At 32.2% G+C, this 144,179-nt stretch overlaps 9 protein-coding genes, 1 long non-coding RNA gene and 1 pseudogene across 16 annotated transcripts; 7 read left to right on the top strand and 4 right to left on the bottom strand.

The window, feature by feature from the left end:
• Positions 1–428: 428 nt before the first annotated feature.
• Positions 429–4,616, bottom strand: PLPB (PAS/LOV protein B). Of its 3 annotated transcripts, none has more exons than XM_047300137.2 (7): positions 3,726–4,616; positions 2,912–3,119; positions 2,743–2,807; positions 2,297–2,376; positions 2,126–2,181; positions 1,982–2,045; positions 429–837 (listed from the first exon to the last, which is right to left on the bottom strand). In XM_047300137.2, the coding sequence occupies exons 1-7, from the start codon at positions 4,255–4,257 to the stop codon at positions 685–687; spliced, it is 1,158 nt and encodes a 385-aa protein (XP_047156093.2). In that variant the 5' UTR covers positions 4,258–4,616; the 3' UTR covers positions 429–684. The 3 variants fall into 3 exon arrangements, with proteins under 3 accessions (XP_047156093.2, XP_047156092.2, XP_047156094.2); XM_047300136.2 differs by having other exon boundaries at positions 2,912–3,125; positions 3,726–4,609; XM_047300138.2 differs by having other exon boundaries at positions 697–837; positions 2,146–2,181; positions 2,912–3,125; positions 3,726–4,615.
• An 18,651-nt stretch (positions 4,617–23,267) lies between these two features.
• Positions 23,268–40,623, top strand: LOC124845656 (uncharacterized). Of its 3 annotated transcripts, XR_015784592.1 has the most exons (12): positions 23,268–23,455; positions 23,644–23,899; positions 24,674–24,751; positions 24,865–25,379; positions 26,752–27,378; positions 27,809–27,963; positions 37,750–37,949; positions 38,033–38,166; positions 38,326–38,651; positions 38,748–38,851; positions 39,832–40,004; positions 40,133–40,623. XR_015784592.1 is itself a non-coding variant. In XM_088108145.1 (11 exons), the coding sequence occupies exons 2-11, from the start codon at positions 23,680–23,682 to the stop codon at positions 39,888–39,890; spliced, it is 2,418 nt and encodes an 805-aa protein (XP_087964271.1). In that variant the 5' UTR covers positions 23,268–23,455; positions 23,644–23,679; the 3' UTR covers positions 39,891–40,623. The 3 variants fall into 3 exon arrangements, 2 of the variants coding, with proteins under 2 accessions (XP_087964271.1, XP_087964272.1); XM_088108145.1 differs by having other exon boundaries at positions 39,832–40,623; XM_088108146.1 differs by lacking the exon at positions 23,268–23,455 and having other exon boundaries at positions 23,844–23,899; positions 24,909–25,379; positions 39,832–40,623.
• A 1,449-nt stretch (positions 40,624–42,072) lies between these two features.
• Positions 42,073–43,139, bottom strand: LOC148202977 (uncharacterized; annotated as a pseudogene).
• Positions 43,140–52,146: 9,007 nt separating this feature from the next.
• LOC148202976 (serine/threonine-protein kinase PBL34-like) lies at positions 52,147–56,237 on the top strand. The gene is made up of 6 exons (XM_088108143.1): positions 52,147–52,760; positions 53,535–53,872; positions 53,966–54,101; positions 54,578–54,714; positions 54,788–54,911; positions 55,417–56,237. Exons 1-6 carry the CDS (start codon positions 52,556–52,558, stop codon positions 55,932–55,934), a joined length of 1,458 nt encoding a protein of 485 aa, XP_087964269.1. The 5' UTR covers positions 52,147–52,555; the 3' UTR covers positions 55,935–56,237.
• Positions 56,238–58,131: 1,894 nt separating this feature from the next.
• On the bottom strand, positions 58,132–61,248 carry LOC124848530 (2-oxoadipate dioxygenase/decarboxylase, chloroplastic). The gene is made up of 7 exons (XM_047326221.2): positions 60,896–61,248; positions 60,276–60,425; positions 59,962–60,177; positions 59,538–59,659; positions 59,265–59,428; positions 58,642–58,796; positions 58,132–58,423 (listed from the first exon to the last, which is right to left on the bottom strand). Exons 1-7 carry the CDS (start codon positions 61,094–61,096, stop codon positions 58,328–58,330), a joined length of 1,104 nt encoding a protein of 367 aa, XP_047182177.1. The 5' UTR covers positions 61,097–61,248; the 3' UTR covers positions 58,132–58,327.
• Positions 61,249–66,959: 5,711 nt separating this feature from the next.
• Positions 66,960–69,673, top strand: LOC148202975 (uncharacterized). Its single transcript, XR_015785163.1, has 2 exons — positions 66,960–67,166; positions 67,267–69,673. It is a non-coding gene; the product is annotated as an uncharacterized LOC148202975 (long non-coding RNA).
• An 8,760-nt stretch (positions 69,674–78,433) lies between these two features.
• LOC124842088 (hypersensitive-induced response protein 2) lies at positions 78,434–80,240 on the top strand. Its single transcript, XM_047318496.2, has 6 exons — positions 78,434–78,530; positions 78,646–78,877; positions 79,113–79,233; positions 79,307–79,398; positions 79,465–79,561; positions 79,694–80,240. The coding sequence occupies exons 2-6, from the start codon at positions 78,689–78,691 to the stop codon at positions 80,053–80,055; spliced, it is 861 nt and encodes a 286-aa protein (XP_047174452.1). The 5' UTR covers positions 78,434–78,530; positions 78,646–78,688; the 3' UTR covers positions 80,056–80,240.
• Positions 80,241–92,660: 12,420 nt separating this feature from the next.
• Positions 92,661–96,681, top strand: LOC148202974 (serine/threonine-protein kinase PBL34-like). The gene is made up of 7 exons (XM_088108144.1): positions 92,661–92,676; positions 92,994–93,210; positions 93,988–94,325; positions 94,419–94,554; positions 95,031–95,167; positions 95,241–95,364; positions 95,870–96,681. The coding sequence occupies exons 2-7, from the start codon at positions 93,006–93,008 to the stop codon at positions 96,385–96,387; spliced, it is 1,458 nt and encodes a 485-aa protein (XP_087964270.1). The 5' UTR covers positions 92,661–92,676; positions 92,994–93,005; the 3' UTR covers positions 96,388–96,681.
• A 2,458-nt stretch (positions 96,682–99,139) lies between these two features.
• LOC124822438 (alpha-amylase 3, chloroplastic-like) lies at positions 99,140–106,313 on the top strand. Of its 2 annotated transcripts, none has more exons than XM_047294443.2 (13): positions 99,140–99,539; positions 100,086–100,216; positions 100,363–100,417; positions 100,512–100,634; positions 100,771–100,891; positions 101,035–101,384; positions 101,797–102,521; positions 102,632–102,821; positions 103,066–103,172; positions 103,847–104,096; positions 104,751–104,873; positions 105,104–105,271; positions 105,874–106,313. In XM_047294443.2, exons 1-13 carry the CDS (start codon positions 99,144–99,146, stop codon positions 106,036–106,038), a joined length of 2,904 nt encoding a protein of 967 aa, XP_047150399.2. In that variant the 5' UTR covers positions 99,140–99,143; the 3' UTR covers positions 106,039–106,313. The 2 variants fall into 2 exon arrangements, with proteins under 2 accessions (XP_047150399.2, XP_087964268.1); XM_088108142.1 differs by having other exon boundaries at positions 105,104–105,314; positions 105,874–106,015.
• An 8,052-nt stretch (positions 106,314–114,365) lies between these two features.
• LOC124830020 (pectate lyase-like) lies at positions 114,366–116,061 on the top strand. Its single transcript, XM_088109360.1, has 4 exons — positions 114,366–114,588; positions 114,694–115,363; positions 115,449–115,691; positions 115,815–116,061. Exons 1-4 carry the CDS (start codon positions 114,368–114,370, stop codon positions 116,037–116,039), a joined length of 1,359 nt encoding a protein of 452 aa, XP_087965486.1. The 5' UTR covers positions 114,366–114,367; the 3' UTR covers positions 116,040–116,061.
• An 18,275-nt stretch (positions 116,062–134,336) lies between these two features.
• LOC124830019 (uncharacterized) lies at positions 134,337–140,228 on the bottom strand. Of its 2 annotated transcripts, none has more exons than XM_088108139.1 (13): positions 140,069–140,228; positions 139,917–139,978; positions 139,318–139,392; positions 139,134–139,212; positions 138,881–138,951; positions 138,534–138,635; positions 137,674–137,763; positions 136,613–136,687; positions 136,294–136,326; positions 136,020–136,097; positions 135,635–135,703; positions 135,335–135,447; positions 134,337–134,604 (listed from the first exon to the last, which is right to left on the bottom strand). In XM_088108139.1, the coding sequence occupies exons 1-13, from the start codon at positions 140,127–140,129 to the stop codon at positions 134,586–134,588; spliced, it is 927 nt and encodes a 308-aa protein (XP_087964265.1). In that variant the 5' UTR covers positions 140,130–140,228; the 3' UTR covers positions 134,337–134,585. The 2 variants fall into 2 exon arrangements, with proteins under 2 accessions (XP_087964265.1, XP_087964266.1); XM_088108140.1 differs by having other exon boundaries at positions 135,635–135,700; positions 140,069–140,227.
• Between the last annotated feature and the right edge of the window lie 3,951 nt (positions 140,229–144,179).

Here is a 144,179-nt window from a genome sequence, read left to right as displayed (position 1 = left end):
GACAAGAGTAATTCATGTTTGCATTAAATTTTACAAATAATGGATTAATAAAAATAAAATATTAAAAAATCTGAGCATTAGAAGGACGAAATTAAAGTGGTCCTTAATAATATCCTATTGAAGTATTCTAATTCTAACTATGTAAAGCAGTAATAAGCTAAGTTATTCATTCATTAATTGTAGTATTTTAGAAAAAGAAGAGAGAGAACAAAATAAAGTTTAATGTTCTAATACTTGGATACAGATTGCAATTCATCTTCCAGTCTGTTATAAAAACTATCATTGATCTTAATCTACGAATTGCAATAAATGCCTAGTATAAATATATGAAGGCATTCATTGCTTAATTAAAGTCTGAATACATACATATATACATATTATGTATATATCAGTAACTACAGAGTTGTATATTATAGAGAAGGAGAAGGTGAAATTAGTGCAAGTAAATTTTTATTGCTAAATTACGGTAAATAAAGTTCTTTTCAAAGCAGTAGGCGGAAATAGAATACATTTTATTTATAGACTTGGAAAGCAGAATGTTTTCTTACAATATATGGATTGTTTTTTTCTCTTCACAATTAATTTTTTAGCTTCTTTCTATCATCTCAACGATCCCTGGTTGAGATTGACCATTTGTCCCCAATGGATGAATATTGTAAGGAACGAACTCACAAGATCCTTGTGCTACGACTTTGAAGATCCCGCACTCATTGATAAACTCCTCACTGCAACCTTCACTACACCAACCACACTAAGCTGCCTTTTCTCTGGACTCAAACACTGGCTATCGTCGTTTTTATTGCTGTCTTCTATTTGAACTCCCACAAAGTATGCAACCTGAACAACAGCATCGATCACTCTAATTAGTAGGGCTTCAATTTAGCTTGTATGGAAGCATGATAAACTGGGTAACAAATCATCAGATTCAAGACACATAAATGTGAAAGACCATCACATGATGTATACACACTTGAAACCCATCTATGAAGGATCACGTCTTTCCCAAAGTGCCCGTAATGGATGTTCATCCCTGACTAACTTAACTCAGCAAAAACCCATAAGAATACATAATGATTTGCATCAATATGAAAACAAATTCAGCCAACTGACTTACGATTATTGATAACTCAAATCACGGAGGCAAGAGAAGGCTAGAATCAGGATTTTTCATTACTTCAACCACAGAAAGAAAATGAGAATGTGGGAACATCAAGGTACCAATCAAACAGGCAAACAAAAGACCAAGTGTTTGCATGTTAAATTGTAACCAGACAATACCATACCAGGGACTATCAAAGTTATCCTAAATAACCACGTCAGAATTGTGAATATTATTAAGCCATCATCTACAATTTCAGCTACTACTATTCACCACAACACTTTAGCAGCAAATGATACATCCATCAAATTATCTGCTGATACATCACCCAAACTTACACAATAATTACAGTCGTGCAATCTCCAATGAAGCAATTTTGTATACATTGTAAAATTTTGCAAATCAGTTTACTGACTTCATTTCTTGAATTATTTTTTTTTTCAATTTTGGGGGAGCGGCGGAGACGAGTAACAAGAGGTAAAAGCAAACAAAATAGGAAAAGTTTTATCACAATATGAACCATTTCTTCCTTAATGAAAGTTTTTCCAGTGCAACAAACCACTTATTATGCACAACGACTGACAAATTTCAGAGTTCATAATCATATAATACGTTAACAAACAACCACAAAAAATTCATAATTTTAAATATAGTTACACATTAGGACCTGACTGATTATAATATTTAAAAAATGGTACCGTTCAAAGCAGGAAAAATAGTAGCTGTCATCTATTTACCAATATCAAGACCATATTCATGTTTGGTTGAGTTAAAATTCTCTCCTGTCTCCAATTAGACTTAGAAAAACAAATGACTGACAGAAATTAGAAAACGGATGTTTAAGATTTGTAGCTCAGTTAAGGAATACTTTGCCAAGATTACCTTGCCAGAAGCATCACGAACGGGTGAGATGTGAAGAAAATTCCAAAATGAACTTTCGTCCTTCCTGCCAGTGTCCAAAATATTAGTATATTCAATAAATAAACTTCACAGCTTTGGCAGCAGAATCAAAAGTGAAGTATTAACCTGTAATTCAAAATACGTACTGTGCATGGTTGTTCAGCTTTAATGCTTTCCTTTATCTGTAAACAACAAGAAAAAGGCATAATCCCAAAGTTAATTTCCATTAGTCCGAGACTCCAAGTTGCCAAATTAGGAAGACATCATTTAAAAACTATGGCAAGAAAATCATACTACCAGATATAAAGTAGAGGTATCAGTATCTGTTCCACCTAAAAACCTACAGTTGCGACCCAAAACTTCACTTCTTTCATAACCTATTCAGGTAATGGAATAATTAAAACATAAGTAAATTTCAGCTATTGGTTTTATATCCTTACATCAGATCCCAGCATTAAGCTGTAAATAAGCGTGAGGCTTTCGTTATGGTGGATAAATTTTTCAATAAGTAGCATAAGAAAAAAAAAAGAAAAGATAAATGAATCAAGCTTCTTCAATCAACTTATGCACATCAGTTGTTGGAAAAAGTTAGATGAGAGCACTTCTATAAAAGGTGGAATCCATAAGTTGATTTTAACTAAAAGAAAAGTGTAATTCATTTGCCTTATTTTTTTCCTTATAAGTACTTGTTGAAAAGTTTATCAAAACAAAACTCAATTTGTGCAAGGAAATAGTTTTAGAACCTGTCAATTTCAAGAAGGCATCACTAGCATAAACAATAGGCATGTCCGATAAATGAGGATTTGTTCTGCAAGGAAACTCAAAACCATATAAACAACAAATTAAGGATCTGCAAAAAGGATAAAGCTCTTGGTAAAGTAATACCAAAACTAGACATTTCCAATAACTCACAATACAAAGCTTTGTTTGATTCTACCAAGAGAAATAATCAAGGATGTGCTTAAAAGACCCACGTCAGGAATGCTGCACCTCTTCCTACACACAAATCTGCCAGTTGCTTCACTAAAATGGGTTAGCACAGAGAAGATATTGTCCATGGCAGTGGCGGCACTTCGCATCTCCTCATCACTCGCCACACACGGATCTTCCCTCTCCAATTCTGCATCTGACAAAGCTAATAAATCAGTATAAACCAAACCACTAGCACAATTTCGAGACCACATGAGGCTACCACATTAATTCTGCATCAAATGTAAAATGCATTTAACTTCTTCTGTTCAGCAAGTAGAAGTATGAATAAAGAAAAGGATGCAAGATTTAGAACTAGCAGAAAACTTAAATCCAGTTCTCCTTGTGATTTTGATCTTTTTATTCAATGTTTTACTTAATCAATTTATGATGACTTTTTTTTGTAAACATTTTTAAATCCATTGAAGATGCAACTATTTTCCCTAAAAACACAACATCAAAAAGGGTATTCATGGTTTTCAGAATACAGGTTAAAATTTATTGCCAGAATTCTAATCATGAGTTCCATTCCATATCCGCGATTGATATAATAAAAGTATATTTTAGATAGATTAAGAAGATTAAACTACAATCCTAACTAAAAAAACACGAACAGAAGCACACATATCTGTGTTTTGTCCTGAAATCATTTTTAATTGTGCGCAACCAACACTTCTCAGAGTTGGTGAAGCAATATTTAACACAAAGCTCTCAACTGAAAAGGAAAATGGCAAAATGCAAAAACAAACAAACCAACCAATGACATCACGTTCCAACACTTGCTCCACGGAACACACGCGACCAAGCTCCGATAACGAATCAGTGCACACTTCCTTCCGACAGCACCCGAAGCCGAAATCCCTGACGCCGGAGCCGTCCTTTTTATGAAGCGGGACCTGAACAGCGACGAAATGAACGACGGCGCCGCCGTCGGCGCTGAACACGGGACAGACGCGGAATAGCATCCAAAACGGCGTGCCGTCCTTACGGTAGTTGAGCAAAACGACCTGCTCGGTGCGCTCCTCTCGGACGGCCTCGCGGATTTCCATGACGGACCTCCGGGAAGTGCCCGGGCCCTGGAAGATGGCGGCGGTCTGGCCGAGGACCTCGCAGCGCGCGTAGCCCGTGAGCTTGAGGAAGCCCGGGCTTGCGAAAACGATAGGGTGGCCCGGGATGTGGGGGTCAGTGATGGTGAAGCTGTCAGGCAATTCGTCGAGCGAGTGGCGAGCGTGGGAGGTGTAACGTTGGTCGAAGGATCTCTGGATTTGGGCACACAGGTCCATCGGCATCGGCGGTGGTTCTAGAACCTTCGATGACTCCTCTTCTTCTTACAGTTTTTCCCAATCCCATGTGAACTACCGCTGCTGGTTCTTCTTCTTCCGCAGGTGCTACCAGCGTGCCGATTGTGAAGACATGAAAACGACAGCGTTTTGAGAGCGAGAAGGGCAGAGAAATTATTGCTTAGCTCTAAGGAAAGCAAAAGATGAAGAAGAAGAATATCTGAGAAAAGTTGTGGTGGAATTGAAGGGTAGCCATTAACTGGTGTTTGTGTGAGGAGAAATTATTGGATGGAAAACGAAAGGGGAATTATGTGTGATCAAATCAAACGCAGAGTATCACCACTACCACAAGACGAAGCAACTGAGGGAGTAACCAACCGTAACCGCAGTCACACATAATTCTATTTTTTTATTATTATTATTTTCTTATATATATAATTTAAATATTCTTTTACAACTCTATCATTTCTCTTTTCTTAAAATTATTTTAATTTTTTCTAACAAAACCGCCATAGGAGTTGGTTAATTATTGACAGTAAAGTGCAAGATATTTTTGAATATGGCACGATTTCATTTTTCTGGTCAAGTAAATGGAAACTTGTACAACACAAAGAAGGAGTGAAGCTGCAACCATACGTTTAGATCTTGGAGGATGAAAAAAAGAAGCTTTGATTTTTTTTTTTGTAATTTTTTGAAACCATGGATGTGGTTTTAGCTACAATTTTGAATTTTAGCTGAAAGGGAAATAGGAAGTTTCAATTTTGACCAAGAAAAAAGGAAGTGAGAAATGGACGCTGGGTTGATTCTTATCCAATCCACGTCATTTCTCGGTGTGCATGTTTTAATTTGTTTGTTCACGTGTCAGTGTTGATTCAGAGTCATTTATATTCCTGTGGGATACTGTTATGTATGGTATTAAACAGTTTAATATAAATAATTAACTAATTAATAATAAGGTCTTAACCTGAGATTAAACATCCACCTTACCACGTGTTTGCATTAGTTGAACTGCAATCAATGGACAAAAAGTAATATTTTTTAATTTATAAATCAAAATTGAATTCGATTTGACCATTTTAAGGTGGATTGGGAGTGACTCTATTTTTGTATTTTTTTAGTATATTTTTATTATAATTATTTTTTATTTTTATCATAGATTTATACTTTAATTTTTCTTTTTATGTTTTAATGATATTTAAATAGTTATTTTATTTGTTTATTTATTATATAAATTAATAATGTGATTTTACTTGATAAAATAATTTTTTAGATATAATTAATTTTATTTTAAATAACTGAAAATTTTAATTATAATTTTATAAGCAGGTGGATTAAATCATCTATTTTAATTATATAATAATAATAATATAGTTATTATGTGAAGTAAATTTAACTTAATTTATAATAAAAAAATTGGTATAAGTATTCAGTTTAATGTTTCCAAAATATAATAGGGTCGTTGGATGACTTAGAAAATAAATAAAAATTCTAATTAAGAAAACAATGAAAATAACTCTACTTAGTTCAAAATAATATATATATATATATATATATATATATATATATATATATATATTAAATATTTATACTTTTATAAAATATTTTAATTTAACTTTTTTAAAATAAAAATATTTTTTATTGAGCAAAGGAATCTGCTAAATACTATAATATATAAATGTATATATGTTTATTTTTATTTAGAACATTATATGATTTATTTTTATTTAGAACATTATATACTCGTTATCGATTGTGAATATTTATTTTTGTGTATATAAATATACTTATACTGTACGTGAAAACTATAATCATAATATAAGAATAAGCTAATGAAATTATAATAATTATCATGGGAATTTAAATACTATATATAAAATGAATTATTCTTTTCTTATATTAAATTTCGAATGTAGTCTATCATCATACTAATATAATAATTCACTCTAAACTTTTATTATTACTCTGATATATAACTATACTATTAAATTTCATAAAATCACTCGTAACAACACAATTTATATTGTAATCGAAATTATAAATGTACTTATTCAAGCCTCAAATATATGAATTTATACATTGATTTTGACCTTAAAAAATTATATATTTATCATGAGATTATAAAATCAACGAATAATCATATCATAATACCATTCACAAATACCTATGTAATTATAAAACTAGACTCAATATCTTGATATATGTAATTGTTCAAACTTTAAAAGTTGTGCACATGTTTTAGAGTCCTTAATTATAGAGTGATATTGATGAAAAATTATTTAATCATGGTCAAGCACTTTCAAGAAAGTAGAAGCAATTTATGAAGATACATCAACTCTACCTTGTGGGTCACCTTTGGAGCCATCATGCAGTGTGGATTAAAGAGTAGTGTAGGATATATAGGCCATTGTATTCGGCCATGTAATGTAGGTTTGTTTAAGGCTTGTATTAAGGCCTAAGTAACATAAGATTTTCCTTAAGTTAGACATCTAAACCAAGTGGAAAGTGTGTGTCATGCTTCCATTGGAGATGATTTGTTTTTTAAAAGTGGCCACATGGTACCCTAGGAGTGGAGAAGATTTCTTTTTGGTAGTGGCCACATATTCCTCACCATTAGAGAGTGTTTGCTTTTAGAAGTGGTCACATGACACTCTAGGAATAGAGAATATTGTGTTTTGTGAGTGGCCACATGTCCTCACATTAATGGAGAGGATTTGTGAACACTTGTCCACTCCTTAGAAGACCTCTTCTTTTGGCCAATGAGAGCAAAGGTGGAAGATCATGTTTTTAGGGTTATAAGGAGACACCCTTGGCTTATAAATAAAGGTGTCTCTACCCTTGTACTTGATCTTGGATTAATGTAATGTTATGCTGCCAAATTTAGGCTATAAACTTCCTAAATCAATACTAGAGCAACCCATGAGGCTCCTCTAATCACCTTCCTCTTTTCCTAACCTCTCTTGGAGCCACCAAACATTACACCATCACCACTATATCTCCTAGAGGTCATGAGCTTATACACCATCCACACCTTAGTTCATCATCCTTAGATCATTTACCACCACATTTTCGCACCATTCATCCAAGGAAACACCTCTCCATGCACATCTCCTACCTTTGGCCCAACCTAGCCAAGGAGGTTACTATAAGATATGATATGCCAAAACCAACCAAAATATGATATATCAAGACTGACCTAAATTTACCAATCATCAAAGTATGATATACCAAGATTAGCCCAAATTTACCAATCACCAATATACAATATATCCAAACTGGTTCAAATTTACCAGTCACCAAAATAAAATATATCAAGATTGGTCCAAATTTACGAGTCACTAAAATATGTATATCAAGACTAACCCAATTTTTGCAAATGCCACACCTCCTTAGGAAAATTCAACCATGCAACTAAACAAGCAATATAATCTCTCCATTAACCTTAAAATCTCTTCCTAAAAGTAATCATTTCATGACATTCCCCTTAATTTGCCTCATATAAAACTACTTTCAATTTTATGTAAAACTCTAAAGCCACTTAACCAATCAAAGCATTTCCAAACTACTCTACACAATTCAAGAAAACAATAATGCATAGCTTTTTTGATTCAAACCAATAACACAACTATGTATCAAGATTTCCAATTTCAATTCTCAAATCATTCTCAATTAATAATTTCAACATACCTAATACATAATCAAATCTTTTTAAAATATATCAATTTTCCAATCGAAGTTGTAACCAGTCAAACTAAAGAACTATATGTCTAAGATTAACTATCAAAATTTCAGCCTTATCCAACAGTTAACAAAACCAAAATCTTAATTTTCCTGAGATGATTGGACTAGGAAAATAGGGTCTTTCTTAAGTGAGAATTGTGTCGCTTAGGCAAGAATTGGACATAAACACACGAAAGTTTCACATCATATATGAATCTCAACTTAAATTTATATATACAACTTAATTAAGCAATGAAATCAACAAATTTTAAACGACATCACCCCAACCAAAAGAGTTTCATGTTCCCCTTCAATCAATATTTCATAATTTCAAATGTAAACCAATATTAGATCACATAGAGCCTCCACTGAATTTAAATTGCATGTTGCTGAAGTTTTATTTCTATTTTTCTTTCCAAACTCTACATACAAACTATCCTATCATAAGAAATAATGAACCACAATACATTGGGGTCTTGAACTATTCCTGAGTCCATGTATGCATCTATAGTTTTCTTCTTTCTAATTTTTTTAATAACAAAGAGTTTTCTTTTATCTTCATTACAAAAATTCATCACGACCCTTTGTTACAACATTGCTCTTATTATTCTCTATCTTAAACACGAAAATAACCGCGGTCATAACAAATTGTTTAGTGTATATTAAGAATGAGTATGACGTTGGAGGAATACTTCATATAATAGATATTCAATAAGATGAGACAAAGGACTAATTGGATTTGAATGTTATGAGAATTGTGTATTTTGTAGGGATAACATTGTTCCTAAGGAGGAATATCATATCATTAATGTTGTGTATGCACTGAGTACCAAAGGTGTGGTCATCCTTATTTTATTAAACTCAAAGACTCATATAGAGAATAAAGTTTAGGGGTAAGAGTTCAAGAAGATCTATGATGAGATTTGGTACAAGGAGTCAACTTTTGGCGATGTCACACCATTACATAATAGGTGTAGGACTACATGGATAACTTAATGCATACGTCTTTCAGAATTGAGTCTAGAATAAATTATATTTGGAGTGTATAACAATGCCCTTAAATTAGATTCTTTGTTCATAAATAAATTTGAGTTGTTACCTTATATAGTATATCAATTTATATATTTAATTGTTTAAAAATATTACTAGCTTATCATTTTCTTATTGTTTGTTTTTTTTTTTTTTTGCTATGATTACATTTTATGTATGAGCATAGTACAAGTGGAAGAGTTGTGAAATTGAGAGTCTTTTTGTAATAAAGTAATTATTACTTAAGTATGTAATTTTTATATTATATATATCTTTCTTGTTGTTTGTTTATATACTTTTTGTGATCACATTTTGTTCACAAGCAAGAGCAATAGACAGTATAAACAGTACAAGTGGAAAAGTTACATAAGAATTCAATAAGAGATAGTATAAATACTACAAGTGGAAAAGTTACAGAATAGTCAAACTAACGATGGCCTTCTTAATTGTTAGTTAGATATGGATGTAATTATAATTTAAAAATATTAACAATTTTTTTCATAAAAAACCAAAAATATATATTTTATACTTATGCTTATTTATGTATATATTATAATATTTCAATTAATAAGATAGTCTTACTAAATTGCGGTTAGACTAATAATAATAATTTTATTAAATATCAGTATCGATAGTATAAAGACATGTAGGTTTTGTAGTTTTATGTTATAAAGACAAATACAGTGTAAGGTTGGTGTCCCAAATTCACTACCACTAGTTGTTGCTAAAATTCAAAGGAAATTTCGAGCTTTGAAGCAATGCGAATTGTCCACCACCACGTGTACCTTGCATATCACGAGGTTGATTTTGTGGCATTGGGTGTGCAGAAGGGAACTTCATTTATATATATATGTTTGCTAATTATCTAAGTATGTTTTTTAGTTGATATATTATAATAATGTGTATCGGATTTTAGTAGACAAAACTACCCTTAATATTATAGATTCTAAGTTTTAAGGTTAATGGTATTTTAATAATTTCTATTCTCAAAACTGAAAAAAGGAAACCCCTAAATCCTTGTTCAGCTCTTCATTTCTCTCAATCTTTTCTTTTTCATTTCTCACTCCAACATTTTTTCTGTTATCTATATCTTAGTCCCAATTGAAAAAAATCATAAACACTCAGCCTAACACTATTCTACTTTCCTCACTTATCTAATTTGTTTTTATAATTTGTGAAGCTAAATGTTTTATTTATCATTACATTCTTCTAACTTAAATTTTAATTGGTTAAACTTGGTTTGATTTTGATCTTGGTTTATTGATGATAGTGTGCTTGCAGAGGGGGAGTTTGTAACACAACAAAATTCTAAAATTTAAAAATGAAATTTAATAATAATCAAAAGGGAAAATATATAACACAACTCTCCAATCAAAAATCAACATCAACATCATCAATTATTTTGTTATTAAAGTGGAAAACAAATGAACGAACAGATCAAGAGCAACAAATTACGGTGTCGCTGGTTGTTGTGTGTGGGTGAGGGAGAGTATGGAGATGACTGAGAAACAAATTGGATAACTGAGGAAGGTGGATTAGGATTAGGGAAGTGTTTTTGATTTTTTTCAGTTGAGAGAGAAGAAAGAAAAATGATTGAGAGGAATGAGAAAGATGAGTAAGGGTTTGAAGGTTTCTTTTTTTTAGTTTTGAAAATGAAAATTATTAATATATATATATATATATATATATATATATATATATATATAATAACATGTATTGAAACCGGCAACAAAATGTTTTAAGGTAAAACTCATGACCAAGTTGTACATATAATAAGTTAGGAGAGAGTTTAGTTGAGTTTAAGATAAATTGTACATATAATACTTAAACAATAATCTAAGTTGATTGGATTGGTTTAAGATAAATTGGTTTATGGACAAAACTTACATATTACTTAAATGTAGTTACTGTGTTTTGAAATAGTACATTTGTTATTTGATTAATTTTGTGTTTTTTTAATCAAATATTTGATGACAACTTTCCTATGACAAAATTAATTTATTTTGAAATAAAATAACACATTTAACTCTGCTCAATATTAATTTTGAAAACAAAAATTCGGAATTTAATTAGAAAATGCTAAAGTATCATACTGTACGTGAAATATTTTATTTCCTTTTAGAAAATACTTAAAAATTAGTATTTTTACCTGTGCATGTACGAATATATTTTCAAGACCATTAAATTTTATTTTTTATAGTAATTAGAAGTAAATTAAAAAGTTAAAAATAAATATATACTTTTAATAATAATAATAATAAATATGATTTCAAAATAAAAGATATTAACTTAATAATGTTCAAGTTTAATAAAACAACATTAACTTTGACACAAATGTATTATAATTTTAAATAAAATACTATTTTTAATATTTTATTATTTAGTTTGATGTTAATATTTAATTTTTTATTTATTGTTTTTATATAATATTTTAAAATTTGTTATTATTATATTAGTAATATTATGTTATTGTATGATTATTAAATATTATTATATATTATAATATATTATTATGTTATTAAGAACGGACAAATCTTTTAAACTCTTTCGTCAACTTATTCTCATTTAAAATGTGAACTCTTCTGAAGATTGAGAATATTTGAAAGTTTTTAAGAGACAGTGAAAAAGTCCATAAAAAATACTTCATTTTAAAATTGTTTATTTTGAATATGAAATACAAATTATGCAGTATTTTGTAATTTCAAATTCAAACTTGATAACCATATATTTTAAATTTTAAATTTCTAATTGACAACATGAATCTTAATTTTAAAAAAGATTGAAACTGAAATGGTTAGTTTTTTTATCCTAAAATATTTAAATATTTATAATTTTAACTTTTTAAAAATATATTTATGTAACAATCCATTTCAATAGTTTAAATATTATTAAGAAAATATAACGCACTCAATAAACTATAACACTTAACCATGTAGAAAGTATATAAAAATGTTTATATACATAACTATAAATTATATTCATATACATTACTCTAATAAAAAACTATTTAATTATTTATTGAAGATTTCTAAACTATAACCAAAAGAAAACATTAACTGTATTAAGCAACTAAGTATATGAGTTCCTAGGGTTGTTCCAAAGAAATCGTATCGTCCTTTTTTCACATCCATTAGGTGATCATTTCAAATCATACAACAACACTACTAAACAATAACATAAGAAGGGTAAATTACGATTATAAAATAATCAAACCATTCAATTTTAAATCATCGTATAACATAATTCATTTCCAAACCAAAACAAACATAAGAATTCAGATAAATTCTAAACTTGACCAATCTAAATATTTGCATTGATGTCAGACTATGACAAGTTATACACTTATAGTGGTGGAACATTTGCCCCCAAGCTATCACACAAGATTAGTTTGTCTATCACATATAACTAAAAAACACCAGACCATAAATAATCCCTTTTTCTGCTTGAGATATAGTAATTATTGGAGTATCAGGATAACTTTCAAGACTCAGTCCCTACATTAATGCATTACTCTACTTGAAACAACCATCAAGAATGTTACCTTATAAACTCTTTTCAAACCATACTTTAATACATATATAACCTCATGCATAAACTATCATAATATTCAATATATTACCAAACAAACTTTAAAGTATCAATACATGTGTCTCATCCATAAAAGAAAATAAAGTAAAAACTCAAACTATAAACAAGGCGCCCAACGCCATACCTATAGTAGACATGTGGCGTTCAGCGTCCAAACACACCGCTTAATACCCCAGAAGTTAGAAAGCTCATTAACTTTGTGATGCTCAACGTTCAACGTCCTGGAACCCATGGGCTCTCGGGTTTAACAACATTGAACATCACACAGGATCACTCAATGCCATATTAGATAACAACAACTTACTATACTAATTTATATGCACCTTGAACCTATTCAAATGGCCAAACTAACTTTTTTGACACTAGATTGATGCAAAAACATGTTTATGGATGAAATTAAGTATTATTTTACTCATTTTTTCAGAAACAAGATGCACTATATCAACTCAACCACTCGAAAACACTTATAACCAATTTCACACGTTATAAACCAAAATTTACAAATTAAGGAGTTTAAACAAGTCACAATTAACTCAAAAATAGACCATAAACCTTCTTTCTTAACCCAAACTTTTTCCTTTAAATTTTCATCTGTAAAAACTCCTAAAAATGAACCCAAAAGCACCTTAAACTCAACCTATTAACTACTTATTAATTCAACATCAAATTTATGGTTATTTGAAATTCTAGATAACTTTAAAATGATTTAAAAACAACTCCCTGACGTTAATTTTAGTTTCAATATTACTCTTTGATAAATTCACCTATCAAAACTTCAGTCCATATTAAAAATTAGCCCCATAACATATATATTGCCTACCTATAATTTAACTAATTAAATTATTTTAATAAATTAAATAATAAAATATAATAATCCTAACATATTAAATAAATTACTATATATATATATATATATATATATATGACGTAAATTACTAACAAATCAAACTTTATTATTATATATTACTGATTTCAAATTTACAAATTTTAATTTTAATTTTAGAAAAAGATTGAAATTGAAATCATTAAATTTTTTTATATATTTGAAAGTTTGAAATTTTTTATAATTTTCATTTTTTAATAATACTTATTTCTATATTATAATTTTAAATGAAATATTATTTCTAATATTTTATTATTCAGATTTTAATGATGGCATTGTTAATTATTTATGCATTATTTTGTATCATATTTTAATTTCTAATATTATTATTTGTCATTATTCACGTAATTTTGTTAAAGTTTTTGAATTCTTCATTTGATAGGTAAAAAATATAATGAAGTTGTTTAAAGTCAATAAATTGTCCACTAATTTTATTTTAGTTTATTTTTTATATTTTGAATTTTAAATTCAAACTTTATTATTAGGTTTTTTAATTATTTTAGATTCAAATTTCAAATTTGATAATATGAATATTAATTCTAGAAAAATATTTAAAGTGAAATCTATGGTTATTTTTACATATTTAAAGAATTTATAATTTTTACCTTTAATAATTCAGTTATTAAAATTATTTTTTAAATTATTATTTAAAATGTATTGCAATTTTGAATGAAGTATTATTTTTAATATTTTATTATTTAGTTTATTTTTAGATTAATTATGTTATTATTGAATTATTTGTTTATTGTTTTGTAACATATTTTCATTTTTATAATATTATTTTTCATTATTCAATATTTTCATTTTTTTTAATTTTTTTTTTCGATTTGGTTCATCTTAATTAAGAAATTTTCTCATAGGCTATATATATGTGTGAAAGTTGTTTAAAGCGTTAAAAGAGTCAATTAACAATTTTTCCTTTGTTTTATAACATTTTTAGATTTTTGAATTTTAAATTTAAAGTTGTTACCATATGCTTTCAGTTTTTTTATATTTAGAATTTTAAATTCAAATTTTGTTACTGTATATTTCAAATTTGAAATTTGTTAATATAAACATTAATTTTAGAAAAAAAATATTGATATAATTAATTATATTTATATATTTAAAAGTTAAAAAAATTATAGTTTTTACATTTTAATAATATAATTGTTGAAATTGTAACATCCCAATTTACTAATATGAAAGTACTAAAATGAACATTACATAGTTAATGATACAACAAACTATAGATTTGTGAAGAATGAAATTCTTCACCTGAAGGACCAAAAGCACAACCTACACTTCAAACTTTTCATCTAACTTCCCGTTTAGCCAACTGAAAAGATTGCATCCCTAAGCTCACACCATTAAGGTGATCATCGCAAAAGAGAAAACAATACACAGATAGACAAACATAGAAGCAAGGGTGAGCTAGATATACAAAAATCATACTATTACAATAACACACAACATATATGTTTAATTCAAGTAAACTAGATCACACATCATAACATGTTATACTTTAAACTTGACTCGTCCAGACTTAGAATGATTGCCAAGCTATGACGGGTCATGCACTCGTTGTGGCTTCTACTGCTTTGCAAAGCCATTGTCAATGAGTTTCACCCTACCATACTCACGAGGTTAGTCCGTTATCACTCACCTTGGGTCATACTGGAAGCATCCAAGACTAGGACCTCCTACTACTCCTCACGACATGGATCAATCCTCTCTACTTGAGAATGAAAGACCATTGGAGTTTCAGGATAACCCCCAAGATTGAGCTCGTGCATTCATTCTAAACATACTTGAATCTCAACAAGAGAATTCATTGTGGATCACAACATAAGACACCATCATGTAACCTCCCTATGAGGTTTATGGAATTACGTCCATAACATAGGGCATCATCATGTAACCTCCCTTTGAGATCCATGGAATTACGTCCATAACATAGGGCACCACCATGTAACCTCCCTTTGAGATCCATGGAATTACATCCATCAACCATATTGTCACTTTGAAACTTAACTCAAGACATGAACAACCAAATACCATAATACTATCACATTGAATCCAAACATATAACCTCACTGATCATACACTATCGTAGATACTTCTACACCATTCTAATAATCAAAACATAGTTCAAGGTTATCAGAAAATAGGAATAAAAAGAATAAAAACAGGTTCTGGGAAGCCACTCAGCGCACCAAACTCGCTGTGCGAATAACAAGAACAATGGATTTTACTCACTCACATTCGCTTAGCGCACCAAGCCTGTGCGCTCAGCTAAAGTTCATTCGCTCAGCGCACAAAGTCTGTGCGCTATGCTAAACTAAAAATTCTGCTACACATTATCAGACCCTAAACCCTCGCATAGCGCCCCAAATTCGCTATTCGAATTAGACTAGCATTTTCCCAGGCAACCACCATTCGCACAATGCCCAGATTTGCTATGTGAATCACCAAACAGAGAGCAACACCCTCCAGTCATTCGCATAGCGCACAGACAACATACACTCATCCATACACAAACGTCACTCAAAATCCATTTTAATAACTTATCCAATAAACATCATTCTCACAACCTAGCAATATAATTTCATACTTTTCAACATAAAATAAACCAAATATTAGCTTCCTTTATCTAATATAAGACCAAACCGCTTTAGAAAGCCTAAAACAACTCCAACGTACAAAAGTTCCTATCTACTCCTACAAACCACAGAAACACGATCAAAGTACATTGTTATACTATTGACTAACAGAGAGTCTTATAGAAGACTTAAACTTCACATGCAAACAATGATAACAAGCATGCAAGGATAACAAAACGGACAAAAAAAAGGAGCAGAAAGCCAACTTACTCTATTGATCAAGAAACTAATCGGTTAGATTTGAAGATCTCCTCATTATGATCACTCAAACGGTCTCTGATCTTCAAAAAGATGAACAAAGAATTATAATCTTTAGAGAAAAGTCAAATAACTCTAGAAAAGTGGTTTCTAGAGATAATATATTTTAAAATAATAAAACTCATTTACAACGAAATTGTTTATCTTAAAACATTTTAATATTAAAATAATTGAGTTTCAATATTTTAAAACTATTATCACTTCTAAAATGTCATTTTCTAAGTCATTACATGGTTTTTATAATTTTATTATAAATGATTTTTATTTATTTTGTAAATAATTTTATAATTAAATAATGATTAAGTTTTAGAAAAGCGATCAAATTAAAAAATATTAAATTTAAAGAAATGATAAGATTGATAAAATAATTATTTTAGTTTTAGAAAGCGTGAATACAAAAAAAAAATATCCATTTATATATGAAACACATGTGCATGTGTGGTAATTTATTTATGACAATAAAAATTAATAAAATGATTAAGACTAAAAAATATTAAATTAAAATACGATTAATTTAAAGAAATGAACATTTAAATAATAAAATTGAGAAAACAATTATTTTAATTTAAAAAATTATTCAAAAGTAAATTGAGAAATAAATGTGAAGAGAAAAAGAAAAAAGAGAATCATATATATATATATATATATATATATATATATATATATATATATATATAAGACTTATTTTTATACTAATTAATTTAATCAGAACTATGCCTATGTTTAATTCAAGAAGGAAAACATTAAAGAGTTCTTTTATTATGATAATAAGAAGGTTACATAAAAAATTTTATTTTAATATCATTTCGAATTTTCACAAGTATACAAAGTTATTCTTCATACAATTATTAATCTGTGGTCTTGTTTTATGATTTAATACATTTTGGTGGGCCATGTTATGTACAAGTTTCTCGTAGCATATATGCATTTGTGGGGTCCATATACTTTTTATTATATAGATATTTTTAGAACATCCCATCATATACATTTTGCTTGTAACAGATCTCTTGCATTTCAATTTAGAAGTCCAAATGCACCGAAGAATGCAGGACATTTATTGCATGTGTTGGGCACAGATGACTATATTATCTGTATATTTTGAAACTTACATGATAATTTTGATAGGTTTAAATTATATAATTAATAGTTAAATAAATATGGTCACTCACACCATCATTTTTTTTTCAGCACCAATCCTATTAGTATAATTGTGTATTCTATACTATTGTTTTTATATTAGAGTTATGTGTGTATGACTGCATGCGTCAGCTCACATTTAGAGTCTATCAATTTAAATAAATATCTGTTTTTTAAAAATTTAAAAATGATTTATAATGCTTCTTTTCTAATATTTATAAAAATACGAATTCTTGTGTACTTTGAACAATCTGCCGCTTTCACGAATAAAAAACACAGCGAACTGCCTCTAGCTAATCACCCCTTAGGGATAAGCAAAAGCAAGAGGCAAGTATAGGTAAAAGATTAAATCCTCATGAATCTATTTTTACCTCTCGTCATTTTCAGTTGTTATTATTATATTTTATATTTTTAATATATATTTTTTAAGACTATTCAAAACAAAGGATAATCTAAACTTATATTTAGTAGCCAATCTTTTTCATTTGTTTTCAAATTTTATCAAGTCAAACAATTTTTTTTTCCAAATTAATACTTATGTATTTTTTTCTAAATTTGTATATTTTTTTTTTCATTTTATTTTTTCAAGTTAGTTCTACTTTATAATTTTTTATTACTACCTTAACAAAATTAGATGGTGACGGTTATTTTTTCTTATTTAGTTTTTATTAGATAATATAAAAATTTCTCATATTATTGTCCTGAAAGATAAATAAAGATAAAAACAGTCATTTCGTTTGGATTCGTCAGAAAACAAGAAACGAGAAACTTGTTTTACAAGAGAAAAAGAAGCAAGATATCAAAACTTTGGTAATGTATCCAAAACCCTTACTTGAAAGCAACAAAAACAATGTGTACGCCTTAACTCAACAATGAGAAAGAGTGAGGTGTATCAACCTAAGCTTGACAGCAACACAGGTGAGGTGCACCAACATTGACTCCATAGAAAGAGCAAGGTGTATCAATCTTAGTCTAAAATAACAAAAATAAAGTGTACACTAATTACATCAACAATAGAAAAGAGCAAGGTGTACTAACCTTAGCTCGAAAGTCACTAAAGCAAGGTGTATCAACCTCATAGACAAGATTTATTAACCCTATGGAAGTAGAAAACAAGATGTACCAACCTCATGAACAACATGTACCAACCCTATATGATGAAGGAAATAAGGTGTATCGATCTCGTGGATAGTATACCAATCCTATAAATGAAAAAAGCAAGGTGTACCAACTTCATGGACAAGAAGATGTTAGCATAACAATCATATACATCAAGAATTTGGACCAAAACATGACATAACACTACAAAATATTGAGCATGCCAATCATATACAAAATATATTGAAGAATATATATTAAAATGATGCGTAAAATCGGAGAAAAAACATCTTGAAAGAGCATGCATGATTATGTAAAGCCTAATATAGAATAACCATTGTATTTTACTTATTTTATAATTTAAATTACTTAACTATTTAAATAATTTCTTTATATTTTTAAAAATCACAAAAACAAGCATATAACAATAATTTTTATTATATACATATATACATGTAAAGAAAAAAAAAGTATGAGTACAAGTAGTCATATGATACTTCTACTTGTATTTTAAACAATCATTCTCCATCTAAATGGAAAGGTGAGATTGGGTTCGTACCTTATTGTCATATCTAAGTACAAAAAAAATACATACATTAATAACATAGGTATAACTTATTCTTATTGTTACACCATTAATAACTTCATATAAATTTTATTCAATTCATTATTGAATTATAACTATATTACCTCACTATGTATATCAATTTTTTTTCAAATATATATATATATATATATATATATATATATATATATATATATATATATATATATATATATAATACAAGAACCTAGAAAAAATAATGAGACCAAATATTTTAATGATAAAATAATTCAATAATATAAATATAATTTTATAAATGCGTCTCTGATGGACAAATTTATGAACACCAAATTATGATGTCACAAACTTGTTTTCAATCGGCAAGTATGACCGAATCGTTCAAGTAATAAAACTTGGTAAGACCAAGTATCGTTCTTCCCAAAGGACTCACGGCCTAGTTTAGTTATGTGATTTCTTAATTAACTAAGACTTACAAATGAATTAATTGGGGTTTAAAATGCAAGACAGAAAATAAACATGTATGCATGAATTGTGATCAATGGCAAAAAGCAAAAGATAAACACTTTCAATGAAATTTATGTATGGATATGTTGTTGGGGTTCAATTTCATCTTATCCACTCTCATATATTTTAGGAATTTAACGATCAAATCACCATTGTTAATGCCACTCTCTAATGTACCTTTCCAGAAGGCTTCTCCCTAATCACGAGTTCATACAATTCCTAGCATTCCTAATGATTAGTTCATAAGTACAGGAGCTTAACGACAACCAATATAAAATTGGGAGAAATTCCCCGGATCTAGACTTCCCCGTACGTTCCCGTATCGACAAAATCAATAATCATGCATTGAATGAGTTAAACAAAGCAAGCATTGAGCAAAGAGGAAAAACCCTAACTAATGATGAAAGAAAGCATAAGTCTTAGATTAAGATGCAAGCACAAATTCCATATATGAGAGCTTCAAAAGATTACATTGATTCCCCAACAAACATACAAAGTTTAGTTCACCATATTCATGGTGAACCTAGATGAACAATAATGAAAGAATGAAAGAGATAGAAAAACCCGAAAAAGAGAAGAGGAGAGCTGTCACCATCTCCCAATCTACCCCAAGGGGTGGAAGAGAGAGTGTTTGCTTCGTTTCTGCCAGAGATACCTAACCCTAGGAAACCCTAAAGCTTATGTATCATTCGTAAATTACAAAAAGTCAAGTCCAAGCCCATTAAAGTGCCGCTCAGCGGTAAACTACCGCTCAGCGGTGATTGCGTGACTTGTTTTCTCCCCTCAGCGGCCATTTTGCCCCTCAGCGGATCTCCCGCAAACTCCTGAGTGCCGCTCAGCGGTAAACTGCCACTGAGCGGTGACTTCGGCTTCTCCTTTTGCACTTTTTATTGTCTTTTCTGATTTCATCTCTCTCCTTCTTCACTTCTTTTACCAAATTCACCTTAAAACCTGCACAAAAACACTGAAATCAAGCATAAACCTGTCCAGCTCTCTTATTTCCAAAAATATACAGAAAAGCATGATTTCAAGCTAGTTTCTAAGTGTAAAGGTTGCTTTTAGTGTCAATTTTAATCATGAAAATAACAGTTTTTCAACTGTTATCAGTCTCATTATCTAAAACACTCATCATCTATCTAGAACTCTTTCTTTGAGTTTCTTATTCTTTCTTTCTAGGATTTCTGACTCCTGACTCATTTATTTGATGATCAAGAGGTGTCTAAGAGATTGCAACAGTGCACTTTCCATTCCTTACCGATCAATTTTCTTTATAGAGCAAGTAAGTTTTTACTCATTTTTCTTTAACTCTTAGTTTAAGACAAATGCAATTAGAATTTCTCGCATGTTTCGTCTACTCTCTATTTCTAGCTTCTTGTTGATCACAGGTCCTAAGGACTTACTTTGATCATGATTCTTTATTTTGTAAGAGTTCTAGAGTTCCTTGAACTGAGGCAAGAGTAGTACACCGTATAGAGCCATGGTGGTTTTCCTAATTAGGTAAGAGAAGCTAATGTTTTCTTTTAATTTGGATTATAAAGTATGAACTAAAATTTGATAGTATGTGAGATTAATGCATGTTGATTGTTATGGTTGAAATGATTATTTTTAGTATTAAGTATGTTTGGATGAATGTACTTGGTTGAGTGATGTTTGTGGACTTTGATGATTATGTTTAAACTTGATTATTGTCATGAATGTTGTTGTTGTGAAGTTTGGTGGTGTTAAATTGATTTTAATGTTGAGAAGAAGTGGATTAGGCCGATTTATAAGTCATTTTGGTCAAAAATGAAGATTTTGATAGGTGAGTTTTAGAAGTAAAGGTCTAAGGGGAGAAACTGTAATCTAGGACATGTGGTATGGTCATTTGAAACTTGTTGGCACCTTGAGTTAATAGAAATTTGATATAGAAATAGGTATGAGTTAATAGAGTGGTTTTGGAAGGTTATAAGTTCAATTTTAGAGGTTTTGGCTAGTGAGATTCTATTATAGTAGGTTTGGGCTGAATTAAAGAGTTTGGGGTTTGTTGTTAAATCATTTTTGACTGGTTTAGACCCTTAGGATGTTAATCTTTAAATGATTAAAGGTGGAAGTAAGTTTAGGAATGTTAGAATATGCAAGTTGATGTAGGTTGCGGAAACAAAATTTTTAGGTTTGTTTTTAGGCTATTTAAAACATGTTTAGACTCTTAGTTCATAGAAATATGTTTGGTAATGTGTAAAAATATGATATCTTAGCTTTTGGTATGTTGGTATGAGTTGGTACAACTAAATTCTGGCCAAAAGATAAAAATGGTATCTTCTTTTGAATATAAACATGTTCTTGAATCCATTATAGGTCAAGAATACTAATTTTGGCCATTTGGACGAGTTTTAGGTGCAACCAAACTAGGAAAACATGTTAATGTCAAAATTGATAGAGATAATCGATTATTTTACTTGATAATAGATTATTTCAGTTAGAATGTCGCCTTTGCTAATCAATTATCATTAAAAAACTTAAAATATAAATTTTGTTGGGTGTTCTCTATGCATGTTTGGTTTCTTTTAATTTCTTCTTTTCTGTTTTTTATGGATGGAAATGTAAGGCTTGTTTAGTAATAATAATGAAATTTTTATGAGGTTTTATAGATGAAGTTATGTATGTTTCCAAGTCCAGCTTAAAAGGAGTTTCTAAATTGAAATTTTTAATGATTGTTTCAAGTAGTGTGTGTATTATTGTAGGAGTTCAGTTTTGGGGTTATCCTGATACTTTAATGGTCATTTATTCTCAAGTAGAGAAGGGTCAGGTGGTGAGAATAGGAGGTCCTAGTTTGAGGGCATTTACCATTGACAATGGCGTTTTAACACATTAACCTTGTGTGTTAGCTTGGGATGAGCAAGTTGTTCCACAACTACAAGTGTACAACTCGCCATAACTCGACAATAACACATGTGTGCGGATATTTGAGTTTAGATGTTATAATATGTTTAGATGTTGTGCTTAAGTTTGAATGTGAAATATAATATATGATAGTTTTGTGAATTCCATATTTTATTTATTTTCTATATTAGTTTACCCTTTTGTTTTTGTCTGTTTTTGTGTGTTTATTTCCTTTTTTGCAATGATCACTTTAAATGGTGTGAGTTTAAGACAACATTTTTCTAGTTGATCCAGTATGGAGTATATAGGTGAAACATTGAGATAGTTATTAGGGTTTTTATATTTTTAATACTTATTTTATTAATTTTATATTAGTAAAATGAAATATAATATAAGGCATTTAAAAATAAGTATGGAAGTACTTTTGTTTTTATATAATAAAAGTGTATATATATATATATATATGTATATATAAATTATCCTTATATGAGAATAGTGATTTTAAATATAGGAATATTTTGAAATAATGGTAATGAGGATTCAGTTTTGTCCACCAAATATAAACCTTTTTCTTTTTGCTATATTTGAGTCCGGCATTCATAAGAAAAATTATCATTTTGAAAAGAAAGGCTGAACTAAATTAAGCAAAGGATAGAATCATTTATACTTTATTTTATAATATTTTAAATTCATCATTCTAGAAGAAATTTATGCCATTTACAAAAATAAAAAAAGATGAGAGAAATATAGAATTGAAGTTGAAGGCACCTGAAGAACAAAAAGTTGATGCCACCAGAAAATGGTTAAGCTAATAATTTGCCACAATTTGCATGCATACGAACATTCTCACTGATCGCGACTCCAGCTTCGGATCTTCCGCCACTTCCCTTCCCAATCTCTTCGCACCAACGCTACATCCTTCTTCAGGTAACCATCCAATTCGAATCAATTCTCCGTTTCAAATTCGCTTTACTCGTTTGTTCCAATTCCGCTTTCGTATTTTCACTCTCGTTTTGTTCACTCAGTTCCAGTAGAATCCTTTTCGCGCTTTACGATTCGGTAATAATTGGAGATTCCATTGCTATTTGCTGAAATTGAATCGTGTGAATTTGCAGACGATATTGTTTTTTTTTTTATTTTTTAGTGGCGCAATGAATTTTTTGATGCGGTCTACAAGTGGCATGTATGGACCTGTTCCTGCTCCGGAGCCTCGTTCTGATACGCATCAAAGGTCTGTATCTGCTGGATCTTCTTTGGAGACTCTTGTGACTAATGATCCGTATGCACGCTCTGATGCCAAGGTGGATTTTGGCGTCATTAATAAGCACTCCGATGTTGACGAGGAAGAAGGATGGATTACCATTCCATGCAGTATATCTTCTCTTCACCTATCATTTTCCTGCTTGTTTTCTATTATTGTTGATACTTTGGTCTGGTATCTGAATTTTGGACATGGATATAGAATCTGATGGCAATATGGTTCGAATTTGTCCTGTGTTATTTATTTACATTTAATGTTTGCCCAAGATGACAATTGTTTATTTATTTATTTCATCCGAGAAATGTAAGCAACATATTATCTGCCACACTTGCTATCGAGTGTGGAGAAAGAAACTTACTCGTCATTGTGGGAGAAAAATGGGAGGAATGGGTTGTTCTTTTGCAAGCGGTAATATGATACCGCCAGCTTTCACTTGTAATTTTAGGGTATGTTCGGGACAAATTTGTTTATCTCTGGTAAATGTTCTCTAATGTGATCGATTTTAAAATGAAAATAAGAAGATAGATCAATGTAAACTTAATGTTTATTAACCTTACATATATGGATATAAAAAATAAATATTTACCTTCTTCAAAACAAAACTCCCCGACATACCCTTTGCAAATATTTATGTGAGAGGACATGGTCATCATTTTCTGCTGCTCGTCAATCTAGAGTATCGTATTGATTTACCCTTTGCAAATATATATGCTTAGCATATGACTAAAATTAAAATCATATCAGTGTTTTTGTTAGCATCCAGTTCAACGGTTGAATTAAACAGAATAATTTGTTTTAAGTCCTTCCTCTTGTATTTGATTTTATGGACCAGATTTCTCTGCATGTATGATGCGATACACACAATGCTCGATTTCATTTTGCAGAGGAACTTCCAGAAAACTGGACTTGTACACCAGATATACTGTCTCTGCGCTCTCTTGATCGTTCCTTTCTTTTCCCTGGTAATAGATTGTTTTATTCTTTAAATATGTTAATATCGGTTTTGGCATGTGTAATTTGGTCAGCTGGCTTTCACAAAAAAGTTTAGCAGACCTAATTTATACCTGTAATTCAGGTGAACAAGTTCATATATTGGCATGCTTGTCTGCATGTAAGCAGGATACGTCATCGTTCAAAATTGCTGCAGCAATAAGTGAGAATGGCACTGGCCACAACCCCATGAAAGAAAATGGAAACACTGAAAACAGAAATAATACAGTGTCTGGACAAGGGGAACTGAGTACCGGTGGTAAAGATCAGCTGGATGATGTTTCTGATGTTGAAAACCTTCTTCAAAAAGAGGGTCTCAAAAGACAAACTTCAATATTGTTGCAAAAGTTAGAAAATTCTCACTTCTTTGTGAGGATTTCCGAGTCAGATGATCCCCTTTGGTCCAAAAGAAGCTCTACAGAAAATCCTCCCAACACTTGTAATGCAAATAATGAAAAGGGATCAAAAATGACATCCGAGGGGTCCACATTGTCTTCTTTTTGTGCTGTTATTGATAGAGGAAATTTTGATTCAAATGTTCCTGGTGGAGTGGCGAGAAATTCGGTGAAGTGCTGTGCTTTACCTAATGGAGACATAGTGGTATGTGTCATAAAAGTTCGAAACTATGATTGTGCATTTAATTGATCTAATATTATTAAGGAGAGACAGAGGTGTTTTTTGTTTGTTACTATTTGAATTTAAAGTTCCACTGTCAGATAAATTACTCTTCATTCATTAAATTTGGGATCAATCAATATATTGGTAAAACCATTTTGAAGGAGTTAGAGGTTAATAGTTTGTCTACAGACACGATTTATGATAATAAGTTATGCTGTTGTTTTATTCATGTAGCCAATCCCACTAGTGGGAAAAAGATTTCCTTGTTTTTGGTTGTTGTGTACTCTATTTTTTGTTGTTGCCAGCTTATGTCTGTTGGTTTCTTCTTCTTTTGGAATAATAATTACTATTTTTCATGCCGTATAATTTCTTTGAGATATTGTTTTCCTTCATACTATGGCGTAAACAGTGAAGATATGATTTTGAAATCAATTATTTGTAATGAATAACATGCAAACTGGAGGAGGATCCAAATCTGTAGTTTGGGTTAGATGCTTACTTTATCCTTGTTGCCACTGAACTTATTATATATATAATTACGTTTATGGCCCCTCTTTAGTGTTCAGCCGTGCTTATGCTTTTACGCGTTTTTCTTTTATCTAGGATTTTTCTTGGATGATATCTTGCTCTTACTCTAGTTGTATTTTCCTCTTCTTTGTAGTGAAATTTCTTTCTTCAATAAAATAATCCAGTCCAATACATTGTTTGTCCATACTTCTGGAAGACTAGAAAAAGCTTTTACAGAACTAAGACATGCAACACTGCAGGTCAATCCACTTGTTCTTCTTATTATTGTTAGTTAAATATGGAGAATCTTTAAGTTAGATGGTAATGCTCGAGTGCATTTGGATGAGGTCGTAGAATAGGTTTATCGTATGCTCTGCTTGGATTCACTGTTTAACAGATAACATCTGCAATTTTATATTTTCTCTGGAGTATTTAGAGCATAAATTTCAATATGCATACGGTACTTGGACCTACTACTGTGGAGCATATTTACTTGTGTAATTACATCATCACTGGCCTATCTCTAAGATGTTCTTTACAACTGAAAATTCATTGCTTCAAACTGTTTTTTGGATGCTTTCACCTCAGTCTCTTCTTTTTATTGGACATTTCCTTTTACTAAATTTTAAATATCTTTTAGCAGTGTATACCTTTCCTCTGTCACGCCTTTGAAGGCATTTGTGAATTTTCGCGGGGGAAATCTTACTTAATCAAGAAATTCTTTCTATATAACTTCTTGACTTCTGGGGTGTTATCCTTTAATATGCAAAAAACTTTTGGCAAGGTTAATTATTTTAATAACTCTGATCATTGATCTAATTCAGTTTTCCTATGTGGAAGGATGCAGGTTATTTTACAGGTGAATGTTGCTGTTAATTTTCTTAGAGATCCTTGTATAGAAATTCTTCAATTTGAAAAACTTCAGGAGAGAATGTCATCTCCTGACAGCAGGTTGAATGCACTTTATACAGATCAGGATTCATGTGCAGACCTGTTAAATTGGATACTTCCTTTGGATAACGGGAAGCCTTCTGCTTGTCCACCATCTCCTCATTTAACTTCAACTTCAGGAATCGGTAACTCGTCTCAGAGGTCCAATATGTCAGGATCATCTAGCTCTCAATTATTCTCCTTTAGCAATTTTAGAAGTTACTCCATGTCATCATTGCCGCAACCTGTGAATGCTCCAGCAGCTCCTGTTAAAGCAGCTAGTTCCAAGCCAAGTTTTGACATTGAGGAGTGGGATCAAATCTCATCTCAGAAATATTTATGGAAGAAAATGGGGGTTGAAGGACTTCTATCTTTTCGAGGTGTTTCATTGGAACGAGATAGATTTTATGTTTGTTGTGGATTAGAAGGCCTATATACACCAGGAAGAAGGTGGAGAAGGAAACTTGAAATAATACAACCATTAGACATTCATTCTTTTGCTGCTGATGTCAATTCGGATGATCTTCTTTGCGTTCAGATAAAGGTTTGAACTACGATGTCATCCATCAAATTTAACAATTTTTTGTGTATCGTTTTGTGAACATCCTATCCTAATATCTTAATCTGTCAGATGAAGATACATGAGTGGTTTTATATTATATTTCGAGCACACTGTCACGCAAGAGCCCTTAAGCTTGAACCGTGGAGAAAATATCTTATGATGAAATTAAACTTAGTTTTATGAAAGAATGGGGCTTAGAGGGATTGAACTCTGGACTACTTGATCCTTGAGACTTTGATACCATGTAATAAATCAACTATGCTAATAGCTTAAGCTGTTAGGTGAAAACATGAATGGTTTAATTATTTATATTATATTTAATGTATATTATGTTTTCATGCTTCTCTTTTAGCCATTTTAACTGTTTTTTTTCAGTTCTGCTTTTATTAACAGTGCTTTACCTGTTCTCCAGAATGTTGCTCCTACACATGCTCCAGATATTGTGATATTTATAGATACCATTACTCTTGTTTTTGAGGAACTAGCACAAAATGGATCACTGTCGTCGTTGCCGATTTCATGTATTGAAGCTGGAAATGATCATTCTTTACCAAATCTAGTGCTCAGGTTATTTTACCGAATCAGTATTTTAATGTTTGTTATAACTCTCTATCATTACTTTTCTGATGTCTTGGTTGATCTTAATACATGGCTATCAAATTAAATCTGCTTGTGTAGATGGATAACTCCATCCCCAAACATGTAAAACAAACCTTGTCAAACGGGGGAAGGGGGTTCAATAATCAATATGCACTTGAGAAAGTACTAACCAGAGTTCCCAAACAGTTTGACTTCTGGAGTCTACACCATTACCACCATTAAAGTAGATTCAAAAGATAAATCAATATATATGGAGACTGATAGGGCATGCATCGTGTTAGAATGGATATCTCATCTGTTAAATGATTGGCTTGTGCTTTGTGAAGCCAAATTCGCTACTCTATATTATAATAATTGTAACCGTTGTTCAGTTTGCTTTACGAAATTGCTTCCTGCACCCCATTAATTTCTACCTGAACCCTATCATTTTTTGGAATTCCACTTTTACCCTTGATTGTTTTATATGAAAGTTGTCTCCTTCCTAGGTACTGGTTCACTGTGTGTTCGTGTGGGTTCTCCGGGAAGCTTTGTTAGAGGTGCGTAATAAATGTTGAAGGTAAGATCTCCAGAAATAGAAATCTGGAAATAGACTTCTGAGAAATATGACCCGGAATAGGTGTGGGAGGTGAGAAAAGGTTTTCCTTTTACTAAGATTAAAGTACCATTCTGGAAAGATCAATTTGGAAGGAATTGAGTTGACCATGCATAAGGCTTTCGAAAATGAATTAAATATTGTATTGTTGAATATGTGTTCCAGAAAAGGAAATCCTGTCGTATAGATGTGCTTTTCGAAAGGCCATTCCGAAAGTGTGAAAATGTTCATTTCGCAATTCTTTATCCCGACCTAAAGTTGACAATTCCGGAATGCCCTTTGAATAGGAGTTTCGGAATTGTGCTAGTACAACAGAGAAAGTTAAATCCAAATCCAAATTCCTCCAAAACGAACTAAAATTTCAACTACCACTACTAAATTACGAAATGGACTTCAATCATGTTAGTTAGACTCATTTCTATTACTTTTGACTCTTCGATTTCTTGTTGTTGATAACCATTTGGCTTGTTCTGGTCATTTGTGGTCGAACGTTCTCTTGTGAGCGTTCGATTATGTAGTTCGTTTTTGTTTTTGGCTAGACTGTTCGGTCTTTGCTGTACTCGGCCTATGTTCGGTCTCTACTGCTTACGATCGTTTAGTTTTATTTCTATCGCTTGGATTGGCTATATATTGTAGCCTGTCTCTGTTTACAGAAAGTATTTCAATCTCGAAATATTCTGATCATCTTTCTCTCTGTGTTTTTTTCTCTTCTTCCTTTTCTGGGATTTCTATTTCTTTGTTTCACACTCGAATCCAACAATTGGCGCCCACCGTGGGGCAGTGAATCAAGAAACTCAAGAAGCGATGACAACCAAGTTCGATATTGAGAAGTTCAATGGTTCTAATGATTTCCGGTTGTGGAAGATCAAGATGGAGGCTATCTTGATACAGCAGGGATGCGATGAAGCGTTGAAGGGTGAGTTGAACATGAGTGCTGCGATGTCACAAGAAGAGAAGAAAAGAATGGTTGATAAAACAAGAAACACAATCATACTGTGTCTGAGTGATAAGGCACTGAGTGAGGTTGCGAAGGAGAAGATTGCGGCTGGAATTTGGGCGAAGTTGTAATCTTTGTACATGACGAGATCGCTGGCTCATAGGTTGTATTTGAAGCAACAACTCTATTCGTTCAAGATGACAAAATCAAGAATCATAGAGGAGCAGCTTGCAGAATTCAGCAAGATTGTTGATGATTTGGAAAATATTGACGTGAGGTTGGAAGATGAAGATAAAGTTGTTATTTTTCTGAATGCGCTTCCAAGAACTTTTGAGCATTTCAGGGATGACTTGCTCTATGGTAAGGATCAGGTGATTACTCTAGAGGAGGTTGTGATGTCAATTCGAACCAAGGAGTTTCAAAAGCTCCAAGATTCGAAGGCAACCGAGGAGGTGGCATCTGGGCTGATTTCGCTGAAAGGGAAATGGAAGAAGCACGCTGGAAATGGGAAGAAGTCGAAGCTAGAAGGTGTGAAACAGGTGAGATGTTTCAAGTGTCAAAAGATGGGACATATCAAGAAGTATTATCCAGAGAAGGGCAAAACCGTTTGGCCACAGGAAACTGCTGATGTGGCAGAGACTTCTGAAGGATATGAATCTCTTGGTGTTCTGGTGGCTTCGTCTGAAGATTCTCAAAGAAGCTGGGTCATGGATTCTGGCTGCAGCTATCACATGTGTCCGGTGAAGGAGTTCTTTGAGAATCTGGATCAGAAGGAGCATGGAAATGTGCTGCTGGGAAATAACAAGGCTTGCCGAGTGCAAGGAGTGGGGTCGGTAAGACTGAAGATGTTTGATAACCAAGAGATGGTACTGCAGGATGTGAAGTATGTGCCTGAACTGAAGAGAAATTTGATTTCAATAAGTTCCTTTGATCTTAGAGGTTACACCATGAAAGTCGAGCATGGAGTGATGAGGGTGTGTTCTGGAAATTCTGTGGTTGTCAAAGGCAGAAGGAAGAATGACTTGTGCATTTTGGAGGGATCCAAGTCATTGGTCATGTCTCAATAGCAAGTGGGAAGACTGAGAACAACGCTCGACTTTGGCACTTGAGGATGAGTCATATCAGTGAGAAGGGTCTTGAAGAATTGGAGAAGCAAGGCTTACTTCTAGGTGATAAACTGCAGAAGCTGGATTTCTGTGACCATTGCGTCTTAGGGAAATCACACAGGATACCATTCGGTCAAGGGAAGCACTTAACCGAACGACCATTTGAGTACGCCCATGCTGACTTGTGGGGTCCTGCAAGAACTCATACTCATGGTGGATGAGTGTATTTCCTAAGCATAATTGATGATTTTTCAAGAAGAGTGTGGATTTACATTCTGAGAATAAATTTGAAACGTTTCAAAAATTCAAGGACTAACATACTCAAACCGAGAACCAATTAGGGTATAGGTTAAAATGTTTGAGAACTGACAATGGTCTTGAGTTTGTTTTAGAGGAATTTAATGAGTTCTGCAAGGTTAAAGGGATCAGTAGGCACAAGACTGTGGTGGGAGCTCCTCAACAGAATGGTTTGGCTGAAAGGATGAACAGAACAATTCTGGAGAGGGTTAGGTGCATGCTGCTTGGATCAGGGTTGTCAAAGGCTTTCTGGGAAGAGGTGGCCAATACAGCCGTATACCTGATTAACAGGAGTCCGTCTTCGGCTCTCAATTACAAAACACCAATAGAAGTTTAGAGTGGACGACCGACTGACTACTCAAACTTGAGGGTGTTCGATTCTTTGGCGTTCGCTCATGTCAAAGGAGATAAGCTGGATGCCCCAGCGGTGAGAAGTGTATTCCTTTGATATGTTGAAGGAGTTAAGGGATACAGGTCGTGGAGGTTAGATACTAAACCGTCCAAGGTGATCATTAGTAGGGATGTCGTTTTTGACGAAACAAGAATGACTATGCATGCTGGAAATCCTGAATGCGAGAAGAAGATGCTCGTTGAGGTGGAGCATACTACTGATGGGGTTGTTCAGTCGTTGAATGAGGAAGACCGAACGGGTGAAGGACAAGATGAAAACGTTCAGTCATTAGAGGAGAACCGAACGGGTGAAATGCGAACAGATCTTGATGATGAAACAGATGGTATATCTGGTTATGTGAGTCACTCAAGAGGAGATGGTGATGAATAGAGGAATTATCAGCTTGTCCGTGATAGGAAAAGAAGGATCTCTAAACCAACCAAACGGTTTGGAGAGGCGGATTTAATTTGCTACGCCTTGAATGCTGCTGAAGATCTTGAAAGCTCGGGTGAACCAAGAAGTTACAAGGAGGCTCTCCATAGCAGCGATCGTCATCTGTGGTAGGGTGCTATGGAGGAAGAGCTGGAGGCATTGAGGAAGAATAGCACCTGGAGATTGGTGGATCTGCCAAAGGGTAAGAAGGTTGTAGGTTCAAAATGGATCTTCAAGAAAAAAGAAGTTATACCAGGGGTGAGAAAGCAAGGTACACAACAAGACTTGTTGCCAAAGGCTTTACTCAGATTGAAGGTATAAATTATCATGAGATTTTTGCTCCTGTCGTGAAGCACTGTTCGGTCAGAGTTTTAATGGCGATAGTTACTCATCGCAATTTGCATCTAGAATAGTTGGATGTGAGGACTGCGTTTTTGCATGGAAACTTGGAGGAAACAATTTATATGAAGCAGTTGGAGGGATTTGCTGTGGATGATAGAGTGTTCCTGTTACAGAAGTCTTTTTATGGCTTAAAGCAAAGTCCAAGACAGTGGTATAGGAAATTTGATGATTTTCTGATGAAGCTAAACTTCAAGCGGTGCAATTATGATGACTGCATGTATACTCTGAACCGTGACAGTGAGGTATTGTATCTTCTTCTATATGTGGATGATATACTGATTACCAGCAGTGACATGAGCATGATTCATGAGATGAAAGCAAAGTTGAGTGGTGCTTTCGAAATGAAGGAGCTTGGAGAAGCAAGGCGAATCTTGGGCATTAACATAAAGAGAGATAAACTGAAGGGAAACTTGTTTTTATCTCAAAAGAGTTATTTGCAGAAGGTGATTTCAAGGTATCCAATGACTGAATCCAAACCGGCTTTCACACCGATCGGTCAACACTTGAAACTTACCAAAGAACAATGCCCGAAGACCGAGAATGAAAGGAGGAAGATGGAATCTGTTCCATTTTCAAATTCCCAAGAGCATCATGTATGGCATGGTCTGCACAAGACCTGACCTGGTGCATGGGGTAAGTGTTCTTAGTCGGTTTATGATTGATCCTGGACAAATTCATTGGGAAGCGTTGAAGTGGATGCTTAGATACATACAGGGGTCTCTTGATACTGGATTACTCTTCCAGAATAACTTTCAAGGTGGAGGTTATATTGAAGGTTTTGTTAATTTAGATTTTTCCAGGTGCATGGACATAAGGAAATCCCGTTCGGGATATGTGTTTACACTGTTCGGTACTGCTGTAAGTTGAAGGTCTACATTGCAATCAGTTGTTGCCCTGTCAACTACTGAAGCCGAATACTGTGCGCTCGCTGAAGGGGTAAAGGAGGTATTGTGGTTAAAAGGCTTGATTCGAGAATTGGGTATTGATCAAACGACCGTCCAGGTTTATTGTGACAGTCAGAGCGCCATACACTTGGCCAACTATCAGATTTACCATTTTAAAACAAAGCATATTGACGTCAAGCTGCATTTTGTCAGGAGCATTGTGGAATCTGTTGATGTCCAAATCTGCAAAATTGCATCTGAAGACAACCTGCAGATATGCTAACTAAGCCGCTTGCTAAAGAGAAGTTTCTGAAGTTGTTGTCCAGGATTGGTTTTTTACCGTTCGGTCTGTAATTATGTATCGTTCGGTAATTTTGTTCTTTCTTATAATAAATGAGTCTAGGTGGAGATTTGTTAGTTAGACTCACTTCTATTACTTTTGACCGTTCGATTTCTTGTTGTTGATAACAGTTCGGCTTGTTCTGGTTGTTTGTGGTCGAACGTTCTCTTGTGAGCGTTCGGTCATGTACGTTCCTTTTTTTCTTGGCTGGGCTATTCGGTCTTTGCTTCCACTGCTTACGATCGTTCAATTTTATTTCTGTCGCTTGGGTTGACTATATATTGTAACATGTCTCTGTTTACAAAAGCAGTTCAATCTCGAAATATTTTGATAATCTTTTTCTCTTGTGTTTTTTTCTCTTCTTCTTTTTCTGGGTTTTTTGTTTCTTTGTTTTACACTCGAATCCAACAAATCAAATAAATAAGGTGTGAAGCTAAGAATCATGGATCTCAGACTTTACAACGAAGAAGCTTTCGGAGCTTATAACGAAGGGAGAGAATCTTCCATTTCCATTTTCTAGAATTTTGTGAAGAAAATTGAAGGAAATTGAAGAGTGGAAAAGGTACTTCCATTGGGAACTCGGCACACGGTGACAGAGGAAGACGGTGTTGGCTTTGGCATTCCCGGATTTTCCGGAAATGCTTTCCAGAATGGAAAACTTGCCCAGCTACAATGTCCAGGAAAAGAAGAGGATTAGGTTTAGATTAAAAAGCTCCATGAGTTTACTTTTGACATTTCAGGTATTTAGTGGTTGCAGGTTGAAATTTGAATGGTGTGCAGGAAGCTATTGTCTTCTTGATATAGCTAGCAAAGTAGGCTCAGCCCAATATCCAAGGTGGAGCTAGTCCCTAAACTTATGTACTGATATATTTTTAAAAGTATTATATACTTTTTTAGAAATGAAAAATAATATTATTTTATTAATATATATATATATATATATATATATATATATATATATATTACTTAATTTTAAAAAGTTCGTATTCTTAATTTAGAATAGCTTTTTTCATGTTCTTTAAAATTGGGTCAAAATGTTTTTAAGTCATTTAAATTATGTTTCGGATGGGAGCAGTACAATTTTTTATTTGGCCCATTTGGTTGGACCGTGCGTTCTCTTAGCTATACTATGGGCTTTTGTGGATTTTGGACATCACTTCACTTTCTTGTATCTCTCTACTATTATTTTTTATTTCAAAAATATTTTACACTTTCTCATTATTTTTTTATTTCAAAAATATCCTACATTTCTCGACTATATTCAATAATCTTTCTCTTTCTCTTTTCATATTAATGGAACATTCATGTGACTCAGATTTTATACTTGTAATATATTACAAAATTTTAATTACACTTTTTCTTAAATAAGTTTGATTCAATCTTTTTTACACTGTTAAATATATGTTTTTTTCTTCAAATTACTTACTAAATGGTAAAATTTTGTTCTAAATTTTTAGAAAAATGTTTATATATATTGTGTTTTTTTTACATTTAATATTTATAATTTTTAACATTATATTATGTTTTAACTTACAGACATATTTGACTCAAATAACTTGGATAAAGTATTTAATTTATTATATAAATAATATAAAAATATTATTAAATACTTAAAATATAAAAGAAAAGTTATTTATTAAAGATTTAAAATTTATTTAGTTCTTTCGTCATTATAAAGTTTGTATATAATAATAATAATATATTATTTACTATTAATATTATTATGTTTATTATTTTGTATTTGTATTTAACTTTTAAGTTTATAAAATGTAACTAATATTGAAGTTTTTTCTGAATTTTATATTTTGTAATATTAAATCTAAGTCATATGAATGTTCCATTAATGTACAGAGAGAAAGAGAAAGATTGTTGAGGATAGTGGGAAGATGTAAGATATTTTTGAAATAAAAGAAATAGTGAAGAGATGTAAAATATTTTTGAAATAAAAAAATAGTGGGAAGTGAGAAGCACTTGGATGGAGGGATCAACACTCACTTCATTTGTACGGCCCTGTAGAACACTTGTCACTCTCTCACCTACTTGGGCTTCTTCCTGCTGCACCCTATTGTTTTCCTGTGCTCCCCCAAAACTTTTAAAATGGCTACATTATCCTTTGACCTACTTGGATAAAATCCGTATTTCAGTTCCATTTTCATTTGTTGCTCCGCAGACCATCATGCACCTCCCACCACTCCTGCACCTTTTTCCTTCATTTCTGCCCGCAGCTCCTTCCATCTTTCCTTCATTCCACCATCTTATCTTCTCTCCATTTCCTATCTTCATTTCCTCTCAATCATTTCTCCGCGACAAGACACCAAAAACACCTCCATTTTCTTCCTTGGGCAACTAAAGCCTCCATCTCCTCTCTTTTAACGTAGGTAACCAGATTTTGTTTCGGATTTGGGGATTTGTAAATCCGGTTTGTGTGTGAAATGCGTGCACCACCGGATTTCGAAATCCGGTGGTGACGGTGCAGGATTTTGAAAACCAGTTGTGTGGACACCGCAAGCTCTGCACCTCCATCTCCAGATTCTGGCGAACGACCAACGGCGACCTCCGACCACCAGCGGCGACCTCTTACCTCCAGTTCCCGTGCCTCCATACTGTTTCATTCGCCCTCCTTTTTCTGGTTGTGTTGTCTTGGTTGTTTGTTGTTGGGTGTTAATTGGTGATGATTGTGGGTCGTGGCTGATGAAGATGGTGCAGAGAGTTGGACTTGTGCGTTTGAAGGAGTGAGATGGAGGTTGTGTAATGAGAATCAAGGGAGAGTGTTGGGTGAAAGAGCTGGGGAAGAGAAATTCAGTGGCTACACTACCAAGAAACACACACCGGATTCCATGTTCCGATTCACTAATAACCTATATTAACATAATCGAATCATAATAGAATCTGGGAACAATGATGCATTACCGGATTACGAAATCTTATTAATATATAATTTGAAGGGGCAGAATGAAAGGACAGAAAAGTTGGGGGTGCTGGAAGAAAACAATGGGTGCCCCCCTCAACCTATTTACTGTGTTCAAATAAATTTACAGTCTCCTGCCTTGACTCTTAGTTAAACAAGGAAAAAAAAAACTACCGACAATAGCTCTTCCCAATATCAACACGCCCTTCATCCTTGAAAACTGTCATCGTGTTTGAGCTGCTACACTATCAACTATAGGGTACACTCAGTTGAAGGATTGTTTGTAGGCTTCATACATTGTCCACCGGGCAGTTGGGGTCGTCCTTGTTCATGATGGTCATTAACAATGTATTCCCTTTCATTTTACAGAAATAGAGTTTTCATTTTTTTACCACTCTGACCTCCGTTAAGCTCTCTTGTCTGAATTTCACTCCACCTCGACTGGTGGCCCCTCCGACACCAAACTCACTTTGCCTCCGCTACAACTTCACTCTAGTAGCTTCAACTGCACAAAGGCACTTGGAACAGCATTATCCATCAACAAAGTACTTAACTTCCGAAAGGCAAAATATGCTCAAGCCACCTTCCGCACCAAATCAAGTTTGTAAAGATTTAAGCATTGATATTAGTCGCCTTGTAATACCCACATCCACTTTCCCAACGCCACTTCAAGAAGACTTAATCCACATGACCTGCTCCACCGTCCCCTCTTCCCAATCAAACCATAATCCAACCATCTTGAAGCCTCCATCACCTATATTTTTTTATATCCGTACTGTTAGTGGTTAGTTTTGGTCAGTGGAGACTTGAACCACATTGTCTTCCATCCTTTCTTCTTCCAAACCCTTGAAACCAACCTTGTATATCTCAAATGTTAACAGGCATCTCCCATGATAATTTATTTTCTTCCCTTTTGTGTCTCCCTCTTTTGTCTCTTCTACCTCTCCCTGGCACCTCTCTTTCTACGGAAGTAGTAGCAGCACTCTAACTCCTCAAGATATAAGTTTGTTGAGTTGATTGTTTATACTCTGTGGTCGATCTCTCAGCAGAAATTATCTTGTTTTCATTTATAAAATGTAGCATATGGAGGAGGCATTAGTAGAGCGTGAAGTTAGCTTTTTATTTTTTTAATTGGTTAAAGCTTGTGAATTCCTTAATGTATATTTCTTTTGGCCATTCTCTAATGAAGGCTGCCCTCAAGCATGTTCCTCATCTTGCCCACTGTTGTCTCATTCTCTAATAATGAAGTGTACAATATTCTACGTAATCCAAAAAATTACCTTGGAGAATTAACGTATGTCTTTGTTCATGAAAAAAAAAAGAATATATCAGCATGTAGACAGTGAAGGTGATGCGTGTTTCTTGAACACTTGATTTTGTTGTTGAAATCAATCTCTTAGTTGTTTTTAAATTTTAAATAGATATAATATTATTATTCATCTTACTAAACGTTTCTAATTACAGGAGAGGTGAAGAGCATTCTTTTATTCTTAGACCAGCAACTTCTACATGGAATGATCTCGAGATTCAGAATGATAGAAGTTCTCACTTGTCAAAGTTGCAGCTTAGAAATAAAACATCAAAAATAAGTCTCAACAGACGAAAGACTGCTTTAATTAATGACCGGTATTCAATTTTGGTGTCATGTCGATGCAATTATACAGGTAGGTTTTCCAGCCACCTCGGTTTGCTGTTGTCCTATCAAATGAATTAAGGTGTTAATTAATTTTTTTTTGGCTTAATCTAGCGTCAAGATTGTTCTTTAAGCAACCAACCAATTGGCGACCACGTGGCTCAAGGGATATTATGATCTCTATTGTTGCAGATACGTCAAGACAGTCTCCTTCTGCTTGTGAGAAAACTTGCCAACCTCCCGTACAGGTTAATATATGGTTAACTATTTTCCAAATCAACTTGTGCTTTCATGTGAGCTCATTTATTTTGGTTTGATTATTTTCACATAGAAATTATCCGTATAAACTTTTATACTGCCATTATCCTCCATCACAATTAATTTATTATTTGATTTAATTTGGTCAGATCTTAACTCTTCAAGCTTCAAATTTGACCTCTGAGGATCTAACTTTGACAGTGGTCGCTCCAGCCTCATTTACTTCAACAGCCTTCCTGAATTCACTGACGAATCCAAGAAGTCCTTGTATAGGTTTCTTAGACTTTTCAGGAAGCGTAAATGACGATAGGGGAATTGGTGCCACCCAGGGACAAAGTTTTACTTCTGTTGTAAAAGATAATGAGAAACAAAGTTATGATGACAATGCTCAGGTTGCTTCTACGAGTGATGAAGTCATTCCTAGTGCCAATCCTAGTTGTACACATCTATGGTTTCATAGTAGAGTTCCACTTGGGTAATGTATCCAATCCTTCTCTCTTTGTCTCTTTTCTGTAAATTGTGTTTTTAGACTTGTACTAATTGATTTGAAGCCGTGTTTTGGCCACATTAGATGTGTTCCTTCTCGATCCAATGCCACTATCAAGCTTCAACTACTTCCATTGACTGATGGCATAATTGTTTTGGACACTTTGCAAATTGATGTCGAGGAGAAAGGTATAGATTTGCTGTACTTTTGGACCGTTTTTTTCCTCTTAATTTCTTGTTTGAGCATCTATGCAAAGAAATATTTGATTCATTCATATTAACGGGAAGAGGAACTGGTGGTTAAAGATCCGTTACTTGTATGATTGTCATGGTTATTTTGAAGTATCACTCATCTGCATAACAATAAGGTTTTATTGTTGGATTCCCTTAGCTGACGTTCCGCCACAGTTGCCCATCTGGTCCATTTTATATCATTAGTTTTGGTGCCTAACTTTAATTATTTATTTAACCAGAAAAGAGAAGTGAATATAATTGAGTCTGTCTTTCTGTACCAGCACTCATCTCTATTTATAAGCCAAACAGGATGGGATTGGAGAAAACTGAACCTTGGACTGTAAAGAGGAGATAAGTTGGGTGGCAGTGGCGAGTGGGCAGAAGTAGATAGTAGCATGTAACTTTACAAGTCGGGAACTGGAGGTGTGTGTAGTGGGGATGGAAGGCAGTGTGACATCAGGGACAAGCCAATCTAGAGATAACAGCACTGTTGGTATGGCCGCAGGCACAATCTTACTAAAACTCCCCAAAATTGAGATCTGTGATATAAAAGAGAGAAAAAGTGAATATTATTGAGTGTTTTGGAATACTAGCTCTAGTCTCTTCTTGTAGGTTGAGAGAAAGGGGAAAATAGGGAAAAAATCCTAATAGTTACAAATATATTCTAATTATACACTCGGAGTCTTTTCAAATTAGTGCTTATTTACAACAGTTCCCACCGTCATCTCTTTAGGTATTTATTTACATGTCAAGAGCATATGTTCTTACGAAACAGGTGAAAATTATGTAAACAAACAACATTGTTTATTTTACATTCCGCTTTATTAGTCTTAGGAAATACTTATTTCTTTGCAAAAATAGTCAAGCCCGTCATGATACAAAATGCCAAGACGACACAACTCAAGTTCTCACTGAGTTTCATTCGGGTGTAACAGGTGTTACCTATATTCCTGAGCGCTCATTAAAGATATTTGCAACTTCCAGTGTTTCCTAGGGAATTATGTACATTGGACATATAGCTGGTTGCATTTTACTCGGGTGCAGTAGAAACAAAAATGGATGATTTGCATACTGAATTTTGCAAAGTACTCTGAATAGCACAAAATGGGTAATTTGCTTGGACTTCAAATTGATCTTTCGATTTACTTTCAATAGCACAGATGTCCTTCTGTTAGTTGAAAATTGGGATGAAGTTGGGAAGTTTATATTAAATATGGTTACACTTTTGTGTTGTAGACCAACGAGCTTAAATAGAAGCTTGTTACACATCTCTTGAAGGGGAAGAATGTAATCTCTATTCCTATCATCTAAGTCGCACGTACACTTTGTCTTGAAGGAGGGAAAGAGAAAGAAAGAGTGTTTGGTTCTTTAAATTTCATTTCGTGTAAATTTTCTCCTTATTTGATATGTTTTTTACCTGAAAGATTATCATGCCAACTTCCAATTATTAATGCTTATCATGGAACTGAAGTAGGCTCGAACTATGATGATGAGTCTGTGATTTGAAAATTCCTTTTTTCTTGTTTCTAAGCTGAAAGAAACTCGAGCTGCAGGATAACCCCACATATATTCTTCCCATCAGAAGGATTTGGAACATACAAAAGTTCCAAGACTTGCTACTATTGGGAGTTATGGTACCAGAAAAAAATACAAAGATTTTAATTCAGTTCACAATGTAGAATATTCCTTTCGATTCTCAACTAGTCAAGAAGCTCTGTTAAATGTTTAATGTTGCATTGAGATATGAATTCAACTTTGATCAATACATTTTTGGTTAACACAAATTAACAGAATCTATTTACCTTTGTTGACCATAAAATTAAATGTAACGTAGATAGAGACATAAATAGCATAGAACCATAATTAAAGTAATGGTTGGTCATTCATCTCAAATCAAAATACCAAATCAGAAGAAGCAGTGAAGTAAAGCTCCATGTTCCATGCTGATCCCTTATAAAAGCAAGCCCCTAATCAATCAAAGTAAGCATGGGCGAATACAAGAAAAGGTCAATTCGACAAAAGAAAGTTGGGGAAGTAATAAGCAAAATCTTACCTTAATTTTTTTAATGATCACATTAGTCAAGTTTCAATTAAAATGTTATGCATTGATTTTCCATTATTTCCAGGTCATATTATAGTAGTTTGTGCACAACTACTGTCTAGAACTACCTCTAAAAATAGTTTTTTACACTTTTTACTTTTTGTTATACTCTTTAATTTATGTAAAATTATTTTATATATTTATTTTACGGTGTCAAAACTGACTCTATCATTCATCGTCTTTAATTTGTTTGTTTAGATCAAGGTTTTTATTACCGGGCATCTCATTTGTTATTAGTTTGAATTCTATCTTCTAATTCTTTTATGTTTAATTTTGAATAAATAACATCTTAAATTTAAACAAAAGAACGCGACCATAAATATAAATTAACAAATTTAATAAATTTAAAATTAATATTTCATTAATAAACTAAATAAGAAAATTATAATAATCTATACATTGGGTTTCTTTTTCTGATATCTAAATTTTGTTTGGCAGTTATAAGTTTTTAAATTAAAAATAATTAACTTATCAGTTATATATGTGATTTTTTTAAATTTAATTTTTTTATTTGACGAGTTTTTTAAATTTAATCATTTTTTAAAACTAAAATAATTATTTAGGCTATTATATTAAGGGAATTCTATATATTTTTTTTCCAATCCTTTAAATAATAATTTTATCAATTTTAATAGTTTTTCTTACTTTAAATATTTTTTATTTAATATTTTTAAATTTAAAGTAACTATTTATAATAACAAAATTAGCTAAAGAATAAATAAAACTATTTATAATAAAATTACAGAAATTATTTTTATTTATTTTTATTATTATAGTAATAATTTTATTATTTTTTACTATTATAAAAAAAGATAAATAAATATATATTCGCATGTATTTTTATAAGTAATAATAATAATAATTAAATTTTAACCTTGAAATGAAGCATGCAAAAATTTGGACACTTGTTCCATTCTAAGACTTACAATCACCAAATAGTTATTCAATATTTATGATCTAATCCTCGCTTCCATGAGCCGTACCGCTAGGACTTTTAACATATGATTTCTTAATTACAGAAAAATATTTTTATTTATTTATTTATTTTAAATATACGGACCAATAATAATTAAATATAGGACCAATAAAACAATAACATATAAACTATTATTAAAAAGTTGTTAAAAAAAAAATTTGTTAACACCTCGAATTCCTTCCCCCAAAATCTCACCAAAGAATTGGTTTGTTTGGATGATACAAACATCTTTTCCTTCTTCATAGTATAACTTGTTTCGCTATGTCGATGTGAAAGCTTATCTAATTGCTCCTCGGCTTCAATATCTTGATCACGAATTGTTCTGACATAACCTCCTGAATTATGGAAAGTGATTTTATGATTGCTTCATCTTCTTATCAGCTTTCTGATCAAGAATTTCTCCTTATCAGCTGCTGTGCGCTGCAGAGCCTCCAGCATTTCATCAACAGAAACAGTTGCATGCCTAGACTTCATTGATTTCATCTCATCCAATGCAGCTAGGATGTCCATCTCCCTTTTAGAATCCAAGGTTCTATTTTCCAATGATTTCATAGCATCTCCCATCTCTTCAGCATCCCTCTTCTGCTTATTTTATCAGCTTCTTTATCTTCTGCACGCTAATGTTCAAAATTTCTGGTTGCACCGGATTTTGTGGATCGGTCTTCATGGTAACTTCAGCTGAACATTTTTGGTGCATTTAAAATAGAATCTAAATTTTTGAATTCCAAGATACGTCTCGCCAATAACATCTTCTTTTCTGGAATTGAACTTGGTGCCTTTGTAGATGTAATTGCCACAAGTATTACATCGAATGCTCATGGGAAGCATCATGCGAACCTTCATCTGCTGGTTCTTGGGCCTTCTGCCTCTGGGAAGCTTGGAGGGATCAAAGTCCGGAGGGTAATACTTGTTCAAAACCTTCCTCTCTCCCATCTTTCTAAAAAAGTGGAAGGAAGACCAGGTGATGAGACGCTACCCCAAGCACGACGGCGAGGCACGGAGATGGGCACGGTGACAGCCGGCGAGGCGAGGCTAGGCACGGCGAGAACGTGACGACGGAGAAAATACGGTGGTAAGCGAGAAGAAACACAGAGTTCTGTATTTATAACAGGTCCTTCATATACATTATTGGATAGATACTGTATTTATAATAGAAAAAATATAAATTAAATCTAAAATATAAAATAAAAATTATAATAAATTAATTAAAGATAAAAGATAAAATATTTATATAAAATATCTAATATATCTTAAGCTATCTATCTATTTATGATATATTTTGTATTTATTTGCTTGTTAAATTCATAGATAAACATATATAAAGATAGATACTAACAAATTTTGTTATTTAAAATCTCTCTTAAGATAATATACTTTTGAAAGTATCTTGTATATATTTTACTAATATATTGAAGGATAATACATAAGTCTTTTACGGAATCCATAAATGAAGTGTAATTAGACAAAATTAATGACTCCATAAGTTTTATTATTCACATAGTATTAACATGGGTAATTAATTGTATATCTATAATAGTTTATAATAGTTTTGGAGGATTAGTTTGACAGATTAAGTTATTGTTTATTTTAAAACAAATTTCACATATTTAACTAAAATTATTTTGATTCGACTAATGAAATATATCAAATAATTTTGATTTAACTTGTTTTAAGTAGACGTAAAATGTGATAAGGTCAAACTTTGAATACAAAAGTGATGAAAGTGATTATTTAAGATTATTGAAATTTTGTAAATAATTTTAATATATATATACGTATGGATTAAGATTGGATTAATTCATTATGCATCAGTATTGAGTACGAGAGAGGGATAAAAAAATTTATACAATTTGTGCAACGTAATGAGGGTAGAAGTTGAACATAATCTAAATTAGGGAACATCTTATCTGTGATGGATTCCTTTGAAGTTATACAACATGGACATGACGAATTAATAGACTTTCTAACTATCTCTCGAACTGAAATGTATTTGATTCCACCATGGAAGATCGACCAGAAGAAGATAAATTAGACAACAAGATCCATGATGTTGATGCATAAGCTTTTGCCCAAGCCCATGTGTATGAGATGAGGTCTAGTGATGTGGAGACTCCTTAGTTTGTTGGTTCAACTAAGTTGACACAATTGTAAACGGTGTTAAGGCTCATGAATTTAAAGGCGACCAATGGATTGATCGATAAGAGTTTCACAAAATTGTTGTCGCTATTGAATGAAATGTCGCTAGATAGAAATACACTACCCATTCGTAATTATGATGCAAAAGAAATTCTTTATCTGATGGATATGGAGTTTAAAAGGATACATGCATGTTCGAATGATTGCATATTATACAAGAAAGAGTTTGAGGTTTTGAAAAAATGTCTAAAATATAGGTTATCATGATTCAAGCCAAAAAACAACAATGAAGATAGTGGTGAGATAAAAAAATATGGTTTTGCTTTGAAAATACTTTGAAACCTTCCAATCGTGGTCATACTTAAGCATTTGTTTACCAATCTAAAAGACACTAAAATCCTTAGATGGCATGTAGATGAGAGAACAACTAACGGGATGCTTTGTCATCTAAGTGATTTAATGCAATGAAAAAATATTCATCAACAACTCCCCCAATTCGGTTAAGAATGTAGAAATTTTTGGTTTGGTTTAATTATTGATGGAATAAATTTGTTTGGTAATTTAAGTAGCAATCACAATTGTTGGCCTGTTATATTAACAATTTACAATTTATCGCCTTGATTGTGCATGAAGAGAAAATACATAATGTTATCTATGATTATATCTGGTCCAAGACAGTCTGGAAATGAAATAAATGTTTATCTCAACCCACCCATTGAAGACTTGAAGTTGTTGTGGTTGAAATATTTGATGCATTCGCTTGTGAAACTTTCGTGATGCATGCAATGTTATTTTGCATCATTAATAACTTTCCCAACTTACGGTAATTTGTCAGGGTACAATGTTAATGGTCATAAAGCATGTCCTGTATGTGAAAAAAACACTACAACTCATCAATTGAAACACGGAAGGAAGTATGCATCATCGAAGATTTTTACTTTCTAATAATCCATATCGAAGATTTTTACTTTTTAATAATCCATATCAAAGGTTAAAAAAACATTCAATAGACATTTTAAGAGAATAACAATACACCAATTCTATTGACTGACCTTCAAATTTGTGGAAAAGTTTATAAAGTACATCATGTATTTGGGAAAACATCGAAAAAGACATCTGCAATGAACCCTTGAAAAAAAAATTAATATTATTTGATCTTCTATACTGGTCAAAGTTAGATATTAGAAATCAACCAAGGTCATAGAGTGTATCAGATTTAAAATAAATATTTAATTTTAAGGGTCTATGACAATAGTTCTTGCAAGAACCAACTGTCATATACCCTTAAAATTCAATATTTATTTAAAATATGATATACTCTATGGCAATGGTTTTTTGTAGAACTGTTGTCAAAAACCCAGTCTATGGTTTTTTTTTCTTAATATATTTTATAATGAAAAAGTGGACCATCCTAGTATATTGAGTTGGACTTTTCAATTTATCAAGTTGTTTTGGTTTGTTAAATTAGTTGATCAAAGGTGAAGTGAGATAAACTCATTCACTCCACTGTTTTTTAAATAAAAATTAAAATGAAAAATAATTAAAAAAATATTTTTGTGTTAAACATGCAAGTATATAATAATGTTATAATTTAAATCATTAATACTTATAAATTAAATTCTAATTATTAATTATAATGAAATAATTTATCAAGTAAATAATTATTTTAATTTATTCAATTAGAGACATTAGTTAATCAATCAAATCTTAAAAAGTATTTATAGTGATATATATAAAAAGTGTAGGGATGACAAGTGTTTCTGATTTTTTTTAAGATTTGATTGGTTAATCTTAAAAAGTATTTACACTAGGGGATGACAAGTGTTTCTGATTTTTTCAATTGGAGCTACAGTAGGGATGACAGAGAAAAGGTTGGAGTGAGAGAGATGAAAGAGAAATGATTTACCGGATTTTAGTAGACAAAAATACCCTTATATATCATGGATTCTAAGTTTTAAGGTTAAGGGTATTTTAATAATTTTCAAAACTTAAAAAAAAAACCCCAAACCCTTACTCACCTCTCCCATTCCTCTCAATCATTTCTCTTTCATCTCTCTCACTCCAACCTTTTCTCTGTCATCCCTACTGTAGCTCCAATTGAAAAAATCAGAAACACTTGTCTTTAAACAATTTGCCTTTGTAAAGAGTTGAGTCATTGACATATTCACCTTGAGACAAAGGTTCATTCAAGATCTCTTCAATTTCACCATCTTCACTAACCTCTCTAATTTCATCATCTGCATATGTTGAATCATCATCTCTAAACAAACCCTCCAGGCCAATTACCAATTCTTTTGGATGTCATTATGCTTGTGAAAATTAGATAAAATTATATACGACAAAAATTATAAAATGAAAACTTATTATAAAGTCATTTTTTGTAAGAAATTGTTTAACAACGAGTGTTTCTGATTTATTCCAGGACAATTACCAATTCCTTTGATGTCATTATGCTTGTGAAAATTAGATAAAATTAGATAAGAAAAAAATTATAAAATAAAAACTCATTATAAAATCATTTTTTGTAAGAAATTGTTTAACAGCGAATATTTCTGATTTTTTCCAGGTCAATTACCAATTCCTTTATGCTTGTGAAAATTGGATAAAATTAGATAAGACAAAAATTACAATTATAAAATCATTTTTTTGTAAGATTGTTTAACGACAAGTGTTTTTTATTTTTTCAATTGGAGCTACAATAGGGATGACAGAGAAAAGATTGGAGTGAGAAAGATGAAAGAGGAATGAGAGAGGTGAGTATTGAGAATGAAAATTATTAAAATACCCTTAACCTTAAAACTTAGAATCCATGATATATAAGGATATTTTTGTCTAGTAAAATCCGGTACACATGGCTAAAATGTACCAACTGAAAAATAGGCGTACGCACGTTAGCAAACCCCATATATATATATATATATATAAACACATTTAATTATATAAAATATTTTTTAAAATTTTAATTGATTAGTTAATGTTTTTAATTAGATAAATTAAATTAATTATTATATTTACATGTTAAATTATTTTATTATAATTAATAATTAAAACTGAATTTTGTAAGTGTTAATGATTTAAATTATATTTAAAAAAAATATAATATAAAAAAATTAATCCCTTTAATTATTTTTATTTTTATTTTTAATTTTTAATTTTAGAAAAAAAAAAGACGTTTCAAGTCACGCCAAGCTGATTCGCATTTTGACTTGTCAAATTGACAAGCTAGACATACCAAACCAAAACAAGCTAACAAGTTGAAATTTTCAACCTGACCCGTTTTGTTACCCTTATTTCAGTTGGGAATCCCCAAACGTGTTTGAATAATTTCAAAGGTGTTCTTAAAAGAGTCTTGGTTGAAACTCGGTTAATTATATACACACCCATCTTAAGTGCTTTAATTCACAAAAATTTAAGAAGTTTTGCATTACTCCTTATCCTTCTCGCGATATCCATTAAAGTTTGATTTCTTCCTTTTGTCACACAGTAATGATATAGAGAACCAGACATAGTGTGTTGGAAAACACTTGAAGAAATTTTGCAAATTGACTATGTGTTTGTCCACTTATAGTGTATCTACCATAATACTCTCCACCTTTATCCAATCTCACAATCTTAAGTTGCTTTATGCACTATAAATATACTTCAACCTTAAAAACTTTAAAGGCATTTAAAGCTTTATCCTTATAATGAAGTAAGTAAAGATACATATATGGTGAGTAATCCTCAATAAAGGTGATGAAGTATCTTAGATTATTTGCATCCGTAAATATATGTATGAACTCCTTTTAGCACCTTTTTTGGACTTGTTAATTTGCTTACCTTTAATGCAATCCACACAAGTATCTAAAACTAGGAGCACAAAAGACCTTTTCTAAACACAAAATAAAACCACTACGTAAAACTAAATTGCACATCCCAATGGCCTCCACATGTGAACTCGTCTTGCTTTCTGAATAGATGTAATGTTCACTTCCCACTAGTCTCCTTAGGCTTTGCATATCCTATATAGTATTACAAACATGATTTGTAGATCCAAAATCAATTCACCATGTGTTATGATTATTACTAGTCATATTATATTCATAACAAAGAAAGGAAAATAATTACATTTCTTCTCTATCCAATTTTTAAACTTTAGGCAATCCTTCTCCATGTGTCTCTTCTTAAAGAAACTCTTAGACTCCTTCTTTATAACTAGCCTAGAACATGTATTTTCCTTTTGATTAACCCGATTATACTTATTCTTAAGAGAAGTAGTCAAATTCACCATTCCTCCTTCCTTCACTACCAATCTTTCCTCTTCTTGAACACATATAGTCAATAATGCATTAATAAACCACTTATCGCTATGTGTATTATAAGAAATTTTAAAAGGATAATATTTATAAGGCAAAGTACACAAAATATAATGTACTAAAAGGAATCAGACATAGTAACCTCCCATGCTTTTAGCTAAACTACAATGTCCCTTATGTGTATTATATGGGTATTTAATCTTGTTGTGATACTAAATGAAAAGATAAAGCAGAAAATAAATAAGGACTCACCTCCAGTCATTACCATGAGAATAATGTGCTTTTCAGTTTGAAACTCTGATAGTATAATATAATTTGGAAAAGAATAAATTTGAAGATCCAAAAGTTTATAGTTTTTGTAGCCAAGAATTTACGTTATATTCTCGTTAGGAGATATTTAACATATCAAATCCTTATCCTTATTTTACTTTTCACATTTCTTCTCATAGGATCTAGTTCCTTGTATTTAACTTAAAGTATTTAGCTTATACTTTATAGCACTTAATAACACCTTGCTAAAAGTGCAAATTTCAATGTTTATAGTTCTGTCATGGCTATTATTGTCTCTCAAGATTGTGTGTGGTGAGATCAAAGTGTTATAGCTATATATATATATATATATATATATATATATATATATATATATATATATATATATATATATATATATATATATATATTTCATATTGCTATTTACCCACTTTCTTTTACTAAGATCCCAAACTCTTGTTTTCAAAAAGTCCAAATCTATTTACTCCTCAAATCCAATATGCTCTTTTTCACTTTCCAATGCAGACTAAGAATATAAGATGAACTTATTTAGTATTTGCATCAATAATTTCAGCACATAGCCCATGAAATATGTCATTAAATAAATTAAGCTTTACACACAAATTTAATTTAAGTTTAATATTTATTTTTGTCTCTATTTTCGTTAGTTTGATTTAAAGTGGTCCTCAACTTTTTTAAATGTTTAAAGTTGTCCTATTTTTGTAATTTTTGTTCAATTTGGTACTTTTCTCTGATAGCGTCTAAATCGTTAATGACACAGTGTCCACGTGAGCCACTAGTGAATGATGTGGTTGCCACCTCATCTCATCTTCTTCCCAACATCCTCGACTTCATCGTCGCTGCATCACCGGTCACCAAACTCTCCCTCCTCGTCACTACGCCGCCGCAAGGCATCACAATCTTCTTCCTTGTTCCATATCCTCGTAATACTAACGCGAGACAACCAACATCTTCTTCGAGCAAGCCACAAATCACATATAAGCTACCTCACGAGCAACATGCAGAAAATCCTAAATCGCGCACCAGACCGCGAGAACCTCCATGGCTAGCCACCCAAACCAAACGCAAAGTCATCAACAGCGCAACCACGAACCAGTGCAGGAACCTTTATTAGTCATCACTTCCTCGCACAACCAACAAAAGTCACAACAAAACCCTAATGACCCATTTCATGCCTCCTTCACACGAAACCTCATTGCGAGTTCGAACTTGCTAATCAGAAAGCCTAAGACCACAAATTGTAAATGAAACCCAACATCTCTAGCACCGCAAATCAAATCAACTACAACAAGGCACCGTGCTCGTTCAACCACCACAGATTTGCACAATCGTGAAACCTTACTCTTGAGTCATCATAACGATCAACCATGGAAGCATCCACAAAACCCTTACATCAGCCACCTGCAAACACAAGCGTCAAATCACAAACCAAAAAATCATAATTGTGAAATCCACCTTCGCACCGCTATAGGAAGCCAAACTGCGAGCTAGAAAGCCCTAACCACCATGGACAACCACGTTAGAAAAAATGGACAACGTCATTTACTGATGGCTTACATGAACATTATGTCATTAAAAAAAAGACCACATTGAACAAAAATTACAAAAATTGGAACAACTTTGAATGTCTCAAGAAGTCAATAACCACTTTAAACAAAAAAGACAAAAAGAGGAATCAAAATAGGTATTAAACATTCACTTTAATTATAATTCATAAATTAGTTTAACATGGGTAAGAAAGTTCAAGTACAAGAAATTTATCTTTTAGTCTGAAATATACATCAATATTTAAAATAACCTAATAAATTATATAATAAATAACATTAAATTTATCATAAATAACATTACAAACACCTGTTTTTCAGTTGGTACATTTTAGCAATGTGTACCGGGTTTTAGTAGACAAAACTATCCTTATATATCATGGATTCTAAGTTTTAAGGTTAAGGGTATTTTAATAATTTTCATTCTCAAAACTAAAAAAAAAAAAAGAAACACCTCAAACCCTTACTCACCTCTCTCATTCCTCTCAACCATTTTCTTTCCTCTTTCTCACTCCAATCTTTTCTCTGTCATCCCTACTGTAGCCCCAATTGAAAAAATCAGAAACACTTGTCCTTAGACAATCTTACAAAAAAAGTGATTTTATAATGAATTTTCATCTTATAATTTTTGTCTTATCTAATTTTATCCAATTTTCACAAACATAAAGGAATTGATAATTGACCTGGAAAAAATCAGAAATACTCGTTGTTAAACAATTTCTTACAAAAAAATGATTTTATAATGAGTTTTTATTTTATAATTTTTGTCTTATCTAATTTTATATAATTTTCACAAGCATAATGACATCAAAGGAATTGGTAATTGGCCTGAAAAAAAATCAGAAACACTCGTTGTTAAACAATTTCTTACAAAAAAAAATGACTTTATAATGAGTTTTCATTTTATAATTTTTGTCGTATATAATTTTATCTAATTTTCACAAGCATAATGACATCCGAAAGAATTGGTAATTGGCCTGAAGGGTTTTTTTTAGAGATGATTATTCAACCTATGTAGATGATCAAATTAGAAAGGTTAGTGAAGATGGTGAAATTGAAGAGATCTTGAATGAACCTTTGCCTTAAGGTGAATATGTCAATGACTCAACTCTTTACAAAGGCAAATTTTTTAAAGGCAAGTGTTTCTGATTTTTTCAATTGGGACTACAGTAGGGGGATGACAGAGAAAATGTTAAAGATTGAGAGGGATGAGAGAGGTGAGTAAGGGTTTGAGGGTTTTTTTTTTTTTTAAGTTTTGAGAATGAAAATTATTAAAATACCCTTAACTTTAAAACTTAGAATCCATGGGTTAACAATAAATATATATATATATATATATATATATATATATATATATATATATATATATATATATATATATATATATATATATATATATATTACATTTTAAAATAACATTTAAACATTATCGTAAGTATTTAATAACTATATTAGAATAATCAATGAATTAAACTAAACTGTCACTACATATTTAAATAATATTTATGTACCATTCCTTTTACAGCAAAGAGGGACTGTTATGAAATATTAAAAACACACATGATAAGTGTTACTTCAGAAATATGGTGGTCTGGCTCTACCTGATGAGGTTCCACTCTTCTTTTACAGTTACAAACTCTCTTATTTAGTTACATAGTCTTTGGTAATAAAAATATCTCTTTTATTATTGTAACAACACATTTAACTAATATTTATCGTTACATTACAATAATAAAATTAATTTAATTAATAAAATCCCAGTCTTATCACATAGCAACAAACCAAGGAGAGAGAACTTGTAACTTGTAACTGCTAGCTCAGTATTATCCAAATATTTAAATTTAGAAAACTGTATTAAATATTATTAGTATGTTTAATTTAAAAGAAAATTCATAAATTTTTGTTGAGCATGGTGTGTGTTGTGGTATTGTTACAGAGGAGGACCCATTTCAGTTATGTATCTTTGAGCGGAGATTACTGAGTTCAGCCCAGGTGCTGTTCACTCTGTTCTTTCTGCCCCCACTCTCCTCACTTCACTTTTCATTTCCCAATTCCCAATCTATCTACCCTTCAAGTTTTCTTTTTTCCTTTTTTTGTTTGGGTATTTTCACTTATTTAATGTGATCTGTTACTTTTCCCCCTTTCGGTCTCTATTTCTGGGTCTTCTGGGTTACTCGTTTCAAGGGTTGTTGGGTTGTAAAGTTGTGATCTTTAGGTTTTATTTGGGAATTTGCCATCTGGGTTAGTGGGAGGGTAGGGGGAGGTGGTATTTGGAATTGATGATATCTGGGTTTGGTTGTCTAGGAACTGGTAGAGATGGGTTTGGGTGCTGAGAATGGTAAGGTGGTGGAGCCTTGGGCTGTGTGCAAATCAAAGGGGAGGAAGAAGAAGAAAGGGGATGAGGAAGTAGAAGGGGCTGGGTCTGGTTGTTGGCTTAGGCTCAGGTTTATTGGCAGCTGCATTTCCTCAAGATCCAAGGTCGACACCTCAGTCAGTGGCAGTGGCACCAGTACTCATTATGGTAATCATTACTGTTTACTTGCAAGAGTTGGTACTGATATTGCTGTTGTTGTTCTTGTTCTTGTGATGATTTGCTTGGAATTTCCATCTATGTGAATGTGCTTGTCATTGATTTTGTTGGTGCATAAGCTTCCCCCATTTTTTGTTTTAGTTGTTAGTTTGCTTGGGGTTTGAGAATTCTATCTCGAGCACCCAATGCACGATTGTTTACCTCTTTGGCTTGCTACCTGGTTGAAACTTACCATGCTATGTGATGTCAAATGATACACAAACGATTAGGAATGACATGGGTGCTGCTTGGGGCTGCAGAAAAACAAAGTTGAAATTGAAATGTGATTTTGGGATTTTTCATTCTTGTTTATACAGAACTGCAGTGAATTACATTTTTAATCCCAAGAGATATGACAGTGCATATGTTAGCTTCATCAATAGAATGTTTTCTTTACCCACCACCATATGTGATTTTCTGGTTCAAAGTGAGAAGCCCGTGTAAAAAATCTAAATTTTAGACTGGCTAGGAAATGTCAGATTTGACATTGGTTGTGGTAGGTAATTACTATCGTATGAACTTGAGATTAGATATACGGAAGGAATTTACTCTATGGGCATAACTGAATTTCACATATATGCTTAGAAGGCAAATTACCGGAGGTTGTGTTTAATTCTGACTTTTCGAATCTATTATAAAACCTATAATGCATGGGGCAATATTTTTTGTTTTTTACTGGTCCTAATACTTTTTTTTTTAAATTCTCTTTTGGTGGCATCCCATTAGCGGAAAGTAAATCAACTAATGATACTAGTAGAGACCAACCAACAGCTCCGGCAGTCTCTTCTACAACCACTAGTAACGCAGAAAGTAATTCATCCACTTCCAAACTTGAAGAGGAGCTTAAAATTGCTTCCAGGCTGCGAAAGTTCTCTTTCAATGATCTTAAGTTAGCTACCAGAAATTTTCGGCCTGAAAGTTTTCTTGGTGAAGGTGGGTTTGGTTGTGTTTTCAAGGGTTGGATTGAAGAAAATGGAACTGCTCCCGTGAAACCTGGCACAGGGCTTACTGTTGCTGTAAAAACCCTCAACCATGATGGGCTCCAGGGTCATAAAGAATGGCTGGTTTGCACATTTTCAAAACTTCTTCTTTTGTTCTATTATTATGTACTGAATTTTACATTTCTAATGATCATTCTCCTTTGGATAACATGACAGGCTGAAGTAAATTTTCTTGGCGATCTAGTTCATCCGAACCTTGTTAAACTTGTAGGTTACTGCATTGAAGATGATCAAAGGTTGCTGGTGTATGAGTTCATGCCTCGGGGTAGCCTAGAAAATCACTTGTTTAGGAGTAAGTTACCCTTTTCTATGCAATTAGTTTCCACTGTTTCTTCTTTGAGAATAATAGTTAGATCACTACTGCACCTTGAAATTTTGATCACATAAAAAAGAACCCTGCTGGATTTCTCTCGTAAAGCATGGTTTCAGATCCACAGAAGTCAGGTTATAAGGTTATAAACTTTTGTTAATTTGGCATGGAGATCTAGACGTACAAGGCAAAAGGGGTTACATAATGTAGTACGTCTATTGTATTACTATTACTGTTGTGCTCTGCCTATTTAGAATAATGCATGAATCTAATCTATACCATTATAATGATTCCATTAATAACTTTGTTTCTTTGAGTATCTCAGTTGTTATATAAGGGATTTAGTAGTTTTCTCTATCAGGGTTAGAACTGTAACTCAATATTGCGGTTATATATTTTATATTTGGATTATGTCTTTTCTTATTTATGTTCTCAAGTTGAAATTATGCCATATGTAGGATCCCTGCCTCTTCCATGGTCCATTAGAATGAAAATTGCCCTTGGAGCTGCTAAGGGTCTTGCTTTTCTTCATGAAGAAGCCGATCGACCAGTAATATATAGGGATTTTAAAACTTCAAATATACTATTAGATGCAGTAAGTGCCAAAAACTACATTATGATTACATGTGTTTCCCTTTTTGTTCATCTAACGTTTTGTACAAATTCAGGAGTACAACGCCAAGCTCTCGGACTTTGGTCTTGCCAAAGATGGCCCAGAAGGTGATAAAACCCATGTGTCTACTCGAGTGATGGGAACCTATGGCTATGCTGCACCAGAATATGTCATGACAGGTAACTTTTGGTTGATACAGCACTTCCAAATCTTAATGTTTTAGTTAATTATTTATCATTTTATCTATAAAGTCTTGAATGCTTAGGCGTTGATGCTATTTCTATCTGACTTCATTTTGTTAGGTATTTTTCATCTGCTAAGTTATTAGTTTTATTTATTGATGATCATTACTTTCAACAAAATTCTAAACAAAAATTGTAAACATAATTCCTTGTGGGACTGTTTTAATGTTTGGAATGTTTTAAGCTTTTATCTCTGATATTATTTGTTTTCCACTCTAGACAAATTATGGTTAAGATAGTAAATTAGTTGATCTGTCTATATTCTCCCTGTCCGATGATCAATTGTATTGATGGGTTTGATATCTTCAGTTGTGTTTTCTTAATGTTTATGACTTACAAAATTGGAGTTTAAGTTTCAGTTATGTTTTTTCCAAATGCATTTAAACACAATCCATCCAATATCTAATTGGTTGAATTCTAATAACATTCACTTGTGTTGCAGGTCATCTTACATCAAAAAGTGATGTGTACAGTTTTGGAGTGGTACTACTGGAGATGTTGACTGGGAGAAGATCCATGGACAAACACAGACCCAATGGTGAACATAACCTTGTGGAATGGGCTCGGCCGCATCTGGGAGAGAGGAGAAGGTTCTACAAGTTGATAGACCCTCGTTTGGAAGGGCACTTTTCGGTGAAAGGTGCTCAGAAAGCTGCCCAACTAGCTGCTCATTGCCTTTGTAGAGATCCAAAAGCCAGGCCTCTGATGAGTGAAGTTGTAGAAGCTTTGAAGCCTTTGCCAAACCTCAAGGACATGGCAAGCTCTTCATATTATTACCAGACGATGCAAGCCGACCGCATTGGAGCGAGCCCCAACACAAGAAACGGTCGAACACAAGGAGCATTGCTCAGCCGCAACGGACAGCAGCAAAGGAGTCTTTCTATACCAAATGGTACCTATGCATCTCCTTATCACCATCAGTTTCCTCAACCATCTCCAAAGACCAATGGTAAAGCGTAGAGCTGGTGAAAATTCTCTTTTTCCCTTTCACCTTTTATGTCATTTCTTAGTTTTTCCGTGTAGATGTACCTTGTGTCAAAGCATCATCCGTTCATGGAGATCTTGAAAGCAAAAGAAGCATGTTGCTTTATGATATTATGTTATGGCTTTCGCTTGAAAGAATATTTGGGTGGGAGCAAGTGAAGCTTATCGAGTTACTGTCTCTTCTGTCAAATTGTTATTCAATATTTTCATCAGGGTGTTTGAAAATATTGAACATTATGAAATCATCATCCTTATTTTATTTTGTTTTCACATTTCTCACCGGAAATTGTTATCTCTTAGGCTTTGCTTGTGATATCAAACCCTGCACCTCTTTATTAATCAGTCTTTTTGTTTATAAAAAGATGAGAAAGAAGCTTTATTGCTTAATTTTTAGCACTTATTTGTTCTTATATGATCCGGATCCGTATCTTGTATAGCTTATAGGCAGCAGGTTATACTTTATAGCACTTTATGGCACCTTCTTGTAGTTAAAAATTCAAATTTCAATGTTTATAGATCGATCGTTTGCCCTGTTCATTCTTATCATTTTTGTCTCTAAAGATTATACTGTGTGGGGTTCAAGTGTAGGATAATATACTTTTTATGTGGGGTCGCATGAGAATGTTCCAAAAGTATTAGTTTATGATTTTTACTTATTAAAATGATTTTTTGAAGAGATATGGTGGAAGTGTATTAATAATGTAATACTTTCCATTCTTTACTTATTGTTCTAAGATTTTCCTTTTCTTACCTTCTGGACAATAATTGAAGGTCCGGAGTGACATGTAATTGTTTAAAATTTTACTAGCAATAGCAAAAGTACGTGTTAATAATGTTTCCAATGTATAATTCTTTCTTAAAATTAAAGTTTTAGGTACATTTCCAATTAGGTTGACACAGTTTAAAAGAGGTGACTAAAATTTGTTTAAATTCGACAATTTGATTAATTGCATTCAACTTATTTCAAGTTTCTATGTATTTTTTAAAAGTTATTACTTTAACTTTATTAGAACATACTCTTACTTTTTCGACTGTTTTTATTTACTTTAATTCTTTCACCCTAATGTGTTTATTTGTATAGTTTTTAACGGTCATACATGGAAAGAGTTATAGAAATGTTCATGTAGTTCTTAATTTCACACTCATACTTGCATAATTTCATATTTAACATTTTATTTCAATAGATCTTAATTGTTCGATTCTTAATATTTTTAGATTTTTCAATTTGGAAAAGAAAGATGGATGTTTATGTAATGTTTTAAAAAAACATCTCATATGTTCCGAAAAACTTGTTCTCGAATAGCTTATGTCGAAAGATTTTTAGAATAAATAAGAAATCCCAAAGTCTCATTGAAATATATCATTAAAGGCAGAGTTGTCATTTTAAAAATTATAGGCATGCAAATAGTAATTATGGGGTGCAGAAAACAAATGGCTAAAAATTGCCCTTTTTAAAACATATCGAGATAGTAAAGGTATTATGGAATACAGAATTTTTTTAGGAATGTTTAATACGAAATTATCCTGGAATGGTTATTTTGAAAAAAATTCAGTTTTTTTGAGTGGATTTGAGAAGATTTTTTTGAGTGAATTTGAGAAGATTTGAAGATAAATTTTTTTGTCGTTTATTTAAGTGAATTTAGAGGTAAATGAGAATGAATTTAGATGTAAATGAGAGTGAATTTAGAGGTAAATGAGAGTGAATTTAGAAATAAAATTTGTGAGAATTAGTATAAAATTATACTGACATGACATTAAAAAAATTTATTTTCAAATTCACTCTCATTTACCTCCAAATTCACTCAAATAAACGACAAAAAAAATTATTTTCAAATCCTCTCAAATCTCCTCAAATTCACTCTCTTAAATCCACTCAAAAGAACATAACCTTAATGCTACTTCATCCATTATGTAATATGAAATCAATTAGTGAATGGCTATAATGAGAATTTTCAATCTGACTTGACTTTCTATTTTATATTTATAAAAGTTATGTAATTTTCTCTCCTCTTAAAATTACAAGATCCGTAATAATAAAACAAAAAACTAAATTAAGAATACATTTCTTAAACATTCTAAATATAAACCTGAAATTTGAAAACACTGCAGGACATATACTTATTTTGTTAACTATCATTTTTGTATATTTACTTATAGTATTATATAGTCTCTGATTATAACTTTTTCTAGAGTGCTGTTATATCAATAACATATCTAAAACATGTCCATTTCCAAAACCAGAATTGAATGACTTATTCATAAAGACATAATCCCAAATTATTTATGCAACATCCACAAGAATGAATATAACTAAATGTAAAATGTAACATGTTTTCTGTTGGATCATGGTGTAGAGAGAGAAAAGGCTCTTAGCCTACTCTGCTTAACTGCTCCTTGGACGTGCTTTCAAATATCTTGTCAGCACTTGCTACCTCAAAACCATCCCTTCTATGGAACTCTTTAACCTGTTTCGTTAGTTAGACGAAGAATTAGCAAATCCACCAGAAAATGCCTTGCAACAAATTTTGTGTTAGCAGGTGGTTCAAAACTTAAGGTAGTTCTTCTCAGTTTCATCTTTAACCAAAAAGATCGGTCACAGAATCAGTATTGGCCAAGAACAACAAAGAAAATAACTGTCACAGAAAGCTAAAACCATATGGTCAAAAGAAAGAATGATAATTACCTCTGTGTCAGGTAAATTTCTATACTGTGGCAGCACCAGACGCTCGGCAAATTCAATATATGAGCAAGGGACTGATTCAATAATATCATCAGAAAATTGGAAAGAGATTGAATCTGCTACAGTTGAGCTTTGCTGGAGAAGACCATCAGGGCTCACTGGAGGTAGAGGAAGTATTCAAATCATTCACATGATCACAAAACTACAACTTGCTATGATTATCTTCAAACAGTCAATTATATCAGCATGTTCACAGTTAGTCTAGGTAATAATTTCCATATTCATCTCAAAATTAGAAGCATGATTCGCACACTGATGATACACACTCACGCAAACAGATTAACAAGCTGCTTTATACCATTCCTTTGTTTTGTCAGTACTCAGAATATTCAAGATTTAGATTTGATGAGTGAGGCCAAATTTTCAGAAGGTGAACAGAAGCAGGAATTGAAGGAATATAGTCATGTTTGCCATTCATTAATATAAGAGGAAGTTATCTGCTCTTCATTCCTAATTTTTTCACTTGAGATAGCAATTGTCTTATCAGAAAGAAACCATGCTGAGATTGTCTGACATTGAACATTAGAAAACCTTGTACTTGCATAATAACAAACAAGGATGCAAACCTTTCAGCAATCCTCCTTCAGAATTCAACCTGAATCCACTCTCTTCAATAAACTGATTTAGTGCTTTTATATCCTTCAAATGAGTGTTCAGCCGATGGGTGGATATAGTAACATGGTTCAGCGCATAACCATTGACTAGGGTCCAGGCAGCATACTCACTTTCACTGTGTATTAGATACCAACAAACAAACCATAACTAAGCTAGATGATAGAAGAGAATATAAACTTTCCTCAAAAAACATTTCTCACCATACAGACAGTAATAAATAATACCTTGCCAATTGTTGAAACTCTGAATATAAGGGCTTTTCCCATGTTAAATGTCCAAGGGAACTTGCAAGTGCTGCATACTTGTTTCCATCCCCGGATGATTCAGTGTATTTTCTAATTATTTCCTTCACAAAAAATTCCAAATTCTTTCAATTCAATTGGGTTTGGGGAAGAAACGAAAGTGTAAACCATTGACTTCATGCAACTATGTGTATCATACAGATATGGATTGCAGTCTTAAGAAATCAATCCGTTATTTGGTTCTCAGATTATTGTAACACTCTTCAACATTTAATACTACAGCAACATCACAGTCTTAGGTAAAAATAAAACAATTTTACATTATTTATAATTCTTTAAGAAGGTTAATATGTGAGGTCTATAGTTTTTTGAATGATAAAATAGATGACCTTTCTGGCAAACACACCTGAGTTTGTGGACTCATTTGATCTACCAGTAGCTCTGAAATAAATATTCTGGGCAGAGGTCCATTAATGCCACTGCCACTGCCAGCCTGTGAATCTGCAGGAGGAGAAAACCACAGTGCCCTCAACTTTTTTGCAGGAAATCTTAACTCCTCTCGCTGAGTATAGCCATAATCCAGAAAAAAGCTAGCCATTGAATCAATTCCATAACCATTTACCTAGTTAAGTTCAACAACACACATGAATGAGCTAATGAGATATAACCAAATCACACAGAAAAGTTACAATTGCAAGGAAGAAAAGCAGAGAAAAGTACCCCAAATGTCCTGAATGCAAGATGATCATAACATATTGAATTGTTCTCAACAGATTGAACAAGTTCCAATACGGCCTTTGCAGTAGGGTTTCTGTTCAAGTAAACGGATTGCATACTTTCCAACACACCCCTGAAAAAACCTTCACCCCCCTGCACGAAGAGAAATCGTCTTGGCTCATAATCTGATAATCAAGACCATTGTTTGGAATTCAAATTTGATATAAGCCACAGCCAATAAGATCTCAAGATTTGATCTTTTATTTCATTGTGAAAACTGTCTTCTAGAAAATATTTCTAACTACGCTACAAACAATTTCTCATTCAAAATCTATCAAGTTTTGAACTTTTTTTCTAAAACAAGAGTTTGGGATCAAAACATACATAAATAAACACCTGGGAGATAGTTTCTCATCTTTTTTCTCTTCAAATACTTTGTTCCAAGTATTTTGTGGAAAAGACAAACAAACCTTTCAGAAAACAGTAAATTGTTTAAAAAATAATACATGATAACAACAAAGAACAAGACATGATATTTTGGGTTCAGTCAGAAGTAGAACATGAAACAAGGAATCCTAACATGATCATTAATAGATAAGTAAATAAAATAAATAAAACGGAACCTGAATTGATAAGGATCTCTGAGAAACATGTTGTGATGGAGAGTTACAAGAGATGTGGAGGGTTCTTGAGGCCAAGTGTCCCGGAGAAGAAGAGTGTTTCATTGGAACCAAATTCCAGAAATTGGATTTGGAAGGGACAGAGATTGTTCTGCTGAAGAAGAAAAAAGGTGACAAAGTGGAGGACTTGGTAGTTGCAAACATGGTGAAGTTTTTGGTGAGTGATAAAAGAGACTACATGCAACCTCAATCTTATTCAAAGCGCCGGAAAGGTAGATCATTTGATGTAAGCAGTAACACATTCCATTTTCGTTTTCTGTCCTTTTTTTTTTCATTCAACTAATCTTTCTGTTACATTGTTGAAGTGAATATCTCTTAGATAGATTTACTTATTCATAAAATTTTAACACTGTTACAAATTTTACAATAATTCTTACCCTAACTTAATTAAATGAGCTAAACTATTTGAGGTGAGATAATTGAACATATATATATATATACACATATAATTTAAAAGAAGTTTTACTAAAATTAGAAAAGATGTACAATTTAAGATGAATAAATAAAGATGGGATTGATAACTGAAAAGAGTTGCACAAAACAAAATATGCAAACATATCAATTTATATAAAAAAGAAATCTAGAAAGTTGTGGTAGAAGATTAACATAAAAGAATCCTGTTAGTTTTAAAAATGAAAAAAAATATATAATTGATTATATTACTCAAAAATAAAATATTTTAACATACTATATAATTTAATTTATTATCAAAATATTCAGAGTCAATTAATAGATCATAATGGACATTCATAATGAGTTTTAGGTATTTTCTATTATAAAAATGATTTACAATATTAATAATAAATAAAATTATTTATTTGACCTAATTAATATTTTTCCTTTATTTTGCATGCAGTCACTTCCTTGTATATAAGCTAAAAAGGAATGAATGAATGAAAAGAAGAATAGATTTAGTGTAGCGAGTGAAAAGGAGAACGCGTGGGCAATCCAAAAGAGGATTGTATGTAAATAGATATCACATGAGTTGCGTGGCGTGTAGCATGTCTTTAACCTCGAAGCTGATGCTATGACACGTCATTTTTATGAGACAACCTGGAATGTGTCACCTCAAAACTCGGTCCTTATCTCTTCTCTTCTTTATCATCCAAAAAAACATTTATATTATTCAATTCAGAACGAATAATATTCGCTCTATTGTTTATTCATTCTATTTATTTAATTAGGCTTCTACATTCTGCTATATGTTAGTAAGAATATTATTTACACTATTTTCTAATAATATTCTAATAATATTGTAAACTTTAAGCAATTTTTCGATTTCAACATGTCAATTTAGCTTTTTAGGAAAAAAATATACTAATTATATTTTAACATTTCACCATATTAAATTAAATCATGAGAATAATCATAACCGGAAAATAAAATTAGTTTGTTTATTTAAATACACATTTTTCCAGGAGCTACTATTAGTGGTTGGTTTTTAGTAGTTAAATAATACAGGATAATGCTTTACTCTTTTTTTATGCACAAATATGTCACTTTTTGTCAATGTATAAAAAATAGCAATTTCTTTTATCATAATCACCGACTATATGTTACATTTTGTTTTTAATTATTCCTTACAAATATGTAACTTTTTATCTTTTAAATATTTTACCTTTTGGAAATATATAACTCTTGTTTATCTTAATATAGTAAAATCATATCATGATATCTTATAAAATGTTATGTTTGTGATTTATTATTTGACATTTAATACAGGGAACGTCTTTTATATTAACTATTTTAGTTTGTTTATATTAGTTCTAGGTTCGTTTTATAGAGTATTTAAATTTATGTATTAAAAAAACATAAAACTCAAATTTGTCAGATTATAACAGACGTGAATGCTTCGATGTATGTCGATATTATCAAATTCGATGAAAAATATAAAGAGTGTTACAGAACATATTCGTGTATTAGAATAATGATATAGATTATTTTACTTTAAAATAATTTTATAATATAAAAAAAAATTTTATAAATATTTCTCATTATTCTAAAAACACTTCATCTCTCTAGAACTATATTCTCCAGAGTTCTCTGACTTCTTTCTACAAACTCTCTTTGTTGAGTTATCTGTTCAACGATCAAGAGGTGCCTAGGCGATCCTGACGTTGAGAGCTTCGTTTTGGACCGATCAATTTTGTGTTCTTCAACTGGTAAATGGTGTCCATTTTTGTCCGTTCTTCGATGGACTGTGGACATGCACTGTTTCCGCTTTGCATGTAGTTACATTTCTTCCTTCCTTTTTTTCTAGCTCAAATTAGGTTTTAAGTGTGGTTCTCTATCACCAATTGGTGAGTTGTAGGTTTCTGTCGAGTTTCCTTGTAGTGCAAGGTACGGTTGGAGCATTTCTGTGTTGGGGCTGTTTATCTCTGAGGTAAGGGGAGCTAGTTACTGTATTGAATTGTTGTATGACCTGTATGTGTGTTGAATTTGATAGTACTTTACTGTTTGGAGTTAAATTATTAGTTTTAGAGTAATATGAATTGAATGTGTTGAAAGGATGAAATTATGAAACTGTAATATGTGGTTTATGAACGGGTTTGGATGAATATATGTGTTGTGATTGTGTAAATTGGAAGTTGTTATTGTATGTAATCTGTTGGGGTGGTAATGAAGTAAAGTGTAAAGTGATTTGAGCTGGTTTAGTGTATTTTAGAGGAAGTGAGGTAGTGAATTTGAGCATTTGTGGTCAAGGGTTGTTAGGGACTGTTGGGGTAGTTTAGATAGGTTATATGTGACTGGGTTGAGTCATCAAAATGGTCAAAAACAAGTTCAAAGAGGTAGAATTGGTTTTGAGTCTCTAAGTTGATGGATTGGAGGTTTTAGAGTAGAGTTTGGTGCATAAACACTTTAGATTGATGCTAGGATTGTTTAGAAACATTTAGTCAAGTCTAATTAAGTATATACATCGTATTAGAATCGTTAGAAGTTGGCAAAGTTGAGTGGAATTGGTAAAGAGGGGTTGAGTTGCATAATTCTGCAAAATTTCGTTCTCCAGATTATGCAGACTCGCTGTGCGAATGGATTCGCATAGCGAGTTACCTTGGCGAGGTGCTCTCTGCCAAGGCACTCGCATAGCGAATTGGCGCGTTGTGCGAGTGAAGTGAGAGAGTTGCTATCTAGTTGTCAATCCGCATAGCGAATCGAATCGCTAGGTGACTGGTTGGGGTCTGGAACCATTATTCATTTTATTCGAACAGCCAGTGGCTCTCGCTCTGCGAGTGTTTAAGAAGTCAAGTCTTTGTCTGGGGTTCTCGCATAGCGAGTTGGGACGCTATGCGAGGGGTTGAGGTCTGATGCATTTCACAGTTTATTCGCCTAGCGAGTTAATCGTTATGCGAGAGGTCAAGAGTAGGTGGTCTCTGTCTAAGGTTTTCGCAAGGCAAGATAGGTCGTTGTGCGAGAAGCTTATAGCCTCGCCATGTGAAGGTGTGCGCTGTGCGAGAAATTCCATTCTAGTTCAAGTTTTTGTGTGATCTTATGTTGTTTTATATGAATCATTGATTGTTATATGAAGTAAGTTGAAGTTATATCATGTAATATCAGTGGTTATGGATGTATGGTGTATTTCAAAGTATAAAGTTCAAGTATGGTTTGGACATAATTCCATGATCCTCAAGGAGAGGAGACATGGTGGTGCCCTTGTTGTGATTCAAAGTGGAATCTCTAGTTGAGATTCAAGTTTAGAATGATCTGCATGGTAGCTCAGTCTTGGGGGTTTTCCTGACGCTCCAATGGTCTTTCATTCTCAAGTAGAGAGGATTGATCCATATCGTGAGGAGTAGCAGGAAATCCTAGTCTTGGGTGCTTCTAGTATGGCCCAAGGTGAGTGATAACAGACTAACATCGTGAGTGTAGTAGGGTGAAACCCATTAGCAACGGCTTTGCAAAGTAGTAGAAGCCACCACGAGTGCACAACACGCCATAGCTCGACAATCATTCTAAGTCCGGACAGTCAGAGTCAATGTGTGTTATGTGTGAAGGGTTTAAGTGATGAGAATGGATAATATGCTTGTATGAATTTAAATAAATTGTTGTATGATTAATCTTTGTTTAAATTAGCTTACCTTGTTGTGTACTTATGTTTTGTATGTTCTGATGTTCTTCTTCTGCGATGATCATCCTTTGGATGTGAGCAGAAGAAGAGGTCTCTTTGGAGCAAGCATTGGATGAAGGTGATGCTACTGCTGAGTAGTTGCTTTGGTTCATTAGAGCCTTGTGTATAGTTTTGGAATAGTTTTTAGTCTGTATATAAAGTTTTAAATTTATAATTGTTTTTGGATGACTGTAAAGATATCACTTTATGGTTTAGATGAATAAATGTATTACTATCATGCATGTTGTTTCTCTTTAATATAGTTTACACTATATATTTTTGGGATGTTACAAAAAAAAGTTTGTCATTAATAAAAAAATATAATAAAATGATATTTTTTAATTTATTTAAATTTAATTTGTTATATATTAAACGAAGAGTTTTAATGAAGTTAAAGAAGAATTGATGAAGATATATATGAAACTTAGTATAGAAGTTGAACCATACAAAAATTGGTTGTAAGTATTTTTTAATACAACTCAATTTTATTTTTGAGTGATATTTAGGACAAGTTTGACTTCTCTTCATAAACTTTTTTTCAATTTAATAAAAATTCTTTTGATATGTAATCTCAAACCAGAAAAAGTTTAAAAATACACTGTAGTTTCTTTTATTGGTGATAAAAATAACTAATGTGAGAATCAATGTTCAATTCTGATTTTATGTTATAAAAGTACAAATCTTTTATCACTATAACATTACAATTGCAAACATGACAAATGTAATGTCTTCTATTTTATATTAACTATATTTAAGTTTCTTATATAGTATGAAATAATTTTATAAGTTCATAAGTAAATTAAAAAAACATGGGTTTTGTAAAAATTAAAGAATGATTTTGAAGATACCAATTAGTTTCTAGTTATTTAAGTAAAATTGTAATCACAATCTCATATATCATTAGATTAGGCAGCAATTTTTATAGAATATTATTGAAATATAATTATCCATTATGATTGGTCAAATTTACAATTGAAGGTTCATGATAAGAGAAATAATTATTATATCTTAGTGTAAAAGTTAGGTCTCCACATAGTATCTAGTTCTGAGTTGTTTTGGTAAAAATTATACTTATCTTTGTTAGTCGTTGGATCAGGATGAAGTTTTCATCAAAAGTTATTAAGATATAGTACTTCATTTTGACCGTCGAGATTTTTATTTAGAGGTTTGTAATTAGAGAAGTACTTTTTGCAGTTGAACAAATGTCACTTATTTTTTGTTTTGAGTTATTTTAGTAATAATTCAATTGCAACTTCGTTAACAGTTGGATCATACTCACAATTTTACACATGTTCTTACGATAATATTTTTCACTCTGACCATTTGGATTAATATTTAGAGGTTTGTAGTAAGAAATATAATTTTTGTATTTAAGATAACATGTGAAGTACTATGAATAAATATTAAAATATTTAAATAGTGAATGGTGGCCTTATTATTACACATTAAAATATTTAAATAATGAATTATGGTTTTATTATTATTACATGGTTGTAAATCTACATAAAAAAAAATAACATTAAAGTAATAATATAATAGTAAAATAAACTTCAATAAAAATATATACTTGAGAGAACCAATAATGGAAAAAACTTTTCATCCTTCTTTTGTGCGTGCATTTTTTTTCCTTTCTCCACTTTCACTTTCATTGTTTTTTTTTCTAAAAAGAAATTTGTTACTGAGTAAGATTTTATAGTACTTTAGAAAAATTATTCAATTAATTGAAAAATAAAGTTCACTTGAACAAGTTATTTTGAGATAAAGGAAACTAGACACTTATCATTTTATATATTCTATTTATTTATATTTATTTATTTTATTTTATTGTTGTTATTTTTATTTTATTTATTTATTGTTATTATTTTTATTAGTGAGATGTTTATTGTAAGAACTCTTCTTTTTCTTCCTCTTCTCTCATCACTTTCATCTCCTCCTTCCTTCTCTCTTCTTGATTCTTCTTTCTTTTCTTTGAAAACCTTAGGGCTATAGGAGGTTGTAGGCGTGAGAGAAAGAGAGTAGCAAGAGGAGACTATTTCCTCTCCGTGACTGGTTGTGCGTGTGGCGATAATGACGTTTTCTTCGTGACAGCGGAGTTGCAGCATCTTCATGGTGAGTTTCCGGTGGCTCTGGCACAATGTTCTTCACAATCGTTTTAAGGTTCAAATTTGGGTACCTATCCTTTTTCTGATTTGTGGTGATTTGGGGTTAGGGTTTCAAAGGAGTTTTTCATCCAGAGTTTTGTGACCTTGGGTGTTGCCATGAAGGAAAGAGTGTTCAGGTAAGGGGAGCTAGTTCTTACGATTTGATGATTTAAATGTTTGAGTATGATTAGAGATTTGGTAGTTTATGAAATTGATGTGTGTTGTTGAATATGTTAAAATGAATGCTATTATTTTTGGAAGGGCTTTGGAGTGTGGATAATGAATTTAATGATGATTGATATGTTTGTTGGTTTACCTTGGAATGAATTCTGGTTTTGAAAGTTGTTATTGAGGTAAAGAATGATGTCCAATAGGTTATGGTATTGATGGGAAGAGTTTGGTTTAATTTATGAGTCATTTTAGGTATAAAATGGGCTTTTGATAAGTGAAACCTTAAAGTAATTATCTAATGGGGAAAATTGTGTTTTTGGGGTTGTTTAATGGTCATTTAAAACTTGTTTAGGTTCTTAATTAAGGAAAAGCTGAGGTGAAATGAATTAGTAGTTGAAATGTTAGGTTTTATGTGGTTTTAGGTTTAATTTTAGGGGTTTTGACTAGTGAGATTTAAAATTAGAAGTTTTAGCCTATGGGTGATAGTATACAATCTGTTTTTGATTCTATTAGGACTTGTTCAAGTGTTAGTTTGTAAAAAATAGGTGTAAACGATGTAAATATGAGTTTAGGTGCCTTTGGAGTGTCAAAAATGGTTTGATACACCTAGTCTTGGGTCTAATGATATGTTTACTTTCACTTATAAATGTGTTTTCCTATCAATTCTAATGTTTAAGGAACCAATTTGATCATTAGAACAAAGCTCAAGTGCATCAATGGCCAGTTTCGAAGTGTTCTGGTCATTGTTATAAGGCCCGAGCGTCCCTTGGGCACCCCATTCTAGAGGCGCCAGTGCTGAGCACCAGTCCTGGGCATTGAGCGCCAGCCCTTGGGCGTTGAGCACCCATTTCCAGTGACCAGGGCGTTGAGCGTTAGCTAGTGGGTGCTTGAGCACCCTTGGTGCAGGTTTTTGGTTTCCTTTTCTGAGTTATTTTGTGATCTTTGATGCACTATTTTGGCTTCTTTGATGAATGTGAAATGATTTCATATGAATATTGATTTGTTCTATGATGATTGATGACGAGTATGTTGTTCTTCAAGTGAATGGTATTGAGGTAAGTAATTTCATGATCCTCATGGAGAGGTTACACGGTGGTGCCCTGTAGTGTTGTCAGTATGAATGGTCGGAGTTAAGTTTGGGTTCGTCCTGACATTCTAATGATCATCCATGCTCAAATAGAGAGATGATTCATGTAGTGAGAATAGCAGGAAGTCCTTGTCTAGGGACCTAGTTTTGGTCAAAGACATTTGTTAAAGGACTATCTTGTATGGTAGCTTACCATTACAAATGCAGGAACCACTATAACTTGACATTTATACTAGATCCGGATGAATCAAGTCTATGATTATGAGATATTCACATAATGTGTGTTTAATTGACTTGGACTTTATGATTTATGTTGGAGTTTTAAATACTACATGAGGTTTTTGTTACCAATGAGGAGCATTGGTGTCTTGACGATATTATGGTTTTGATGATGCTACAAGATGAAGAATGTGAAGACTTTTGTTGTATTATTTAAAATCATTTTGTAGAATTAATTATATAGGAATTACTTTGATGATGTAAGAACTTTTAGAAGTTTTCCTGTTTAAAGAGTCTTTGCGCAAATAATCGATTATTTGGTATAATAATCGATTATCACGAGTCTATTTGGAAAAGAGTTGCTCGCGCAAATAATCGATTATTGCTCAGAATAATCGATTATTACTGTCTGATTTAATATTGCTCAAGTTGCGCAAATAATCGATTATCATTCAAGATAATCGATTGTATCACTTTTTGAAAACCCCATAACGGACACAGATAATATATTATACTTAGTAGTTGGGAGTTGTCTTTTCATTTTCTGAACCTTGGGCTATAAATAGTGTTTTCCACAACTCTTAGGAGGTAACTTTTCATTTGAGAGTATTAGAGCTTTGTGCCTAAGGGAAACTCTCTAAGAGTGAAAAGGAACCTATGTCATTTGAGAATACAATTTGTCTGAGGAAGTTCTCAAGTGATAGTGTGCTCTTGTCAAGTCTTGTGAATAGGAGAAGCTCGTGTTTAGTGTGTCTAAGGTCAGAGCGGTTCTCTTCAAGTTAGCTGAGCAATTTACTTCCGGTTTGTTTATCAAAGGAAGGTTCTTTTGTTTGTTGAAGGAAGGTGTTTTCTACTCTTTGATTATTTCATTATCTTGTAATCTGTACAACTATATTTTTAGTGAAGAAGGTTAATCACTATTCATAGTGATTAACGACTAGACATATAATCTTTTGATTCGAACCAGGATAAAAAAATTATGTGTTGATTTTCTTAAACACTACACTCTCTGCACTTTTAGCATACCAACGGTTTAATAAAAGTTCTCTAAGAAAATCAAGATTTTTAAACAAACTATTTTATCTTGTGTATTGACCGCTATACGATTTTCACTCTTTAAAAGTCGTTTTTACTCCGCTGCGCGACTCCCTGATACCTACAGTTTTCTATTTATATTAGCTTACCCTTTTGTTTGTTTGTCTTTTTGTATGTTCTTGTGCTTGTGATTTTGTCTATGATCATCTGGTGGGTGTGAGCAGAGGATGATGAAATGTCAGTAGAGCTTGTTTTAAATGGCGGGACTATCAATGTTTAGTCAACATGAAATGCTTTTATTTAAAAATAAAATATTTGAATTTTTGGAAAATTATGTTTGTGAATATGTTATATATAGATTTACACTTTTGTACTTAATATTGTTATTTAATAATGGCTTGATTTAGGTCGTTACAACAAATAAAAACAAGGAAATATTAAAGGCATGGTTGATTCTTCAATAAATTGTCAAGATCACAAATGAAAATGTAAAGTTTAATAAACAAACCTCAACTGTGAAGCAAAGTCAATGCCGAGACAAAATGAATCCATAAACCCATTTTGTTAATAGATAACAAACCCTAACGTTCAAGAGTATTTTCAGTCTGCTTTCACGTAGTGAGAAATAATGACATGACTCACGAGTAAATTAGGCATGGAAAACTACAGATTTATTTCTAAATAGTTTGCTTTGTATTATATATAATTCGTAATGATAATTTTTAAAAACAAAAAGGATCGTTCAGTATATTTTTTTAAAAGTTCACATTTATTATGTATTAATAAAAGTAACTCATACTCCTTGTTTTTTATATTTACATTTATAATTATGTAATAATTATATATAAATACAAAAATAAATAAATTTAATCGAATTAACTAAGAATGTTATAATTTTATGATTCAAAATAAATCATGGAAATATTGATGAGTTAAGAATGTTATTTCCATCCAAACTTGTGGGATCAAGTTTAAGAAGAATAATTCTCAATATTGTTTTTAGAAATATTTGTATATTATTGTGTTTCTTTATTTTGTGATATTTATGTCTAGTTAAGGTGTGTAATTTAACTTTGTAATGACCCAAATTAATATATATAACACAACAAATTTGTTCATCATGATTAATGAGTTAATGGTATCATGAAATTATACATTTATTAAATATATTTATAGTCCTATAAGGCTTTGTTCCAAATATTTTTTCAGAAGAAATTTAATTATGACATCTATAAGAGCTATATAAAATATAATAATAATAGTATATATATATATATATATATATATATATATATATATATATATATATATATATATATATATATATATATATATATATATATATATATATATATATATATATATATATATATATATATATATATATATAGGGTTTGCTAACGCGCGTACGCCTTTTTTTCAGTTGGTACATTTAGCAATGTGTACCGGATAGTAGTAGACAAAAATACTCTTATATATTATGGATTCCAAGTTTTAAGATTAAGGGTATTTTAATAATTTTATTTCTCAAAACTTAAAAAAAAAAAAACCCCGCAAACCCTTACTCACCTCTCTCATTCGTCTCAATCCTTTCTCTTTCATCTCTCTCACTACAACTTTTTCTCTGTCATCCCTACTGTACCCCCAATTGAAAAAAATCAGAAACACATGCCTTTAAAAAATTTTCCTTTGTAAAGAGTTGAGTCATTGACATATTCACCTTCAAGACAAAGGTTCACTCAAGATCTCTTCAATTTCACCATCTTCACTAACCTCTCTAATTTCATGATCTGTATTTGTTGAATCATCATCTCTAAAAAAACCCTCCAGGCTACCAATTCTTTCGGATGTCTATTATGCTTGTGAAAATTAGATAAAATTATATACGACAAAAATTATAAAATGAAAACTCATTATAAAGTCATTTTTTGTAAGAAATTGTTTAACAACTGAGTGTTTCTGATTTTTTTCCAGTCCAATTACCAATTCCTTTGATGTCATTTTGCTTGTGAAAATTAGATAAAATTAGATGTCATTATGCTTGTAAAAATTAGATAAGACAAAAATTATAAAATAAAAACTCATTATAAAATATTTTTTGTAAGAAATTGTTTAACAGCTAGTATTTCTGATTTTTTCCCAGGTCAATTACCAATTCCTTTATGCTTGTGAAAATTGGATAAAATTAGATAAGACAAAAATTATAAGATGAAAATTCATTATAAAATCATTTTTTTGTAAGATTGTTTAACAACAAGTGTTTCTGATTTTTTCAATTGGGGCTACAGTAGGAATGACAGGGAAAAGATTGGAGTGAGAAAGAGGAAAGAGAAAGGGTTGAGAGGAATGAGAGAGGTGAGTAAGGGTTTGGGGTTTGTTTTTTTTTTTAGTTTTGAGAATGAAAATTATTAAAATACCCTTAACCTTAAAACTTAGAATCCATGATATATAAGGATATTTTTGTTTACTAAAACCCGGTACACATTGCTAAAATGTACCAACTGAAAAACAGGCGTACGCGCGTTAGCAAACCCATATATATATATATATATATATATATATATATATATATATATATATATATATATATATATATATATATATATATATATATATATATATATATATATATACACTTTACTCTAACGAGTTTTAAGGTTTTTTTTTTCTCCATCACTTGCATCATATTATGCTATAACATAGAATCATTGTGGAAACAATAACTACAAATATAAATAGAAGGATGAGATAGTGAAAATTAACAAATACTACAAATATAAACAGAAGGATAAGATAGTGAAAATTAACAAATACTATGCAAGTCAATTTCATCATTCAATTAAAATCTATATTTTTCATCGAATGTACATAATCATTATTTAAACAAGTTATATGTTCCATCATTTATCACACTCTCCTCATCGTTATCTTAAATATGGTTAATCAATTAAAATTTTATTAGAGATAAAATCCATCATCTAATTTGAAATCAATAATTAATAGTAAGAAATTCATTATCTCTCATAATACAACTTCAAGCTTCAATCATCACAACACAATCCTTACGACTTGACTCTCATGGATAAACCATGACATAATAGACAACAGGGTAAGCTAATGTAATTACAAAAAAAATATATCATTTATGATATATCACTTTAGAATGAATTTTAATCTCATTTAATTCAACCATCCATACTCTTAAAAATAATCAAATGTCTACCAAAAGCATGTCAATATCGACACAAAATTAACCACAACCCTCATGGTCCACAACACTTAAACATTTGACTATACTTCTGAAAGTCAAGTGTATTGAGCAAACTCCTAGACTTTGCACAAGTCATAGTCATTCTTGCCTCTTAAGAGCTATAACTATAGATTTTACATCAAAACACCAATTCTTCTAGAGCATAACTAGGGTAAATTCTTTATATTTGTAAGGTCCGGGCCTTTTTCATATCAATATAGTACTCCCTCCCTAAGAGTCACAACATTCACCATATTCAGACCATACCCACATATAACATTCTTATATATTCTTAAATTATCACATCATGTCATAGATATATATACTTTACTTCAATCCAAACTAATCTCATAGCATCAATCACATATTATTCATTTAAAATTTAATATTAATAATTCATCATTTATTTTCTATTGCATTAGCATTATATTCAATTATAATATTTCCATTAATTATATCAAAACTGCGAAAAACACTTGTCTAACCACAAACCTCAAATCAAAGATCCCAACAATTAAAGTAAATATTCATATATTTAGGATAAGTTGTAAAAATTTCAGTTCAATCTAATGATAACGAAGCAAGAATCATGTTTTTTACCGAGATAACTTAGTAATAAAATTATGTTGGGACCCAACGCCTAAAATTTTTGTCCAATATAAGAAATTTGGCGCCCAACTCCAGAAACCTTGCAACTCACTGTTGATTGAGCAACTAGTAGTCCTAGAGTGGTGCCTGATGCTCTACACCACTGGAACTATTGACTTTTGAGTGTCTAGCGATCCAATGGTAATGTCTGGCGCTATAAAAAATATAAAAGAGTTTTAGTGTGTTTTAAATTGGTTTATTGATATATTTAAGTTATTTCAAGGTTTTTCTTATGTCATGTAGGCTTACTCTTTTTTAAAAAGTGTCTCAATATACCAATACACCAATTTGGAACATGTCAAACATAAACCATTTATTTTAGTCAATCTCATTTTTTATAAAAGCTGCATTACAAATACTCCAATTAACACAAGAAAAAAATAGCTCAATAGAACAACCCAAGAATACTTATGCATTATAAATTAATTTACCTTGATTATGTAGCTCAAAACAATAAAAATCAAACAAAGTACACCACTTCACTAAACTAAATTCATGATCTCATCAATTCTACCATCTCCTCACCATCACCCACAACATATTATCAGTATATATTCAAGTAAAGGGATCAAACATAGTCAATCCATTACACCACAAGTTTCAACATCACAACATTATTACTATCAAAACTTAATAAGTAGTATTTATCAATTTTTTATTAATTTTTCTTACTTTAGGTTGTCTCTTCCTCAAACTCTAACCGCTTAAAGATACTGTTAATCCAAATAAAGCAGAAATTCATCATACGGTCGAATAGGTTGGAATCATTCTCTATCACTAACTGAGAGATAAAAAATTTTATAGAATAAATGAAAACATATATTGTTTTAAAATCCAATCAATTCAAAATGTTTATTAACATTCCAATTACAAAGTGGCTTGATTAATTTCTAAACAGATGAAAAATGAGTGTGAATTTGAATAGAAAACAAATGAAAAATATGATTGTGTGAAGACACAATAAAACACAAAAAGAGAAGAGACGAGGATGAAGGTTAAATAATTACCTCTCTTTCCTCTTTATTTATTACATATTATTATTTACTATCTTACAGTTTTCCTTATCTATAGCATATTTCATATGCATAATAGAAGTTGTATATTCTAATATTTATAGCTATTATTATTTTATACGAAAGTATGGGTTTATAAAAATACTATTTTTTCATAATTTTACTAGATATTAAAGACCGTATAATTGTATGACATTTCTAATACATACTGATATTTTTTATATTTTTTAATTAATATATTTAAAAACATACTAATATTTCTTGTATTTTTTAATTAATATATTTTATTTTATTTTTTAATTTTAATCTTATTTGATATGATATTTTAAAAATATATATAAAAGTCGAGTGTCACCTCTTTAAAAATATAAGAGAAAAGATTATTACTTAAAAATTAAAACAATATGATATAATTTTATTAAGGATTAAATATAATTTTCATCCTCAATTAACTATAAAATAATTATATTTTATTTAAATTATAAAATATTTAATCTTTACACTTTAAAACATTCTTTCAACATATTTAATCTTTTTATTAAAAACATAAATAAAATAAATCTAGGATTATATATAAGTCAATAATTAATTATATCTAAGACTTATTTTAATTATATTTTTAACCTTTCTTGAAGAGCCTATACAAATCTATAAATACGTATCATCCCATATATATACTTATTCCATTCTCATAGTCACTTTTGTCCTCTTACCACTCTCAATCACTTTTTGTACTCATACTCTTTTGTATTTTACTGATTTAAGTGTGGAAAACTTATCTCATTATTAGTATTTGGCTTCTATACACACTCTCCTTCATTTTTATCTTAGAAATAAGAACAAATATAATAGTTATAAAATGATAGCATAATATACTTATATCTTATTTTAAGAAACTTCTATAAATGAATTTAACTAAGCGATCTAAAACTCTATAAATGACTGAAAACTAACATTTTAAAGTATAATAATGTAAAATAATAATGATGTTAATTTTAAGGGAATCTACGTTACTCTCCCAATCCACACTTCACAGGCTTTTTTAAGTGTATACCTCGGAAACACAGATGACGAATTGCTTTTGGTTGATAAAAAATCAATGAAAACTCAAATATAAAACTCGAGTTTTGCAGAGTTAACGAGGAACTTAGATGAGCGAGGTCTATTTTTATTGGATGCATTTTTTTGGCATTTTGTTTTAATGGTTGATTTACTAAGCGAGACATCAACTCGTTGGACAATATCATTTTTAGAGTGACTCGTTAGTGAATGTTCGCTTAGCGGATACGTTTTAATAAGTGAATTTTATCTAAAATACAAATTTATTAAGGTTTATGCTTAAAAATGGGCTTCCATAACTGTGTTTAATGTTGTATGAGATAAATGGATGGAAGAATAGTTTTTTCTTAAAGAGAGAAAACTATCATGTGTATGTTTAGTGTGATATATAGATGACAAGACTAATATTGATATTAGCTTGATTCTGTTAGTTATTAATTAGAATTACATAAATAAAAACAATTAGTTGAAAGAGTCGAGAGAAGTTTATATCTAAAGTATTTGATTTTAGTCAAACTTCAGATAGATATTAAACTTATTTTACTATATAATGTGTGGGTTGGGAGTGACCAACTACAAAAAATACAAGTATTACCGACGATCAAAATTTGTTAGAAACATAAAAAATCCATTGGTAACGATTTTTTTCGATCAATTTCAGATGGACTAAAATTTGTCAATGGAAAGGCAAAAGATAACATTTACAAATAAAAATTTATATATGTCATCAATTATCGAAGGAAAAATCCATGATAATCAAAAAAAAAATCTATCGATAATTACCAAGCTAGTCATCGTATGTTTCGTTAATTGTAACACATTAATTCTCTACTTTGAAGATGAAGAAACGAAGAATTTATTGCTCTTTTTATCGTAAGATTTTGCTCAAAGATTATTCCGTAAATAATACATCATTCATTTATTGATAAAAAAATTCGTTACTAAATAAAATGTGTTATCGACAAATTTTTCACTGATAATAATAAACAGGATTTTTGAGGATTATAAAAAAATGTCACAATGATAAGTATACAATCTCATGATAGTGTCACAATGGTAAATATACAGTCTCATAATACTAGTTTATATATTGATTCTCTGAATTAATATTTGATCATTCTTTCATGTAAAAATATTTTTTTGACGTAATGATAATTTTTAAAAACAAAGAAAAAACATGTGTATTTTCTTTTAAATGTTCACACTTTTTATGTATTAATAAAATAACACTCATACTCCTTATTTTTTATATTTATATAATAATTATATGTAAATAATAAATAAATAAATTTAATCATGTGAATTAATTAAGAATGTTATAATTTTATGATTCAAAAAACACGGATAAATTAAGAATGTTATTTCCATCCAAATTTTTAGGATCATATTAAGAAGAATAATTCTCAATAATTTTTTATATAGAAATATTTCTGTTATTGTGATTCTTTATTTTGTGATATCTCTGTCTAGTTAATGTGTGTAATTTATTTTCCTTATTTATAGCATATTTGATATTCATAATAGAAGTTGTATCCTTTGATATTTATAACCATTCATTTTTTTATACGAAAGTATTGGTTTATAAAAATACTATTGTTTTCATATTTTACAAGATATATCACAATTTAGAGGCAGCATAATTGTATGATATTTTTAATACATACTAACTATATAATTTATTTTTTAATTTTTAATTAATATATTTTGAAACTATTTTAATTGCAATCTTATTTCATATGATATTTTAAAAAAATATAAAAGTCGAGAGTCACCTCTTTAAAAATATAAGAAAAAATATTATTATTTAGAAATTAAAATAATACGATATAATTTTATTAAGGACTAAATATAATTTTCATTCTCACATAACTATAAAAAGAATTATATTTTGTTTAAATTATAAAATATTTAATTTTTACACTTTAAAATTCCTTCAACATATTTAATCTTTTCATTAAAAACATAAACAAAATAAATCTAGGACTATATATAAGTCAATAATTAATTATATTTAAGATATATTTTAATTATCTTTTTTACTTTCCTTGACAAGCCTACAAATCTATAAACACATATCATTACATATATACTCATTTCATTCTCATAGTCATTTTTGTCCTCGTACCATTCTCATAATCACTTTTGTATTCATACTTTTATTTATTTTTTATTTTTTACAGATTTAAATGTGGGAAAGTTATCTCATTATTAGTATTTGGCTTCTGTACACACACTCTCCTTCATTTTTATCTTAGAAATACGAATAATTATAAAAGGATAGAATAATATACTTATATTTTATTTTAAGAAACTTCTATAAATGGATTTAACTAAAATATCTAAAACTTTCCTAAAACTATTTCTCAACACCTTGATTTTTACGGAAAACTACCATTTTAAAATATAATAATGTAAAATAAATAATAATGATGTTAATTTTAAGAGAAACTACGTCACTCTTCTAATCCACACTTCACGCTCTTGTAGGTTTTATTTTACATAAATGATATCTTCACAAACACAAATTTTTTAAATTCATTTTGACACTATTTGTTTTTTTTTTCTTTAAAAATATTAAATTCACTTTTTTTATATAATTATTTTATTTTAAAATATGTGTCAAAAAGTAAACGCCTGTTTTGGTTATCATTATATTTTTCAAGTGTATGACGCGGCAAGACGAGAAAAAGTATATTTGATACGAAAACTCACGCCTGCGAAGTTGCTATGTCACTGCCATTTCTTTACCTTTCTCTTTTCCATTCATTTTCTTGGTCTTTTCCGTCAGTTCTCTGACTCCCTATAAATACTATCTTCTCTCCTTTTCATTCTCACTCTCTCGCTATCAAGGTGAGTGCACTATCTTCGAAAATTAACCAATGGGAAATAATCTTTTTTATTATTTTTCTTATGAACATTGAGGACAACGAATTCATGCATTATATTTATGTTGGTGTTTGGTTAGGTGATTCTGTTGGGGTTTTGTTGTTGTTCTTTGATCTGTGAAGATGGGGCAAGTGTTTGGATGCGTCCAAGTGGAGCAGTCAAGTGTGGCCATCAAGGAAGTTTTCGGGAAGTACGATGATGTTCTTGAACCTGGTTGCCACTGTGTCCCATGGTGTCTTGGCAGTCGTGTGGCTGGTGCCCTTTCTTTGCGTGTCAAACAACTTGATGTTCGTTGTGAAACCAAGACAAAGGTTCTTTCTTTCACTCTCACTTGTTCTCGTCTTGTCATAAAACCAGTAGTTTGGTCTCTTCTCTGATCACAACATTTTACATTTTGATGATCCATGCTGATCATTATAAAAAGATTAGTCTTTTTGTCTTGCCGTCCTGTAATTGTTATCTCGAAATATGATTTGGTTGAATATATATTTATCTGAGTAATGTCTGAAATGATGAATTATCTGATCCTGTGATGCATTCCGCCAGGACAATGTATTTGTTACCGTGGTTGCTTCTATCCAATATCGAGCATTGGCAGAAAAGACAGTGGATGCTTACTACAAACTCAGCAATACCAGAGCACAAATCCAATCCTATGTCTTTGATGGTGATTATTCTAGTTGTTTGGGTTTGTCAGTGGATCCTCAGATTGAAACTTATTTACTAATTTTGCTATTCAGTTATCAGAGCAAGTGTTCCAAAGATGGAACTGGATGCTACTTTTGAACAGAAGAATGAAATTGCGAAAGCAGTGGAGGAAGAACTTGAAAAGGTATCTCTTTTTATTGTAAATTAAGAATGGAATAGAACATCCTTCATCTTCTTTCCTTTTTTCTAGGCTATGTCAGCTTATGGTTACGAGATAGTTCAGACTCTTATTGTGGATATAGAGCCAGACGAGCATGTGAAGAGAGCCATGAATGAGATAAATGCTGGTATGTCACGCGTTGCTTCAGTCAGTGCTTTTCGTATTTCCTTTTCAACCATGCGAAGAAAACAAACTTTATCTTGTTTGAACAAATTGTTTATGCATGTTTCTATGTTTTGTTGTGACCCTTTGGAAATAGCTGCAAGAATGAGGGTGGCTGCAAAGGAGAAAGCCGAAGCAGAGAAGATATTGCAGATAAAGCGAGCAGAAGGGGAGGCAGAAGCAAAGTACCTAGCAGGGCTTGGAATTGCTCGTCAGCGGCAAGCCATAGTTGATGGGCTGAGGGACAGTGTATTAGCTTTCTCTGAGAATGTTCCTGGGACAACATCAAAGGATATCATGGACATGGTTCTCATGACTCAATATTTTGACACAATGAAGGACATCGGTGCTTCCTCCAAATCCAATGCTGTTTTCATTCCACATGGACCTGGTGCTGTTCAAGATGTTGCTTCACAGATCAGAAATGGTCTTCTCCAAGGAAATGCATCAGAGTGTTGAAGACATATCATATCACACCATAGTACCTCACTGTCAATGCTGTTATCAATTCCAAGCACTTCAGTTTTCTATAAAATTTTACAATGCAGAACACAACACAACCCAGATCAGTTGTCCAAATCATGCATCTATTATTCTATGTTCAATAATTTTCCTCTATAGATTATATTTTTGGGGTTTTAGAATGCAACACAACTACAAAACTCAAATAGATATTCAAAATGCAAAAAGAAATTAAAAACAGAGGCTTAACAATCAAAGAATTGGATACGAAGAGTGAATTCATAGATTTAAATTTCATACAAGTGAAGTTTTAACAGTTTTAACCTGTTCAATTAAAAGACATGGTATTGAATTGGTTAATTAAACTAGATATTAGAATCAAATCACATTATTATTCAATCTAATTCGTATTGTATTTCTAAAATATTTAATTTGAATTGTGTGATCTTACTTCTATGAATTAAACTTCAAGAATTAATTTAGATGAAAAAAGAAACACCCGAAAGAAAAGAGAAAATATAAAGATAATCAACTTAGAAATTGAGAGAGCTTCTCCAAGAAAAGACAATTTTAAAATTGAAAAAAAATACATAAATTCAATACATTTTAAACTCGTCAACTGTATGCATGGGCCTCGGCCGAAGCTTGACTACAAATATCAAAAGTTAAAATAAAGGAAATCAAATCCTCATAGGTTTTCATATAAAATATGACAAAATCTGTCATCACTCCCTACAATACAAAAAAATAGAAGATTCTAAATCTAATAAATCATATATTTATTTTGAAACATTTAAAATATAGAATTCAATGAAACTAGAATTAATCTAAAACAATATTTATAAAAAAAGGTTAGGACCCAAGGAGTAAAAAAAGTCATATTAACTGCAAATTATTAAAGTAATAATATACATTGAGTCTAATTTATTACTACTAAAACAAAATACAAAATATATAATTGAGTTTCCCTACATGGATATGGCTAATCCCACACTTATGTAAAGAGTCACTCGTGTATATATTTTGCATCAAAGTTTCCTCCGTAGGATTGTGGTCGAGCCTGCAACAGTGTAGAAGACTTGCTAGTGTAGATTTTTACATTAGAAGTTCTGCGAGTGATAGATGCACAAAGTACATTTCATATTTAGGGATTTTCCATAACTCTTAAGTATTCTTTTTTTTTTTTTACTAAATTAGAAAAAGTTATCAATATTGTAAAGACCCAGAAAAAGACATTTTAGAAGTGGTATTAATTTAAAACAAGTGGGATTTGATTATTTTAATATAAATAGATTTTTTATGAATGAATTTTATTATTTTATAACATATTAACTCTCTAAAAATTATTTTTTTAAAGTTATCTGACTTTTCTCTAGAAGTTCTCATCCTCTATTCGTTTGATTTAAGATCCGAGCCTGTAGGATTATTTAGGCCGCGAACTCTTCATTTGGACTTATCAGTTTTTCTATTTGAGTAAGTTGAGTTTCAAACATTTTTCCTTGGTCTTTTCTTATATCTGTTGCATGTGGGCTCTACTTAGCTTGCATGCGTCTGTTGAGTCATCAGTTTGAGTATATGCTAATGAGTAGTTCCAATGATATGCCTTGATAGTGTTTTTGTTGTTCGTAAGAGCAGATAAATGTTACTGTTCTTTTGGAGCTAGTTTAGACTTTTTAGAACATTTTGATCATCTATTAGGTAAGAGAAGCTAACTGTCTCTTTTTAATGTTGTTGATGCTTTGATGGATTGTGTTGTATGTTTGATTTGGTCTAACATTAGTAGTTTAGCATGCATAGTTTCTGTTGAATATTTCTTGTTTTTGGTTGAAAGTGGTGTTGAGTCGAGAAATTAAAGATATGGTCATTTGAACAAATTGATATTCATTTTGTAACCTAAACCTGTCTTTGAACCAAGTACCAAGTGAGAAATATTAATTTGATCATCTGAATATGTCTTTATTTTTCAAAATTATAATGCTAAAGTTGCTAATTTCTGATATGGTGGTGAGCGACATTGGTGTAGCGTTGAGTGCAAACTTGGTTGTAAATGTGTTTTAAGGATTTTTTATACTCTAAGATTTGGAAATTTTAAAAGAAGAAAAGAAAGAGAATGTATCACAAGAAATTCATTGAGTTCCTAAAAACAATTCGTAATCATAAAAATAAATGAAATTTTAAACTCTAAAACTCCATTTTACTCAATAAGCCTAAACTCCTACATGTAGTTTTTGAGGAATGAAAAAAAAATTACTTACAAGATTTCATAATTAAGGGCTTTAAGTTTTTTTCAATTTAATTTGAGAAATGAAGTATAAAAGGAAAGAGAAAAAAAAAATAGTCATGAACGTAAAGGAAAAAGAAGATAATAAAAAATGATTTTTTTAATAGAAAAGATAATGAAGAGCTTTTCATAATAGTATTTGCACACCTTCTTTATTAAGATCAGGGTGTTGCTCCCTCCACCTCCACAGCCTTCTCCCTCCACCTCCCCAATTATCTTTAATTCCAATTATATCCTTAAAGTTAAAATTTTTTATTTTTATTATTTTATTATTTTAATATTTTAATATTTAAATATAAACTAATATAAATATACATTATTAAAATACATTAAAAAGATATTAAAAAATAATAAATCAAAATATTAAAATATCTAATAAAATAATAACAGAAACATAAAATTAAAACAAAGCTTAAACGGATGACATCCTTCAACGGATGTCAACATCCGTTTAAGGCGAAACGGATGTCGACATCCGTTTTGCCTTAAACGGATGTTGACATCCGTTGAAGGATGTCATCCGTTTAGGCTTCGTTTTCATTTTACGTTTTAGGGTTAAAGGATTATTGGAAAGATTATTGGAAGGATTATTGGAAGGGTTTAGGGTTTAGGGTTTAGGATTATTGGAAGGATTATGACTACGTACCTGGAGAGGAACCACGACAAGCACATTACACCACAAACGCACTGCACCACGTACTGCACCGAAAGCAAGAGGAAGATTGCTTGATAATTTTTTTCACGATCACTGAGCTTTGCAGAAAAATATTTTACTCATACAAGGAACGACGTAGGTTATCAGTGAAATATGTTATAAATGAGTAAAATTAAAAAACAATAATTCTAAAAATAAAATTTTACTGAGGGACAAAATAGTAAAGGAGAGGTGGAGGGAGAAGGCTGTGGTGGTGGAGGGAGCAACACCCTTAAGATCAATGCCAGCTCTATTTGTTCTAAACAACTGAAATCTATTTCGGCCCACTCCTCAAATCCCAAATACCATTCTCAGCATAAAAAAAATGAAGACAGTAGAATTTAGTACTTACATTACATCACTCATTAGAAAACATAACCCATAATATTTAGTACTACTTAGTATTAAAATTATAACAAATATATATAATTTTCAAATTTAAATATGAGAAAGCATTAATATCTAGCATTTAACATTTTATTAAATATAAATATTATTATTACATTAAACTTTATCCAACAACTATTATAAGGTTTGCAAGAATATAGAAAATAGGATATTAGAATTTATAGGTGTTTTAAAATAACGAGGTCGAAAATTTTATTTTAAAATAATTCAATAATATAAATAGGATTTCTTAAACTCGTTTCATTACTTAAAATATAAATCATTCATCTAAACTCATTTCTTGATTTTCTCTACCTTCTCTCTAAGATATCTGACTAATCGATCATCTGTTTGAAAATCAGGAAGTTCATAGGAAATTACGACTAAGTAATCTCAATTTTTATCCGATCAGTTCTTAGTATTGAGCAATTAAGTTTTGACTCTCTTTTTTTTTCGTTTTTCAGTTAAAATTGTGCATGTTGATTCTCTGTCAGATGTGTCTTGTGTTATCTTTTCTTAGTTTCTTGTCAATTTGAAGTCCTAAGGACTCACTCCAATCACAATTTGGTGATTAGTAGGTGTTTCTGGAGTTTCTTGTGTTTAAGCAATGATTGGACATTCTTAGAGTTGTAGTAGTTCTTTGTGAAGTAAGAAAAGCTAGTTTTTGTTCTCTGTTAATTTATAAAGTATGAATTGATAGTATTTAGGATATAAAGTATGAATTAATATTATTATTATTATTATTATTATAAAGTTAATTCATACTATTAAATTTAACTTTATCCTATGGTTGTTATAAAGTTGAGATGTAAGTGGTTAAAAATATTTCAAATTTTACAATTTAAATAAAATAAGATATATTGATACAAAAACATGTAAATAGTTTATTATATATATATATATATATATATATATATATATATATATATATATATATAACATTAATTCAAGTAAACACACATTAATTCATGTAAACACTAAATATTTTTTTATCCTTCTACATTGGTTAAATATACCTTTGGTCTTTATATTTCAAATTGATAAATTTAACCTTTCAATTTTTTAAAATAAATAATTTCAGTCTTTTGTGATTATACAATATTGTCAGCAAATATTAAATTTACATTTAAAGTAAAAATTGAAATAACCTATCCTATAAATTAGTCCTTGGATATTAAATACTCACTGATAATTTTGAATATAAAAATTATTAAAATTGCAACGGCCCGGTTTATATGCTAAATATGTAATTTAACAAGACATAATATATAATATAAATATGTCGAAGAAACGTTTAAATTACCAAATGAAGTAAAAAAAATAAAAATAAAATATAAACAAGATCCATAAGAGGAATATAACTTCTGCACTTATATACATAAATAAAATTATCTATATTATATTAATCTCTCTCAGTTATTCATAGTTGGTGTTATGTAGTAAGGATATTTATGTAATAACATAAATATCTTAGATATTTTAGACAGTTAAAATATCAGTCAAAGCCACTAACCACACTTTTAGGTAAGGTGGTTATTATTATTTTGCTTATAAATACAGTGACAGGACCCAAGTCCAGGTACGTTCTCTTTATGCTCTAGAGATCCTGAATAATATTTCAGAGCAGTATCCAATTGCTCTCTTCTGAGCTTCAGCTCCATAACTCATATCTGACTTGAGCGTCGGAGTATCTTTGCAGGTACCTCCCCCTCCTTTGACGAACATGAAGCACAACAATTGAAGAAATGCAAGCATCCCAGACAGCAGAACACGCGTCACAGATAGCCAGGAGCAACGCAGGAAAATGTACACCGAAACATTTTGGCGCCCACCGTGGGGCCGAATGGCATCCCACTGAAACTGCAAGGAACGAAGACCAGCATTCAATCTTTACATCATTGCTTCGGAGGAACATTAGGAATTTTCAGTAAAGCGAAAAATACATCATATGGTGATCTCTATGTGGAAGTTCATCAACAAGATAAGTATTGTATACTGACGCACTTCTTTTATATTATAATAATATAATATATAATCTCACCCTCCCACGATTCCACAATAATATGATCAGGCAGCACGAAAAGCTCGCTTTGCATTTGTTTTATTCCATTTTATTATAGTTTATCATGCTTAAAAGGTTTAGAAGACATTCCTTTTAGATCAGGTGTGAAAAGCTGCAGCTTAGAAATTCAACATGGCTCACGCCGCGATTTCTGCAATTTAAGAGCTATCTTTCTGAAAGAGGCGGCAGAAGCAGGAACAATTCTCGGTGATTTTCTCCCACAGCAACGATGTTGAATGCGACGCTCATCTTCATCCGAAAGGAGTCTCTCTCCATTTGAAAATGCATCAATCTCTGCCCGTAGTCATCACGAACGAGAATCGGTGGCCCGAATATCGTCAGCGGAGGCTCGGCGTGGCGACATGACTTTCTCCGACGTGTCTCTCAACTCCATCAACCTCCTAGTGCGGAAGCTTCTTCGACACAAATTTAGTGGCCCTCTGGTCACACTTCTCGCCCTCTCTTCCCTACATAAAGACGTCGCTGGCAAACCCTAGAGACATGCGGTCTTCGACCGCGGCTTGACAGCCATCACCCCGTTGCTGGGAGCTAAGCCACTCCTTGAAGGCTCCAACCGGATCCTTCTCATCATGGACTCTTGTTAGGGCTCTGATGAAATCCAGTCAATTATAACCTCGAAGAAGGGACCATCTTGAAATAGTCAAATGCATATTCAACAAACACTTGTTGGAAAAATTTCTGAACGGCCAGGCCCAACCAAAATTCCAGAGGTTCCTCGATCAGAAAAGAGTTTCCAACGCCGGCCACCGTGACGCCATGACAGTCCACACCAGCACCTTCATTGGTGCCACTCCCAGATCCCAAAATGCGCAATCGAGACCAACCCCAACTCGAAAACTTCACAATTACTCGCAAAAACAAAACAAGATCAAAACCACAATTCCAGTCAATGAAAATCCATTTACAACAGAACCCCAAAATCCCCAACGAGAAAAACTCTGACCAGGATTGCACAATCCGCAAATCAAAAACCCTAAATCCCCAAATTGATCTCGGTTACAGCCACATCAGCAGACTCGCCGTTTGCGCAGAAGATTCCCACACGAAAGATCGCATCGCAGACCCATTCTCCACTCTTCCGCAACAATTGCGCCATTCACGCGTGATTCGGTTCGGCCTCCACGTCATTCAATCCAAATTCTATTCCCCAAAATTCAACCGTTCGGCAACTAGGATCCACCAGCGTACGGTTATTCCACCAGACTGATGCTCGGTTACGAAACTTTCATGACGTTCGGCCCTACTCGTGATCAGACATTTGACCTAACGGACGTACGGCTTCACACATCCAGCAATCAGCTTTGCCAAGCGTTCTGCCTTTCGGCTTCAATGACGCTCGACCATCCATGGCCAAGAACGTTCCAGCGTTCGGCCGTTCGGCCACACCGACGTTCAACCAGCTCAGCCACGCGTACGCCATTTACGTTCGTTCTGGAACGTTCCTCATGGCGTTCGTCCTGGAACGCCCCCAAGCTCTGCCACGCGTACGCCAACTACGTTCGTCCTGGAACGTACACCAATTACGTTCGTCCTGGAACGTACGCCAACTACGTTCGTCCTGGAAGGTCCCCCATTACGTTCGTCCTGAAACGTACAACAATTACATTCGTCCTGGAAGGTCCCCCATTACGTTCGTCCTGAAACGTACGCCAACTACGTTCGTCCTGGAACGTACGTCAATTACGTTCGTCTTGGAGCGTACGCCAACTACGTTCGTCATGAAACGTCTTGTACTCAGCCTACGTCACTGACGTTCGTCCACGCACTCGGATTTGAACGCTCGACAACGCCATTGGACGAGCGTTCGAGTAATCAGACGTTCGTCCTCGCCCTTGGATTCGCACGCTCGACACTCAACGTGGACGAGCGTTCCAGTTGTCAGACGTTCGTCCTCGCCCTTGGATTCGCACGCTCGACACTCAACGTGGACGAGCGTTCAAACAGAAGACGTTCGTCCTCAACCTTAGGAGGCCAACGCTCGACATTCAACGTGGACGAGCGTTCAAGCTATCAGACGTTCGTCCTCAACCTTAGGATGCCAACGCTCGACACTCAACGTGGACGAGCGTTCAAACAGAAGACGTTCGTCCTCAACCTTAGGAGGCCAACGCTCGACACTCAACGTGGACAAGCGTTCCAGCTATCAGACGTTCGACCTCGCCTTCTTGAACGAACGCGCGACAATCATTATGTACGAACGTCAAACAGCCGGACGTTCGACCTCGCCTTCTGGAACGAACGCTCGACAATCAAAGAGTACGAGCGTTCACACAGCCGGACGTGCCACCTCGCCTTCTGGACCGAACGCTCCACAATCAATATGGACGTTCGGCCTAGAGCGTTCGTTATTTCGCTGATCATCACCGCTCGGCCTCGCAGTTGGCCTCTACTGCACGAACATACCTCCAAACGAACGCTCTATCATTCGAACACCACGGTCATTCGACCCAACCCATGATCGGCCAGACGATGTCAATGACGTTCGTCCTGAACGTCCATTACTCAGCCCCAGGTTCGTTCCGCAGTCCGTCGCCTCAACAGGTCGGCCATCAGACTCAACAACGTTCGTCCACTCGGATCTGCAAGCGCTCGTCCATTCAACTACAGCTGATGCTCGCTTTGGTCGTCATTAACGTTCGGTCCAGAACGTTCCACCGTTCGCTCGTCATCAACATCCAGCCACTCCACTCCAATGACGTTCGTTATATTGGCATCAACGTTCGGCCATTACATTTCTCGGACGTTCGTCCTCAAGCGTACAGCATTCGGGCTAACGGACGTTCAGCCATCAGGTTTGCAATTTGACCAAACGGTCTCACTTATATACTCAATATTATTTCTTACAGTGCAGATAATCGTCTCTTGTACATAAAAGCGGACACCTGAGAGCCGTCCATACTGAAGCACTTCTCAACCTGGTAGATGTTCGCCCAAGAACACCCAGGTGCATCGAACAAAGGGACACACTCCCGCTGGCCGATGTTCGCCCTAGAACACCCAGGTGCATCGAACAACACGTGCATAAAGGGATACACTCCCGCTGGCCGATGTTCGCCCTAGAACACCCAGGTGCATCGAACAACACATGCATAAAGGGATACACTCCCGCTGGCCGATGTTCGCCCTAGAACACCCAGGTGCATCGAACAACACATGCATAAAGGGATACACTCCCGCTGGCCGATGTTCGCCCTAGAACACCCAGGTGCATCGAACAACACGTGCATAAAGGGATACACTCCCGCTGGCCGATGTTCGCCCTAGAACACCCAGGTGCATCGAACAAAGGGACACACTCCCGTTGGTAGATGTTCGCCCCAGAACACCCAGAACATCAACCGCTCGACAATCCATGGACGAGCGTTCAAGCAGTCGGCCGTTCGGCCTCAAAGGTGTTCGCCCTTTGGTTTCAACCGCTCGACAATCCATGTACGAGCGTTCAAGCAGTCGGCCGTTCGGCCTCCCTTTGGTTTCAACCGCTCGCCAACTCATGTGTATGAGCGTCCATTCAGTCAGTCGTACAGCGTCAACGCTCGACATCAACGCTCTACAATCAAATGTCAACGAGCGTCCACTCAGTCAGCGTTCGACCTCAACGTTCGACAATCAAATGTCAACGAGCGTCCACTCAGTCAGCGTTCGACCTCAACGCTCGACAATCAAATGTCAACGATCGTCCACTCAGTCAATCGGTCAACCTCAACGCTCGACAATCAAATGCACGTCAACGAGCGTCCAAACATCGCTCGACATTCCGTTTCAACGAGCGTTCCATAAGCGCTCGCCAATCCGTATCAGCGAGCGTTCAAACATCGCTCGACATTCATGATTAACAAGCACTCAAGAAGTTGGCCGTTCGGCCTCAAATTTGTTCAACCTTTTGGTTTTTGCCGTTCGTCTTCGCCTCCTTTTTGTCCATCAAATTCCTTACTTGCACACGCTCTCTAATTACAGCGAAGACAGCCTCCATCAAACTCATAAGTCCTAGAGTTACCACGTTCATAAAACGGAACGGTTAACTCGGACTTGGGGGGCATGTTATGTAGTAAGGATATTTATGTAATAACATAAATATCTTAGATATTTTAGACAGTTAAAATATCAGTCAAAGCCACTAACCACACTTTTAGGTAAGGTGGTTATTATTATTTTGCTTATAAATACAGTGACAGGACCCAAGTCCAGGTACGTTCTCTTTATGCTCTAGAGATCCTGAATAATATTTCAGAGCAGTATCCAATTGCTCTCTTCTGAGCTTCAGCTCCATAACTCATATCTGACTTGAGCGTCGGAGTATCTTTGCAGGTACCTCCCCCTCCTTTGACGAACATGAAGCACAACAATTGAAGAAATGCAAGCATCCCAGACAGCAGAACACGCGTCACAGACAGCCAGGAGCAACGCAGGAAAATGTACACCGAAACAGTTGGAATTCTGAATACGTATGATCATTTGTTCTCGTGTGACAAACACCATTGCATATGAAAATAACAACCACAAAACGAGAGCTAGTTTATTTGAAAGATTTATAAACTAACAATAATTTCAATAAGTTACCATGCATATCAATTTCAAATAATATCAAACAATTCATTCATTATATATAAATTTAATTAACAATGAAATACTACTTTTAGAATATTCTTCCCTTAAATTGGACTAAAAATTATGCATATGTCATATGAATATTTAGTAGATTTTGACAATTTTAACTTAGACTCTACTCTACTTCCAATATTAAGACTTAAGTTTTTTTTTTTTAGGTTTAATCCTTTTCGACATCCCTATTTATGTACGAATGTCTCAGATGGGTCCTCGTTTTCTAAAGTGTATCAAAATGGTCCTTAATTTTGAAAATTGATATCAATTGAGTCCTTTCCGTTAAGTTGGCTGGACGGCGTTAAAAAAATTGATGAGTGGATGCTGAGATGACGAACGAACGCTCGTCCACCAGCGAACGAACGCTCGTCCATCAGCGAACGAACGCTCGTCGACCACCGAACGAACGGTCGTCCAGGAGTAAGATGTCGACGAGCGTTCGTTCTTTGGTGGACGAGCGTTCGTTCGCTGGTGGACGAGCGTTCGTTCGTCATCTCAGCATCCACTCATCAATTTTTTTAACGCCGTCCAGCCAACTTAACGGAAAGGACTCAATTGATATCAATTTTCAAAATTAAGGACCATTTTGATACACTTTAAAAAACGAGGACCCATCTGAGACATTCGTACATAAATAGGGATGTCGAAAAGGATTAAACCTTTTTTATATATAACAAGATTATTTGGCTATCGTCTACTATATTGATTATTTTGCATCAAGATAATTAACGCCGTTTGTACGGATTTAACGGAAGGGATTTAATTGATGCAAATTTTATTAAGTGAGGACGTAATTGACGCATTTTTTAAAGGATGGACTAATTTGACATTTTCGAGCGAAACTGAGGACAAAATAGGATATTAAGCCTATTTTTTACATCAAATCTCGTTATAGGAATATCTATCAACTATTATCTTTTATATATTTTTTCTATATAAATTAATATATCTAGTAGAATTTGAATATTCTCATCAAACAATCCTTATTTAATATACGACCTAAATCACACATAAAAACATTTTCTTTCGTAAATAATTAATCATCATATACACAATTATTCAATATCTCATTCTTATCACACTTTTTCTCTTTTCTAACATTTTTCTTTCTCAAAAACTCTATCGTTTAAGCGAGTTTTTGAACTTACCCAACGATATAGGTATGCTCACTCAATGAATTTTTGGATCAGATCTTTTTAGATTTTTAAAATAAATTTTCGTTCAACTGCCTTGTCCAACAACCTCTATGAACTCTCTAAATTTTCTCAAACTATTTTTGTCTAGAAACTATTGTGCTAGTCTAATGACCAAGTCCCTAGGAGTTAATTTTACCAAACACTTCAACTAAAACCAACAATTAAATATATTAATAATAATATATTATTATTATTATTATTACATACCAATAAATTATTTAAGATTTGATTATAAATTACAAATAGAATACATTTATATATTCCAAAACTGACTGACATGTGATTTAGTTTTTATTTCTAATCTTAATTCCTAATAAAATTACATAATAAATAAATGTCCTAATTAATATTAAAACTATAAAGGTTAATATTAATTATAATAAGTGACATTGATTTCAAATATTTAATTCTTTACTAAATTCATTTATTAACATAACTCAATTTCTAATACGAAATTAAATGACACACACACACACAACTATATATGATAGATGCTTTAACAAACAAAATAATATTTATGATTTAAATTAAAGGAAAATAAAAGTATATAAATATTTATAGATATAATAATGATTAATAAGTGAGATAAAATTATATAATAAATACAAAATTACTATTTAATATTAAACTTATACATAAATATAAATAACATTGAATTCAACATTTAATTCAGCATTAAATTAAATACAAAATTAAATTGAAATATTTCCTAAACATTTGATTAATTTATAGAGGTCTGAAGTTTCTTTTAAAAATTTTCTCTCTCTCTCCCTATATATATATATATATATATACATATATATTTAAAAGATAAATACTAATTATAATAATTATTTTCTCACATCAAGGGTGACTGTTATGAAATAATAAAAACACACATGATAAATGTTAGTTCCGAAACCGTAAAGCTGACTGCGAGGTTGGCTTGGCTTTTGCTATTGTGGACAGCCACGTCATCATCACAGTGGGTCCTGCTCTCTTGCAACTCAAACTCCTTCTCTTCTTCACAGTCACACACTCTTTTTCTAGTCTTCTTTTGCAAATTACAAAAATCTCCTTTTTATTACGGTCACAATAATATTTATCATTACAATAACAAAATTTAATTTAATTCAGATATACCAAAATCACAGTTCATCAGATACCAATAAACTAAGGAGAGAGAAGCTTAAGGAGTTAGTATAGTAATTGGTAACTGCTAGCTCAGTATTATCAAAATATTTAAATTTGGGAAACTGTAATAAATATGATTAATATGTTTAATTTAAAAGAAAAATCATAATTTTTTGTTGAGCAAGGTGTTTATTGTGGTATTGTTGCAGAGGAGGACCCATTTCAGTTATGTATCTTTGAGCGGAGATTACTGAGTTCAGCCCAGGTGCTGTTCACTCTGTTCTTTCTGCCCCCACTCTCCTCACTTCACTTTTCATTTCCCAATTCCCAATCTATCTACCCTTCAAGTTTTCTTTTTTCCTTCTGTTTTTTTTTTAGCTATTTTCACTTACTTAATGTGATCTGGTACTTTTCCCCCTTTCTGTCTTTATTTATGGGTCTTCTGGGTTGCTCGGTTTCAAGGGGTGTTGGGTTGTAAAGTTGTGATCTTTAGGTTTTCCGGGGGAATTTTCCATCTGGGTTAGTGGGAGGGTAGGAGGAGGTGGTATTTGGAATTGATGATATCTGGGTTTGGTTGTCTAGGAACTAGTAGAGATGGGTTTGGGTGCTGAGAATGGTAAGGTGGTGGAGCCTTGGGATGTGTGCAAATCAAAAGGGAGGAAGAAGAAGAAAGGGAATGAAGAAGTGGAAGGGGCTGGGTCTGGTTGTTGGTTTAGGCTCAGGTTTATGGGCAGCTGCATTTCCTCAAGATCCAAAGTCGATACCTCAGTCAGTGGCAGCGGCACCAGTACTCATTATGGTAATCATTACTGTTTCCATACAAGAGTTGCTACTATTCTTGTTGTTCTTCTTATCATGTGCCTGGATGTTCCATCTATGTGAATGTGCTTGTCATATGATTTATTTTTTGTGCATAGGCTTCCCCATTTTTGTTTAGTGATTAGTTTGTATTGGGGTTTGGGAATTCTTTCTTTAGCACCTGATGCAGGCTTGTTTACCTATTTTGTTTGCTATTTGGTTGAAAGTTACCATGCTATGTAATGTGAAATGATACACAAACGAGTACGAGTGCTGTGGCTGCGGTTTGGGGGCGGGAGCAAAACAAGGTTGAAATTGAAATGTAATTGAGTTTTTTCAATTCATGTTAATCCAGAACTGCAGTGGCTTACACTCTTTATCCTATGAGATATGCAATGCATTTGTAAGCTTTATATGTAGAATGTTTCCTTTACCACACCTCCATGTGGTATTCCAGTTCACAATGAGAAGCCAGCGAAAGAGTTTAAATTTTAGACTGGCTAGGAAATAAGTGTCAGATTTGACTTTTGTGGTGGTAGGTAATTACTATCATATGAGCTTGAGATTAGATATAAGGAAAGAGGGTACTCCCATTTGCTCTTTGGGCAAAACTGAATTTCAAATATATGCTTTAAAGGTAGATTACTTGAGATTGTCTTTAATTCTGAGTATTCGTATCTACCATAAAATCTATAGTCCTTGATGCTATTTTTAGTTTTTTACTACTTGTCCTGATACGCCTTTCTATAAAATTCTCTTTCTGATGGCTTCTCATTAGCTGAAAGTAAATCAACTAATGATACTAGTAGAGACCAACCAACGGCTCCAGCAGTCTCTTCTACAACCACTAGTAATGCCGAAAGTAATTCATCCACTTCCAAACTTGAAGAGGAGCTTAAAATTGCTTCCAGGCTGCGAAAATTCCCTTTCAATGATCTTAAGTTAGCTACCAGAAATTTTCGGCCTGAAAGTTTTCTTGGTGAAGGTGGGTTTGGTTGTGTTTTCAAGGGGTGGATTGAAGAAAATGGAACTGCTCCAGTGAAACCTGGCACAGGGCTTACTGTTGCTGTAAAAACCCTCAACCATGATGGGCTCCAGGGTCATAAAGAGTGGCTGGTTTGTATATTTTCAAAACTTCTTATTTTCTTCTATTATTATCTACTAAATTCTACATTTCCAATGATCATTCTCGTTTGGATCACGTGACAGGCTGAAGTAAATTTTCTTGGCGACCTAGTTCATCCGAACCTTGTTAAACTTGTGGGTTACTGCATTGAAGATGATCAAAGGTTGCTGGTGTATGAGTTCATGCCTCGGGGTAGCCTAGAAAATCACTTGTTTAGGAGTAAGTTACCCTTTTCTATGCAATTCGTTTCCACTGTTTCTTCTATGATAATAATTGTTACATCACTACTGCACCTTGAAATTTTGATCACATAAAAAAGAACCCTGCTGGATTTCTCTCGTAAAGCATGGTTTCAGATCCACAGAAGTCAGGTTATAAGGTTATAAACTTTTGTTAATTTGGCATGGAGATCTAGACGTACAAGGGAAAAGGGGTTACATAATGTAGTACGTCTATTGTATTACTATTACTGTTGTGATCTGCCTATTTAGAATAATGCATGAATCTAATCTATACCATTATAATGATTCCATTAATAACTTTGTTTCTTTGAGTATCTCAGTTGTTATATAAGGGATTTAGTAGTTTTCTCTATCAGGGTTAGAACTGTAACTCAATATTGCGGTTATATATTTTATATTTGGATTATGTCTTTTCTTATTTATGTTCTCAAGTTGAAATTATGCCATATGTAGGATCCCTGCCTCTTCCATGGTCCATTAGAATGAAAATTGCCCTTGGAGCTGCTAAGGGTCTTGCTTTTCTTCATGAAGAAGCCGATCGACCAGTAATATATAGGGATTTTAAAACTTCAAATATACTATTAGATGCAGTAAGTGCCAAAAACTACATTATGATTACATGTGTTTCCCTTTTTGTTCATCTAACGTTTTGTACAAATTCAGGAGTACAACGCCAAGCTCTCGGACTTTGGTCTTGCCAAAGATGGCCCAGAAGGTGATAAAACCCATGTGTCTACTCGAGTGATGGGAACCTATGGCTATGCTGCACCAGAATATGTCATGACAGGTAACTTTTGGTTGATATAGCACTTCCAAATCTTAATGTTTTAGTTAATTATTTATCATTTTATCTATAAAGTCTTGAATGCTTAGGCGTTGATGCTATTTCTATCTGACTTCATTTTGTTAGGTATTTTTCATCTGCTAAGTTATTAGTTTTATTTATTGATGATCATTACTTTCAACAAAATTCTAAACAAAAATTGTAAACATAATTCCTTGTGGGACTGTTTTAATGTTTGGAATGTTTTAAGCTTTTATCTCTGATATTATTTGTTTTCCACTCTAGAAAAATTATGATTAAGATAGTAAATTAGTTGATCTGTCTATATTCTCCCTGTCCGATGATCAATTGTATTGATGGGTTTGATATCTTCAGTTGTGTTTTCTTAATGTTTATGACTTACAAAATTGGAGTTTAAGTTTCAGTTATGTTTTTTCCAAATGCATTTAAACACAATCCATCCAATATCTAATTGGTTGAATTCTAATAACATTCACTTGTGTTGCAGGTCATCTTACATCAAAAAGTGATGTGTACAGTTTTGGAGTGGTACTACTGGAGATGTTGACTGGGAGAAGATCCATGGACAAACACAGACCCAATGGTGAACATAACCTTGTGGAATGGGCTCGGCCGCATCTGGGAGAGAGGAGAAGGTTCTACAAGTTGATAGACCCTCGTTTGGAAGGGCACTTTTCGGTGAAAGGTGCTCAGAAAGCTGCCCAACTAGCTGCTCATTGCCTTTGTAGAGATCCAAAAGCCAGGCCTCTGATGAGTGAAGTTGTAGAAGCTTTGAAACCTTTGCCAAACCTCAAGGACATGGCAAGCTCTTCATATTATTACCAGACGATGCAAGCCGACCGCATTGGAGCGAGCCCCAACACAAGAAACGGTCGAACACAAGGAGCATTGCTCAGCCGCAACGGACAGCAGCAAAGGAGTCTTTCTATACCAAATGGTACCTATGCATCTCCTTATCACCATCAGTTTCCTCAACCATCTCCAAAGACCAATGGCAAAGCGTAGAGCTGGTGAAAATTCTCTTTTTCCCTTTCACCTTTTATGTCATTTCTTAGTTTTTCCGTGTAGATGTACCTTGTGTCAAAGCATCATCCGTTCATGGAGATCTTGAAAGCAAAAGAAGCATGTTTCTTTATGATATTATGTTATGGCTTTCGCTTGAAAGAATATTTGGGTGGGAGCAAGTGAAGCTTATCGAGTTACTGTCTCTTCTGTCAAATTGTTATTCAATATTTTCATCAGGGTGTTTGAAAATATTGAACATTATGAAATCATCATCCTTATTTTATTTTCTTTTCACATTTCTCACCGGAAATTGTTATCTCTTAGGCTTTGCTTGTGATATCAAACCCTGCACCTCTTTAAACTAATCACTGTCTTTTTGTTTATAAAAAGATGAGAAAGAAGCTTTATTGCTTAATTTTTAGCACTGATTTGTTCTCATATATCTTGTTTAGCTTATAGACAGCGGGTTATACTTTATACAACTTTATTGTTATTAAAAATTCAAATTTCAATGTTTATATATTGATCGTTGGCGCTGTTCATTCTTATCATTTTTATCTTTAAAGATTATACTGTTTGGGGTTCAAGTGTAGGATAATATACTTTTATATGGGGTCGCATTATAATGTTCCAAAAGTATTAGTTTATGATTTTCCTTTTCTTAAAGAATAGTTATGGTGGAAGTGTATTAATAATGTAATACTTTCCATGTTCACTTAGTGTTCTAACATTTTCCTTTTCTTACCTTTTGTGTAATAATTGAAGGTCTAGAGTGCATAATTATCTTGGTGAAATGTAATTGTTCAATATTTTCATCCATAACTTTGTTTTTGCTAAGTTCAAATATTTTAAAAAATTATGAAATATTTTTATAGCTGTTCCTCCCCTTCCCCAACCCTCACCTTTGTTTTTCTTCTATTGCATGCATTGTGTTATGCTCTCGATTTAAGAGATGTATATACACAACAACCGAAAATGTCTTAGAGTGGAAGAGAGGTTCTAATGGAAGATGAAGGATATCATTAGAACATACTATGTTTTTTTTCAAACCTTTTTATTTACTTTAATTCTTTTGATATAATGTTTTTATTTCTATGACTCTTAACAATTACACATGGAAAAGAGTTATAGATTCCTAAAATATTATTTACATGAAAGACTTTAAAGAGTCACAACTTCTCATATAAAGTGGACTGGAAAAACAGACATTAATAATTATGGGTTACATATTTTTTTTTGTGTGGGATTGTTTTATATAAAATTATGCAAATGGGCATTCTAGAATTCTGAAAAGTCATTTGCTCCTATTTAACATATGCATAATTCTAAAATATATTTTGGATAAATTTTCAAAAATGTATAAAGTATTTCGATAGTTTTTGTCCATCAAATATTCTTGTTAGTGTGCAGGAAGAAAAGCTAGGGTGCAGAAAGAAAATCCTTATCACGGTCGAATTAAGAGAATGATATTCCCATAACACCCAATATATGTTTGACTAAATTAAGATATTAGCATAGAACCTTTAAATAAACACAAATTAAAGTGATGAAACATCAAATATTTAGGCACAAAGTATACATGTACAGGAATGGCAAATATTTTGGGCATTTTCTTCTTCCACCCCTACTTTTGTTTTTTCCCTTTCCTGTAGCTATAATATATTTATTAAAATACTTTGTTTTCATTTAAATAAAATAATACTAATGAAAAAAATTAAATTATATGACAAATGATAAATAAAATCCATTAATAAATTGACGTTGACACAGTAATCCTTATTATGATTATGATTGATAAAACGAGACCTATCATAATAAATTTGATTTATTATGATATATCTTTTCTACCTCGTACGAAACTTTTTATAACTTCCATAATACCTAAATATTTATCACAAAAAATTCATTTTATATGTCAGTATTATATATACTAGTATAATCACGTTTTCCTTTATATATATATATATATATATATATATATATATATAATTTTCTTATTACATAAATCAATTAGTAGAAGAGAATATTGTAAATAATAATATGTAATGTTATGTTATTGTTCATTTAAGTTTGCAATAATTAGGAAGAATGAAATACAAAAGAATATACAAATATTATTTTAAGAAAAAAAAAAAAGAGAAATAAGCAGGGAGAGGTAATAAGGGCATAACAATGATTAAATTTCAATGGATGCTTCAATGGAAGAGAAGAAGAAAGAAGCAAAAAGGAAAAGAACGGTGTAAGAGACATTCAAGAACGTTGTATGTCTTATGCCCTACAACTCAAAATATATGATTACAACTTAGAATATTGATTACTATTAGTATATGTCGTGATGCGACATTCCATCATGTGATTTGGTTCGTTGGTTTCACGTCAGGGTTTAATTACTTCTCCTAATCGTGTTCTTCCAAATCAACCATGCATGTGGCAACACCAATTACGGTTCACAAACTCTACATTCATTTTCATTATACATTAATATTTATTATATTAAAAAGACCTTCTAATTTTAGATAATGTCGTCTCAGGATTAATAAATGGCTGTTGCTTCCAACATGACACTTTCAAATAACTAAATTTTTTTAAGCAACTCCTCCATACCTAAAAATGCTCTGCATTTTCCTTCAATTTTAATAAATGGATGGACTTTAAAAGATAGGTTTTGAGATAAAAAAATTAATGTAAAGAAATCATAGAATACAAATAGGAGGAACCTATTCTGGGATTCTTTTGGAAAGAAAATTTTGAATCCAATGGTGTGGAGAGAACACATCAAAAGGGACCAACAACAACTTTGTCAAAGGCCAATGCGACCACCTACCTTCCTTTGTTCCTTTCATCTTTTTCTTCTTCTTCTTTCCATTTGCTTGCAAAGCAAAACAGCCATGTCTACCGTTGCATTAGAACCTCTATTCCAACTTTGCTCCAGAAAACCTTCGTTTCGTAGCCGTAAACCAATCTCACTGAGACCCTTCTTTCTTCCCACGTGCTCCTCCAATCTCAATGATGCATCCTTCATCTTCCACCACCAACCTCGTAGGACTCTCTCTCCCGTGCATGCAACTTCAGTTACAGACACCCCTACCCTCCACCCCCTTCAATGCCCTCAGACCATCACCAGCACTTTCGCGATCGACCGAACCCACATGGTCTCAACTTTTCTTTCCCATTTTATGTGTTTGGATATATGTGACATGGTTGATAGATAATCATGTCTCTTAAGCAAGAAGTCCTAGGTTGAACTCAGGTCAATGTGAATAACATAACATATTTTGGAATATGTGAACTCCTTGAGACCCTAGTAGCTGGGGAATATCATGCATTCACGCAGAAAAATATACATGGATGTATCACCTTGTTTGGTTTCATGACAGAGCTGGGGAATACCCAAGACGGAAAAGCTTTGATTTTTATTATTTTAAGGAACAAGTTTGGATGAAAGAAGTAGTAGGGTGTTTTTTTTTTTCTTTTTTTTCTTGTTAATAATAAAAAGGTTGAAACTTTTGATCAACCTTTATCAATTTTGTCATTGAAATCTTCGTTTTTTCTTGGGTGTAGCGTGTGGTAGGGGTTATAAGGGAATCACCATGCATGCAAGACAAAAAAGGTGTTTTTATTTTAATTTTGTTCTGTTATGTGTTTACCCAATTAAACTGTTTGGCATTGATGGGGTTCTTTGCGATTGAACAATTTAGGCGAAGGGAAAGATTTTTGTGAGATTAGATCACGGAAGGGATTTGAATGATTGGGAGCTTACGGTGGGCTGCAGTCTACCTGGAAAATGGATTCTTCACTGGGGAGTTACCCTTGTTCAAGATGTTGGAAGGTACATCAAGCTAAAACAACATACTTGAGTTCTCTTTGATTCTGGATTTGAACTTCTGTTATTTTTTAATTGATATCATTGCAGATCTTAATATTAACAATCCAACTAATTTCATGTATAATTATAACGTAAGCTTGATCCTCCAGGGAATGGGATCAACCTCCTCTTGATATGATACCCCCTGGATCTGTTCCTATAAAGGTAGACAAAAAGCTTCGTGAGTTGCCATTATCAATATGGCACATATTCACATTGCCATGCAGAAAGATTAAGTTGGAAGTGAATAATATTTCAGGACTATGCAGTAGAGACCCCTATGAAGAAGTCATCCTTATCCGCAGAAGGAGATACGCTTCATGAAGTCAGGATTGGCCTAAGAGCTAAATTTGGAATTTCAGCAATTCATTTTGTTCTCAAGGTTTATTTCTAACAATTGCCACTTGATAATGCTCAAAGAGAAGGCATTGATTCTAAGAATTCTTTGACTGAACATTGTTCCTCCCTTTTGTAATTTCTTTCTGCATCCCAATTGGGTGTACCTGTTGCTCATTCAGGATGAGGAAACTGGAGATTGGTACAAAAACGAAAGTAGAGATTTCGTGGTTTCTTTGGTGGACTGCATTAAGGCGGATTCGGATATAATTGAACCTAAAAGAGGCTTAGATTTTTGGCCAGGTTTTTCAAATCGTTAACACAGTAGTTCATTTGCTTCAGTAAAAAAGTCTCTATTGTTTCTCATAATGCTCTGGGAGTGTCAAATAAATCATAATCATGTGATAAACAGTCAAAGATTTGTGATTATATTTCTTCTATCACAGGGAATTTGGGGCAATTATCTAGAATTTTCTCCAAGTCAAAAGCTGACGAAAATAAAAGTAGTGAATCCAGAGTTCCAGAACGAGAAAACAATCAACCAGAAGGTTTCTATGAGGAAGTGTATGTAACAAAGAAGGTTTTAGTTAGTAACTCTATCAGTGTCTCCACCAAGAAATGCTTTGAGTCTGGGGCAGTTAAGGACATTTTATATTTTGAAACTGATCTACCTGGAGATGTTGTCCTTCACTGGGGAGTTTGTAGGGATGATTCAAGAAGGTGGGAAGTTCCACCTCCTCCTCATCCACCAGGAACAGTACCATTTAAAGACAGGGCTTTGAGAACTCAATTATTGGTACAAAACTCACTAATCTGTCCTTTTATTCTCCTTTATGTTTTGTAACTTATGTTAGAAAATTAAATGTACTTCATGCCTAATAGCAACCAAGTTATGTGTAACTTCTTCCTCCATGGGTTTTTCTGTGCTGTGTGTCTTCAAAATATACTGCAGAAGACAAAACCAAAAAATCCTGAAGAAAATCTGAATTCAAATTTGGATTCACCCAACAATTCTTCTGAGAGCTTTTTTACGTGCTCAGCTCCTCCCCCTTCTCTCTTTTGGTTCTCTTATTTTGGTTAGGATATATTGGTACAATATTGTAGATAATGCCTATCTTTGTGTTTTATGATATAGAAACCTCTAATATCAAACACTCCATTAACAAAGAAGATATAGACACTCATTCCTTATTCTTCCCTTTTTGCAGCCTAGAAAAGATGGAAAAGGATCTTCAGCACAAATCACTCTAGAAGAAGAATTTTTAGGACTTGTTTTTGTTATTAAGCAAAATGAAAATACTTGGTTCAAGTACTCGGGAAATGACTTTTATGTTCCCCTCTCAAGTTCTAGAAACTTGCTTAATATTGGCAACAAAGAGGATCTGTCAGAAGGTGTGCAGATTGAAAAGCCCAGTCAGCAAAATTCTTTCTTTGCATTTACTGATACAGTAGCCTATGAAATAAGAAATTTGGTCACAGACAACTCCTCTGAGAAGAATCAAAAGAGAAAATCTAAAAAGGTGCAACTAAGCATTTTTGAAGAAATTGAAAGGCTGGCTGCTGAAGCCTATAATATATTCAGGAACTCCATTCCAGGTTTCTCTAGGCCAACTACTGCAGAACCGGAAGCAACTAATGTGGAACCTGAGAAAACTGTTATGGAACCTGAGAAAACTGTTGTGGAAGCAACTAATGTTGCAGAGACACTGTCCCTGGAGTCAAAAATATGCTCAGCGACAGGCACAGGGTATGAAATATTATGCCAAGGGTTTAACTGGGAATCTCATGTATCTGGAAGATGGTACATGGAGCTTAAAGAAGTAGCTTCAGAACTAGCATCAATTGGTTTCACTGTGGTCTGGTTACCACCACCTACAGAGTCTGTTTCACCTGAAGGATACATGCCGAAGGATTTATATAATTTAAATTCCAGGTACTTGATTAGATGCAGTCTAATTCTTTTACTGTAGTTGAAGTGAATCTTATAATAACTAGGTAAAAGGTTCAATGGTTACAGTTTTTCTTTTTGAAAATAAATATCAGATATGGAAACATGGATGAACTCAAAGATTTGGTGAAAAAATTTCATGAAGTTGGGATCAAAGTTCTAGGAGATGCTGTTTTAAATCACCGCTGTGCACATTATCAGAATAAGAATGGTGTTTGGAACATATTTGGAGGCTGTCTTGACTGGGATGATAGTGCAGTTGTTTCGGACGATCCACATTTTCAGGTTTGTCTGTGAAGGTTTTGGATAATTGCTCTGCGTTCTTGTTCTTTGAACCAATAACATTAGTCATAAAGTAAAGCAAAACAAGATAGATAAAAGGTTTTTACTTTTTCTCTAACAGTTAATTTTTAGGGTTCAAGTTCATCCCTTTCTATTATGTTCCATTGAGAATTTTAACACTATCATAATTTTTACTTTCTGGGTGAGCCTGAAAAAAAAAATACTTAATATCCTGTCTAACATACAGGGTAGGGGCAACACGAGTAGTGGAGATAGTTTTCACGCTGCTCCAAACATTGATCATTCCCAGGAGTTTGTGAGAAAAGATCTCAAAGAATGGTTATGCTGGTTGAGGTTGATATTTTTAGACTCAAATTTTCTTCAGCTTATCATTAACAAAAAATTGTGGTCAGGAAAATGCATCCAATCAGTTTGTGACTAAATCATTGGTTCTAATTATTGAGACTAATGGTTTTTGTTGCCAAGATGTATGCTGGAGACCTAGAACATACATTAAAACCGTCTAAAAAATTTGTAAATTTTCATGTTTGAAGCTTTATGTTTCAGACTTTATTCTGGCCGTTAGTTGTGTTGTACTTGACTTGGCAACTACCACAATGACTAACAATAGATATTTGTCTCATGTACAGAATTTTTAAGTTGTAGCTACCACAATGACATTTTGATGCTAGAACAAGTTATAGCTGTTTGAGACCAAGCTGGTTTATTATCATCATCATACATTCTGTGTAGTTGTCTTTGTCTTTGTCTTTGTTATGACATCTCCTGGCAGTAAAGGATGCCCAGCTTATCTATTCAGTAGACACTGGACAAATTTATCATGTGTTCTGTGCTAGTTGTATATTGGTTATTAAAGACTCATTTTATGCAAAATCCATGTAACTTGTTTGCACATGGAAATGTTCAAATATTCACATGGAACTCTCAAGAGCTTTATGGTGTGATAATGGCTGACTATAGTGTCTTATAGAATTGTTTACTTCCCTAATCCTGTATGTGACCTTCAGGAAAGAAATTGGATATGATGGATGGAGGCTTGACTTTGTGAGAGGATTTTGGGGTGGTTATGTAAAGGACTACATAGAGGCAAGTGAACCTTATTTTTGTGTGGGAGAGTACTGGGATTCTCTCAGTTATACAAATGGTGAAACTGATCATAATCAAGATGCTCATAGGCAGAGGATAGTTGACTGGATCAATGCTACCAATGGTAACTCTAGTGCATTTGATGTTACAACAAAAGGGATTCTTCACACTGTAAGCATTAATTCTGGCACATCTTTTTCAAAGCATTTGTTCAAGTTTGCATATTCAATGTAACAAGTCAAAAGGATTTTGAAATTAAGCTAGTTTCATTTATTTGGTGGAGTTTATAGACATTTTCTGGGTGAGTAAAGACAGTACACTATTGGATTTCATTAGATTTTTTTTATTTTTTATTTTATATTGCAATAGATACTTAATTTTACTGTTATATCAAGTTTTGAATCTTCTGTGGAAAGACAACATGTATATGAGGAAGAACATATATCACTCATGGATTTGGCTCCTTGACAGTGAGGATGCATATAAAATAAGAAAATAAAGCTATATTTACCCATGATTTAAAGTAGGTTAAATTTATAGGACTCAGTGATTTAAGTTCAGGGTGAATGTATACTTACTTTCCTAAATTGAGGATGTTCACTTTAAAGAATAAAATGCACTTGCAATTATTGATTAAGAAATAAACTTTGTTAATAATTGCAATAAAATCAAATGAATGCAACCTATAATGATATAAAGCCTCTAAATTTACTTTCCAACTAAACCTGTAAGTGTTGCAAGAAAACACAGATGTGCTTACTATAAAACGGTTGCATTTCCCATTTATTATTTAACATTGAAATGTTAAATTCTTGCTGAATATAGGCACTGGAAAAATGTGAATATTGGAGATTGTCAGATGTGAAAGGAAAGCCTCCAGGTGTTATTGGATGGTGGCCTTCTCGTGCTGTTACCTTTACAGAGAATCATGACACTGGTTCTACTCAGGTTTGAACTTCCTCATTCTAAATTTATCATGATACATCCTGACACTTTAACTGAGTTTAATTTCGTTGAAAACATTTATGGCCAACAATTTCTCACAGAAAAGGTTGCTCAAACTCTCTTAAAAATAATGCCAGCAGTATAATTGCATATTTCAAATTGGACATTTTTCTTTGAATTTCTTCTGACTGTTTATTCAGATTTGTAGACATTTTTCATATCTTCTTTTGCAGGGTCATTGGAGATTTCCCAGTGGAAAAGAAATGATAGGATATGCTTACATTCTTACTCACCCAGGAACCCCATCAGTCTTTTATGACCACATTTTCTCTCACAACAAAACTGAAATAGCAAGTCTGATATCTCTCAGAAAGAGGAACGGGATCCACTGCAGGAGTACAGTAAGTATAACAATATTGTCCTGTGTACCAAATCTAATATTGTGTAAGCATTTTCAGGGTGGAAGAATGAGAATGAACTTTTTTCTTATCATACTAAAGCAAAATAATGTTGGTTCTCAACATACAATAAGAGTTAAACCAATTACTCAAAAATCATAATGCAAAATGATAAATGACATTCCATAATGTGCATCCACTGGTGGAGATTGAACATCAAGAATCGTGATTAGATTCTCTTGATTGTTTCATATGAAAACTAGTACGTTTTCTGGTTTATATTTTTCATGATTGTCTTTTTCAAAATGTAATGATATTCTTGGAAAATTGATAAGCGTGCCATTCTTTCATTAGATGCATGTTGTTCTTGAAGGTACTAGTAGTGCATCTAGAAACACACGGATAACTATAATACAACTATTAGCTTCTTAAAATCACACCGGAGACATAGAATAAGCACACTAACAGTGTAGATTTTGCATCAAAGTCCATACTTGACATGCATTCTAGTCTTCCATAATCGGTTCAAAATACGCATTAATGTACTTTGAAACATAAATGTTTTATATCTTTGGAGTACTAACTTTGAAACTTTCTTGCTCTAGATTCAAATTAGCAAAGCCGAAAGGGATGTTTATGCAGCCATCATTGACGAAAAAGTTGCTGTGAAGATCGGACCAGGACATTTTGATCCATCAAGTGGCTCCATGAAATGGTCATTAGCTATTAAGGGAAAATACTACGAAATTTGGGAAGCATCGCAACCATAGTATAGCCATTACTAATTAATACTTTATATACATACATACATCTATCTATATATATATATATGTACATCTACATATATATTCCCTTGTACATTGTCCACCATGCATGTCCTCTATTGAAGGGAGTTGTGCCAAGTAGTTGCTTAATGTATATATAGGCTTTGTAGTTATGGCAACATCAAGTGATAATAGTTATGTTTAGTCATATTCTGATTTTTTTTCTTGTAAAACATGCTTTATTTGTCTCCTTTTATACTACCGATGAAGCTCGAGGTGTACTTCCTTCTTTGATCGCACGTTTTCCTTATTTGGATTCGAGAGGCTTTTTTGATTGCATGGTATTCTATAAAATTTTCTAATGATGCCCTTTTGTCCATGTTAAGGTTATCTCAGCAACCATATGGAACATGACATCACTAAAACATAAACAACAAAAACCTTTAAGAAATTTCAAGAATAGTTTATAAACATACATAGCCATAAATGGTGTTTGATTCATCAATGTTTTTATAGGATGCCTATTTTGAGAAAAGAGTGTTGTACTTTTCTTGGAAATTCTTCTCCTACAACATGCATTCCATTATCTCCAAGATATTTAGATTTCTCTTCCCAGTGACCTTACTTTACCAAACAATAGATAGTGTTTGATTCATCAATATTATTGTGGGATGTCTATTTCAAGGAAAGAGTTGTACTTTTTTTCCTAATAAATTCTTCTCCTACAACATACATCTCACTATCTTAAAGATATATCAAATTTTCTTCTCATTGACCTTGCTTTTCTTTATTATGGGTTGTAGGAAGCATTAAATTAAATTGATGTTCAATTCCTGAATCGAGTAACATTTTTCATTAAAGATAACTTTATGTTCCCATTAAATAGGTTGATTGACACTGAACACGATTTGATCAATGTCAGGAACATAAAGAACATGCGAAGTAGTTTTTGTGTTTGCAAAACTTTTGATTGTAGCTATCCACTTTCCTTTGATTGAGAGATAAACACCATTTCCCATTTTGACTTAGTTGACACCTTAATTATCTCAATAATACCTTATAACACGTTATCAATAAATCAATTTTCACTTGATTCACTAATGTAGAAAAAAATGACTACAAACTGTTCATCTGACTCTCAATTAGAAATCTAAGTTTTGCCAATGTGTGTGTTTTTTTGTAATTGAAAGCTACAAACTTCGTGTTTCATGCAGTTGCATTTTTCATTTAATCTCTTCCAACATCTAAAAGTTGGATGACCTTTTTTACCCCAATGTTGATAAGATGGATAGTTTTTCTTTACTTTCTTTCCTTAATTTTTTTTTTGCTAGGTGCTCACCCATTGATGCATGGTTTTGCTTAAAAATCTTCTTTTTATTTTTTTTTTCAACATAATATTATTTCATCAACTTCCATTGTTTGTGGGTTGCAGATCATGAACACTTTTGTCATAATGATCTTTAAACAAACCCTTTGTTTTCTAGCAAGATTATAGATGTCTCACACCCTTCCAATACCATTGCCAAAATTTTCTACAACAAAATATCTAACCAACAAAACTTATTTTGTTAACAAGATCGAACAATTTGTTTAAGTATTTCTTGATTATTTAAGATTATTTCACCCTTTACATATCAAATTCCCTCGTTAAAATTAAGCACATACATGCTTCCTATAGATTCTTCCATTTCCAACATATTTCTCTTTCGGTTGCACATACATGCTTCCTATATATTCTTTCATTTCCAACATATTTCTCTTTCGGTTGATCTGATTTTTTTTTTTAATTTATTTGAAAGTTATGATTTTTGAGAAGATATTTTAACAAATACCATTAAAAAACATTAAATTGTTTTAGCCTTCTTACTTTTTATATATGTGACTATTGATTTTGAGTACGAAAGATTGTGCTAAAAAAATAAATTATTTCATAATCTTGTTTGATAGTTTTCTAAATAGTAAACACTCCTAGATAAGACTCTATTCTTACTACCAAAGACCTTAGTTCTCTTCATCAAATTAAAAAAAAAAAAAACTAAAAGAAATATACTTGTTTCAAATAAGTTTCAACAATTTTGCTAAAAAAACTAGATGTCACCTATTAGAATTACGACAAAAAGATAAGATAAGAAAAAACAAAAGGAAATAAAACATTACAAGCTGAAATAAAAGAAGCTAGTTTTTATTTATTAATATGCTTATAATAATTGAAAGAATAAAATAAACTAAAAAATTCATAAATATAATTGAGTAAAGAAAAGTGTTAAAAGGTAACTACTTTAAAATTGTTTAAGAAACTGAAACAAAAATAATATTATAAATACATAATGAAAATATTTAACCATGTGAAACTTGGAAATTTTGTATTTATGGATTTAATTTTCCCTTATCCCTGCGTACGTGTTTCTTGGATGACTAGCATAATGTGAGGTATTAGGTTACATACATATATAAAAGAGGAATATCATCGCACTAATAAAAGCTAAACTCTTAATATCTTAATTAACTATACTATCAATACATTTCTTATCTTCTTTTAACATTTTAAAACACATACCTTTTAACATTTTCCTAACATTTCAATCTATTATAATCTTCATTCCTTTAATTTGCCATGCATAACCAACTAGTATTATTAAAAAAAAAATCATATTTAACTTTAAAAACAATCTATTTCAATATATAAAATAGTTTTATATTATTTTAAAATTAAGATCATTATTTTCTTTAATCTTTTTAACTTCTAAAAACAAAATCATGATAAAAATTTAAGATTTCAAAACAAATAATTAAATATTATCTTAACGGACTTAAGATCATAACTCAACCCATGTTTTGAACCCTCAAGTTTCTTAGAATATGTACGTATATACTGAAAGATTTTCATACACTAGGCCCAATCTAATTGCATTCTATCTAACTTGAATTTCAAGTACACCAATTCATTTCAATACATTTTTCTGATTTTTCAGCTTGCAATAGATATAAGAAAAGCTTGAATAATTTTAATTTGGGATAAAGAATAATTAATACCTTTAATTTAAAAACCACGTTAACTACGACAAATAAAAAATCATACTTTTTTATATGCAAATAAGATAAAATTTATAATATGTAAGTTTAGGATACATTAACACTCCTGTTACACAACTCTTAATTTTTTCTTTTTTATTATCTTCTCTTTTATTTGGTTCTTTTGGTTGGTTGCCTATCAAAAGCGCTTCAATACACAAGTAAGTCTTCAATACACCAGTACGTGTTCAGTTAGGATAAAACTCAATAAATGTAATAAATTCAAAAGTATTAAATGTCTTACCTACACATTATATTTATAGACTTTTGGATGAACTTTTACCTTAATGACGACCTAATAAAGGAAAAATTACATTTTAATATAATTTAGTGTAATAATCCCATAATTAATTGTTAGATTTGTCATTTTATACAATCGGTCGAATATAATCTTAGAGATCGACCATTATTGAGCCTCTGATCCAATTAGTACAATTCTATACCTATTTCATGTGGTATGTACATTAGCCCATAAGTCAGAGTAATTTGTTCAGAATGTTAGGACTTAAAGTAATCGTCCCCACCTGTTCGTAGTATTGAGATATGAGTTATCCTTTCTAGCCTAGCCTAAGAAAAAAATTCTTCCTTTGAGACATTGTGATACTTTTAAGTTTTGTGGTACTTTGATTATCTCGTCCTAATTGTTGGCTCCTATTTCTGAAATGTCACATTGCTTCATAAATTGTGTTTGTAAGAGGGATGTGAAATGACGTTATCTTTGGATCATTAGATCAAAGTTGATCCAACGACTAAAGTGCCTCGATTGTTAACTTAGGTCCTCCTTATAAACAGTGGTGGGTCTCCCCATGGCACTTTATTTTCTTCTTTATAGCTTTTTCGTGATGCACAGTTCTTAATAAGGTAATAATGATTAGTTTGATCATTTCTTCAGTAGGGAAGCCAGGGGGTATGCAGATGACATATTTTCGTCGGTTTTAGGTTCACGTTCTGGTCGGTATCACAACCGAGCGATCAAACTGTTTCCCAAAAGGGCAAGACACCGATTCATAATACAGATGTGGAAATAGATGTCAATGGGAAATGGGATGAGTTCAATTTGTTGCTCATTCCTGAATATGAGTGGGTGGATGAGCAAGTCCATGAGTATGCGACTGAGTATAATTGGGGGAAGGGGGAGTGTTCTCTTTGCTATTTGGTCAAGCACGTTGATTTCCTTGAGGAAGGTATTTCTAATACTCTTTGTAGCTTTGGCGTTTTTCGTGGGAGTGATTGTGTATGTCGTAGGTGTAGAGAGTATAAGAAGAACTTCTTCTATGCCTATACATGCATGTTCTCCAAACTGCATGTGTGATTCCCCTTTGAAACTTTCACGATGGGCGTTTTGTCAGAGTTGAATGTTTTCCTTACACAACTTCACCCTAAGGGATGAGCGTGTTAAGACAAGATTGTGTAATACGACTAAAATGTCTAAACACTTTTGTTTTGAAGTTTAACAAACAATATTGACTATGAAATGACCTATGACAATGTTATCATCAGAATAACAAATAAATGAAACAAGTGATGCATGAAAATACTCTAAGAAACCCAAATAACAGGCAAATCTTAGAAAAACACTTTAGTATAAACAAGACGCACCACTAAACGTTCCCCAAATTAATGTGTAAACGAGAGTCATGCTGAATGCAAGTGTTATACATCACTAGATGATAAAAGAATAAAATCTCAATATGTTTTAGTAGGTAAAAGTGTCAAGGCAATGTTTTTGGAAAGCATGCTAAAAGTCTTGAGTGACATTGCAAAAACTTGTGATAAATAACATTGTGCTAAATGCATGTGCTGAATAAAACAGAAAAATCTTAAGCGTTTACATAGGCTAGACATACCATATGTTGAATGATTCACTTCATCTAACGATGAAGTCTTCAATCAATTACTTGACATCTTAGTGAGAAGCTTAAAGGATGAAATCCTACCTAAACGATAAAAAGCACAAAAAAATACTTTGTTATTCAGAACAAACATTAAATTACATTAAATGCACAATGTTTATAAAACAACAAAAGTAATAAGAGAAAAAACATATTTGTTGTATGCATATCTACTCTACTTTGTGTAGATTGCGTATTACAAGCATCCACTTGCTTTATCTATAAACCAGAAGTGGACATTAGGACGTCCTAGTAATACATTATAGAACGTATTCGCCTCCACTAACAAGTATCACACTCTAATCACTCTACTTCTTTGGTCCTTGCTCACAAACCTCGTACGAAGGTCTATATATCCTCTCGTGTCAACTCCTTAGAGATGTCTAACTTTAAGAAAGTTTTCCAGTATAAGATGCTGACCGAGCTTCCTTAGTTAATGAGAATTTTCTCAACACAAAAATCAATTAATTCAACCGATATGACCATGGGGTCGTCCTGGTCGGGGTCAAGTGCCTTAAAGGTTTGGTCTATAAATGTTATGATCGAAATTCTTCTTCTCAACCTTTCCACCATGTAAATTGATCGCAAAGCTAGAATATGTCGCTTTCGAGCTAAGGAAATGTGGTCATCACTCGCGAACCCACCAAATATGCTTGATCCATTCCTCTTAAAGGCCTTTCCCTACTTCTCAACTGGCTATCACTCCTACTTTGCTTTAGTCTCGACCACTTTTGTGGTCTATTGGCTTTTTGATCTCTTCGTAGCTCTTCTCTAACACAAGGGGCTTCATCTTGCATCAACAAACTTCTTTAAATATCTAGCTTGTATATATTAACACTTCAATATTATCTCTTAAAGTTGTATATTCCTCTGTGTTACATCCCAAATTACGTGGTATTGGCATTCATAAGAATTTAACAGGGTTTTGGCTTTTTTAGAAAGGGGTAAGAGTTCAACATTGAGCGTTTAATCTAGAACATATGATTAAGAGGCGTTAAGAGGGATATAGCTGGTGAAATTAAGAAACCTAACTTGATAATTTTTCTTGTTGGAATTCTCTTCTGTCTTGACCTTGGTTTTGAAATCTCTCAACTCCTCTGCTTGCATGAATGTTGTCACTCTTTGCCTCAATCCATCCACATCTACAACTAGTTGCATGCATAAGCTATCAATGAAAGGCCCATGTCTCAGTATGGTGATCATGTGGTGCATGGTCACTTTATGACTCAAATTCCTAATATGAAGGGCCACCTTCCCAAATTGGTCCATAAAGGTCTGAAGGGATTCTACCTTTTCCTGCCTGATATTAACTAGTGTGATGGACATCATCATATGTTAATGACTCGTAGCAAACTGAGCTCCAAACTTTGCTCTGAGTGTGGCAAAACAATCAATAAAGTTTGTTAACAATTGAGTAAACCATCCTGACGTTGCTCCCTTCAAGGACATTGGGAACACCTTACACCAAACAACATCATTGCATGTATAAAACGCCATATGCGTTACGAACATACTAATGTTTTCATTTGGATCTATTGTTCCATCATATTTATCGAATGTTTGCATCTTCCAATGATCTAACATTGGGACATTCATGATTTTTGTGGTGAAAGGATACATTCTGGTTGTATCAACAATAACTATTGTAGACAAGTTATAGTCTCTACTTCCTTCATCACTTCCCCCTTGGATCAATCATTCGTGCTCCGCCCGAGGTTAATTTAGCATGCTCCAATTGAGTTGGAGTAAACAGAGTGGGACCTTTGTTATTTGTGAGATGTCTTATTAGTTCATTTTCTTTGCGCATAACTTGCAGTTCTTTATTGTCTTCTTCGTGTCTTTTCTTCATCTCTTTCATGTCCTTATTCATTTTTCTAATCATTTTTATAGGATCTAGGTCCTATTCTTCAGACGCTTCCTCCAAGACTACATTGTTCATCATGTTCCTGGTGGTCACCATATAGGTATTGTTCGTGCTCTTTCGGTCTCACGGTGGACGTCAAAATATTCTTGTAAGGCTAAGGATACACTGGCACTCACTTTGATTTTCTTGTCACATAGTTCGCTACTTAATATTTTCCTCTTTATTATCTTCTCTCCTACTCGGCCATCCTATCAAATATTTGTCAAAGACATTATGATGCTCATGTCAATGTTCGGTTAAGACAACTCAATAAATGTAGTAGATCTAAAAGTATTAAATTTCTTATATACATGTCATATTTATAGACCATTGGATTGACTTTTACCTTAATGATAGTCTAATAAAAATCCAATTACCTTTCAATCTCGTTTAGCATAATAGTCTCATAATTAACGGTCAGATTTATTATCTTTAACTGTTCGTTGACTATAATCTTAGAGATCAACCCATATCAATTCTCAAATCGATGTGTACCATTCTCTACCTATTTCATGTTGTATGTACACTTGGTATGAACATTGTTTGTGACAACCTCATCCAAGTGCTTCCATTAAACTCTCCAACAAAGTCAGAATATCGTTGCATAAATTTTTTGGTGTGTGATATCGCTTAACCAATTCCACAACATAGCTACAAAAGGACAAGGTAAAAATAAATTAACAACAGTTTCATGAGTTATAAGAATGGACAAAATACAGATTTGTTTTAAATGATGCTTGCGTATATAAAAGATGAGTTTTTTAAGATTAAAAATTAAAAATGTCGAATAGCTTTTTAAGATAAGAGAAGATGAGTAATTTTATTAAAAAAGTATAATAAAATTTGAATGTTATTTATTTAAAAAATAAGAGATGTACATGTATATTTAAAAGCATAGAAAATATAGTTAATTTATTAAAAACATGAATGAAATAGGTTTTAAATCTAGAAGGGTTAGACATTTAGTTTAGATTTTCCAAAAGAAAAATCGTTGTCATAAAACAAACTGTATCCTATCTCAAGCAGGTGGTTAATTTGAGCTAAAAGCTATTTGACATCAGAAAAGGAATGTTGCGGTTACATTTGAAAGCTAAACTATAAATGTTGTTAGCTACTAATGCTTACAAAGGAATGGTGTATAACATGTCTGGTCTTCCACCTCTCAAGGTAGAACAAACAAAATATTATATCATCTAAGATTGTTTGAAATGATCCACTTTTGTAGGGTTAAAATCATTGATGGCCTTGAAATGGAAACTATCTCCATTGTTGTCTCCCTTAATGTGATCATTCATGGAGCATATATATATGAGCATATGTAATTGTGTATTCATTTCGTTGCTAGAGTATTATTAATAATTCCATCAATTCGGCTGAGGTTCTTAATACCCCTTGGCCGCTATCACCCAAAAAAAATCATTACTTAAATAGATAAATACAAAAAATTATAAAAAAAATTATATGAACAATGACTAAATTATACAGCATCTTGATTTTAACCTGTTTGGTAGTGACCATACCTACCTTATATGGCAATATTTTAGAGGATGAAGAGTATTGGGGGAAGCAAGCTGCATTATTTGATGAGTATTGGAAGAAAAAAGAAGCAAGTGCTGAACTAGAGAACAAAAGAGCTTATATTAACGATCCATTTTCATTCAGCGGCAACGTGACTGATAATATTACTGAGTGAGTGTCATGTTCAGTTTTATGGGAAAATCTTCACATATTCATGTATGGCATGTTGCTGACTAATTGTATTTTGTTTTTTTGCTGTTTGTTATGACATGACAGCCTGATAATTAGTGATGAAAAAGCGGAAAAAACTGGAAGAAGGAATTTGGCAGGAAAGTTAGCAAATAATCCGTGCTTGGCAACAAACCCGATTGACAGATGTTGGAGGTGTGACAAGAAATGGGAAAAGAATCGGAAGAAGCTGGCAGATTGTGTGCAAGGTTTTGGCAGAAACACTGTTGGAGGACAGAAAGGTTCGTTTTATGAGGTAACGAGTAACTTAGATAATGACATGGTGAATCCTGTTCCTGGTACCCTTAGGCATGCGGTTACAAGAACTGCACCCTTGTGGATCTATTTTTCTCATAGCATGACCATTAGGCTGAGCCAGGAGCTGATTGTGGCAAGTGACAAGACCATTGATGGAAGAGGAGCTGATATCTACATTATGAATGGTGCTGGTTTTACCCTCCAATTCGTCAAGAATGTCATCATCCATGGAATCAAAATTTTTGACATTAATTCTGGCAATGGTGGACTTATCAGAGATTCTGAGACCCACTACGGTCAAAGAACTCAGAGTGATGGTGATGGAATTTCCATCTTTGGCTCTAGCTATGTTTGGATCGACCATGTTTCCATGAGAAACTGCAAAGACGGAATGATCGATGCCATTATGGGTTCTACTGCCATTACCATATCCAATTGCCACTTCACGGACCACAATGAGGTTATTACTTTGTTTAGTTCTAAAATACATTTAGAAATAGTTGTAATTATAATGAGATGGAGAGTAAATTTTATATATGATTCAGGTGATGCTGTTTGGTGCGAGTGACAGCTATGATGGTGATAAGCTAATGCAGATCACACTGTTATTCAACCACTTTGGTAAGAGATTAGTTCAAAGAATGCCAAGATGCAGGTTTGGTTTTTTCCATGTGGTTAACAACGACTACACTCATTGGGAAATGTATGCCATTGGTGGTAGCAAGCATCCTACAATTATTAGTGAGGGCAACCGATTCACAGCCCCCAACGACAATAATGCTAAAGAGGTAATATATACTCAAATCTATCATTTTTCTCATGTTGGTATCATCATGAATTTATATTATACACACATATAGTTGAAGACTTTGTGATGAGATGCAAAATGAAATTGATTGGTGTTGGTGAAGGTAACAAAGAGGACCTACGCAACAGAACAAGAGTGGAAAAACTGGCAATGGAGATCAATCAGGGATGAGCTAGTGAATGGAGCTTATTTCAGAGAAAGTGGGCCCGTTTTAAAGAACAGACCCTTCACAAAGAAGGACATGGTGTCCTCCAGGCCTGGTTCGTATGTAGTAAGGCTCAGTCGCTACGCTGGGGCCCTAAGATGCTTTGAGGGCAAACCTTGTTAGACATCATCATCATCACCACTCTGTGCCAAAACCAAATCCCTCACAAACTCCTTTCCCTCCATCTTTCTCTGACATCTGTGTACATTCCATGCATGTAGAGATACGAGGTAGATATTCTTGTATATTCCAACCGCTGTTGTTTATTTCTCACTGTTTCTGTTTCTGTTTCTTTGTACAGTCTCGGATTTCTTTATCGTATGTATCAGAAAAATGGATGTTAATGCAGTTTAAATCATTTGGATCTTTAATCACAACTATGGTAGACTCCGTTCAAAGAAAATATCTTTAAATAATTTAGAAAAATCTAATTGTTATTAGTCTTATTACTTACATCGGTTTAAAAAACATCCACAAATATTTACGTATTAAAATAAAATCTAAATTAAATTAAATTACAAATATAATATAAATTAAATTAAATATAAATTTAATTTAATTTTAAATAAATTTAATCTAAAAAATATAAATTAATTTTAATTTTAATTAAAATTAACTTAATAAATATAAATTAAATTTTAATTTTTTACAATAATAAATATTCGTAAATATAAGTAATATGATATTCATGTCTCATTTGTTTATAGTCAAATATTAAAATATTATCTGATAAGAAATATAGTTAACATCTATTCACTACAAATTTTATTCACGAATATTTAAATATAAATTTTTGGTCATTAGTTTAATTATGTAGTAATAAATTTTTGAATACTTAAAAAATGTTTATATTAATAAAATCCTGAATTCTGGAAAAATTAATAATTATCTAAGAAAGTTCTACATCTTAAAAACCATTAATTGAGTCCCTTATACCTAATGAAATCATAAGGAAGATGCGTTCAGAGACCCAACTAAAAACTTGTGAAGTATTAAAATCTATATAAGATTTTCAAAATATTCAAGAAATTATATATTAATTCATCCTTAAGAAATTATGTATTAATTCATGAAAGATGATACCGAGTTGTGGTTATTTATTGTGGTGTCAGAAAGTCAAGGTGGATTTGAGGGAGTGAATTTAAGGGGATTTGAGAGGATTTGAAGATAAATTTTTTTGTCATTTATTTGAGTGAATTTGGAGGTAAATGAGAGTGAATTTGGAAATAAAATTTGTGAGAATTAGTATAAAATTGTATTGACGTGACAAATTAAAAAAAATTATTTTCAAATTCACTCTCGTTTACTTCCAAATTCACTCAAATAAACGACAAACAAATTTATCTTTAAATCCTCTCAAATCTCCTCAAATTCACTCTCTCAAATCCACTCAAAAGAACAAAGTGGTTTGTTGCATAGATGATTGTGAAAAGATTAACCAATTATGGCTATGTTGGCATAGTTATCCATCAAGAGACACTAAGGTGGCATGGGCCCAGTATGAAATTATATATTAATTCATCCTTAAAAAACGCCAAAAATAATTGTTAAGTAACAATTAATTTAAAGACAAAATCTAATTAATTATGATTAAGTTAGGATCTAAAATAATTTTATTATTAATAAAAGATTATAATTAACTTGTAAATTAGAATATAAATAAATCTTTATATATTAGCTATAAATTTGACAAAACTTTGATAATATTAATTTACATATCAATTATAATTTTTTATTAAAAATAAAAATGTTTTTAAATATTATTAATTTTTAATATATTAAATAATATATAAGTTAATTAATATAATAATTAATTATTTTTGTCGTGATATTCTTCAACTGACATAGAAACATATCCTATGAAATATGTGGATTTGAAAATCTATTAATTATATATATATATATATATATATATATATATATATATATATATATATTCAAAACATTGATTGTAATATTCTATTTTAATAATATATAATTATGGAAAGAAATATCACACACCATATTTAAGTTTAAGAACAAATAAATATATATATATATATATATATATATATATATATATATATAAATAAAGATTCTATATAATTAAAAGATATAATTTCACTAATATAAAATATAATACGAACATAAAAATAACTATAATATTTTCACACTATGTTGTTGTTACATATCATGATCCATTATTAATTTTTTATGTGTTCAGACCATTAAAGTAATCATTGTAATTAAGGAGAACATACATATAGACAAACACAAAAGAAAATATAACCTAGTGTGCAAAATATTTGATTAAAAAAATAGTCATAATATATCAATTTATCATTAAACATGTATAACGTACCATAATTTACGTACTCACATAAATAGTTGGCACTAAACTCAATTATCTAAATACATGTCTTTGACATAGAGCTTCAATATAGACGTGCACTTGTAGTAATATCTATGCTCTACAAAGTCATAAACAACGAGGTTATCACCTATAAGGCGTATGACCAATAATTCAGTGGTTAGAACCTCTTGCAACTCTCACCATATAACTACTCTACTTTATTTGAGCATAAATAGTTATTAGAGTTCAAGATATCTCTTTTTTAATAACCCCCAAAGCATACACTAAACATTATCACATGACAAATTTTCTCCTTGAAATTCTCTCAACAACATTTCAAATCATATTATCCCTCAATAGAAACTATTAAAGTTTAATGCAAATTCTAGAAGAATGTAGAAGCCCCTAAGATAGAAGAATTGAAATGTAATACAAGTTCTAGAATATTGTAGAAAAGCCTAAGATAGGAAAAGAATCAAGAACATTCTACATAGGTCAAAATCTAGGACATTCCACATAAGTTGTGGCTAGCATGTTCTAGAATAATGTATGAGTCTATAAATACCCATGAACTCTACCATTTGATATAAGAAGCCAACATATACTACAACTAAATACAACTACAACACTTCTTCCAACTATTACTTCTACATTTCACTGTCTCCACATTTTCTAAACATCTCATTATCTCTACATTTTGTCTATCCCATCAACTATTCCTTTCACAACCTCAAAATACTAACAGAAACATCATCATACATCTTAACCATACATAAGAATCATAATAAAAAAATTACAACATCCACACTAGTACTTAAAGGTGGTGTTCAACGTCAAACCTTTCGCAAAAGATGACGTTCAACAATAGGTCCTGGCACTTACTACCATTTCACTCACAAAAAGTCACGTTCAACGACACTCATCTGCTGCTCAATTGTGCCTTGCCACCACTCAACTCCAAAGCATCTGCATTTTTTGCACACTTAAAAGTACAAGTTTGACATTCAACGGTCTAGAGTTGAAATGCTTCTAGACCTGCACAATGAACCGATACTCAACATCATATTGTCATCCCTCAACGCTATATAAGATATCAACAGACTTAAAACTATGATTTAGGAAAAAAGGAACATGTTCTAGTGGTCAAATTGATATTTCATACTTAGTACTTTGGTAAAAAAAATAAACACTCAATGTTAGGACACATTCCAACTTGCTCAGTTAATCAGATCCTAAGTACCTCAATTCAACACTAACTCAAACAATGCAAACAACACACAAACATTTAACTCAACCAAATTTTCAACAACTCAAACACCAATATCAACAGATCAAACATTCTCAACCGACCAAACATACAATTACAATTAGTTTCCTTTACTTAAAAGATAACTAAACCTAAGAATACTTCTAAACACAACTCTATCTACACTTATGAACAATATAATCAAAACATACCATTAGGACCACTTATAAGTAAAAACTCTAAAAGAAAGCTCAAACACCACATGGAAATTGAGATAGTTCACATACATAAAAGAATGCATAGACTAAAAAAAATGGTAAAAAACAATTTACTTTATCGCATAAAGATTATATGATTTATGATAATAAAACTAATTTATAAAAATTCAATCTATATTTTAAAATTTTAATATTAAAATAACTAAATCTCATTATTTAAAACGAACTATTAATTCAAAACACAAGTTTGTAAACTTTTACATTAATAAATTAAAAATTTATTAATCATTTATTTACTCATCACTAGAAATTTTGGAAAGAACAACTAGTATTCAATTATTTTACATAATCAGTCTTGGAAAACTAGAAATACAAAAGCATTTTTTTTTAACAAAACTAAAAATAAATAACGCCTTTATATAAAAAAAAAACACAGTAACTGAGAATATCATTACTAGTTATTAAATCAACATGATGAAGAAGAGAAAGAACTACTCTTGGGAGCCCTTTTTATGTGTTTTTTAAATTTTTTTTGTTTTTTCCATATTATTTGGAATTTTCTATCCATCAAAATCTGTTATTGTTTCTCCTCTTCACGTACCCGTTAGGAGTAATGAATTTTTTTGTATTATAATTTTCAGCTAACAATTCCAGTACCATGAATTCTGAGCTATGACTTTTGACCACTTTTTCACAAAAAGTTACAACTCCTGATTCTGTCACCACTCCCTTCTCCAACCTTTTCCTTTGTGATCGTTTTGAGTTTCATATGATAAAGCAAACCTATTTACCACAAGCCTGAATCTCCCATCCCATTAAAAAACAAACATAAATAAAATATGACCAAGTTTTGACAAAAATTCCAAATTAAAACTCATGAAAACATGAATTCTCTAATTCAATTAGAATGCACTGATAACTGGTTAGTTAAAGAGAGAATAGAGCGGGAAACCTATGAGAAACACATAGTGACACTTGAACTACCAACAAGTTTGTGAGAAACTATATTAACAACATCAACACTTGTTCTTAACTTGTAATATTATAAAAGACTCTGAACATTAAACATAATTGCACTTAGTATATGTAAACTCCTTGCCCCAAACTTTGTTTGTTATATAAACTTATGTAGGTTGATCTGGGATTTTCAACCATCACAATGTAAAATCTGGATCTTATGTATATGGGTTGAAATTATATGTTTTTCTCTCTAAACAACTATTTCTATTTTACATTAAATTAAAAATACTTTTTCCAGCCAATTAATTGAATTTCACCAACCGAATCGTGAATGTGCTTAAAAACTCCCCAGATGCATATTGGAAAAATACATCTCTTGCACTGATCTATAAGAAAATTCTAAATATCTGCTTACATTTTTTAATATAGTAATTACTATTAAGTAAATTTTCTCTTAATTGTCCTATATACTAAAATTACATCCTTTGACTCTCCGTGCAAAATTTCACAAATGCTCCGTTTATCAAAACTAACTAAAAATTTGGCTAAAACCTGCCAAACAAAACTATAAATTTAGCTTAAAGTTGAAAAACTAATTCCACAATCAAAATTGATGACAAAAGTGATTATATTAACTTATTAAATTTGACGTTTTTGGTAGAATTATATGTTAAAATAACTTATTTACATAAAATAGCATAGACATGTCAGTATTACGCTTTTTATCGCATCGTAAAAAATATACTCGAGTATTTATAATTCTACTTTTCAATTACTTTAAATTTTTTTAATTTTCACAAATTAGTCATATACAACAATGTAAACTAGGGATTTTTCCACTCTGAGTACACAAATTTTTCTTCAAAATAACCTCAGTATAATTATTTTCTCTATATTGATACATTATAATAGTTAATTTTTGGCTTAATTACCTACTTAGTCCCCATGTTCGGAGGTAATTTGCTGTTTAGTACCCGGTTTTAAAAATGTAGGCATTTGATACCTATGTTTTGAAATTTGTATCAATTGAATCCTACCCACTTAACGTCGTTATAAATCTAACGTTTTTTCTGACTGTGTATGTGATTTGTGGACGAGCGTTTGTGGACGAGCGACGAGGACGATCGTCCAGCGAAGAGGACGCTCGTCCAGCGAGGCAGAAGAGGACGCTCGTCCAGCGAGGCAGAAGAGGACGCTCGTCCAGCGAAGCGAACGCCCAGTCAGGCAGAAGAGGACGCTCGTCCAGCGAAGCGAACGCCCAGTCAGGCAGAAGAGGACGCTCGTCCAGCGAAGCGAACGCCCAGTCAGGCAGAAGAGGACGCTCGTCCAACGAAGCGAACGCTCGTCCATAACCGCTCGTCCACAAATCACATACACAGTCAGAAAAAACGTTAGATTTATAACGGCGTTAAGTGGGTAGGATTCAATTGATACAAATTTCAAAACATAGGTATCAAATGCTTACATTTTTAAAACCGGGTACTAAACAGCAAATTACCTCCAAACATGGGGACTAAGTAGGTAACTAAGCCTTAATTTTTCTACAACTACCCAAATCAACTTTTATTTTTTTCTATTTCCTGCATCAAGTAAGGAGTCTATTCAAAGAATATGACATTGGCAGACATGTAATACTTCTTAGTTTCAGAAGAGTAACACCGATATCCTTTTTGAAGTCGAGAATAGCCTAAGAAGACACATTTGAGAGCGCGAGCGGAGAGTTTGTCTAGACCTGGAGACATGTGTCATGAACAAAACATACACAGCCAAACACTCGGGGAGATGTATGAAAGAGAGGATCATTAGGAAACAAAATGGAGAAAGGGACTTTATTATCAAGAGAGGAGGAGGACATCCTATTAATAAGATAACATGCAATTAAGATGACATCCCCTAGTGATGGACAAGAATATGGGCACGAAGCAAAAGGGTACGAGCAGTTTCCACCAAGTGTCTATTTTTTTGTTCTGCTATACCATTTTGCTGCGATGTATGAGGACAAGTAGACTGATGTAAGATACCATGAGAACTCAAGATGGCAGAAAAGGAGGATGAGAAATACTCTTTTGCATTATCACTTCTTAATATTTTGATTACTTGACCAAATTGATTCTTGATTTCATTCAAAAAGGATGTAAAGATAGCTAACAATTTAGAACGATTTTTCATCAAATAAATCCAAGTACATCTTGAATATTCATCAATAAAGATAACAAAATATCTAAAACCAAAGGAGGAGATACGACTAGGTCCCCATATATTAGAATGGATGATGGAAAAACTATAATTACATATTGATTGAGACCTTTTAGGAAAGGAAGATCTAACATGTTTTCTTCATTGACATGACTCACATTCTGAGGTTTGGAGACCACTAAGTTTAGGACACATCTTTTCTAATTTGGACAAATGAGGATGACCAAGTCGATCATGTAACACTTTAGGATTAGGAGCAGCAACACAAGACACCCTTGGACGAGATCCAAAATGGTATAATCCGCGAGCTTCATATCCTTCTCCAATCTGTCTCCCCGAACCACGCTCCTGTATAATAAAAGATTTATGATCAAAGGTTATTGAATAATTTAACATTTTGGTCAACTGGCTTAGGGAAATTAAATTAAAAGGACAATTAGGGACAAAAAGGACTGAGTTGAGATTGAGGGAGGGAGACAAAAAAACATGACCGACTCCTTTGGAGGAAGTTTTAGATCCATTTGCAAGGGTTATGAAATGAGATTTTTCTCGAAAGGAAATAGATGAGAACAAAGAGGTATTACCAGAAATGTGATCAGAAGCACCTGAGTCAATTACCCATGAATTTTGACCTTCCATAGATTGAGAAAGGCAAGTTGTTGATGTATTGGGAGATTGAGATGGTTGTGCCAAGTTGTTAGACTTTAACCTTAAATACTCTTGATATTCATCCTCAGAAAACATAGAAGTGGAAGTTTCAGTCTTCAAAGTGGAAGTTTCAGTCTTCGAAATATTGGCAATATTGGCGGATTTGGAAGGGAAACCATGCAAGGAGTAGCAATTCTCTTAAGTATGACCCATCCTTTTACAGTATGTGCATTGAGGATGTCCCCGACCTCCTCGTCCTCCTCCTATAGTGCCACCTCCTCCTCTTCCTCATGTGGCAACCATGAAAGATGGTTCCACTAGTTCATGCGCTTCTTGAGTTTGAGGTACCGGGACACGCAGAAGGTGAGTGGTCAATGTTTCCATGGAGGGGACCTCATGACTAGCTAGAAGTTGATCTCTAAGATGATCAAAATCGGGATGTAGGGCACAGAGGATCAACACCATGTAAAATTTGTCTAGTTTCTTTTTGATATCCTGTAATGGGTCCGCTTCCAAAAATATCATGAGTTCTTCGACAACAGATTGGGCTTCAGCCATGAAGGACACCATATCATGATCTGTCATTTTAAGAGATGCAAGCTTGTTCGTAGTGCCATAAAGACGTTGAACGTCATTGGCATAAATGCTTTGGGCTTTCTTCCAAAAGGAGTGCAAGTTTTGAAGGCCCTCAAAGATACAAGAAGTTTGGGTTCCACTGATTGCCATAAGAGGGCACACAACTGAAAATCTATTTGTTTCCACTGATCAGCTTTTTCAGTAGGCACATGGCTTCCATCTTGCTTAAGGTGGTCATAATGCCCTTGGCCAAGGAACCACACTTAAACGGCAGGAGACCATGATAGATAATTTTTTTCATTTAGCTTCTCGGAGGTAATTGATGGACTTCCGGAGAAGGAAAAAGTACTGCCAGATGCCATTTCTTAAGAAGACAAATAGTACCAGCGAGGAACAAGAAAACCCTAAGGGTTTAGGCGAACAGAACTATGACAGTGATGGACGATGGTGGCCGGCGATGGCGGACGGCAAACGGTAGCCGACGATAGCGGACGGTGGCCGGCAGCGGATGGTGGCCGGCGACGGATGACGGTGGCCGGCGACGGCGGACAGTGACCGGCAACAAACGACAGTGGACGGCGGCGAACAGTGGTCGGCGGCGGGCAGCGGCAGACAGTGGCGGGGGACGACGGACTGTGGCAGCGGACACACTTTGATACCAACTTGAGAATTAAACTGTAAAATAATTCTAGAAGGCTTGATTGATCCTTCTCATAATCTTCTATTTATAAAAATAAATTGATACAAAAGTACATGATAAATAGTGTAACCCTAGACATAATATAATCATGATAAATAGAATAATCCTAGACACAATATAATCATGATAAATAGGATAACCTTTTACATAATATAATCATGATAAATTAGGATAAATATCCTAACAATTATATTATATTTAAAAATGAAAGTTGGAGTCACATATCCCAACTCAACCCATTCAAGAATGCTTATCCATTTATCTAAATAACTATATCAATTACCACTTAACAATTAATTCATTCAATTTTCATATTTTTTTTCAAGTATTAAACTGATTAAATGACCGTAATTGTATCTAGTTTGGAGAAAGGGAATATCACCTTCTCGGTTCCTTTGATTACAAAATATCCTCCAGGATAAGAAGCGCTCACCTAAGAAAAGAAAAAAAGCAAAACAGGCAAAAGTTTTTATACAAAAATACTGGAGTAAGACGTTCTTCCCCTATTGATGGTTCGCCAACCTTTACATTTAAAAACCTGCAGGAGGGATCAATAGCAAAAGAAGATCTGAAAAACCAGAGGAAATTAATAAAATATCAAAATAAAAAACTAAATATGCTATGTACCTCAGGTATATATGAGGGTGTTCAGTAGCTACGATAATATGATTATCACTATCACGAACTATTCTTTGTATATCGGTTTTCAGAAGAATTAAAAGAATCTGCTTTGCCAATTCCCTCTACCAATTGTTAAAATATCAAGAAATTATATTAATGATAAACACTTAACATTACAAAATATGAATACGCGTTATTACCTCGTCAAAGTAGGAAGGAAGAAGGTCCAATTTATGAACAGCAGATTCAACTGGAGTTCTTAACATCTTTTCAAACCTAACTTGCTAAATTGGGGAAACTGGAATTAAAATCATTAACATGTTTAAAATGATGAAACGAAAACAAAGCAATACAAAAATCCTAAAAACTAGTGCAGAAAACAAAATCTGATACGCAATGCAATGCTGGAATGAAAACTGAAATGAGTACTATTGATAGAAATCTGACATTATGAATATGATAGAAATCTGAAATGTTATTTGGATCAGAACATAGAAACACAAAACGCGTTACAAAAACAGATTGAAGAATCACTTCTGAATAGAAAACATAATTAAAGTAAAAAACAGAGTAAATTTTCTAAGTCGGAATCGGCAAACGGAAAGAAAGACATTGTAATGAAACGACAATGAACAGAAGAAGAAGATAGTAAATGATGATTAGAAATTAATAGAACAGTGCAGAATCAATGAAAGAAAGAAACAATCGAAAAGAAACTATATAACTTGTAATGAATTCAGGTCTGGAGCAGCATTTGATCTTCAAAGAAATCTGGAAACTAACCCGTAGAACTGGAAGCGTGCCAAGAAACTAAAGAAAATGGAAAAAAACTATAGAGAACCGTGTGAATGAAGTCTTATATAAGCTGAAACCGGAAATTAAATGGGCAAGAACCGGTTAAGTAACAATGATTACCATTTTGATTAAGTAACAATAAGGGTAGGGTTTATAACATGGTCTAAACTGGGTTATCAATCCCCACCGTTGATTGTTGTATGATTTTATTTATATACAAAAGGATTGGGTTTATTACCAGATCTAAGTTAGTTAGCAGCTCCCATTGTGTTGTGTGTACTCGTGATAATGTGACTTACTGTTATATATGTGTCTGTATGTAATCATCATTCTCCACAATGATATTTGATCCTCTAACTTTTTCATGTTTAACTGGATATCCTGTAACTTGGATAGCTCTGATTCTGCTCTTTCCCGGTGACTCTTTTCCTCCAAAAGGTCAATGTTCTCATGACTTGATCTCAGTTTTCGCGCTTCCCTAACTTCAGATTCCTAAAATGTCAATTGAAATACATTATCAGAGTACTGTAGTGAACAGATTCAGTGATAACTCAGCTGTAATTTCCTAGCAGGCGGGAAAGGCACAGAATATACTAATCCAGTATTTATAGTTTGAAATTAAAAATTTTAGGAATTAAAAATTTTAAGAATATACTGTAATTAATCAATCTCTCAGGTCATTATAAGTCAAGTCATTCTAAGCACGGTCTGATATTTCATTCCCTTACAATTTTCATTAATTTTGTTTAATTCAGTTCAATTTTCATTAATTTTATTTCATCCAATCTTTTTTTTTTCAAAATATAGTAATTTTATTATTTTTTAAGGTCAAATTTAATTTTTATATAAATGTTATACTGAAATTTTTATTAAAATTTACAATTTTAATAAACATTATAACATTTAATCCTTTTATGTACAAAATAATTGTAGTATATGAAGTATACCAATCAGAATTAATTGTCATTTATAGACAATTAACAAGTATTAATAGGTCAGATTGTATTACGTTTTACAAATATACGGTATTGATTATTGGGTTTGATTGTCTAAAAATATATTGCATCAATGGGTAATCAATGGGTTTGCCTCCACAGGCTCTATAAATATACCATTGATGTCTTCTGCAGGTCAATAACTCATCAGAGTGGATTGCGTTCTAGGAGAGGATTGAAGATTAAAAGAGAGCAGAGCAAGGAAGGACGATCGACCCTCAGACCAATTCAATCGAAACATCTTTCATAAACGTTGAAACCCCCACATTACAATTATAATATGTTTATTCTTCTTTTTCAATCTTAACAAAGAAGTAAGTTGGAACACCCACGTCTATTAAGGCTAATTTAATATATATATATATATATATATATATATATATATATATATATATATATATATATATATATATATATATATAGACACACTGGTCCTCCCAGTTTTAGGAATCGAACGGTTCTCTTAGGACGAACAGCCACCAGGTCGACCACCAAGGGCCGACCGAACGCTCAGGCCGAACGACTCTTCCCAGGTCGAGCATCCAGGTCGCCCATCAAATCGACAACCCAAGCCTACCATCCATCACACCGGCCGACCGCATGGTTAGATCATAAACGATAATAGCTCATTAAAGCCCCTAATGGAGGTTAAGGCGTGGTTGGGCCGTCATCAAGCCCACGAAAGGTAAAAGCCCATTACAACTAGTATAAATAAAGGTCTCAGGTATGACTTCAGACCACGTTGAACATTATGCACACCACATGTATCACTTATAGTGATGACCGTTCAGTCACTTTTACTGACTTGAGCGTCGGAGTGCCTTTAACAGGTACTCGCTCGCCCGACTTGGAGAAGGAGGAGGGAGAACGAACAACTTGGAGTATTAACCGTCCGGCCTTCAACAGGTAACCGTCCGACCTTCAACGAGTTTGTCCAGTCTTCAACTGTCCGGCCTTCAACGAATCCGTCCAGTCTTCAAGGTTCTTCCGGTCTTCAAGACAACTTGGAATGTTTTAAGGGACCTCCAAACCACCCCGAAACATTTTGGCGCTCACCGTGGGGCCGAGCTAGTATTCCCCATTGTAACCACAAGGAACCCGTGAGTGGTGCCTCAAAAGAACGTCAACTCAACCTTTCGGTCTCGTCCTCTCGGTCTCGCCTACTTGGCCACTCGGCCTCGTCCACCCGACCACTTAGCCAAATTTGGCATCAACGATTCGGCCATTCGACCTCGACCACTCGGCCATTCGGCCTCAATGTTCAACCGTTCGATCATAGCTTGACCTTTCAGGTATTCTCTCAAACCTGGCCTCGCAGGTACTTAGCCAAATTTGGCATCAACGATTCGGCTATCCGACCTCGACCACTCGACCATTCGGCCTCAATGTTCAATCGTTCGGTCATAGCTTGACCTTTTAGGTATTCTCTGAAACCTAGCCTCGCAGGTACATAGCCAAATTTGACATCAACGATTCGGCCATCCGACCTCGACCATTCGGCCATTCGGCCTCAACCACTCGACCATTCAGCCTCAACGTTCAACCGTTCGATCATAGCTCGACCTTTCAGGTATTCTCTCAAACCTGGCCTCACAGGTACTTAGCCAAATTTTGCAACAACGATTCGGCCATTCGGCCTCAACGTTCAACCGTTCGGCCATAGCTTGACCTTTCAGGTATTCTCTCAAACTTGACCTAACAGGTACTTAGCCAAATTTGGCATCAACGATTTGGCTATTCGGCCTCAACCGTTTGCTCATTCGACCTCAACGTTCAACCACCGCTCGGTCATTGCTTCACCTTTCAGGTATTCTCTCAAACCTTTCATATATATATACCTCATCATGAAGAGAATATGTTAGAAGTTTTACATTAATTAAAAATAAAATTAATTTAAATTATATATGTAAATATAAATTTTATCTATGGATTTTGTAAAGTTAAGTTATGTTTAAAATTTAAATTAAATATATGATATAGAATTCTTGTGTTTGAATAGACGTTGACAACTAATGGAAAAAAAAAACTCTTTGAATTTATATAATTGAAGTCAACATGTGAAAGTTTTAGTATATAAGAATATGTCTTTCTTTTCTCTAAAGCTTTTTGAAAAATTATATATAGGTATATACATTTAACATGCGTATTTGATTAGTAATTTAATTTACTACCACATTCACACGTGTGACATCCTTTTACAGTTTTAGGAATGGTGCGTGCATGTGATCTGAGCTTATTAGTTAGTTTGATGAATCCATTGAATTTGATCTATATTTCACCTAAAATATTCAAAAAACATATCTTGATTTTCATTAGAGTCAAATATCTCATACTTCTTAATTAGTGTTATACAAGATTTTTTGTGAGTGTGTGTATAATTGTATGAGGAAATACAGAATAGCCTTTGACGAGGAAATAGATCCAGAAACTTTAAATATTTTAAAATCTTTTAGCCAAAGTTTACCATTTTAGCCTCTGTAATTTTATTAGAATTATAATGATTTAATTAAGTTTTGAGTTTTAAATTTTTTTATTAATTTTATATGATTTATTAAGTATGTCAAGTCTTTATATTTTTTTTAAAATATTTCTCATTTTATTTGTGTTAAGAGGGTAAGATGGGTATTATTTTGTTATGGTATCTTGTTTATTTGTTTATGTACCAATGTTTTATTTTATGTATTAATATAAAATAATGTTACAATTAATGTAAAAAGTAAGTAATTTTTAGGTTTAATACTCTATTTTGTCCCTAATTTCGTTCGAGTATGTCAAATTAGTCTCAAGTCTACATTTTATTGACGCAATTTTTATCAAGTGACGACGTGATTAACACACTTTTTAAAGGATAGACTAATTTAACACACTCAAGCGAAATTAGGAACAAAATAGATATTAAACCTAATTTTTATTAAAATTATGTTGGATATATAACAAAGGTTTTTCAGTGTTACCTGTATAATATATAGATAATATTTTTATTATTTTTAATTAAAATAAAAAAGTTACTTGTTACTTTCATTACTATTAATATCATTTTCCTTTATATATATATATATATATATATACTAACTAGCTAGCAAGGATAATTGCTAAAAAATATTTTATCACGACCAAGTTTATTCTCGTAAAACCTAAATAACTGATTCAATTTACTTTCCCGTAGGAAAGATATGCATTTCTAGTTAGACATTTGGACAACAGATACGATAAAAAAAATGTATTTGTTTTGGGGAGAAATCATTAAAATCATAAAAAATTGCAAATATAACAAAATTTATTTTATATTTAGAGAGGCATTTAATTAATAAAAGCTCGAATAATTAGTTAGCTTAATTTAAAATACCTTTTATGGAGAAAATTTTTAAATTGATTTTATTTGTATTTTGTTATCCTTTTAATTTTGACTATGTAAGATTTTGGTCCTCTAAAGTCTTTTCTTTCTCTTAAAATCAATTAAGTTTCTCTTTAATTACTTCTAAAAATAAACAAATTTTATCACCTATAATTTTTTACTTCTTATTAATTTATGATGTAAACATATATTGGGCAAATAAATTAAACATCAAATGGTTATAAATAATAATAATAATAATAATAATAATAATAATAATAATTATCATAATAATAATGATAATAAAGATAATAATTATAATAATAATAATAATAATAATATTATTATTATTATTATTATTATTATTATGAATAAATCTCTAACATTAGTTATAAACTTAACTTGACAATGATATTGTTAATTCACATCCCAATTAAAGTTTTTTATTAATAATAATTTTTTAATATATTAAATAATATTTAATTTAATTAATATAATAATTAATTATTTTTGTCGTGATATTCTTCTTTTAAGTGAAATAGAAATATATTGTAGCACTCTGATTTAGATGTCACAAACATACTGTATATAAATAAGTAAACAATTCGTAGAAATTAATTCAAAACTTTCAAATAGCTGTAACTAAAACTCATAACAACTAACAATTTAAAACTTTAATTCATTAAACAATTTTATAAACGTAATCCGTACCCCAAAAATTCTCAAAGAAATATAATTTCTCAATTCTCATTATTCTTGCCGCATTAAGTATGTATCGGACTACCTGTATCATCATATGTTACCATATAACAACCCGAATCATACAATCATCACAGATGAAAACACAACCACAAAAAAATGCAAGAGTAAGCTAATAGAATAAACATAAAATCAATCAATATAAATTTATATCATAGTTGTTAAGTTTTTTATCATAATTCTGCCACATCCAACAATCATCAATACTGAATAAGACTATAACAACCATCATATCACACTCCTAAACCATTCTCTTAACCAGAATATGTACCATTCCCATTAGCTCTCCGTATCTCTAACTCGTGCTTATTCTAAATTATTATAACATTTTATCAAACAATAAGTAAAACATTCTTTAGAGATAGAGCTCTAGAAAAAAGAATTTAAAAGATGATATGATTTAAGATAATAAAACTCACTTATCAAAATTTCATTTATACTTTAAACTGACTATTAATTCTAAAACACAATTTTATAAGTTTTTACATGAATAAATGAAAAAGTTATTAATCATTTATATATATATATATATATATATATATATATATATATATATATATATATATATATATAATTTTTGTACATAATCAGTCTTGGCATACTAGAAATACAAAAGCATAATTTTTTTTAACAAAACAAAATAAATAACGCCTTTATAAAAAAAAAGACAGTAATTGAAAATATCATTACCAGTTATTAAATCAACATGAAGAGAAAGAACTACTCTTGGGAGCCCTTTTTATGTGTTTTTTAATTTTTTTTTGTTTTTTCCATATTATTTGGAATTTTCTATCCATCAAAATCTGTTATTGTTTCTCCTCTTCACGTACCCGTTAGGAGTAATGAATTTTTTTGTATTGTTAACAGTTGAATATATAGAGCGTCTAGATATTATAATTTTCAGCTAACAATTCCAGTACCATGAATTCTGAGCTATGACTTTTGACCACTTTTTCACAAAAAGTTACAACTCCTGATTCTGTCACCACTCCCTTCTCCAACCTTTTACTTTATCATCTTTTTGAATTTCATATGACAAAGCAAACCTATTTACCACAAGCCTGTAATTCTATCCCATTTAAAAAAAAAAAAACTTAATAAAACATGACCAAGTTTTGACAAAAAAATCCAAATTAAAACTCATGAAAACATCAATTCTCTAATTCAATTAGAATGCACTTATAACTGCTTAGTTAGAGAATAGAGTGGAAAACCTATGAGAAACACATAATGACACTTGAACTATTAACAACATCAACACTTGTTATACTTGTCTAATAAATGAGTAGGAATAAGCTTACTGTAACATAATCCATTAAATATGTATTTTTAACAATTTTCTTTACCAACTTTAAATAAAAAAGGAAATAAGTTATGAAAAAACCTATAGATATAATTATTTAAAATATATGGAACTATCAAGAATAAAATTGTAACTAAATAAGGGAGAGTAGATACAAAAAAATTATTTTGACATAATTAAATGTTTGTCCATAGATAAAATATAAAGTCTCCAATGTTTATTTTTCTTATAATGATTGGAATTTATGTCCTAGTTCACAAAGTAAATGTGAAAAGTTCTGGAGCTGCACATTAAACATAGTTGCACTTAGTGTATGTAAATTCCCCTGTTTGCCCCAAACATTGTTGTTATATAAACTTTTTTAGGTTGATCTGGGATTTTCAGCCATCACAATGTAAAATCTGGATCTTATATGTATATGGGTTGAAATAATGCTGTCTCTTGTATATATATTTAATTTCTTTATTGATAAAAGAAAAAGCAACATCTACACTTTATTTGGAACAGACAAGTTATAGGGCTTTAGGAAGAAAGAAAAAAGTGTCACTAACAATTCAAATAAATGCATGTCAGAACACATTTCAAAATCAGTTTAACGCTAATATTTAGTAATAGTATCCATAAGCAATCTTGACAAAATATTGATGAACCGATTCAATTGAATGGTTTACTCCAAAGTAAATTATATGTTTTTCTCTCAAAACAACTATTTCTATGCAACTTTTGGTTAACTTTCAACTATTTTACATTAAAGTTAAAAATAATTTTTCCAGCCAATTAATTGAATTTAACCAACCGAATCGTGAATGTACTTAAAAACTCCCGAGATGCATATTGGAAAAATACATCTTTTGCACTGATGTATAAGAAAATTCTAAATATCTGCTTACGCTTTTTAAATATAGTAATTACTATTAAGTAAGTTTTCTCTTAATTGTCCTAAATACTAAAATCACATCCTTTGAGTCTCCGTGCAAAATTTGACAAATGCTGCGTTTATCAAAACTAACTAAAAATTTGGCTAGAAGCTGGCAAACAAAACTATAAATTTAGCTTAAAGTTGAAAAACTAATTCGACAATAAAAATTCATAAAAAAAAAAGTGATTATATTAACTTATTAAATTTGACGTTTATATTTTAGAATTATATGCTAAAATAGCTTATTTACTTACAATAGCATAGACATGCAGTGTTAAGCTTTTTATTATATCGTAAAAAATATATTTGAGTATTTATAATTCTACTTTTCGATTACTTTAAATTTTTTTAATTTTTCACAAATTAGACATATACAACAATGTAAACTAGGGATTTTTCCGTTCTGAGTACTCAAATTTTTCTTCAAAATAACCTTTAAGTGTAATTATTTTCTGTATATTGATACATTATAATAGTTAATTATACTACAGCTACCCAAATCAACTTTTATTTTTTACTATTTCCTGCATCAAGTGAATAGAAAACATCAACTAAAACATTCCTTTTAATAAATTTTTAATTATAATATTTAACATATATAAGAAAATTTAAATGTTAAATTATACCTTGGCGAATTCTTTTTGTTAATTTTAAATGTTAATTTTTCCTTCTATTTTTCACTTCTAGAAAATCTTACGGGAAAAAAAACGCTGTTTGTACTTAGTCAGTCCATTAGGAGAGGACGATAACAATGTTGGGAAAAACGAATACAATAGAAGTTATGAATCATATAAAAAAGCGACTGGCATAAGACGTGATAGCACCAAACCAACGTACACCTTATCTTGATAGCAAAATTTTATTTACATCATAGATTCATAATTCATTAGCTTCAATATAATATACAGTCTATTACTGCTATAGAGAGGTAAATTTCTATGTGATAAATCATAACAGCTCATGTTATGATCTAATGAACAAGAGAATTGAAAGTCGTTGCTGAATAAAAAACAAGGTGAAGAAGGAAGGCTTAAAACCTAGGTCATCATGATTTGAAGACCTTATCTTCATCTGGTTGAGGAAGTCCTGAAAAATCAAAGTATGTTTGAATCAAAATAATGCAAGCAGATTGAGCAACTGTAATCGCAAGGAAAGAGTTATCAAGATCTCAGTTTGGATGATGGTTGACAGAAGCTCCGGAGATCAATCAGAGTAACAGTATATGTATATATATGCTTTATAAACACATGCAGTGCATCGCGTGCCTAGTTTCCTCTCTCTTAAGACTAACATTAGTAAAGCGAATATTCCTTCATTGCCGAAACTGATATGAAACTATATAATGACTTAATTACAAAGACAAGTAAAGAGCCCACAGTTCAAAACACTTTCAAAATATTTCTCTATGTCAGGCTTTGTTCTTTATCAAAAGAGAAGATTCCGGGCTAAAGGAAGTCTATTTCATCAAATTTATTTGACTGCCAATATTGAATGTTCACCATCTCCAGATTTAGAATCACTGTACTTTTGCAAAAATAAAATTTCCTTCCTAAGGAAAACAATCTTCCGACAACACATGGACTTTAACCTACCCTAAATTATGTTTTCACACACGACGGTAACGTTAACAAAGAAAAAATTTACGCAGTCAATTTAACAGGGCATATTCTTTTCAAAAGGTAAGAATCAAATTGAAAATATAATCAATCTCTTCCGTCCTCTCCAGATAATAGAAAAGTATAGGGCCCCAGAATACACCGCATGTGATGTATCCATACGGAAAATATTCAGAGAACAAAAATGAGCTCATTCAAACCTCAACAATGGCCTCCGTAGCTGGTTTAGTTTTTCCGCACCATTGGCCGTGATAGTGTCTGAAGCTGACCTGTCTAAACCAATAGACAACGTTTCTGCTATGTCTTTGAGACCCTAGAAGTGAAAGAAAGAATCATTGAGCACATTACAAGAAACGAATTTCAAATTAACGAATACAGTAGGATACCATATACTAAGGATATAAATTCAACACTAAACCATATTTACATATTTAACCCAGACACATTTGCCAATAGGAAAATAATAGTACATAACAGAGTACAACAAGGTAGAAGAATACCATCACATTTGGAGCTCCTTTAAACGTGAGCAAATTAGGGGACTTCCCCGAAACTTTCAGTTGTTCCTGCTGAATATTTACTAATTAACATCATATCATCATCTCAACAGGAGCACAAAAGATAAAACTAGAAAGTAAGCCACACAAGAACATGATCTGAATAAGGTGTTGTAATACTGTAAGCTAAAAGTTAGTACTAAATATTTCATATAGGTTTCTCCTTGTTACTTCAAAACTCTCAGCAGATTTAATGATAATCCAGTCCCCAGACCATATATAATAATATATTTGCATATTCAGCAGCAAATTAAAAGGAAATTTGAGTGTGACAAACAACAAATATGAGTATGATCAGAACTGACAAATATAAGAAATAAACTCCAACCTGCAAAATTTCAGGCATTTTCTGGCCTTTTCCATGTACAAAGTCAATAAGATATGCCAATCCATAATTTGCATAATCCTGCAACCACACCACTAAATCAGTATTTTCTTTAAGTGTACCAACAGGTGTAACAATTTTAATACTAAGATCTTAAATGCATACCAACCAAATAATTCTGGCACTTCAATCTTTAAACAAGGAAGAGATGTTCAAAATAAAAATAAATAAAAATTTTCAAGAATTAGATATTCAACAATGACATGAAAAAGTTTACCTGCTTAGAACTCAATGTAGTCAACCTTTCATCCTGAAAAGGCATAACAATACAACATAAGAATAATTCAAAATTTGATGCACACAAGTACATGCATGATCACAGGCACAAATATAGCTAGTGTCTAATAAAACAACTATTCAATATGGGGGAAAACACAAACATTATTTTGTGACAACTTAGATTAGATATTTTCATTCAAATGGAAATCAAATAATCAAGCAGAACTCCTAAATATCCATCATCATACGTCTATTCTAGCAAGACAACCATGATGGCAATCAACTGGCCAAAGCAAGAAAGTGAACACATTACATACCATTTGTTCCACTGTTTGTTGCAAGAAACCCAAGTCCTCATGGAGACTAGTTATAGTATTTCGAACTCCAGTAACCTGTGAAAGGTGAATCACAACCACAGATTTGTTTGCTTCCATGATGTTTATAAATTATATAAAAATGGATATGGCATTAATACACTGTGGTTTCAATTCCTTTATCCTGAACTACACAGCTGATTTAAAAGAGATTGCCAGCAGACCTTATGTAACTTGTAAATAGATAGGTATATTTCAAAACAAGTCCTGAATATTTCTAGACTGCGTGCAGATCCTCAATTAGTAATGCAAGAAAACTTTCAGTAATTTGCTTATAGTAAGTAACTATATAAGGCCTTCCAAGTTAAAAAATTCTAAGATTAAGAATTTTAAAAAGAATGATCTTTGAGATTGGAAGACTTTATGATTGGATAACAGGTTAGCTGTCAGGCTAAAAATTATGTTTATTGAAGAGAATAAATATAGCTGTTTTGAAGTTGTATGATGAAAAGGTGTATATTGTGAGCAATTGTAAAGATACAGTAACTGGTCTTTGGCAGAATATAGAGATAACTTAAAAAAAATGTTGAATATTTTGGCCTCAATAAAAACTGTCATGCTCCCAAAAGAGGTATAGAAGGAGGGAAAGTATGGAGCATATCTAATATTTACAGAACATGATATTCCACTACTAACTAAAATTCAAGATTTATAAAGTACTAAGTATAATGAATAAGAATAAATCAGATGATATGCATGTGAGCAGCTTCAGTGGTCACTAATAGGGATGAGACGACAGACCAATGGAGGGTTTTGCTGTAACTACCACACTATTCACTAACATCGATATCCATCAAAACTGAGTTTCAAAGTCACTAACTTCAAAAGAATAGTTGATCCATTTGACTGGAAAGAATTAATAAGTAAGCACCAGCTCTAATTGTAAATAGAAAAGGAATGCATGTAAGAGCATTTTAAAATTTTGCCAGGAAATCGTCATGATTGCATGCATTTGATGCCAAACACCGGTGTAAGCATAAACTTTTATGTGACGAAAGACGCACCTCATCCTTTGTTGACCGGGCCAAATCAATCTGCTTGAGCATTTTGTCATCTAAATTCTGAATTCTCTGGATCAAATGCTTCTTGGCATCCTGCCATCATCACAATTGACAGGATATTGTAAGAGTAAAAATCTTATTATATAATTTACATATGATTTTTCATATTTAGTCTTCCAAACAGAACGATCCCCCACCCTTATTAGGGACAAGGGATGTATAGTTCACTTTATTGGTGATGGGTTATATTATATCTCTTCATCTGTCCTGTGTTCTAATAAAATTAATAATTTCAGACTAATTATTTGTCATTGGGAAGACCTTTTCTTCTTCAGAATACAAACTTACCTACAAAATGTAGGCAACTCTTTTCGTTTCTCTTTCCTGTGTTAAAAGTGTTGTGCAACAATAGGTCCTTAAACTAAGTGGTTATGGAAATTACTATCCCTTGATCACTGCTTACCCAATAAAATCTGGCCAGAACAGATTGATGTGGTTACATTCATGGATTTGGGAAACCTTGATGATCTTCTTTTACTTTTTTAAGGTGTTTGTGATCATGAGTCTACAAACAATATATTTGTACTGACCCTTAAACAGCACTTTCTACTACAATTCTACACAAGTCATCCTGTAGTACAAATTAAAGCACAGTAGCAACTCCATAGAAATTCAAAGTGAAACACCTTGGTTGTGAATCATATGAATGATAGATTATAATTAATCCAGTTGAATGAAGAAGATTTAAATTAAATTCTACATCAATGGAGTCTCAGTTTCCAGTGCAATAAGTAAGCAGACCTAGCAAACATAGTTACATACAGATATAAAAAGAAAATGCCAAGAAATAAATGAACACCTACAGCGATCACATCAGAGGCATGTTGCAACTTTTTTGTTAAATCTGCAACAGCTTTTTCCATACTCTGTTTAGTCACGTACATAAGATCTGAGAAGGAAATGCCCTGTTATTGGAAAGGAGGAAACAGAAATCAGAATCACAAGCAGTTAATTCAGAAATATTAAATGCATAAAATAAATTACAATAATTGTAGGGTGAATATCATCAACTTGCTACTTTTAAACGTAAAAAAATTAAGAAAACACAATAAAATACTGGAAAACGAGAAATACAGAAAAATTTCTCATCAAACATTCAATGGAATTATTCGAAGAGTGTGCAAGAATCAAACAAGAAACATTTTCACACCTTCCACCACATGTAACCGTAACCCAGAGCACCCAAGGCAGCAGCTGGAACGACAAGAGATGATAAATTACCTGTCAAAAAACAGAACAAACAATTAGAAAAGCAATGCATGGATCATACAAAATACACTCTACATCTGCACAACACACATCAACCTGTTGACACCCTATATATGAAATGAAGAGAAACATAACAAGTAAAACACTACATCTTAAGTAACAGCCAAATTAGATAGTAGAATTCAATATATTACTTTGTCCAGAACCCCCATTCAGTACTGTGATTGGTCTACTTGATGTTAATTGCCGAACTTCATTTGCCAGACGACGCACCTGTAGTAAAGTCAAGCAACATTTCCGTAATAAAAAAATTTAAATTCTCCTCCCAGCTCATTTCATAAACAAAAGACATTAAGACACGTTCACTCAGTTCATTACCTGAGCAGCTATTGCATCAGCATATTCACTTTCACCTTCCTGTTCCCCAGATTTTTCAAATCCCTTCACCAGCAGCTACAACCCCAAAAAATAGAGACACTGAACACCATCAGCATACATAAATACACACATACACATATAATATAATATATAAGCAATATCCGAAGTTATAGAAGAAACAATAATACAGCTTCTCGAGCTGATAATAGGCGTATTAAAAAAAGGAAAACTTAATTCACGAGGACTATAGAAAATACAAGATGACCACCATATGTAGCTACAGCTTAACACAAGCATACCGAATTCGTAGGAACCAAAGGTATTTGCGGTCACGCACGGCCACTGATAAACAGACGAAGTTAAAAACGAATCTTCCCAAACCCCCATCGGTTAAAAATAAATGTTCCAAAATTCTATCACACTACCCGTTTCACAACACAGCCTCCTCAACTTCGACAACACCGTTACAAAATCCATAACTCAAATGAAAAAAGAACAGAAAAGCAATCGCACAAGATTTCTAACGCGGATTTCAAAAAGATCGAAGTTAAGAGAGATGTAGAATATTACGACGAGAAAAGTAGTGGAACTGGAAATACCTGAAGGTCGCCGATTAAATCGGACAGTTTGCCGTTTTTGATGAGGACAGTGCCGGTGTAACCTGAAGGAAGAAAGTGAAATCACAAAAATGAAATAAAAAAAGTAGCTACTGACATGCTATTAAGAGAGATATAGAGCGAGAGAGATGTACCTGCTCCAGCGATGAAGAGGATCTTGGAGATCCCAATTCCGCTTTGCATAGCCATAGCCATGGCGAGAGAGAAAAGTGAGAAAGATTCGTTGATCAGGTTCTGTTGCTCTATAAAATGCTTTCACTACTGACCCAAAACGAGAACGAAACAACCTTCCCAACGACTTCGTTTTGATATATATCTACTCTTAACCTATAATAAAAACGGAAACCTCCAAATGTATTTTATTTATGTCTTTAAATAACTAATTAAGATATTTTTATTTTTAAAAAAATCTAAAAGTTATTTTATTACTATACAATTTTCAAATATGTTTCTCTTTCAGAAAATATGAGAAATTGGAATGATTATCCCATTAAATTGAAATTCACTTTTTTATTTTTCAGAATGATATTTGTTTTGTTTTTAGTCAACATATTTTAATTTTAACAAATTCAAAAACATCTCAATTTTCCAAAAATTTGTTTTATTTTAAAATATAATGAAAATATTCATTGTTATCTAAACAAATTGGAGATTATTTATTTCTAAATATTTGTTTCCATCTTATCATTAGATGCATTCTAAAACTTAAATCTTAAAAGAATGTGAGTTTTAATTTCTGAAAATGTCAGATATATTCTCAAGATTTTATTAACAAAAATTGTTAAATATTCATTCTCTTCCTATGATATTTAGTTACTATTTTTAAAAAATATTATTATGAGTTAGTTATTATTTTTATTTAACTCGGTATAAAGTTAAATGTACCCATAACTCTACTTTGTAGTTGTGATTTTTTTTATGATACCATTTCTTTTGATTGATGCTTTTGTGTTAAAAAAATTATATTCACAATGTAAAATCGGATTTAAATATTTTTTAACACTATACTATATTTATAAAAAGACTTTTTTTCTTTAGAATTAATTTTGATTTATTTGTAAAATGTTACTACTACTTCTTTTAGATAAAATTAAGAATGCATTTGATAAGACCCCAACCTAGCTATTAGCTCATCGCGTAATTTATAAGTTAGTTTTCACCAATATAAAAGTGTTGGTGAATAATTTAAAGTGAAGCTTTTATATTATCAACTTCAATTAACTTGTAACATATTCAATTTTCTTTTAATTACTACCTTTTATAATTTAATTAAAAAAATTATTATCTATAATTTTATTTACATATTACTACTTATTTCAATTTTTAATAAATAATTAATTATTGTACCATTTCTAACATTTATTAGATTATCTTTTAATGTTTTACGTAATTTAAATTAAAAAAATTAGCTATAAATTAAAATAACTAATATATTACATGATGTTATATCAAAATTACACACAATGAATATTGTAGAAATGAATAAATAAAATTTAATTAATATTTATTCCATCAACTCATTTAAATACTAAAAAAACCTATATAACTCTTAAACACATAAAAAAGTACTAAAAATTTAATTATTTTAACCCTAAAAAACAATTCATTATTGTATTATTTTTGGTAGATTGTAGGTTACCTTTTAATTTTGTACACATTCAAACAAAAAAATTAACATTACAAATTGAAGAAATTAATATTTTATCATACGATCTTATATAAAATTACAAAGTAAAAACAAATCCAATGTAATGCTAATTTAAATTGAAAAAAATATCTGGAAATAAATAAAATTCAATTAATTAATAGTAATTAATGGACTCATTTAAAAGTAAAAGCCTCCCATATAATTTACACATTATTTTTCATATAATTTGCACATAATTCTGCGATAATTGTAAATGTCTCAAATATAAAGATAATATTTTGGTTATATAAATAACGAGATATAAACCGTATAATAATCCCCTAAAATCACGAATAAATATCTGCAACCCATCTTTTAAAAGGTCAAACTGAAAATCGCAATCGGGCTGTTGCTTTTTATACCACTATCAGAAAACTTCCAGAAATAGTTTTCGGTATTTATGAAATTGTTTATTGTGATTCGGAAAATAGATTCTGTGGGGGATAACTACTGGTAGAAATGTGTGCAGGAAGCAATTAACTGAGCAGCTATTGCAACAGTATTTTCCTTTCACCCTCAGCCTGATCGCCAGACTTTCCAATACCTTCTGTCACCCTGCTTGTACATACTATACATGATATAATTTATAAGCTATATCTGCAGTAATAAAAAAAATATTAATCCTGCTTCTCAAGCTGATAATTAGACGTATAAACAAAAAAAATATAGGAAGACTATACAAAACACATTATAATCAGATTGTAAAAATCAACTTGTTATTAAGTGGCAGACCAAAGTCTAAGTCCAGCTTAAACAAGATGGGTTGCTCCGTTGGCCACCTCTAACTATAACCACCATATTATTATTTGAAGTTTTCATAGTTTTTTATCTTTTTCAGATTTATTATAAATATGTACAAGTCCTAAGCTATCACAAGATTAGTCCACCTATCAACAAAAGACACCATATTATAAACTAAGACCTTCTAATATTCTTTACTATATAATCTCCTACCCAAGATGGAGTGATTATTGAAACATCACGATAACTTTCAATGTTGAGTCCCTACATTAATACATTACTCTACTTGAAACAATCATAAAAAATTTCATCTTAAAAACTATTTTCAAACCATACTTCAATACATATATAACCTCATGCATAAACTATCATAATATTCAATATATTACCAAACAATAATTAAAGTATTAAAACATTTCCATTCATAAGAAGCATAAGAGAAGAAAACAAAAGAAACCAAACCTGGATACAAGGTGCCAATTTTTTTTAGAGATAATCAATTATCACACGTGATAGTCAATTATCACACCTGATAGTCAATTATTCTTAGAAATTTCAAACAAAAACGACCTTTTGCGTGAAATTTCAAACAAAAACGACCTTTTGCCTGAAATTATCAATTATCAGGTAAGATAATCTATTATTCCATAGAGCTTTGAATGAAGGATGAAATTTTGACTGGCATAATCAATTATCAAGTGAAATAATTGATTATTCTTGTTAGTTTTTGACAACAACCTAATTTTTCTGATTTGGTTGCACATAAGACTTATCCAAATGACATCCTAAACACTAGAAATGATTTAAAAACAATTTGTATCTTAAATTGGATACCAATTTGGTTATTTGACCAGGAAACCAGATTCAACTAATCAACCTATAACTCAAAACTCATATATCAGTTTTCTCATGCTTTAAACCAGGTTTCTAATGCACCAAGTAACCAACTAAGTCCCAAATGACCTCCAAGTAAACATCAAACATCACATTTACAAGTATAACCATTCCTCCAAACTTTCACCTATCAAGACCCCTCTTCTTATCTAAAATCGACCATTTCACTAATCTATTGACTGACCAAAAACTCAATCTGTTAGGTTCCTGGGTTTGGAACCTAACAACGCACCCTCTCGATGCCGATAAAAGAGATGAAACCCAAACAATAACACCCACTGACAACAGATAATAGAGATGAAAAAATGGATTCTCTTATTCACAATAGTAGAATTGTCACTTTATAGAGAATGGGGTTGGGAGCATAACCTCCCTGGTTGAGAGCATAACTTCTCTCTACAGGCTAAACATGACTTTACAATTATCAGGAACCACAAACTAAATCAAAAGATGTATAGACAGTAGATTCCCAATTATCAAACTAATATATATACTTCTGAAAAGCAATTAGCCCTATAGGAATTTATACCTTCTAGTTCCTAAAACCATATGTGTTTCAGGTTCAGATTACTAAAAAAGAAGTCAACTATTCTTTCAAAGAAAAAGATCAAGGGCTTGTGTTGAGGACCACAGAGAACTCACCTTTTCCATATTTGCTCACAATGGATGCAGCAAGGACAACCAGTTCAACAAGTAAAACAAAATTTTAATGTAGCATAAAGGAGGTCGAGAAGAGAGAATACGATTTGCCTCCATGTGAATTCTTCTTTTTCCTAGATAACATAATTTCTTGTCAAAACCAATTAAAAGAGTAACCTCAATAGATGTAATAAATTCACTAGAATTTAGCTAGTCACATGCAATCCTTCATATTCATTGAACATACTTAAAGTTCGTGAGTAGTAAAAGTGCTAAAGCTATAA

Source organism: Vigna umbellata, chromosome 3, assembly GCF_029865625.1.
Source record: "Vigna umbellata cultivar VRB3 chromosome 3, Vumbellata_1.0, whole genome shotgun sequence".
Lineage (NCBI taxonomy): Eukaryota > Viridiplantae > Streptophyta > Magnoliopsida > Fabales > Fabaceae > Vigna > Vigna umbellata.
This window is presented reverse-complemented; position numbering and strand designations above follow the sequence as displayed.

Bases quoted from the DNA above. Each gene is read 5' to 3' on its own strand.
- PLPB (XM_047300136.2), bottom strand. From the start codon at position 4,257: ATGCCGATGGACCTGTGTGCCCAAATCCAGAGATCCTTCGACCAACGT. The intron at 3,126-3,725 runs GTTGGTTTGTTT...TAGCTTTGTCAG, and splicing joins GTTGGAACGTGATGTCATTG to ATGCAGAATTGGAGAGGGAA. The intron at 2,182-2,296 runs GTAGTATGATTT...TGTTGTTTACAG, and splicing joins ATACCTCTACTTTATATCTG to ATAAAGGAAAGCATTAAAGC.
- LOC124845656 (XM_088108145.1), top strand. From the start codon at position 23,680: ATGAATTTTTTGATGCGGTCTACAAGTGGCATGTATGGACCTGTTCCT. The intron at 23,900-24,673 runs GTATATCTTCTC...TTCATTTTGCAG, and splicing joins ATGGATTACCATTCCATGCA to AGGAACTTCCAGAAAACTGG. The intron at 27,964-37,749 runs GTTATTTTACCG...TTCTAATTACAG, and splicing joins TTACCAAATCTAGTGCTCAG to GAGAGGTGAAGAGCATTCTT.
- LOC148202976 (XM_088108143.1), top strand. From the start codon at position 52,556: ATGGGTTTGGGTGCTGAGAATGGTAAGGTGGTGGAGCCTTGGGCTGTG. The intron at 53,873-53,965 runs GTTTGCACATTT...ATAACATGACAG, and splicing joins AGGGTCATAAAGAATGGCTG to GCTGAAGTAAATTTTCTTGG. The intron at 54,912-55,416 runs GTAACTTTTGGT...CTTGTGTTGCAG, and splicing joins ACCAGAATATGTCATGACAG to GTCATCTTACATCAAAAAGT.
- LOC124848530 (XM_047326221.2), bottom strand. From the start codon at position 61,096: ATGTTTGCAACTACCAAGTCCTCCACTTTGTCACCTTTTTTCTTCTTC. The intron at 60,178-60,275 runs GTACTTTTCTCT...GAACTTAACTAG, and splicing joins TTGCATTCAGGACATTTGGG to GTAAATGGTTATGGAATTGA. The intron at 58,424-58,641 runs GTAATTATCATT...CTAACGAAACAG, and splicing joins GAAATTTACCTGACACAGAG to GTTAAAGAGTTCCATAGAAG.
- LOC124842088 (XM_047318496.2), top strand. From the start codon at position 78,689: ATGGGGCAAGTGTTTGGATGCGTCCAAGTGGAGCAGTCAAGTGTGGCC. The intron at 79,399-79,464 runs GTATCTCTTTTT...CCTTTTTTCTAG, and splicing joins TGGAGGAAGAACTTGAAAAG to GCTATGTCAGCTTATGGTTA. The intron at 79,562-79,693 runs GTATGTCACGCG...CTTTGGAAATAG, and splicing joins CATGAATGAGATAAATGCTG to CTGCAAGAATGAGGGTGGCT.
- LOC148202974 (XM_088108144.1), top strand. From the start codon at position 93,006: ATGGGTTTGGGTGCTGAGAATGGTAAGGTGGTGGAGCCTTGGGATGTG. The intron at 94,555-95,030 runs GTAAGTTACCCT...TGCCATATGTAG, and splicing joins AGAAAATCACTTGTTTAGGA to GATCCCTGCCTCTTCCATGG. The intron at 95,365-95,869 runs GTAACTTTTGGT...CTTGTGTTGCAG, and splicing joins ACCAGAATATGTCATGACAG to GTCATCTTACATCAAAAAGT.
- LOC124822438 (XM_047294443.2), top strand. From the start codon at position 99,144: ATGGTGTGGAGAGAACACATCAAAAGGGACCAACAACAACTTTGTCAA. The intron at 99,540-100,085 runs GTCTCAACTTTT...TGAACAATTTAG, and splicing joins CGATCGACCGAACCCACATG to GCGAAGGGAAAGATTTTTGT. The intron at 100,635-100,770 runs GTTTATTTCTAA...TTGCTCATTCAG, and splicing joins CAATTCATTTTGTTCTCAAG to GATGAGGAAACTGGAGATTG.
- LOC124830020 (XM_088109360.1), top strand. From the start codon at position 114,368: ATGACTAAATTATACAGCATCTTGATTTTAACCTGTTTGGTAGTGACC. The intron at 114,589-114,693 runs GTGAGTGTCATG...ATGACATGACAG, and splicing joins GTGACTGATAATATTACTGA to CCTGATAATTAGTGATGAAA. The intron at 115,364-115,448 runs GTTATTACTTTG...TATATGATTCAG, and splicing joins ACTTCACGGACCACAATGAG to GTGATGCTGTTTGGTGCGAG.
- LOC124830019 (XM_088108139.1), bottom strand. From the start codon at position 140,129: ATGGCTATGGCTATGCAAAGCGGAATTGGGATCTCCAAGATCCTCTTC. The intron at 138,952-139,133 runs GTAATATATTGA...GTTTTTTGACAG, and splicing joins GAATGGGGGTTCTGGACAAA to GTAATTTATCATCTCTTGTC. The intron at 135,448-135,634 runs GTATTCTTCTAC...TTTCACTTCTAG, and splicing joins AAGGAGCTCCAAATGTGATG to GGTCTCAAAGACATAGCAGA.